Source organism: Anastrepha ludens, chromosome 4 (genome assembly GCF_028408465.1).
Source record: "Anastrepha ludens isolate Willacy chromosome 4, idAnaLude1.1, whole genome shotgun sequence".
Taxonomy (NCBI): Eukaryota; Metazoa; Arthropoda; class Insecta; order Diptera; family Tephritidae; genus Anastrepha; species Anastrepha ludens.
The window spans coordinates 16,463,494-16,583,176 of record NC_071500.1 but is presented as its reverse complement, the minus strand read 5'-3'; the positions used below and the strand labels follow the sequence as shown (position 1 = coordinate 16,583,176).

At 39.0% G+C, this 119,683-nt stretch overlaps 1 protein-coding gene and 1 pseudogene across 1 annotated transcript; both read right to left on the bottom strand.

The window, feature by feature from the left end:
* Positions 1 to 34,746: 34,746 nt before the first annotated feature.
* On the bottom strand, positions 34,747 to 71,963 carry LOC128861057 (RYamide receptor). Its single transcript, XM_054098946.1, has 9 exons — positions 71,903 to 71,963; positions 60,725 to 60,927; positions 52,072 to 52,220; positions 46,903 to 47,024; positions 46,469 to 46,695; positions 39,742 to 39,933; positions 35,378 to 35,933; positions 34,986 to 35,247; positions 34,747 to 34,922 (listed from the first exon to the last, which is right to left on the bottom strand). The coding sequence occupies exons 1-8, from the start codon at positions 71,961 to 71,963 to the stop codon at positions 35,243 to 35,245; spliced, it is 1,515 nt and encodes a 504-aa protein (XP_053954921.1). The 3' UTR covers positions 34,747 to 34,922; positions 34,986 to 35,242.
* Positions 71,964 to 72,023: 60 nt separating this feature from the next.
* Positions 72,024 to 115,075, bottom strand: LOC128861055 (jerky protein homolog-like; annotated as a pseudogene).
* Positions 115,076 to 119,683: the final 4,608 nt, after the last annotated feature.

Below are 119,683 nucleotides of genomic sequence, written 5' to 3'. Positions count from 1 at the left end.
AGCGATCTATCATGCAAGAATGTAAGGAAGCAATAGCTTGTTAATTGCCGCAGGCTTTGTGTACATTCAGTTCCGGAGCATAAAAGCATAGAGTGAAATGAGATTGTGGATGGAATAGCTAAAGAAGATCCCTTGCAGCGAATCAAATAAGTCAGGTACTTAAACCCCTAAGCGCAATTCAAATAGAACTAGAGGAGCACATGTTGGGAAAGGCGAAAGGTAGATGGCTTAGCTTAACCAATCGCGAAGTTGGTGACAGGATCGTGTTTAAATGCGAATATGATGACAAGTATACTAAATCGGTTATATCGTTTGATAGAAGGAACTGTAGAACTCTAGTTGGTATTCTAACAGGCACTGCCTAGTTGCAGCGCATGCTTACCTGTACAAGCTAAATCTAACGCTTAACGATGCTTCCAGGAAATGTAATCAGCCGCGGGCAAAAGAAGCCCTAGACCATCTTCTATGCTACTGTGCGGCTCTCTCGAAAACTAGACTATGCATCCTGGATACTTTTAGCTTTGAAAGACTGGAATGTTTCCCTGAACTGGAGCTTGAGCGACTATTAAAATTCGCAAACAGTTCGCGCATCTTAGGTGATGCATATTTTCGCTAAAACAAAAAAACAACAAAAAAGAGGACTCTGATCTGGTATCACTATGGACCAAAATGAAAAATGTTCTCTGCGTGGCTTCGGTCAGCCAAACCTAACCTACCGAAAATGGAATTTTGCCAGCACTACACCAAAATGTTATCAAAAGGTCCAACGAGTACCATCAGTCACGAGCTGAGCATTGAAAGGCTATTGTAGATACTCTTCTGTAGCGAAACAACTCAAAATTTCAAGCAATAACTTAAATTGGCAACATGCTTTATTACTCGCAAGTAGCAAAAACTTTTCAAACAAATAATTCAAATTCAACTCCAAAGGCGGTTTTAACGATTTTTACACCCACACCTTACACAGTAGGCTTTATGAATAATTGAATTTGTCTCTTCTGTGTAATTAAATACTTAACAGCAAATTTTCACTCTGGATTTCTCTGACTTCTGTTGCCTTAATGGCTTTTAATATCATCGCTTCCCTAACGTTTTGGCAGATAATACTTAGGATCATACACACAAATTTGAGTATAATTGAATAAACTTTTTTTCATTTTTTTTTTTTTTGAGAAGCTTTGACAATGTAATGTGCCATAGCTTCATTACATGCACATTAGCATTTTATTTCTCACGAGAATTTCATTTATGTAAAATATGTTTAGCGCCTGGAAGGCAAATATAATATTTCCCCACCACAATATAATTTAATCAATAATGTATTTTTCCAATTAGTCCTACACAAAACAGCCTGAGCTTTTGAGTTTTTAAACACCACAAAATATACGAGTATTGTACGGTAGAGAGGGCAGTAGAGTAAATGAATAAAATGAGAGTACATAGGCCTAGTGTGAGTGAGGAAGTATGTAATGGGTAAATAAGATTTGAGTGTAACTGACAGCAAGTGAATCGAATTGCAGAGCCAAACTGTTAAGGCATATTTACATACGTGAATATCTACGGTCAGCTTAACATTATTTTCACTACTAAGCTCCTAAGAAAGTAAAAAAAGCAGCTATAAAAAAAAACTATTATTTTTTCAAACTTTTTTTTTTATTTTCAAGATTGAACATTGTCATTTATGAATAAAAAATAATATCGTTCAAATGACTGCCACGACTGGCATTACAGTAGGCCATTCGATCAACCCATGTTTTAAGCACATTTTCGATTGTTTGGGCTCCAATTTCCTGAATGGCAATGGTGTTTTAAAACATCAATCGTCTCTGGAGGGTTCGCATAGCGTTTTTCCTTAACGGCTTCCCATAAAAAATAGTCCAACGGGCTTAAATCACAGCTCCGAGGCGACCAATTGATATCGGAATTTCGGCTGATTATTCGGTTTCAAAACCGGTAGCCAAAAGTTCGAGTGTAACTTTGGCAGTGTGACAAGTTGCACCGTCCTGTTGAAACCAAATGTCGTCCATGTCATCCTCTTAATTTTTTGGAAACAAAAACTCGTTGAGCATGTCACGGTAACGCTCACCATTTACTATAACCGCGGAAGAAGAAGAAGACCGACCACTTTGTAAATAGGGTTTCAATATTTCCCAATTTTGTTCAAGCGTATAGCGTCCCATTTCGTAAATGTCAACCCTTTAAGTAAATTATGAACACATTTGGCATGTCATTTGTGTTACCATTCTCCAAAAAATAGGTGGTTCAAAAAGCAAACGTTATGTGGCCCCCCCTGTACAAGCCTTAAAGAAGATCCAAGTCAAGAACTTCTAAAAACAGCATCATCACCAGAAATCGTAGAAAAAATACAGGATATCGTATTCGAATATCATAGAATGACTGAAAGAGATTTAGTAAAAGCCCTAGACATCTCATCGGGCAGTGTAAGCAATATTTTGACTAATGTATTGGGTTTCAGAAAGCTGTGTGCCCAATGGGTGCCGCATTTGCTAACAATAAGACGAAAACCCATTCGAGTGCAACTTTCTCAGATACACTTAGAGCGTTTTCGAACGAGTAAAGTGGACCTTGTGCGTCCATTCATCACTACGGATGAAGCCTGGGCTTATCACTATTATCCTAAATCAAAACAGGAGCCTAAATAGTTGTGTGAGCCTGGTTCTATGGCCAAGAAGATGTTGGCATCAGTTTTTTGGGATACAAAAGGAATTTCCTTTGTTAAATACTTGAAAACTGGTAAAACAACCAATTCTGAATATTTTTTTTATCAGCTAAGGGAAAAAATTCGTGAAAAAACATATCTTGCAAATGAAAAAAAAAAAGCCACCGTGTCCCAAGAGCATTTTGACAATGGCTAAAATCCATGAATTAAAGTTCGAATTGTTCGAGCATCCACCGTATTCAACAGATTTGGCCCCGAGCGGCTTCCGCTTGTTATCAAACCTAAAAAAATACATGCGTGCAAAGCAACTTCCATCAAATGATGAGGCCATAACAACTGTGGAAGAGTATTTTGCAGCCCTTCCAGATTCTCACTTCAGGTGTGGAATTCATAAATTCGAATCCCGTTGAGACAAGTGCATTGATGTTCAGGGAGACTATACTGAATATAATAATAAAGTGCATTTCAAACCACAAAACCATATCTTTCTTATCGAACAGCAAAACTTATTGAGCAACCTAGTATAGTTCTAGTAGATGAGCTTTGATTGTGTGTATGTATGTAATGACAACCTCTTAGGGTATGCGTGTGTGTGTGCATATTTCTAGAAACTCTGTATGTGTATGCATCAGACTTCACATTACCACCAGGCCAGGCGCCACTGCCGCCAGGCTTCACAGTTGGTATGAAGTTGCTTTCCTTGAAATTTTGCGAATTGTGTCAGTGCAGATGGTCTTTGTATATTTTGGGCGATTTTGGATGCTGATAGGTGAGGATTCTGCTAGACACTTTGCAAAAAGTGACGAATTTCACGCTGTGTTAATATTTTTGGGCGTCCTGAACGCGGCTAAGAAACAAAAACACCGCTGATCTTTGAATTTTTTCATCACTCTTTGTAGGAAAGAATTTGTTCTTCCAACAATCTGACCAATTTCAACACATGCTATTCCTTCTTTTTTAAATTTTATCCATATCTTCCCTTTCAGAGCGAAATAAGCCCCTTTCCTTTAGGGTTCACTGTATATTTTAAATATGAAAATAAAGTTGAATAAAATAAAAAACGTCCTAAATTGTTGTTTCTACGAAAAGAAATACGAATATAACTTTCCGGCACGTTAAATGCACGCAGATTTTTTCAACGCTGCCGAACGAGTCTTTGTTGTAAATTTATCGATAAAAAAGTATGAGATTGAGCAGAAGACTAACAATGGAGCACAGTAATAAGGCAACAATAAATAACATTTTCTCGAAATTTTGGTAGAGATAAGTCATTTTTGAATCAAAGGAAATAGGACAGAAGCATGTACGCAAACTTTTTCTACCGAGTGTAAATATATTTCTCACAAAAAGTAAAGTGAATTTTAATTTTTCTCAAAAAATATGTATTTATTCATCAATTTCTATTTTATCTCCTACAAAGTAATCCCCTTCAGATGTAATACACTTGTGCCAGTGTTTTTTCCACTCCTCGAAGCAGTTCTGATATGCAATTCTTGGTATGTCCTTGAGCTCTTTCAGTGATTCTGTTTTTATCTCCTCATCGTCGCAAAACACCGTCCTTTCATAGGTCTCTTCAATCTTGGCAACAGGGGAAAGTCCCAGGCGCCAAATCTGGTCGATACAATGGCTGAGGCATGATAACGGTGTTATCTTTGGCCAAATAATCTTTCACAAGCAAAGATGACTGAGCAGGTGCATTATTATGACGCAAAAGCCATGCATTTTTTTCCGGGCGTTTTTTTCGTATTGCTTCACGCAAACGGCGCATAACTTCAAGGTAATACTACTTATTTAGCGTACGACTTTGTGGTAAGAACTCCTGATGCACTACGCCATGGCAGTCAAAGAAAGCAGTGAGCAAAACTTTGACATTTGATCGAACTTGGCGTGCTTTTTTTGATCTTGGCTCTCCTGAGTGTCATAACGATACGAATATACCCATGATTCGTCATCAGTTATGACCCTTTCAAGCAAATCTGGATCATCGTTGGCGTCATTCAACAATTCCTGAGCGTCACTATTTGGTAATTTTTTAACGAACTTCGCTGCCACACGCTTCATGCTCAAACATTCCGAAAAGATTGCAAAGGCATGAGCCAATCGATATGCTGTTATGCCGACATCCTCAGCAACTTCTTTAATTGTGATTTGACGATTCTCCATAACAATTTTCTTCATTTTCTCAACATTTTCATCGGTTGTTGATGTGCTGGGGCGTTCAGAGCGAGCGTCGTCATTCACATCTTCTCGACCTTCTGTGAAAAGCTTGTACAACTTGTAAATATTTGTTTGGCTCAGAGTACTCGCACCGTTTTTGCGCACTTAATTCTATTTTTTACACAAAATTTTATGCAACATCTTTGATAGCAGAAAATCGCCGAACACACAAAAATTTGTCTTATTTATGCCTTTCATAAACAAACTAAATACCGTGAACATATCTTCGAAACGAGTGTGCCAACATAAAAATAATAATAATCGGAACTCGAATGTACGTAGCCTGCGACATTTGAAAATTCACCTTATGTTTGGAACACACCTCGTACGTCAAGCCGAGTTTTGGCATTTTGAGTAGTAAAGTAGAAACACCAAGCTTCCATCTCCGAAAGCGCAATGATCTTCTTCATATCCTTGCATATAAAAAGTAAGACTTTATGAAACGTGCAAATGGAATAGTGACAAATTTTTGGGTCGTCTTTTCTTTGATGACCGGAAGTTCTCGAAACTGTGTAAATAGGTTCCCACCTGGTTAAGGTTATTTTCTTTTTGCTGGATGGCTGGGAGATAATATAATGAACCTTATATCTCCAAGCTTAGCTTTCCCAGGGCGCAGGAAATCGGCTCACCTCGAACTGCGCTGTATGTGCATTGTACAGACCCATAAGTAAAAGCACTCGCAGCTGGTTTTAAAAACAAGCCCAGAGCTGAGATCACCTAACTCCAAAATGTGCATTTCTGTAACATATGTAGTTGTATAAAAAGGTTTAAATACAAAAAAAAGTCGGGTAAAAAGTTCAAAAATGTCGTTCAAATTTAGACATTTCTGAATAAAAAATCATTTTAACCTACGGAAAATACACTGGAATGTGAGTCACCCCGTAAAATTTTTGAATGGTTGTGATTTGTTTATTTCTAGCATCTGAAAATATGCCGTTAACTGTATTTTAGCACCGCCGATTTTACTCCACGAATTCATGCAGTAAATCCTCAGTTGTTGGTGCTTACCGAATTTATGCAGAGCTAAACAAGTTTTGGGGTGAAATTCGCCCCAGTGTGGGTCACGTGCATTGTTTTTTTTTTTTTGCATATTCAGTCAACGTCAAAAGAAAGTGTACAGTTATATTGACAAGTCTAGGACACTATCATCGTCATCAAAGTCAGTTATTTTATCATACAAACCAGAAAAAAAATTTACCATCTCGGTTTCTTTTAGAGGCCGACTTCTAAACCTGTTTGCCATTATTGCGCTCAAAGAAAATCACGCCTTATGAAAATGGAATTAAAATAGATAGAAATTTAAAAATTGAGCAAAACTAAGCCAAGTTTATGCACGTACAAACTGTCAGCGTGAGAGGAAAGTGTGCACCACATACAAAGTGAAGTCCAAAATAAACAAGACTGAGTTAAATCAGAAACGACAGAGGCATTGTTCTGATAACTTTGAGTTTATTTATTCGTTTTTCTTTCATGGCCAAATGCAATTTAGAAGTCGCAGGGACCCATATCAGGCGAATATGGTGAGCGATTGATGGTTAAAATGCGATTTCTAGTCAAAAAATCAGTCACAAGAGTGGGTCGATGAGATGTTGCATTATCATACAATAAGCGCCAGCTTCCTCTTCGACGAATGCGATGCAACAAACGCTTCAAATCGCCAAGATAGAAAATAGTATTGACGGTTTGACCCATTGGCAGAATTCCCTGCCAATCGTAAAAACAAATGAGCATCGACTTGATTTTTGACTTCTCCAAACAAAATTTTTTGGATGGTGACTCGTCTGGGGCCTTCCATTTGGCACTTTGACGCTTAATTTCAGGTTCATGTTGGAAACACCACGTTTCATCACCAGTTACAATGTTGCAATAGAAGTTCTCGTTTTTTCTCGCCTCTTTAATGAGGTCTTTCGAATGTTAAATTCAGAGCAATTTTTGGTCCTCAGTTAAGTTGTGCGGAATGAAACGTTCAGAGAACTTTCAGTTAAAATGTGATCAATCGATGTTTTTTGGAGATATTCAACTCCGATTCCATGAATTTCAACGATGATTTCGGTTCATTTTTGATAAATTTAGGAACAGTTTTGGCGGAGTTGTTGGTGATTATTTTAGGCGGCCTGTTCATTGACATTTATGTTCTCACAACCATCTCTGAAATCTTTTTTGTGGTAATATAGGTTCAAAAAGTTAGATTTATTCTTGTACTGCGATGCAGCTCCATCACAAAAATAAGACAACTTTTTTATATTTCGGGATCCAAATTTGCTTTTTAGATACTTAACAAGTCTTGTGTTGAATAAGTGAACCGAACTTGTATCGTGGGTTAGTTTTTCAGAAATGATGACAAAGCTCAAATGATGCTGTTTACCATGGATACAATAGTAAATTACATACGGGTGAATGGTCACTGGGGTGTTTGACCAGTTGAGAGCTTGGATCGCATCTTGCACTTGAATTATATAGTTTTCTGCAAAATCTAACGTGACAACGAGTTCCCCATCACTTGCAGTATTTTTTTCCAACAAAGTAAGCTGCTTGGGCTTTTGATAAAAAGTCGTGCTTTAACACGGATGCTAGAACTTTGCTTAACTTTTTCAAAAACTCAGCTATCTTATCCGTCGTTTGTACTATATCACAGCTGCAAAAGTGTACAAGAAATTGCACTGCTAACTCATTTAACATTTTTTAGTTACCGATCAGTGTTGATCCATTGAGTAAACGTGACTTCTTCAACGTTATTTTCAGTCAATATTTTTTGCAGTTCATCGTATAAGCCACTCATGAACTCTGGCACGAGATAGACAATCATCGCCATAAACAACAACAACAACACAGTTTTCGGAAGTCGAACATGGTTTTCCGATACATTTTTTTCTTTAGAACGCAAAGCCTATTTAATATAAAAATTCCTTTATGAGATTAAAATCCAAGCATACTATTATATTATCTGATATCTTTGAATACATTGAATTAAACAACTGATTTTAAATTTATTTCATCTATGGACTATGAATAAGTTCGTGCGGTTTTACAACAGATGGCGTAACTTGATTATTATTCCATCGATCCACATTTCCAAACATTCATTGGAGAGCTACTGTCGTAAGGCACAAACGTCAGTATAAGTTTTTTATTTGAAGCGTAAACAACAATATTTTTACCACACTTGAAAATGTCGAATTTCGTGCCAAATAATGTGTTTTTGCGGGGAATTCTTCTTCATTATTTTAATATGTAGAAAAAAGCAGCCGAAAGTCATCGTATCTTGGTGGAAGTTTATGGTGAGCATGCTCTATCTGAGCGAACGTGCCAGAAGTGGTTTGCGCGCTTTAAAAGTGGTGATTTTGGCTTGGAAGACGAAGAACGCGAGGGTGCGCCGCCAAAGTTCATGGATACCGAATTGGAGGAATTGCTCGATCAAGATCCGGCTCAAACGCAAGAAGAGGTTGCAAAAACTTTGGGAGTTGATCAATCAACCATTTCCAAACGTTTAAAAGCCATGGGAATGATCCGAAAGGTAGGCCATTGGGTGCCGTATGAATTGAAGCCAAGAGACGTTGAACGCCGTTTTATGGCATGCGAACAACTGCTTCAACGGCACAAAAGAAAGGGTTTTTTGCATCGAATTGTGACTGGCGATGAAAAGTGGGTCCATTACGACAATCCAAAACGTCGGGCAACGTATGGATACCCTGGCCATGCTTCAACATCGACGTCGGCGCAGAATATTCATGGCCTGAAGGTTATGCTGTATATCTGGTGGGACCAGCTGGGTGTTGTGTATTATGAGCTACTGAAACCGAATGAAACGATTACGGGGGATGTCTACCAACGACAATTGATGCGTTTGAGCCGAGCACTGCGAGAAAAACGGCCGCAATACGCCGATAGACACGACAAAGTTATTTTGCAACATGACAATGCTCGGCCACATGTTGCACAAGTGGTCAAAACATACTTAGAAACGCTCAAATGGGATGTCCTACCCCACCGGCCGTATAGTCCAGACCTTGCGCCATCCGATTACTATCTCTTCCGATCGATGCAACATGGCCTGGCTGACCAGCACTTCCGTAATTACGATGAAGTCAAAAAATGGATCGATTCGTGGATTGCGGCAAAACCGACCGAATTTTTCACGAAGGGAATCCGTGAATTGCCAGAAAGATGGGAAAAGTAGTAGTAAGCGATGGACAATATTTTGAATATTAAATTTGTAACCATTTTACGTCAATAAAGTTTCAAATTTCGAAAAAAACCGCACGAACTTATTCATAGTCCTATTAAATACTTACAAAAAAGTGTTAATAAAAACTTTAACTCCGTTTGTGGAAAAAAGTTTAGGAATTGGGGCGAAACTTACCCCAGTGTGTCGCTGACGTCAAAAAAATAGGTGTGTCTTCCGAAGCTCATATCTAAGAAAACGCAAGGGGCCGCAAAATTAATCACCCTATCGGAAGGCTTACAATTTCTGCAAATGGCGTCTTACATCAACCATAATTCGAACTTGTGAACCAGACAGCTGCAGTATAACAACAGACCAACAATGAAGCGCCCAAAAGTCAAAATTAAAATGTGCATGACTCAAAATCAGTTTTTATTTTTAATTATTAAAAGAGTTATGCAAAAACAAAAGTGGGTGATTCATTTTGTGCCACTTGTATGCTTTAATGTTAATTTATCATTTTGCTTATGAATTACCCAACTATGGATCAGCGGCTACCGCACAGTGACCCGAGCCAATAATCCGAATCAGTTCTACAGGAATCATGAATTGGATCAGCGAGCGAATTTACATTAAGAACGATGGTGCGGTCTGAAACGCTGCAGAACTGCAAACTCGAACAGGAAACTGTCGAACTTTCTGCTTAAACTTCGAGGAGAAAACGTTCGGTTAATGATCGGTATTATTACAGGGCACAACACACGGGGTCGGCATATGACCACCATTGTAATCATTGAGGACCCGATTTGCTTGTTTTGCTTAGAGGAGGCAAATAGCGTTGGAAGTTTACTCTGTGAGTGTACTTCATTTGCTAAAGCAAGGCAACGATTTTGGCTTCAGATGATATTGGAAAGAGTAAACATCGTTCTCTTTTTTTTTTTTTTTTTTTTTTGTCGGGACAACTAGCCAGTGCAGCACTCAGACATTAATTGAGTCCATTGTACTACACTTGGATTCCCTTTTAATTTTTTTTAAATCTACCCGATCTCCGAAGAAATCTGAGTAGATCTTGTGGTGCCAAGGAGCCAAGATGGTCGTTTCTTAACACATCAGTGCCAAAGACCTCAAACCTGATTCGGGCGAAGGCGGGACAGACACACAGGAAGTGGTCCGCCGTCTCATCCTCCTCTTCACAAGCTTGGCAGAGTACACTGTCTGAGATGCCCAACCTTTCCATGTGCCTTGCCCACAGAAAGTGGCCCGTCATCAGTCCAACCAGCCGTCTGCACTCCCCTCTGCTTAATGACAGAAGGGTTTGCGACAGTCGATCGGACATGACAGGTAACATCAGTTTTGTCCATCTGCAGCCTCTCTCAGCCTGCCAAGCTCGCTTGTGGGTGGTAGTTACCCATTTGCTAACCGTGGCTGTGATGGCCGCAGAGGGGAGTGGCAAAGCGGGCTCTGGGCCAAAGAAGTTTGCTTCAGAGCCCATCTTAGCTAAGGAGTCAGAGGTCTCGTTACCCGCGATACCCACGTGTCCCAGGACCCATGTTAGCATCAGGCTGTTATGTCTGCCGACATAGTTCAGCCTGGATTTACAGGACTTCACTACCCCTGATGTGGTTTGAGGGCTGTCTAAGGCCATAAGCGCTGCTTGGCTGTCGCTGCAGACACATATAGATCTGCCTCTCCATCGTTTTTCCACAACAAAGTTCATCGCTTCTTGAACTGCATACACCTCCGCTTGAAACACAGATGCATGCATTCCAAGAGCAAATTGCAGTTTTGTCCCGCTGGATTCCACGTAGACCCCAGAGCCGGAGCCATGCTCGGTCCTGGAGCCATCCGTAAAAATGCGAAAACAGTGTTTGCCGGGCTCATTTTCTGAGTCTCCCCACAACTGAGCCTCTGGTAGCACTACACTGTATCTCTTTTCAAGTACGACTCTTGATGGCATTGAGTCAAGGGGCATGGAGAGAATCGTTGGATCGATGTCCATGCCTTCTCTGTGTTCCAATGCCGGACAAGGGCCGTACCAGTTCCCACAGTGTTTCAGTCTGCAGATGGCCTTCAGGGCCTCTCCTCGGATGAAAGCATCAAGTGGTGGTAAACCAATCAGAGCATCTAGTGCCGGGCCTGAAGTAGTCGGAAAAGCTCCGGTGCAACAGATGGCCACAGTGCGCTGTAGTCTCGATAAGGTCCTCCTGACTCCCACTAGGGATAGTCTACTCATCGAGACCACTGATGCATAGGTGATAATGGGTCTTGTCATAGCCGTGTAGATCCATAGGACCTTGCTAGGAGAGAGACCCCACGTTTTCCCAAAGACACCTTTGCACTGCCAGAAAGCTGTCTGCGCTTTGGATGCCTTTGTCTCAACGTGTGATTTCCATAGGAGCTTACTATCGAGGATTACTCCTAGATATTTAATTTCTTTGGATAGCTGGATTGTGACTCCTTTTAGCCTTGGCAGAACGAGTCCGTCAAGCTTCCTCCTACTGGTAAAGAGGACAATACCAGTCTTGGCGGGATTTGCCGACAGCCCGTTCGCACAGCACCAAGTGTCAATCCGATCCATAGTTTTCTGCACTTTCCCACAGATGTTCATAAGCGAAGAGCCTGTTACCAAACAAGCAACATCGTCCGCATATGCTTGTGCGTAGACTCCCGACTCGTTTAAGGTGGTGAGTAGAGGATCGATTACCATGCACCAGAGTAATGGAGACAGCACACCGCCTTGGGGGCAGCCTCTGTTAACCCCAGATGACACCTGCAGATCTTCCTCTGTTCGCACCGAAACGATTCTTTGGGCCAGCATCGAACGAATCCAATTTACTAGCACCCGGTCTACGCCGTGCCTACTAGCAGAGTTACACATACTATCAAAAGTGGCATTATCAAACGCCCCCTCTATGTCTAAAAAGATACCCATAGCGTAGTCCCTTCTGTCGATGGCCAGCTCTACCCTAGCAACAAGATTTTGCAGTGCCGACTCGCAGGATTTTCCACTCTGATAGGCATGCTGAAATAGAGACAGAGGGTGAGCCTTCAGCGACTTCTGACGTATGCGCAGTTCCACCAGTCGTTCGAGACTTTTCAGCATGAAAGAGGTCATGCTGATTGGTCTAAAGCTTTTGGGGCTGGTGTAGTCGTCTTTTCCAACCTTTGGGATGAAAGCGACCCTCACCATCCTCCAAGAGCGTGGTATGTAAGCCAGTGCCAGGCATGCCGAGAAGATTTTCTTCAAGGCTGCTGTCACGAACTCTGCAGCCTCCTTCAGCATGGCAGGAAATATGCCATCTGGTCCGGGCGACTTGTAGTCGCCAAAAGATTTGATGGCAAATCGAATGGCGGCCTCATTCACCACAGATCTGGCAACGAACCAATCATGCCGAGAAGGTGTAGAAGCTCTGACAACTGCCTCTATCAATAAGGGCTGTTGCCGGCTGATGCTTATCTGATTACCAGGAAAGTGAGACTCCATCAGCAAGCTGAGTGTCTCACTTTTCCGCTCCGTGAAGGAGCCATCAGATTTCCTAAGTGACCCCAGCTTTGCCGTTGGGTCCCTTTTCAGGATCCTAACCAATTTCGCCGTGTCACTCAGAGATTCAATACCGCTGCAGAATTCCCTAAATGAGGCTTTTTTCGATTCCCGAATAAGCCTCTTGTAGTTCTTCCGAACATCACGGTATCGCTCCCAGTCCTCTGCAAGGTTAGTCTTGAGGGCCCGGTTTAGAAGTTTTCTCGACTCACGCCTCAACATCTGGAGCTCTCGGTTCCACCACGGAACGGGAGTCCGGCTAGGGAGAGGTCGAATTGGACAAACAAAACAGTCGGTTAGGGCAGCGTTGAGTTTCTCAACAGCCGCCTCAATGGCCTGTTCTTTTCGAAGTCTTGGTGGCGCAACGTCAAGGTCCCGCAACGCCTCCCTAAACTTCTGCCAGTCTGTTTTTCTTGGGTTTCTAGAGGGCAATGGCATTTGTGCCTCCTCGCCACACTGAAACTCAATATACCTGTGGTCCGAGGACGAATCTTCGGCAAGGACTCTCCAGTTCTTGATTGACCACCCAAGTTTTGAGTTTGATAGGGTTAGATCAATCACCTCCTGTCTTCTAGCCGTTACAAACGTTGGCTGTGAGCCCTTGTTTTGTATGTCTAGGCAGGAGGACGCGATAAATTCGAATAGTCGAGAGCCCCGTCCATTGCACTTGCTGCTGCCCCAGATTGTATGCTGGGCATTAGCATCGCAACATAGGATGAGGCCCAGACTGCGCCGCTCACAAAACCTCACGAGACTAGTGGCCTTCCCGGGTGGTGGCCCTTCCAGAGCATCGTAAGGAAAGTAAGCAGATGCAATCACAAACTTCGTCCATCCGCGTCTACCTCTATAACACACCTCAGCCGCTACCAGGTCTTGGCAACAGAATTGCTCAAGACCCGTCACAATGAGATGGGATGATACTATAAGACCGGTCCTAGGTCTGCTAGAACTCCTGTCATATAATAACGTGGCCCCTTTCAGCGCACTTAAGCCACAGAGACGGCCCCTAAAGACCCAGGGCTCTTGCACTGCTGTTATGTGGGGTAATGTGTGCAGCTGGGAAAGCCTTCTACTTAGTAGTGCAGTAGCGGCTTTGGAATGCTGCAAGTTAATTTGCGTCACCGTCAAGGGACGATAGCTACAGGAATCGTCCGAGTTACTCATTTGGGAAAGACATGGAAGCTGGCCGTCCCAAAGAAGAGACTCAGACGGTTCCCGTACCGTGAGCCCATGACATCAACACTGGCCTCGTCCACTCGCACCACAAGAGTAGCCCCTTCCTTCCCGTCCCGGTTTTTACTCTTGGTGTACGAGACGACTCGCCAAAGCCTCGTGTTGATGCCCGGATTCTGGGCACGTAGACAGGATAGGACATCCGCCGTAGACAGGTCTGGATCCGGAATCCAGCAGATGGCCTTCCTGAGGGGTACACTCTCCTCGCTGTATACTGCGAAGCGAGTGGTCCCCATGGGGGGCATGTTATTGACCACGGTCCTGATCCACTCGAAGTTGGCCAGAGACGCGCACGTCACCTTTATGGTGCCGTCCTTTGTCTCATAGCCCTTCGCGTTGGCTTCCGGACCGGAGGCAATAACCCGACGCATCAGTTGGCTTTTGCAGTATTTGATTTCTGCATCCGTCAGCTGATGGTCAGGCCCCAGTTTTCCAATCACAGCCACAAGTCGTGGGCCAGCAGCCTTCTCGCTATAGGATGGCTTGGCCGCACCCTTGGATGTGCTTGGGTGAAGATCCAGCTCCCGATCCTCCACTGACGAAGATTTCGCCGGGCAGACAGCTGTGCTGGACATTTTGTCGAGGCGCCGATAGAGACGTGGCTCAGCAGAACCTTTTCCCGCCACATTGGCTGGCGCCAAGACCACGCTCGTACCTTGGGGGGTCGTGGCTCGGTCATTGGCGGCAACCGCAGGGCAGGGAGGTTTGCTGCTTTCAGCCACCGTCAACTTGGGAGTGCCTGTGCCCACCGTAGATTCGGTAGCTTCCGTGGGTGTCACTTCCGCTGACCGAGGTCGTTTGGAAGACACAGACGCAGAAGGGCCGGCAGAGCCACATGAGGATTTCTCCCGCATGAGCCTTGCCCGCCGCTTTCTTCTCTCCCTCCTTGCCGCGCTCTTCGATTTCCCTGCTTCTTTGGGAGGTCGTGCAGCCACCGAAGAGACCTCACAACTCAGGCCCTCAGAAGCAGGGAAATGTTTTTCAGGCTCTGAAGGAGAGGAGATTGCGATAGCAACCCCCGTCTCCTCCAGGATGCGCTCTCGCTCGTAGAGCTGAGAGACTTGGGTAACGGTTGGGGCCTCCAGAATCCATGCCCCTGCCGCCGAAGCGGGTGGATTGCCACTTGTGTGGATTCCACCTGGAGTAATAGAACCATTGTTTTCCATTACCTTTTGGTTTTTTTCGGGACTCCTCCCTAGCCAGTTTGGTTCGCGGATGGCACCCTGATTCTATGCCAACTTTGAGTCATCACACGAGTGTTGAACCCACCCCATCAGGGAAGGCCACTCTTGTGATGCCAGGGCTCCCTATCCACCACCTGGGACGCGCCCGATGGGAGATCAGGCAACTCCACACGGGATCGTTCTCTTAAACTGCAGAATATTTTCAGATTTGCCAAAGCATGTGGAAAATTCTCACAGGTCTAGTTATCTCTGGCTCTATTCTATGCCATCTCTTTCTTTCTGTTACTTCTCTCCTCCTCTGACTATCTACATTTTTATCTTCCAATATTTTAGCCTGTATGTTTTAGGAGTTACCAATCTCTCGGTGCATTTTTGCTCGCCTTTTTTAAATTTCAATTTCAATTCCGTTAGCCTAAAAATATAATTTTGTAGTTTTATTATCGATATTTTAATCTTTTAAATGTTAACTTAAAATGCAACAATGAGATGCCATGATGCATTTCATGTGTACACAAAAAAGCAAAAACAAATAGCATATCATGAAAACGACCATTTATTTACAAATTGGACAATCAACACGGGTTTTAGCGAATTGGAGCACACAGTGTCAATATTTGCTTATTTGCATAATAAAATCAGTGATTTGGCATAATTTGGCTTTAGATACAGTTTGCGCTTTGTTAACTTGCTTTGCAGGTGATCACGTTGTTGCACGTACATTAGCGCTTCTGTGGAGGGCGGTGTCAGTCGCATGCGTAATTCACCCTTGAAAAGTGTTTATGTGAATTAAAATTATGGCACGAGCCGTACTTGTCGTTAATTGGCGAAATTGATTGGGTGAATATGTAAACCTTTCCATTCTAGGTATTACAATTTACCACTTCATTACAGGCCAACTACTATTGCATACTATCGGTTCAATGCGTTTGCGGCTGTGGAATTGTTTTCGTATTGAAACATGGGTTAATCAAAAGCCGACACATGCAAGGAGTAATGGCAGGTCAATGAATGCTTCAGCAAATGGCAACAGCAATTAAATATAACTGCAATCCATCTTAGTCAAATAGCATTCAGCGATTCCCAGAAAATGTTCTCGTTAGACTAAAGAATGTTTGAGTTGATCATAATTGAATTTGCTTTTAATATACATTTAGAAGTTTGAGAACTGTGCGCCGCGTTTCGCTGTAGGCAGGGCGCATAAAATTGGTAAGTCTATCGGAAAAATCCTAAATTCGTTCACTGAGCCAAACCCTCAGTCGCTAGTGCTTCTTTTCAAACGATGTCAAATAATATATGTATTATTATATAATATTTTCTCTCAATAATTATAACAATAATAATAGAATTCAGCAGACTGTGAAAATTTAAAATAGCGAAGTTTGGTATTGAAATTCTATAACCAGCGATTTTAACAGCCTGATGAATTTTAAACTTCGGAAGACACACCTATTTTTTTTTTTGACATAAACGCCACACTGAGTTAAGTTTCATCCCAATTCATCAACTTTTTTCCACAAAGGGAGATAAAGTTTTTATTTACTCATTTTTTGTAAGCATGTACCTTCTGCTCAAATATGAACGAGACTTTATCAATAAAACGGTCCGCGGATGACATATGGCAAAAATAAATTTTTTGTTTTTTGGTATGACTGTTATAAGCTTACATGGCAAATTTCAGCGTGATATGTCACGTAGTTTGTTTTCTGTGCTACTGTAAACAAGTCAAGCTTGATTGTGTTCTTCGAATTTAACGATGGAAATTTGTTTGAAATTTTGTTATTCCAACAAAATTTCGGCTTCAGACGCCTTAAAAATGTTGCAGACAACCTATGGGGACCCTGTTCTATCGCGTGCACGTGCTTACCAGTGGTACAAATCGTTCAAAGAGGGCCGTACATCGGTTGAAAACTTGCCTCATGAACGTCGTCCAGCAACATCAGTAAACGACGAAAACATCGGAAAAGTAAAGGAAATTGTGTTTGAAAATCGCACAAATCGCAAAATCGGTTCACGCTGAATATTATCTAGACGTTTTAAAGCGTTTGCGCGAGAACATTCGTCTTAAAAGGAAGGAATTGTGGGGCAACAAGTCATGGTTCTTGCATCACGATAATGCACCAGCTCACACATCACGTCTTGTTCGCGATTATTTGAACAAAAATAATGTTAATATCGTTCCGCAAGCACCGCATTCGCCTGATATGGCTCCATGTGACTTTTTCCTGTTTCCCAAGCTCAAGTTGCCGCTCCGTGGAAAACATTTTGAGACAGTTGAAGTCATAAAAGAGAATTCGAAGAAGGAACTGAAATCCATACCGAAATCGGCCTTCCAGAAATGCTATGATGATTGGAAAAAACGTTGGCATTTGTGTATCGCCTCCAATGTTGATTACTTTAAAGGAGATAAAATAAAAATTGAACAATAATTAACTGTTTGTGTTTTATTAAATCAGTCTCGTTCCTATTTGAGCAAATAGGGTAGGTAGGTAGGTATAGTGATTGTGATACCACCAAGGCTGTCGCCTCTCCTCACTCTACATTGTCCTCATTGAACCAACCTGTGGCTTTAATATATATCTAACAAGGCTTGTTACTTTTATATTAGCTACTTCTGCCAAATCATTCAGGGAACTTTTTCCTAAAATATTGAACCTTTTTCTTTCCAAAGTCAAGCACCCGCATAGCAAGTGTTCTATAGTCTCTTCTTCTTCAATGTCGTTACAGCTTCTGCAATAGTGGTTATAGGGCGCTCCCAGTCTACTGGCCTGCCTGCCAATCAGACAATGCCCTGTTAGCACCCCGAGCAGATTTTTCATGTTCTTCCTGTTCAGTTTCAACAGTCGGCTTGTACGGTACGAGTTGCTAGAGGTATAGGTATGATCGTTTTTTCTGGTTCAATCCGGAATGTGGTACCCAATCTCGCTTGTTCATCTGCTTTACAGTTGCCTTCTATGCCTTTGCGACCCGGCAGCCAGAGCAGATTTATTACAAAGTACTGTGAGAATTCTGTCAAAACTTCGATATATTCTCTTGCTGTCTTCGAGTTAATATTACACAATTGTAAAGCTTTCAGGGCTGATTGGCTATTTGAATATACCTATATTTATATCTCTTGTGGTGAGAACACTTTTAGAGCTAACAGGCCTTCCCTTATAGCCAGAATTTTAGCTTGAAATGCACTACAGTGATCCGGTAGCCAGAATGAGATGTTGGCATTCGCTTCCTCAGATTGAAGGCCTCCGCCTAGTTGTTCGTTTAGCTTGGAACCATCAGTATAGATACTAATTTCACTTCTATTGTCCATTACCCCATTGTCCCAATCTTTTCTCGTTGGGAAAGTTGTGGTAAAAGATGTGTTTAAATGCAACTCCATTGAGCTACAAAAGTCTGTCGTTTGATGTAAGAAGGGGTATTCGTCTAGCATTCTAGCGTGACCCCTCCTCTTAGAGGCTAAGTTAGAATATTCTCTTAACCTAAGCTGTTTGCTGTGGGCCTCAATCGGTAATAAGTGCAACATGACATTCATCGCTGCCGTGGGCGTAGTCTTTAGTGCCCCGCTTATGTAGAGACTAACACCGCTTTGAATACTTTCTAAGCGTTTTGCTGTTGTTATTGTCTCAAGTGTTGACCACCAAACCAAGACACCGTATGGTCATGATAGACCACTGCTGTATATAGCCAGTGTACTATTTTTTGGGGTGAGATCCCATTTTGCTCCCTCAAAATTTTGCATGTATAAAGTGTTGTGGTTGCTTTTTTTCTCTATCATTAATCGTTTGTTTACACGAAAGCTTCCTATCTAATACTAATTCTAGGTAGCTTGCCTCTTCTCCAAAATTCGCCTGGTCTGGTGTCAAAGAAGTGGTTGAGCTAGTTCTTAAGGACCTCTTAGTTATCGAAAGTAATGCGCTTCATATGGTCTGACAGGGAGCGAAAAAGATGGTAATCGGTCGGTGCAAGGTTCGGAGAATACGGCGGATGTTGAAGAATCTCACATTTGAGCTCTTGGAATGAGGCTTTGACGACTTGTGTAACGTAAGGCCTGGCGTTGTCTTGAAGGGGTATGGTTTGACCATGTCGATCAGAATAGCCCCATTCCCGCGGGCAATGTAGAGTTCTTTGTTAACCTTAGCATTCCCTTCGAGCATTTCCCAGTGATCCATGCCCTCCTAGTTCCATCAAACACATATCATGATCTTCTCTGGATGAAGATTCTGGTTGACTCTCGGCATTGGCGTACCTCCTGGAGCCATTCACTTCTTTCTTTGCACCATTTCTCATCTGCCGTGACGATTCGGTTGCAAAAGCGCTGTTTATGACCACGTTTTGCTTGATTGCAGACGAGATGCTAAAAAGTAATTGGAAAGTGACTTTTTTTGTTTTCTTTGGTGGGTTCGTGAGGCACCAAGGCTCTCAGGCTCCCAATTTTTCGGTAAAGCCCATTGAATGAAGGTGATTGAGAATTGTTTTATGATCGCAGTTAATTTTTTCCGCCAATTCACGATTGGTTTGGCGACTGAGTAGGTTCTCCTTCAAAAGTGATTTGAGACGTTCTTCATCGAATGTAGAAGGCCTTTCCCTGCGGAACGTGTCATCGACGTGAAAGTCACCATTTTTGGACTTTGAATGTGCTGTAGGCTCGCCATACTTTATATACACGTTGCAAATGTCCAGGGCTGCTTCGACAGCTTTTTGACCTCGATGAAAAGCAAAGAAAAGCAGGTGTCAAAAATATTGATTTTTGCCCCCTGGCTATTCCATTTCTAAGCCTCTAAACTAATAAAAAACTAAATAACCCAAAAACACAATTAACATATTGTAGTTTTGTAGAGCTTTGTCGAACAGCAAACAAATCGTTGTAAAATAAAGGAAAGCCTCTATGAACTTATTCCTCAACCCAATACTTGACGCAAAGATGTCCTGCCTGCTTAGAAATGAAAGGAGGCCACTTGGAATACATTAAGTAAGAACTTCATTTTTGGTGTCCTTATGTGCGGATAACTAAACGGATAATTGGAAATAAATGTTTCTTATATCTCCAAAGCTCTTAGTTTGCGGATCAATGCACGATGAACTTTACAAAATCAATATTACGTTTGAATATTAAAAAAAAATTGTTGTCTTTATCCAGGCGAAAAAAGTAAAATTGTGGATTAATTTTAAGAAGATGAGTCAATTGTGTTGTTGCGGCTGTATTCTCTTCAATTGTTTTTGTTGTTTTTATTTAAACATATGCACTTGCTGTTCGTAATGGCAATACGTGGCATAAAAAGCCCATAAATTTAAACTTTCCAGCCTGCACCTGAAATGTTGTACATAAATTCATAATAGAGATTTAATTTGAGTTTAAGCAGACAGAGCAGACAGAGCAGACGACGTTTATGCAAAGCGAGCATTTCGCGTTTCAATAGCTATGCTGATTTTATGGAAAAAATAAAGCGCATAAAATGTTAAGCTGAGCGAAAAAAACTGAAATACTGGTGCTGTAATAAGTTTTCCGCAACATTGGATTTTTTCATGCACTTCAACTTCAATAATAAACACTGAGTTTTTCTCACTTAACTGACACGTACTTACGAGTATATATGTATGTATGTATGCAATGCTGTCACTAAATTTGAAGTGATGAAATTTTATAAGTTTTTGCTATCGCACCGATTAGAGGCACGCAGTCCCGAAACAAAAGATTGCCAATGTTTTCGGTTATTCGAATTTGCCTCGATCTGAGCCTACGCTAGGCTTTAATCTACTGCTAAGAAAGGCTACGTCGCCATGATCCTCTAAAACGTCCTCTACGAGTTCGAGTCCAATGCTGTACTGCTTATTTCGGTGGCTTACGATCTCCATGGGATTTACGATCTCCAGATGGACGGCGAAACTTATTTCATCAATTAACAAATGGGCGCAAAGGAACTTCGGGGAAGTGAACTACATCTTAACTCAGTTCCTCTCGGCCCACCGATACTTCTGGAGATGCCAATACCGCATGGGCAAGGTAACCGATTCCAAGTGCATATACTGCGAAGCGCTGAGCGATGACGCTGAACACATGTTTTTAGTTGTAACAGATGGCTCGCGGAAAGAGATGCTCTGAGGAAGCAGATTGACGTCATCGCACCGAGCAACATAATCAGCAAAATGCTCGAACGCGAAGACAGCTGAAACGCGGTAAAGAAATACATCGAGAACGTACTACGAAAAAAAAAACGAATTGACCTCGACACAGTGCAACACAGCGTAGCCACACAGGCAAGGGCATAAAAAGACGAGTCTATAGCATGAAAGCTGGCTACAAATATGGTGGACCCAGATGTGGGTGAATAGAATTGGTCTTTTATGCATGCCGTTCTGGGCCCTTCCGAGGTAATATAGAAAGCAGTTCCGGAAAGGGGGACTCCCCAATAGGAGAGGGGGGATCGTTTTAGTGGCCACACCACACGATGCAGTAGACGACTGTCGCTATAAGTGCGAAGGCATTTTGAACCCTACCTGACCCACCAAAAAGCAAAAAAAAAAGCAACTAGAGGACTAGGTGCGGTTTTTTCAACGAGAAAATTTAAATAAATTAAGTCATTTGAAATAGTGTTTTTTTGCGTGTTTCTTTAAAAGCGTGTGAAACGCAAACAAAAAAAGATTTAATATTTTTCTTTGCAGTATTTTACTTCCTGATCTATTGTAAAAAAATAAAAATTTGGTTTTGGCCATACGAGGTTCGTTCAAATAGTTGTTAGTCGTCAAAAAATGGTCTTCACTTGACCAATGGATGCAAATATAGCCGGTTCTATTGAACCGATTTTGATGAAATAAAATTTAAATGACGTAGAATTGATGTCGTTATCGTGCGAATTACGCCTATTTGGAAAACAAGTTTTTCATTTTTTTCGGACCTTTAAAGTAAAAACAAAGTTCAAAAAAAGGTTCAGAAAACGGTTTTTTATCTTTGACCGTCCGCCATTTTTTCAAAGTTTATATTTTTTTAATCCGAGTTCACACTATAACGGCATTCATATTGAACAAGAAACTTTTTGTCTTTTTGATTTCAGACCTGTGAGTCCCGAAATCCTTGTCGCCTGCAACATACCTTTGTTTGTAAGACCATTTTTGAAGGCTGACAAAATTTTAAACGCACCTCGTATGTGCAAACAAAAATTCTTATTTTTTAACAACGAGTCAGAAAATAAAATACTGAAAACTAAAATGAAGCATCTTCTGTTGTATACGTTTTACACGCTTTTAAAGAAACACCCAAAAACACCATTTCAAATGAGGCGAGAGCCTTAAATAAAAATATAATTATTGCATCACTCAGATGGGGATCCAGACGTCCAACACTCGTGTCCACGCTTTGGTGGTCTTGCTGGAGGTCGTGATGTTTTAAGTTCACCTTTCATCACAATTTTTACCAACCAACCGATCGTCTCTCATTCTCTTTACATACTGGTTCGATTCCTTTCTTCTCTTGCGGCTCCATTTTATTGTTTAAGGTCGCGGACTGCGTAGCCAGAGCTACACATTGGTTAATTCTTCTGAAAAAATATAGCTTTGTTGTCATAGTTTATCATTTCCTTGTGTGTTTCGTTAAATCCTGAAGATTTGCGATTTTTAGTTTATTTATCGTAATTGAAACGCGTTCACTCGAGATGGTTTATTCCCTGCACTCGCCACTCTTGGGCAATTAGGTGAACAGTCAACGTACGAAACTTCATTGTATAAGCTTTTGAAGTAGTCTTCCCACTCAGAAATTTATATAATTGTGAATGGAAAATGTTCATCGATGTTCTTTTTCTATTTCCAAGCATTGCAGTCTGAAAATTTATACAACATAAAAATGTGTAATAGCTGGTTAACCGGCAAGTAACCTACCATGAATACGGTCGGGAGAAGAGATAAATTTTGTCATCTATACTAATATTATAAAGAGGAAAACTTTGTTTGTTTGTTTGTTTGTTTGGTTGTAATGAATAGGCTCAAAAACTACTAGACCGATTTTAAAAATTTTTTCACCATTCGAAAGCTACATCATCCACGAGTAACATGGATTATATTTTATTTTGGAAATAGGGCTCGAGATATAGGTCAAAACGTGGACCCGGGTAACCTTCGGATGTGTATGTACAATGTGGGTATCAAATGGAAGCTGTTGGTGAATGCTTTAGTACAGAGTATCTTTCATGCCGCTCCGTGACTGGGGTCTCGAGATATAGGTCAAAACGTGGACCCGGGTAACCTTTGGTTGTGTATGTACAATATGGGTATCAAATGAAAGCTGTTGATAAGTGCTTTAATACGGGGTAATTTTCATACCTATTGATGACTAGGGTCTCGAAATATATGCCAAAACGTGGACCCGCCGTGTCTTTAAACCGAATTAAACCGAACTTACACACATTGTTAAGGAGGTATTGAGGATGGTTTCCGTATAGTTTGGATACCTATTGGTAGATAGGGTCTCGAGATATAGGTCAAAACGTGGACCCGGGTAACCTTCGGATGTGTATGTACAATATGGATATCAAATGGAAGCTGTTGGTGAATGCTTTAGTTCAGACTATTTCCATCCGCTCCGTGACTAGGGTCTCGAGATAGAGACCAAAACGTGGACCCTAGAATGTGTTTGTACAATATGGATATCAAATGAAAGCGGTTGATAAGTGCTTTAATTCGGGGTAATTTTCATACCTATTGATGACTAGGGTCTCGAAATATATGCCAAAACGTGGACCCGCCGTGTCTTTGCACCGAATTAAACCAAACTTAGGCACATTGTTAAGTAAGTATTGAAAATGGGTTTCGTAAAGTTTGGTTCTAATTCGGAGCAGTGGCAACGGGTACAGCGTTCTTTTGAGCCAGCCATAATGTCGCTTACTTTTTTAACGCTTGGGGCGGAACTGAACTGTCAAATTGACAGTGTGAGTTACAATGTGTCAATATTTCTTTCTGATTTGGATGCCATAAGGAAAAAACGTAAGTGCAACATGTAAAAATTGTTTGTGAATTTTTTTGGAGTGGATTTTGGAACAGTGAATAATTTCTTACGAAATTTGAGAATTTAATGTGAAATCCGAATGAAATTATGTGTTCGTGGAAAAAACAATTTTTTCGTTTTTTTTTTTTTTTTGAAAAATATAAATGGATAATGGTTAAAAAAGCTCCAATGCTCAATAAAGCATATAAAGTGAAACGAAAAATTCATGGATGATCAGGAAAAAAGACGATTGTTTATTCATATGCGTCGATTTGAAATTTAAAAACAATCTTCTTTTTTCCTGATTTTCAATTTATATTTTATATTTACTCAAAAACAAATAGAAAAACAAAAAATATTGTTTATGCCAAAGCGCTTGAATAAAGAATAAAGAAATAAATAATATGAAAATCATATATTTTCTGTTCTAAACCATATCTATTCTATTTTAGTGTGCCCAGCGAAGGGGGCCGGGTTTGCTAGTTATTTAATATAAGAGAAGTTAGCCAGAGTGTTGAGTCGAGACCCATTTTAAGATATGCATTGGTGTTTCAGACAAACCGCTTTTCAGAGCTTACTCTAGCACGTTCGGCAGTCCCTAATACTTTTTAATGTCCACCCACTCAACTAAAAATAACTTTGTTAATTAAAAGTAACTGTGTAAAATCTAAACATTTGTTCTCCCTGATACAGGTTGTGACCCTAAGTATTGCAAACCCTTCTGCTTGAAAAACAGTTCCGTAACTTCCTAAGGATTAGAGAAGTTTGACTCTATTCTGCGCAATGAATATCTTTGCTAAAGGTTCCAGAAAGTTCCTTTATTAAAGTGCAAAAAAAAAATATTTTAAAATAGCGAAAGCCATTATCTTTAACTGAAATTATGACAACGAGCCGTCTAAGCAATTTAACTCTTAGGCAGTCTTAGCACCTCTAAGCTAGGCAAAATTGCTCTGACTAGGTAAGGATTTCCAAAGCATTTCTTAAAAATTTCAGCCTGTGGAGGAAGAATGCCTCATCATAAGAATGCCCAACGAAAGAGTCCAAAAAAGTGTGTTTACTTTGCGTCCAATTGGAGGAAGAAAGAGAGGCCGACCAAGAAAGAGATGGGTTGATGACGAAGAAGCAGACTTAAAAGCGATGAACGTTCGTAATTGAAGAAATGAGGCAAGAGTGAGACTGAATTGGAGGCGGATTGTTAATGAAGCTATGGTCCACGACAGACTGTGAAGCTAAGAGAGAGAGAAAGAGAGAGGAATTTTGAAACTTCCTCCGAAAGGAATGAATCTAGTGATGGTAAACTGAGTAGATCATTGAGCGCCTACCCCAGTAACGTAGGGAGAATTCCTGTGATAGCAAATTATTTAAGTTTTAGAAGCAAATTTAATACTCAGTGACTGCCGTTGTAAAAGTAATGCCCGCTAAATGACTACTCCCCGGTTATGTAGATCACGCAAGCCCTCCTACTCCCCTCATGGGCACAATCTTAGTGTGCTGCTTGGAACTCGAGAATATTTCCAAGTACACCAACCATTGAGAACTTTCTGTGCCACTGAAGATTGGATAGCGGTCGTGTGCCAATGTCTGTATAGATATAATTTTATTGAGATCAACAAATATTTAAATCGTTCTCATAATTTTTTTAGAGCATTAAATTACACCCCATGGCTCGCGAGTATGTGTAAGATGAGCAAAACTATAAAAAGTAAAATAATAATAAAAAAATAATCAAACAAAAAATGTGGCGGTTATGAATGTGTGCTTAAACAAGCATTCAATTTAATTAATTGCCACTTTACTCAGGCCCCATGTCATCCATCAACATCATTCACTTGTCTTTAGTTCCTGAAATGCTCTACCGTATAATCAAATTTGATCACCTCCTTCGAATCAATAGAAGACCGACTATAAAACAAAATGAAATTGTCGAATTTATTAAATATCAAAGCAATATGGAGGGTGTATGGCTTGTGTGGCCGTCGGCAATATCGACAAATACGCGGCCTTTTCGTTGAACTCCAAAAATATTTTACACCTTTGTTCTGTTTCAACGTTTCTATTCATATCCTACGGTAAATATAGGTACAAGGTCCGGCACTCGAAGTGTAACTAGTTAAACAGGCCATCAATTTAGTTTGGCAAATTATTTTTATTTAATTCAAATAAAAAATATGTGAAAATAATACAAAATTAAGAATCAATTAACTTTTGATCGATATGACCACCTTTTGACTTGACTATGGCGTTGGGACGGTCCAGAAACGAATCGCAAGCTGCCCGAATGTGACTTGCAGGTATTTTGGCCCACTTGCAGACAGTGCATTTTTTCAGCGCCTCGAGACTGGTGAATCTTTTAGTTCGGACCTTGCTCTCCAAAATGACCCAAGGAGAATAATCCATAGGATTTGCGTCTGGGGAATTTGAGAGCCATTGTGTGGACGTTATGAAGTACGATGTTGAAGTTGTTTTTTATCCATTCTTGGTTGACTCGAGCTTTGTAAGACGGTGCTGAGTCCTATTGAAACGCCCATGGTCTGCCAACGAAATGTTTGTCTGTCCACAGTTTTAAAGCAACCTCCAGAATATTTTAAATATACGCCATTTCTGCGGTTACAACGGCCCGAACCATTACTGTGGCTGGTGCTGCCTCCTGGCGACCAATTGCTGAGTCAAATTCTCGTATGAATGGCCGGTAAAATAAACCCTATCGTTTTGGGAGTTTACGAATTGCTCAATTTGAAAAATTCCCTCTCAGAAAACACAATGTTCGGAAATTGACCGCTTTCGGCCAAGGGAAGCAACTCCTTCGCTCTCTCAAGTCTGACTTGTTGCTGCTTTGGGGTGAGATCATGCGCCTTTGGATCTAGTAAGGCTTGACTTTGACTCATTTTTCAGTATGCGGTGGATGCTACGGTCGAATATTTTCCGTTATTTCGCCATTTGATTGGCACTTCGTCGGGGATTTTGCTCAAGTCGCTTATTCACTTCTTGCACGATTTCTTTTGATGACCACCTCCATGATGTTTCGCAAAGCTACCAGTATCATTGTAACGAGTAATGGTCCGATGAACAAAACCTTTATTTACTTTAAGGTGCTCGAGCTCACGAACAATCGCTGGTTGTGATTTTCCAGCCAAATATAATGCAATCACACTATTCCGTTTTAAATCCATCAATAATTTTCTTTTTTCGTGTCTACTCTCGGCAAAATACTTCCGCGCGCTTGTAAACAATACTCGGGACTTCCAATTAGCCAACTAACAGACATGCGTCAGCTACGCGAGTGGTCTGACATTGGTTACACTTCGAGTTCCGGATCCTGTATTGTATGGTCAGCTACGGTAATTATGAACAAATTTTCTAAATTTCAAATACTAACAGCTATTAGAACTTTCATGCACACAGAAATTCTGTGAAGTCAGCAAAAACTAAAGTTTCTTTACACTTCTACATCCGGTGAATTTCTGCTACTTTTAAGCTGTAGTTAAGTGAGCTTAAAATATCTGTTCATAATCACGCCGCGTATTCACATTAGCCTCAGTGTGCATGAGGTAATTGTGAATGTTGAGTAGAGTAGTTCCACTCCGCGGTTCCGCGGTTGCCAAGAACAAGTAATACATGCTGATCTAACATGTGGAATACTGTGTTCATAATTATCCCGAAATTAGTTCATATTTACCCTGTTATTCACCCAATTTGAGGTTAAAAGTGTCAGAAAATCACGATTTAAACAAAAACTGCCTGGGTTTTTTTTTTAAGATAATAAAAAAAAATGTGCAGCGATGAATTATTGATTTTTTATTTTTTTATTGTAATTCAAGTAATGAAAATCAAAGCATGAATTTTCGTAAATACCGGGTTAATGGGGCGGTTAAACAACGACAACCTCTCCACACATCGATGTTCTTTAACATTCAGACCGATACTGAACTTACGAGTATAAACATCTCTTCTAGCTGACTTAATCATTGTAGGAGAGAGGAAAATCGCCTTTACTTGGCTTTTGGAGATACCGGATTCATCACCTTCCGAAAAAGTAAATCCAGTGTTATACTGATCCACACTCTTCACCCCATGCATAGCAAAGTTATCATTCGTAACTTCGTCCACTTCACATACATAACGAAAGAGAGTTTTAGTCCCCCTGTTACGCCGCCTTTAAAATATCCCATCGCCTTTTATCCGCTTCACCGTAGCAGAGCATTGTCGGTCTTCGCTCTATTTATGTACATACTACTGTGGGCAAAAAGTTTGAATTTGGTTGTAAAATGAAAAATCTTTATTTATTCTTGTAAATCAATTTCATCCCCTTCAAAATAATCCCCTCTCGATGAAATACACTTATGCCAACGATTTTTCCAATCCCCAAAACATGCCAAATAGTCCATTTCCGGTATAGCCATCAGCACCTTCTTCGATTCAGCTTTTATCTCCTTTTATCTTCCCCGGAGTGGTCTCTTGAGCTTTGAGAATAGCCGGAATTCACACGGAGCCAAATCAGGCGAACACGGTGGTTGCGGAACGATATACGTGGACTTTTGGCGAAATGGTCGAGAAGAACGAGTGCAGTGTGAGACGGTGCATTATCGTGATGCAAAAACCAAGAGTTGTTGGCCCATAATTCTGGTCTTTTTAGACGAATTGCTTCACGTAAACGACGCATAACGCTCAAATAATATTCCTTATTAACAGTTTGGCCAGGTGGAAGGAATTCATAGTGCACCACACCACGAAAATCGAAAAAAACTGTCATCATGACCTTTATTTTTGAACGACTTTGACGTGCTCCTTTCGGTCTGGCCTCGCCTTTAGCACGATATTCGCTTGATTGGTCGGTTGTTTCAGGGTCGTAAGCATAAATCCAACTCTCATCTCCCGTAATGATGCATTTGAGCTTGTCCTGATAGTCTGAAAGCATTGTTTCACACACATCAACGCGACGACTTTTTTCCAAGAAATTGAGAGTTTTCGGTACCAAACGAGATTTGACTTTTCGTAGGCCCAAATGGTCTTTCAAAATGGTTTTCACAGATCCTTCTGATATTCCGATGATATCAGTAAGGTCTTTAACAGTCAACCGACGATTTTTGAGCACTAACTCCTTCACTTTATTGACGTGTTGGTCATCTGTTTACGTCGATGGTCGTCCAGAGCGCTCCAAGTCATCAACACGTTCTCGACCCTCTTTGAAGTCTTTGTACCACTTATAAACATTTTTCTGCGACATGGTCGAATCACCAAATGCATTCTGCAACATTCTAAACGTTTCCGCAGCCAAAATTCCATTCCGCAAACAAAATTTGATGGCACTTCTCTGCTCAATCAAATCGGACATTGTCAAAATCGAAAAATGCACTATTGGTCGTTTCGCAAACCAGCAAAGGGGCAGAAAATAGCTGTTAATTGTCAGTCGAGTGGTCAACCATTACATTTTAGTACTTTTCCGGCGTTTGTTCGTAATTACCCATTGTGCAGATTCATATGTAAAAACACACTCCTTTGGTCATCAACAAATTTTCTAGATGTTCTATTGTTTTGAATGTCACCGCAAAAATTCTCATTTGGCATAGCAGCCCCGCCACTACGCTTTAGCAAAAGAACCAAACAATAACACCATCACACACCCATTTCCCCATTTGACCTAGATGCGGTCAATGACTAAGAAGACGAAGAGTGTTTTACTTGTAATTGTGCGGAATGGAATTACCCCATGTTGATATCTACCCCGACAGACCCTACATATATTGCATATTTGTACGTATGAATATGTGTGCCTAACGAAGCATCAGCAGCCAATATATTTCAGCTGGAAATGTAGGTAAATATCTGCAAGCTATTTTGCATTCAGATCTGCATGCTTGCATACCTACACACACAGTGGGAATAGCTTCAGAATAGAAAATAACAAGAGAATTACGCCAATTTTAATAAAGTGTTATAAAATCAAGAAAAACATATTTAATTTCAAAATGTTATTTTCACAACTTACGAAGTGAAAAAACGTATATCTTATATATAAAAATGGTGACGTTTATTTGTGTTCGTTAGTCGCCGATTCACGTCTAAACGAATTCACCGATTTCTATCAAACTTTCACAGATCATTGGTATTAGTCCATAGATGGTTTATGTGAAGTTTTAAAGAAATCGGTAAAAGTATGCGTGCGTTGTGTAAGTGTGAAAAATACAATATTTGCGTGTTTCCCTTATACGGACATTACGTATTCGGAATGAGAATACACGCAAATGAATAGAATATACACAGACATGAATAACATTGTTTCGATGTCGAGTGACGTATGCGACTGTATTATTCGTAACGCAATAGTTGTCCTCTCTTTTCTTTCCTTTTTATGCATGCGTGACACGGCATCAAAGCACATTGCTTTTTTTTAAACCGGAAAAATATTTTGAGCTTCATTTGAACGTTTTACGATTTAGATAAAATAAAAATTCGTTAAATATATTTGATTCCATTCCATTGAATAATAAATAAATAATTGGCGCGTACACTTCTGTTAGGTGTTTGGCCGAGCTCCTCCTCCTATTTGTGCGTCTTGATGTTTTTCCACAAATGGAGGGAGCTACAGTTTCAAGCCGACTCCGAACGGCAGATATTTTTTATGAGGCGCTTTTTCATGACAGAAATACACTCGGAGGTTTGCCATTGCCTGCCGAGGGGCGACCGCTATTAGACAAATGTTTTTATTAATTTTGCTTTCGCCGAGATTCGAACCAACGACCTCTCTGTGAATTCCGAATGGTAATCACGCACCAACCCATTCGGCTATGGCGGCCGCCGTTTACTTAAATTAAATTTTAAATACATATATATAAATGCGCAAATGTAAAAGTTTAGATGGATTTAAAATATACGAAATTATTCAGCGGTTGAATCCATACATTTTTTGAAATCCATCAATATGGATCGACAGTCGCCACAAATGTTCCCTTAAAAAATAAAATGTGTTAATTTGATGGTAGCTCGAGTATTAAGATCAGGTTTCTATTATTATAACTTTGTTCATGGGTTTGCGTAATTTTTTTGTGGTGAAAGTCCAAAACCAAGAAAAGAAAACGCGAAAGTCGACGAGCAAAACGTAATAATCAAGAATATTTGGTGGAGCTTTAATATTATTGTCTGGTGATTTTCGTCAAACTTTGCCAGTAATTCCCCGTTCAACACCAGCAGATGAATTAAAAGCATGTTTAAAGACATCCCATTTATGGAGGCACGTAAAAACTTTGACTTTGAAAACAAATCTGCGAGTTTATTTGCAAAATTATGCATCGGCTGACGAATTTTCAAGACAACTTCTGAAGATAGGAAATCGACAAATTCCTATTGATGCTGCTACTGGCTTAATCACTTTGCCAGATAATTTTTGTAATTTCGCACAGAGAAAACAAGAATTAGTTTCACGTGTTTTTCCAAATATTGCGCAAAATTATCAAAATCACAATTGGTTAGCTGAAAGAGCAATACTGGCTGCGAAAAATAAGGATGTTGGTCAATTGAATGCGAATATTTTAAATGATGTGCCTGGTGAGATTGTAACATTTAAATCAATTGATACGGTTATAAATCAAGATGACCCTGTAAATTATCCAACAGAATTTTTAAATTCCTTGGATTTACCTGGACTGCCGGCTCATCGCTTCCAATTGAAAGTTGGTGCACCAATTATTTTACTTAGAAATTTAAATCAGCCACGATTGTGCAACGGAACAAGATTAGCAGTCAAAAAGGTCATGAATAATCTTATTGAAGCAACAATTTTAAAAGGAAAATTCAAAGGGGAAGACGTATTGATTCCGCGTATTCCGCTGATTCCACCAGATTCAGCCTTTGACTTCAAAAGATTGCAATTTCCAATGTCTTGCATTTGCAATGACAATAAACAAAGCACAAGGACAATTGCTGGAATTATGCGGAATCGACTTAGAATACCCATGCTTCTCCCACAGACAATTATATGTATCATGTTCACGTATAGGAAAGCCATCAGTTCTGTTTATTTATACCACAACTCAGGGCAAAACAAAAAATGTAGCTTACGAAAAGGCTTTGCGTTAGTTCAAGTTTAAAATTAACATTAATTTTACATTGTAAAAAAAGAATAAATACACATAGAGTGAATTTAAATCGAGTGTTAATTATTCATTTCTAATTTTGATATGCCTAGCGAAGCAGGCAAAGGGTCCGCTAGTATGTAAACAAAAACGTTCAACCAATGAAGTCGGAAATCAACTGGTGTTGTGCTTATTACATTCGACAGCTATCTCTGACCTGTTAAATATCGCAGAAATCAGCACATCGGCCCGACCTTTCTCCATCGTCCCACTGGTCTGTAAAATATGTCAAAAAATCGGTCAGCGCCCAAAAATACTGTCCTCGCTGCTGCTCGTGTAATCCCCACGTTAGCTGATCCAAATTTAAGCTCTAGATGCACTTGGTATGGCCTCTAGAACCCATATATAAGTATTCATTATCCGATATTCGGAGAACTGCGAACAAACTTTCTTCCTTTCTTCTGAATCGTTTTTAAAAATCGCCATAATTCGAAACAGATGCCGCCAAAACAGTTGCCGATATAGCCATTCGACAGAGCAACACTTCACATTTTAAGAAATAATCAACAATCGAATATCATCAACAAAAGCTAAGCCAAATATACAAAGTCGCTCCTGCCCGTCCCAACCTAATAGAGTACAAAAAAGTTTATGCACTGCTCAAAAAATACATTAAGGTCGCCAAACGGGCTTCAATCAAAGATTTTACAAAAGAAGTAAACCCAACACAAGTTAAAGAGGTTGGCTCTGCGGGCAATATCTCAAGGGGTATGGTAGCACTTTTGGGCAGTTAACACCATATTCCTCCGAACTTCGAACAGATCTCTCCATCCGCATCCTGGAGTTTGAGGGTCGTGCTCGGGCAATCCTTCCAAATAGGCAGGATTGGATAGAGAGGAAAATCTGCAATGAAGCTTGCACCCTCACTGACGGCTCCAAGATGGAATTGGGAGTCGAAGTAGGGGTGTTCTCTAAATCAGCCAATTTACCTATATCCTTTCGACTGCCGAATACTGCTAGTGCTCTTCGGGCAGAAGGATTTGCGATCCAGCAGGCATGAAAAGTGCTTAGGAAATGTGGGAGCGAGGGAGATACTCACATTTTCTCCTATAGCGAAGTTGCGAACAAGACTCTGACGACACCACGGTACAGAACCAAACTAGTAAGCTCCTGTAAGGAGGAGATCAAATCTCTTGGATGTGCAGGTAACATTTCTCTGATCTGGGTTCCATGACATAGAAACACAGGGGGAATTGCTAATGAGCTTGCCAGGAAAGGGGTCGACTCAATTGGCTTCAGGGACCACCTACCAGGTCATTGGCATCCCCCTGACAGTTGTTAAAGGAGAATTGCACAAATTATTTCTCAGGAAAGCGCAGAAAAGATGGAGCTCCATTTTTTCATGAACTACAATATTTCGAAAACCCCTTGGCACCAGTACAATAGAAGGAGGACTCAGAAAGTCCTGGTGACTCCAACTGTAATTATCGATAATTGGAGGATCGACGCACACGCCGAAAACCCAGATTTACCACTCAAGCCCCATTGCAGAAGCTGCGGAGCCCTTTCAGAGAAAGATACTATTGAACACCTTCCCAGTAAATGCCCATGCTTGGCAGCGAGACGATTAAGGTCACTGGTTGCGTCTTTCTTCAACAGCCTGTGGCCGTGCGCCAACTTAAATCCCATTAATATTCTTTATCACATCAACAGTTCTGGCTGGCTGTAGATATCTTCCTGTTGGAGGTCTTATATGGTATCAAAACGGCGCTTTAGTGCTACACTGGGGGTGCCAGAGTGGCACTTCAACCATTTCATCTACCTACCTAAATCAAATCTCCGTGCCTAAAAAAATCTGCGATCTTCTCTAAGATCTCTTACAGCCCTCCTACCAATTCGCATTAGAACCCGTAAGACATCAAACAGCGAGATACTTTCCTACTCTTCAGGCATTGACACCGCCTTCTGAAAACCTTGGTCAGATTTCGGAATGGGCTCCTACTTCCCTTTGGATTATATTAGAAGCAAAAAGTCAAAAAGGCGAGTCGCCAGAATATACTACCATATGCTGTAAAACCTTCCCAGCACTTCAAAAAGATCCATCTTATCCTCTGTCGAATTTTCTTATTTACTTACTTAGCTGGCACCTACAACCGATGGTCGATTTTGGGTGCTACCAAACTGTTGCGCCAATTGCCCCTGCATTGCGCGCGTTGACGCCTGTTAGAAACATTAAGAGCTGTCAGACCATCGTCAACTTGGTCTTTCCAATGCAGTTGAGGACGCCCTCTTTTTTACGAGTTCCACCAGTGAATTTTGAAAAGAGCACCTGCTTTGATTGAGCATTACTGTCCATTCTCTTTAATACGCTTTACTACGTGAATGTTGGCGTACAGTTCGTACAACTTGTGGTTTCATCATTCACACAAATCGGCGACCTGCTGTCCAATACGCGTAGAACTTTTGGTTGTTGACACAAGGTACTTTGTCTTGCCTTCGTTTACCACAACACCCATTCGACGGGCAACATTGCACACTAACTTAGCTTTGGATAAAAAAAGCTATAATTGGATAAAATGATACTTGCCTTTAGCTTCCTTATACAATTAATTTGCGAAAGATATTAAAATGCGATTTTTTAATTTTATTTTATTTTTAAAAATTCAATTTTTGTTATCAAATTGGACAAGTAGAAGTTGTAAATTTCACACATATATATTTAAATGCACACATATTACCGAAAACGATATTTATTTATGTACAAGTTTTGTTTGTCTAAAAAACCTTACAAGGTCTACCATGTCATAATCGCTTTCCGTTCCATAACTAACCAGCTTCTCTGTTACCCGAAGGCCAGTATTTCTGTGAATTCTAAATTGAGAAGTTTTCGTTAAAACCACACAAAAAAGCAGGAAACAAATATAAAATACATACAAACTAGTTACTTTGTTCGGATGGTGCCAACTCTGCTTGCCAAATGTGATTCGCGGTAAAAAATGTTTATTGTGAAAGCCGAAAATTTCCAGCAACAGCCGCGCTAGCGAAGCACATATTTCCAATAGTACCTGGGCTTACATCAAGCATGCCTAGCAGCTTACCATAGCTTATCAAATGGCGCTTTGAATGTCCATTTCCAGGTTACCACTTGATATGGATTTTACGCAGTTCTACCGCCGTATAACATTTCTCAGCTATCCTAGAAAAATGCAAGCAAAAAATACATGATCGTGCAAATGTAATGAAATCCTATATTATCCTCCGTACGAAAAAAGCATTAATGCTTTCTAAATGATGTATAAAATTTAAATTTTAACACAAGAACTTACTTTTCCCTTTAGCGTTAGCGTTGAGCGCAAAACCGACAACACTCGACACACCGACCAAATTTTCCCCACCTACACTGGAATTTGATTCTTCGGATATGGATTTGGAGTGCATCAGCGCATTTATATCATCGTCACATTCAATTACATCAGGATGTAGTGGTTTAAAGTTATTACGCCGCCATTGAGGTACGCACTGGTGTTCATCACCGACGCTGGCCCCGCTGTTTGTTGTACTATGGCCTCTATTGCATTCATTGAATTGTACAGTTTCCCCATTCTGAATAGTGTAGGTTATCATATCGAAAGCAGAATTTCTGGCATTTCGGCCCTTTCTCATGTTTCCACAGCGGCAAGTATAATAAATATTCGAACCGCTAATACCAGCAGCTTCTGCAAACAAATTGTTACGTATACGCACCGACGAATTAGCAAAGTTTGAACGAAGGGATGTGGCTCTGGTATGGATGGACAATGTACGCTCGTGTGCACCATGATTCGTGCGGAATTTGCAAAAGCAAGCAGAGAAACGTTTATTAAACTCTCGTTTGAATTTTTCCTGTAATCCAAAGGTTATTTGTATTAAATAAAGGTTACAAAAATGCACATTTCATAAATATGTGTATGCATGGGCATGCAGGCTTATGTGAGATGCAACTTTCGATACACAAGACATACTTGCGGCTAAATGTATACGAAGCGAGTGAAGAAGTAAACATAAAAGTGAAGGGAGAAAGCAAAAATATCCACTGCATATCAAAAGGCTGACAACTAAAAAACGAAAGCTTGCATGTCGTTGGTAGCAAACCAGACAGCCGGAGGATAAATTGAAACCCAACCCAACAACAAATCAACTACATCAGCAAATCCAGCTATTCAAAAATGATAATTTCAATAGGTTTCACAATGGATTCACATCTGATAAATCTACGGGCATCTCTCGACGAAGAGTAATGCCAATTCATCAATTTGGTATAGAAAGAAGTAATGCCTTTCGAAGATGATAAAATAGTATTTTTTTTTTATATCAGCGCGCTTTTGTACAAGGGTATTACAATTTTGCTCACATAACTGTAGATATAGAGACAGATGTAGATATATATATGTGTATATATGCACTTCAAAGTGTTCAGAATAACGAGTGGATTCCATTCAGTAGCGTCCGTTCGTCAGTCCACTAGTCCGTGGGCAGGATAACTCGTCCAAACAATTAAATATTTCAATAAAATTTGGCACACTCATTACTCTTTGCTCTAAGTAGTTTGGTATTGAAAATGGATGAAATCGATCGACAACCACGTCCATTCTGAATATCAGGGTGGTTTTCAAAAAATAAACGAAGCGAGGCACAAATGAGAAACCCAAGGAAAGATTTTGTGAAGAAATTTTTAAAAACGGACATGAAAAGAAGAAGAAAAAGGACTTAATAAAAGTCCTCACCCGAATAAGGTACTCGTATTGCTCTTCACCGAAATAGATACTATTGAGGTCGGACAAAACCCACGCCCACTTTTTTTAGTACGTTAAGACTAAATTTCTATCCGCCTCGCCTATAGCTCAAATGAAATTTTACTAAACTCTGTGTGGCTTTGTAGAGCTCTGTCAGAACCGAATTTAGGCATCCTTATTTGCTTTTTTAATATGGTTATATTTATAATTTCTTTTACTTGGGTAACAAAGGTGGATTGTGGTAAAAATTATATTCGTTTAAGTCTTGCAACAGCAGCCACCCTCGGCTAGCAAGTCACATAGCTCCAGGTAAGCCAAAACACTGCAATCAGGACAGCCAGGGGATGCCGCCTGATGTCCTCTTTACAACACCTACATAATGAGGGTCAAATGCTACCAGTTAAGGAGCACAACTAAATGATCAGCCACCGTAGGTTTCACCCCTGTAGACACCTTCTAGAGCCCCTGTAGACACCTAAAAAACAAACCGACAACTACTGGACGGGACAGTGTTTAGACATACGGTCAATGACATTCATCGGGAGATACTTACCACCTTCCTAAACTTCCGACCACTGAATGCCGTAATCGGAGTCGAACCACCACAACCCATAGCAAATGAAGAGCTTCAGCTACCCCGGGAGATACTTACCACCTTCCTAAACTCCCGACCTCTGAATGCTTTAATCGGACTTCAACCACCACCCATAGCAGATGAAGAGCTTCAGCTGCCAGGAGAGACCTGCGTTACCTTGACTGCTGCAGCAGACTAAACCCCCATCTAACAAAATTTACCCCCTCATACTCCCAAGCATATGTCCAGCATGTGAAGGCACACCGCACGATACTAACTACCTTTTCAAATGCCCCATCAAATCTATTCACCTAACGCGCCTTTCGCAGTGGACCCAAACTGTCGAAAGAGCAAGACTCCTGGGCCTACCATTAGATGAGCCAAACGAACAGGGTTCAGAAGCTGCTACAACAACAAAAACACCAGCAAGTCACACACCTTAGAATGTATACGTATAAGCACTGTCGCGGTCGAATAGGTTGATGCGTTACTACCATTCGGTAGTACCGGGATTCGAAATTTCGTGAAGGAAACACCAAATGATAGAAAAGGCTTTCTTCTAATAGCGGTTGTCCCTCGTCAGGCAATGTTAAACCTCTCAGAGTATTTCTGTTATGAAAATGTTTCTCATTTATCTCAATTATCTGCCAATTAGAAGCGAATGGCCGATGTATAGGCCAACTCTGGATCAGCGACTACCTCACAGGACCAAAGCCTCCTATCAGAAAATGCTATAAATTTTGCGATTGGTCCCTAATGTCAGTTCTGTTTTGACATTTGTGTAGTAAACACATGCGAAGTACACGTTAATAAACAATGTTACGCTACACTGCTCCAGAACGCGGAATATTGCTGACTATTTATTTCACCAATAATTGGTCGGTGACTTTGGCACAACGTGAATTTCGTCGCAGATTTCCTCGCCGTGCAACGCCTACTGGTGAAACACTGCGACGTTTAGCCGCTCGCCTCGAAGAGACTGGCACAACACGAGATGCTGCCAGGCGTGGCAGACCCCGGAGTAGCTGTTCGACAGAGAATATTGCTGCTGTAGCCGAGGATGTCATGGAAGCGCCGTCGACATCGACCAGACGAAGTGCCACGCAAATGGGTATCAGTCGACGGTCTTTACAGCGAATTTTGGTACAAGATTTGAAGATGTTTCCGTACAAAGTCCAGAGGGTGCATCAGCTGTTAGCTGCTGAGCGCCAATCGCGTCTAATATACGCTTAAGCCATCCTTAATCACCACCAAGAGGAAGATGATTTTTCATCAAAAATAATCATGAGTGATGAGGCCCATTTCCATCTTAGCGGGTACGTAAATAAGCAAAATTTACGCTTCTGGGGCACTGAAAATCCGCGTGTAACCCATGAAGAGCCATTACACCTGCTCAAAGTCACTGTATGGTGTGTTGTTTTCGCTGGAGGAGTCATCGGACCCTTTTTCTTCGAAGACGTCGCAGGCCAAACGGTTACTGTGAATGGTGAGCGCTACAGAGCAATGATCAACGAGTTCTTTTTGCCGCAACTTGATGAATTGGGATTGGAAAACATGTGGTTCTAACAGGACGGTGCAACGGCACACACTGCACGTGCCACAACCGATATGCTGAAGGATGCATTTCCCGGGTGCCTAATCTCCCGTTTTGGCGATTTGCACTGGCTTTTTGAAGTCGCGGGTTTATGTCAACAAGCCTCAGACTCTTGCAGCTCTTAAGGACAATATCCGTCAAGAATGTGAAGACCTATCGCCGGAAGTTTTGGCCAAAGTGATGGAAAATTCCACAAAAAAGGGTTCAAATGGCAATCAACTGTGGCGGCGGCCATTTACATTACATCATATTCTCGACGTGATGTAAAAAAAATTAAAAGACCAAATAAAAATAATCCACAAGAAGAGTCAAAGTTTTTCTTTTTTTTTTAAATTACAGCCAAAAAACATCGCACGGTTACTTTTGCGCCACCTTGTACTACAATATTTTCAGATTTGCCAAAAAATCTGGAAAATTCTGACAAAACTAGCTATCTCTGTCTCTATTCTATCTATTTCTTTCTGTTACTTTTCTACTTCCCTTCTTGACTATCAACCTTTTTATTTTCCAGTGCTTTGAGTGTGTTTTAGGAGTTACTTATCTCTCCGAGCTGCTTGGCTCGCCTTTTTCGAAATTTCAAATTTAATTTTCGGAGGCAATTTAAAACTGTAGGTCTCTTCATATGTGGAAAAACATCAAAACGCACACAACGAATAGCAGGAAAAGCTCAACCAAACACCCAACAATGCGTGTTAGTGCCAGATTTCAGTAAATGTGATATTAAATGGTTTCGATTGTTCAAATACTTACGTTGTAAATTCCATAGATGAAAGGATTATAACAGCTATTGCTCATCGCCAGCCAATCACAGCAAAACCATATCATGCCAATGAAGTGGTATTCGTTTATTTCCGGTATAGTCACGTATAAGATATTGTAAAGCTGTAGTGGCAGCCAGCAGATGCCGAATACAATCACAACAACAATCAACATTTTTATGACCTTTCAAAAAGAATGTACATAGGTAGACATTTACTTGTAGTGACACAATTTGTATATGAGCGCATAAACTAATGAAAGATTTTTTTTTTTTTTTGTGACTTATTAGTATTCTCTCTTTATTGCCTATCTGCCGTAGCAATAAAAGCATTCACTTAAGTAAAGCATGATTAGATAATGGTAAACAAGCCTTAGAATAATTTAATTAAACAGTGACCAGCTCCCAGTGGCTGGCCGCAAAGTCGTATATATTAGGGATGCCAATGTTGTGGGAAAAATAGTGTTACGGAAATTTGAATTTTTTGTTTTCAAATAATGCCATAATTGGGATTCGCTTTTGGCTTCATTTTTTTTATATGAATAAAAATTCAGAAATTCAAAGTATTTAAGGGGTTAAGGGTAGTCAGAATTTTCAAATCATTGGAATTTTTTGTTTTTGCTTTCTCTTAAAGTACCTATAATATCTGAGAAACATTGTGTGAAAATTTGAAGAGAATCCAAAGAATACTTTTCGAGTTATTCAACAATTAACTAAGGGCACTCGGGCACCCCGGAGCTTTCGCAAAACTTTAAATTCATTTTTCTCAAAACTGTGTTTTTTGAACTGGTGATCACTGTTACTTAAAAGCCGCTTGATAGATATCAATAACATTTGTACAGCTTTTGAAAAACATAAAAAACTTGTGCCTGATTGAAGAATTTTATTTTTAATTTCGATTTTTTTTCAACAATTAATTGTCAACAATAAATCTTAAAAATATTTCCTGAGACCACCATATTGCTAATTTCGAAAACAAAAGCTGCGATCAGGCACAAGATTATCTATTAATAAAACTAATATCTCTTGTCCGATTGATTTTAGATGAATCTCCGAGGACTTGTGATGATCACCGCAAGGGACTTTTGTAGAAACGGGCTCCACACAAACAGCAATAACTTTTACAATTATTAATTTTTATGTTTTTGAAATTTTGCTAAAGTCAAGTCGAAACGTGATTTATTAGTGCTATTTTTCATTTTTGTAAAAGAAGGAAATTGGTTAGCAAAAACAAATTAATGAAAATCATAATTTCTTCCGGCCTCTGACTACCCCTAACCTCTTAAACCTACAATAAAATAAATTACAAATTTTAAATAATCAGGTTTTAAAGTCAAAATTTTCTATGGCGGAGACATCTTCAAGTATGATAATATTTTTATACCAGCGCACTTGTGCCGTAAGGTATTATAATTTTGCTCACATAATGGTTGTATGTAACAGAATTGCGAAATTGAGATAAATGCTTTTTTACGATTGAATTTTTAAACAACAAGAACTTACTCAGTTCGACAGAATGAGTTGATCTACTTGCAAATATTAATGATGCAGTTTTCAATTCAAATCAATTAAAACAATATTTTATTATATAAGTAAATTAAAACCAGTTTCTTGGCAAATGAAAAGTTTTATTGTAATGAAATTTCTTAATTTAATTTAACAATTTTTTTACTTCTTTCAATTCGATATTTCAAATTTTTCAAAAGCACTGACATACCGAGATTATCAACCCTAATGCGCTTGTAGTTCATTGTGCACGATACTGTTTAATTAAGCATTAAGTGCCATCTATCGCAAACAAACAATAAGCCAACCAACTCATTCAAATATATACTCGTATATTAGGGTGGATCAAATTGCTCGAATGAGAATTTTTCGACAGTTCATATGATATTTGAGGTTTCTATGGATAAATGGGTGAGAAATAATGGGTGCTAAATAAATTTGAAATCTGCGCATTTTTTAATTTAACTTTTCACAAAATTTCCAATTTTTCATTTTAGGCCAGTTTTACAGTGGGTTTTTTTTTTTTTTTTTGAAAATATTCTATGACTAAAGTCTTGCCTGTTTTTTTTTTTTTAATTATTCTATAACATCTTAAGATTATTGTGTGAAAGTTTGAAGTGCATTAGAGTAAAATTGACAAAGACACAAAGGATTAAGTATCTACCTCTCCAACCGGATTTCACGCTGTAAAAATCTTCACAAATCTTTAAACGCGTTTTTCTCACACTTGCCTTTTTTACGGTCGGTGTCCACTGTAGATTCATATCTACTGCACCGATTCTTTTCAAATTTGGTTTTTTTGTTTCTTTACTTTATTCACGAGGTAATGACGTCGAGTTTTTTTTTTTTAAATTTTGTCATATTTTAAAACAACAAAGTTTTCAAGTTTTTTTATGAAAAATCGGTGTTTTGATTTCAAAGCGCTTTAAAAAATTAAAAAAAAAAAAAAAAAAAAATATATATTAAATTCGACGTTGTTACCTGCGAAACTTTATTAGCTGATGAAATCAATTTGTTTTTTGATTTTAGTTGATCCAGTAATGAGTTCTGAGGGACACCGCAATAAAACTTTTTTATGAGACGTCCGCGAAGATTCGCTGCCACCAACTCATTTCTTCATAAAAATCAATGAAAATTTCACACAATATTCTTTAAATATGACTTTATAATGAAGTAATTTTAAAATTTTGAATAAATCAACTGTGTCGACAAAAAAAATTTCAAAAAATATGCTTGTTTTACACCGAATTAACCATACTACCCCCTTAATGCAACGTAACTTGATTCCGATGTCGTGAGAATGAGTAATATTCGTTCTCTGAAACTGGAGGATATTTCCAGACTTGCCAAAGAATCTGGAAAATTTTCACAGAACGCACGACCTTTATCTCTGTCTTTATTCTTTCCGTTCTGTTTCCCTGATACTTTTCTCCTTCCCTCCTTGACTATCTACCCTCTTTCCAAAGCTCTAAATACAATGGGATTTTTAGCTTGAGTGTTTTAGGAGCCACCAAATCTCTTGGTGCTCCTTGGCTCGACCTATTCAAAAAACTATTGGAGGTTGAATTAGTTTTAAAGGTGACACACAGATGGCGCTATTTATCACTATCGGGATATATTGGAGGTTGAATTAGTTTTAAAGGTGACACACAGATGGCGCTATTTATCACTATCGGACATTTTTGGATACACATTTTTTACTCCCGATGTAACGAACAATTGTGGACATTAGTCAATTTGAACTATTAATTGCTAGATAACTTAGAAAAACGTATTACTTCAAAATATCCCGCTTACGGGATAAATAAATATCATATCACTGAAATCACGCGATGCACCCAAACCAACAAAATCTGTTTGGCGGCTGTGATTTCGATGTGTATTTTGTGTGATTAAATGCTTACTTCTGGAGAGGTAAAACTGCTTGCTGATTTTTTTTTAAGTTAATTTTATAAGTGATGAACCTGTTTCCCACTGTGTCTGTCCTGTGGATGCTACCTCGTCATTTATCTTTGAGCGTGTGAAACTGTCGTTGGAAGCTGTTGAGAAAGGTAATTTTGCCTTAAAACCCTCCACCAAAAAATGGATGGCGATGGTCCTTCAGTGGCTCCCTTCCAACTTTGTTCAGCTCTTGCTTTGCGTCTCAAGTTAATCGTTAACCTCTGGTAACCTCAAGTTAATAAATTGTGGTGCCTCTGGTGGATGACTGGGAAATGACAGTCCAGACCTCCAATTTTTAAAAGTGGTAAAAAAATATAATGTCCGTTAGTATAATATATATTGATTTTTCAAAAGCGCTCGATAAAGCATCGCATACAATTTTCATGAATACACTTCTATTTCTGTGCTTTCATTTTTTCTAGATTGGCTGCGATCTTACTTAGACATGTAATAGAAATTGTGTAGCTTCTTTTGATGATGCCTCGTCTGCTCCTTTTCCTGCGTTCTCTTGTGCACCTTAAGAAAGTATATTGCTTTTTTTTGCTTTTATCCTTTTTTTTTTGGAAGACCATTTTTGGAAGGCTGTCAACCTTTTGAATGAACCTTGTATGACCAAAGAAAAATTTTTATTTTTTAACAATAGATGAGAAAATTAAATGCTTAAAACAAAAATAAAAAACCTTTTTTTGTTTCCATTTTACACGTTTTTAAAGAAACACACAAAAAACAGCATTTCAGACGAGGCGAGGGCCATAAGTTGCTATTTGCTACATTTGTTCGATCTACATTAGAATATGGCGCATTTCAAGAAGCCGCATTGAAGAGTTTACCACCTAGAATTACATATTCATCTATCAATCTATTGACAGAATTGAAGAATTTCAAAATGTTTTTAAGTATGCCTTAAGTATGCCCGCTCTTCCTTTAACTTTTTTCATCCTGTTCCATCATATAAATTCCGCTTAATTAATGAATTAGAAATCTCAAACAGCTTGAAACTAGAAAATCGATTTTGTCGCTGTCTTTTTTACCTAATATTATCAGGGGGAAATTGACTGTTCTTGTCTTCTAGAGATGATTAACTTTTCGATCCCTACCTGGACTTTACGTAATTAATATTCGCGTAATTTGAACAGGCGGCTGTGGTAGCCGAATGGGTTGGCGCGTGACTGTCATTCGTAGAACGTAGGTTCCAATCTCCATGCAACACCAAATGAAGAAAAAAAAAGAGGTTGTTTGTAAAGTCGGTTTACTGACGATAGTTTAACGTGACAACGTCATAAGAAAATATTGATGGAATGGTTGCAATTTTCACAACAAAATTTTAATTTTATTTGTTTGATAGATATTTTGTATGGATATAGAGGAGGAGGTAAATGGAATTGCAATGGAATAGGTCAAGTTACATTTACAAAAACGTGGAAAATGACGAAACATTTATCAAATTCATGAAAGATATCTTCAATTTCGATTGTGCATCAGACGTTAATAAGTCAACAACACTAACAGGCACCATCATCGTTTTGCCTTTTTCAAGACACTTTACACTCGAAACACTCCCTTTCATTTCCTACTTTTTCTATCATCGTCCTATTCTCAACAGAGAAATGGTTCATTACCATGCACACAGCAAGAAGGCATATGCAAATACAAGTATCTGAATTTATATACAAATGCGCATATACATACATATATACGCTCACTTAAGTAGGAGAGAGCAAGATGTCGAACGTTGCCGAACGCGGGGGCCGATTGTGCTCTTTGTCGTTCGTTCCGTGCACTCACTTGCAGTTCAAGCACATTAGCTTACATTTGCTTGCGTACGGAATACATAGATTCGTATATTTGATATGTCCATATGATTTGTATGCATCTTTACATATAGATTTGTTCTTTTTGAAAATTGCGCGAAATTGTATATGTATATGCATGTTTATATACATATGTATATTAGTATACAACATATCTTATAAGGTATGTTGTAAATATTAATATACCATATATTTTTTCCTTCATATATAATAAAAAAATTAAAAATAATAACATTAAAACAACAGGTATTATTAACAAACTTGGTTTTATTTTAAATTCTTCAAGTAAATCAAATTAATAATAATCAATAAGTAGGCATATGCAAATACAAATACGTGAATTTATATATGTACATATGCGCATATACATACATATATACGCTCACTTAAGTAGGAGAGAGCAAGATGTCGAACGTTGCCGTTCGTTTGCTTTGTTTGCTTTGTCGTTCGTTCCGCGCTTTCGCTTGCAGTTCATTCAAGCTAACGGCAATGAGCAAGGTAACGACAAATGAGCAAGGTAACGACACATTTTTTCGTGCGTGCAGCCGGCTAAATCGAATTATAAGACGTTAGCACGTCAAAAAAAGCTTTTTCTAATAGCGGTCGCCCTTCGGCAGGCTTAAAATTGTACAATAGGTCTCCCCATTTGTGGACCAGCATCAATATGCACATCACATATAGGAGGAGGAGATCGGCCAAACACCTAACAGAAGGGTAAGCGGCAATTATTTATTGTATTTTATTTAATTATTTGTTTGAATAGGTTCAGAACAAATTATGCCTGTAATGTTCCTATTGCTTGCCCTCTTCGTGAACTCAAGGAGATCTCAAATTCTATTGAATTCGATTTTACATTATCTAAACTAAGTTTTTCAGCTCAAGTAAACTGTCTATTGTAATGTAATTTTTTAATAACAATATTTTGATTGTAGTATTTAGTGAGTAAGAAAAATTGTAACTCAGCTTAATTTTCTTGTTTTTTGGTTTTTATTGTTTGTTAAACTTACTTTTGTGGTAAAAGTAGTCAGTAAGAAAGAACAATTGTTTATTTGGTTCTGAAATTAAATAAGTAAAAATACAAAAATAGAAAAATCGCTTGTTGTGAATTTATGGACTTTTTACAAAAGCATTAATTTTATTATTATACGAAAACTCAAATAGCAGATCAAAACTAAAATTTTACATTACCATATTTAATAATAATTTTTTTTCCACAAATTCTAGAATAAAAGCAAACGTTTAAAGAAGTGGTTAAAGAGGCAAGGAATGAAAAAAAAATTAATTTTGTGAAAAGTTGATTTTTTCTTTTAAAAATGCGCAGTCTTAAAACTAAGGTTTCTCTACAGTTTAACGCAGAATTATCTAAAGAGCACGAAAATACCATACGAAAAAATCGTCCCACCCTAATTCACTTGAATACATCCATGTAACAAGAGTTGAAAGTTTCATCATGCCTACTTACTTTCTTCTTATTACGCATCAATGCCATATCCCGCGTATCCTCTGCATTGCCCGGTGTCTGTGTAAACCATAACTTGAAAGCCATCTGTACGTAGACAAATGCGATAACACAGAATGGCACAAAATACTGCACGACCACCAGTACATAGCGATAAGCTTTCAATTGTTCATCCGAGAGATTGACATTCATACAAAAAGGGCGAGTAACATTCACGATAACACCGTCCTCTTGTTTTCCGGTTAGTGAGGATATTACGAAAAATAGATGAGCCAAACAGAAACCATATTATTAAATGTGAAAGGACAATTTCAGTGAAAAATAAAATTTCAGAGCAAATAAAATTTCAGAGAATACATTTGTCAAGAGAAAGTAGCATATACGCGTATGTACTTACATTATTTTTATTTGGTTACATAGTATATATTTATACTTACCTCTGTAACGCTCCTCCACCAACTCAACGCGAAAGGCGATGGCAGAGGGAGTAGCGAAAATGAGCGCCAATAACCAAATCGCAAATATTATGAATTTCGAGATATATTTAGATGGACGTGCTCTGAAAATAAAACCACGAAAATGCAATACGAAGATTCTTAGAAATTAATTGCATAAAAGACTTATAAATAAAAACACACAAAGATTTGGTTGATATAAAAACCCACACTGTTACTGAAAAGAAAATAATTAAATGGAAATCTAACAATGTAATTAAACGACTTTCACTTAATGTCCTTCGTATTTGTAAATATGCAATTAGCTTTGCTTTAGTTTATTATTTTTTTCCGGTTTAGTTTTTTTTTTTTTTCGATGCCACTCTCAAAGGGCATATAAAATTTAAAGCATACAAAAGACATGCAATGTTTCGGGTGTTTTTTTAGCTGCATGAGAACTATCGTTATCGGTTGGACAGTTGAAAACGGCACACTGTGCTGGTATTTCTGTTCGTTAAGGTCTGGCGAAGTGCCTCCTGTCATTAAACAAACAGTCGGCGCACTCGCGTATCGGCACCTACGTCACTGTTGCCATCAACGATTTTGAGGTTGTAAAAGTCCTCGTTTATTTAGGAACTAGCATTAACACCAATAACAATCTCAGCCTTGAAATCCAACGTAGAATCTCTCTTCCCAGCAAGTGCTACTTTGGACTAAGTAGGCACCTGAGTAGTAAAGTTCTGTCTCGATGAACAAAACTAACACTCTACAAGGCTCTCATCATGCCCGTCCTATCGTATGACGCAGAAGTATGAACGATGACATGAGTCGTCTCTTGGAGTGTTTGAGAGAAAGATTCTTTGGAATATTGTGGACCTTTACACGTTGGTGATGATGGAACGATGAGCTGTATGAGCTTTACGATGGCATAAACAAAGTGCAGCGAATAAAGATCCAGCGGCCTCTTTGGCTGGGCCATGTCTTCCGAATGGATACAAACGCTCCGGCTCTGAAAGTATTCGACCGTCTGGTGGTAGCAGAGAAAGAAGAAGGCCTCCTCTGCGTTGGACAGATCAGGTGGTGAAGGATTTGGCTTCACTTGCAGGTTAGGATGAGAAAGAAATGATTGGTGCGCTTTGTTAAACTCTTCAAAAATCGCGTAAGCGCTTATCGCGCCATTTAAGAAGAAGAAAAAAGTCTGGAAAGCCATCATAAGTCCTTTAAGGCCGTGACAACCCCCAAATTGTGGAAGTTTAGGTTAGGTTAGCCAGGTTGCTTATCTTAGACAAGTCACTCGGTAGTCCTAAGGTCCATAGTGATACCTGCATTTGATTTTCATGCCCTAACTAAGTTACTTAAACCACTTAGATCTTTTTAAGGAGGTAACTAGACCCTACAGTGAGACATTTCCCATATTTGGAAGACCGAAATTATCGCCAAAAAATTGTGCCAAACACGACTTCTTTCAAGTACAAAACATTCACAGAGGAGGTGTTGTACCGACTCAATTTCTTCTTCATCTCCACAAATCTTGCAAATGTACCATTGTACTGTCTAGGGTGCCAATAGTGCAGTGACTCGTCACAACACCTGTGAGGACGCTGGTAGTTGATCTGTTGCACCCACGCAGACATTTTAACCTTTTACGATTCATTTTTGGCTAGAGCGCTTTGGAGACCCTGCAGTTAGTAGTCAGAGACCACCTTCCGTATTTACGGTCAAGTCAATCTCAGTGTACAGTTCATTTAGAGCAATGATTATGTCCTCTACTTCAGAACTTTTCCTTGAACTCTTATCCGCTCTTTCATTTCCCTTCACTCCAGAATGGGAATCACATATAAATAATATAACAAAAAAAGCCACGAAATCCTTGTGGACAACCAAACAATTACTAGGGAGATCCTGGGGCCTCAGCCCTAGTATGGCCCTCTGGATATACACCCAAATGGTTAGACCAATCATACTGTATGGGGCACTAGTATGGTGGAGCAAATCTATCCAACAAACAGCGATAACCAAACTGGGAAAAGTACAAAGGCTTGCTTTCCTATGCATCACAGGGGCTATGAGAACTACCCCAACAGCTGGCATAGAAGCACTCCTTAATCTCCCACCACTTCATATAGCAATCCAAGAGGAAGCAGCTACGCAAGCACTCATGCTACACATGAAAGTAAATTTCAAATTGGGCAACCTCACCGGTCACCTAAATATCCTAAATAAAATCAAAAACACCATAAACATGGCTCAAGTTTCAGACCACATTGACCCAACCCTCTGTTTCACAAAAGGATACTCAGTTACCTTTCCTGAGAGGATAGAGTGGAAAACAAACCCGAAATGGATGAATGATGATTCACAAAAATGGTACACTGATGGATCAAAAACACCTTATGGTGTAGGAGCAGGTGTAGTGGGGCCCAGAATCCACAAATCATACACTCTCACCGGGGACACCACTATCTTCCAAGCGGAACTATACGCAATAATGGAAGCAGTAAACATCATGCAACGCAGAAACCACAAGAGAGTAAGGATTAAAATACTCTCGGACAGCCAATCAGTCCTAAAAGCTTTAGATAGCTATACATACAACTCAAAAACCCTCTTAGAATGTCGCAAGGCACTCAATAATCTGGCATCCAAAAACAATGTTTCATTAATTTGAGTACCGGGACATGAGAAATATGACGGCAACGAAAAGGCAGACGTTCAAGCCAAAAAAGGGGCAGATGAAAACTTCATCGGACCTAGTCCTATGTTCGGATTCAACAAAAACATCCTAAAACAAAAAATAAAATACTGGGCCAAAACTCTATTAAATCAGCATTGGAACAATGTAGAGGGTCTTAGACACTCCAAAAAGCTCCTAAGTTTTAACGCTAAAAGAGCCAACACGTTGAACAAAAAGAGCATTCGCACTCTCACAGGCGCCCTCACGGGTCACTTCACCTGCAACAAACACTTACATAAATTAGGCATAACTAACACCAGCACCTGCAGATTCTGCTGCGAAGATGAGGAGTCTATGGAACATCTCATTATCGAATGTCCGGGGTTGACGCAGAGAAGGAAAAGGTTTTTAAACAAGTTCATGCTTACAGATGAAGACCTTCAATCACTCCCTCAGAAGGAGCTGGTACAATTCATAAGCATACTTAACAGTCAATAGACAGCATAGGGTGCACAATAGATCAATATGGTCGCAGTGCTAAAGGGCTACTCCTTAACCCTTTACAACCATTAACCACTAACCATCACTCCAGAGTGGCCGCGGAGCCAACGAAGTGTGATGTTATGTTCTTGGATAAGCGAGAGCGACCTACTGCATTCTGTAGCACATCTTGAATTGATGCGCGCTCAGTTCAGTTCCTTGATCGCTGCTTGACTATCAACAAAAATGGCAAGGTTTGCCGGAGGTAAGTCCATTAATGTTATCGTTTTTATTGCTTTGTTTATAGTTCAGATCTCAGCTTGGAAGACGCTACACCCGTCTGGGAGAACTATCGATATCGATAACTATGGCTCGACACTTCGTAATCTCATGAAAAGAATTGTGTTCGCAATAATAGCAGCACGACATATCGCAAAGTTTGGTTTATTGATTTTGTTTTTGTTTTTTTATTATTCAATTCTTACTACGACAAAAACCATTTAATTTAAGGTCTGAAACCTTGTACAAAATTTAAATAAATTTCACAGATTTCCATAAAAATTTAATAAGAATTTCTAGAAAAATTTCCATTGGGCAGTTTTCTACCACATTGATTTTTATTGTAATTATAATAAAGGCATTTTCCGCCGATCTTGTGTTTTTTTTTAATATAAAAAATTTTGATCACTTATTATAAAGAAAGTAATGTCAACAAAAAAAATTATGAAAAATTAAAACATATTTTCAGCAAGTTTAAATTGGCACTTTGTTATACCAAAACTGGGATTCAAATGTATATTCGAAAATTTTCTAAAAAATTAGAAAAAAATTAGTTGAATTTGTTTAAATTTTGGACAAAGGTTGAAACTTTAAGTTATAGTATGAACTGGAATAAAAAAATAGATAAAGAGGCAAAACTTTGCAATAAGTCGGGCTGCAATTGTTGCGAACACAAGTGTAGTTAGCCCGTTTAAAAGTTATTTTCATGAGATTACGAAGCACAGTTTGCCATTCTCAACTGTCAAGCCATAGCTATCGATATCGATAGTTCTCACAGACCGGTGTTGTCTTCCGAGCTGAGATCTGAACTATGGACAAAGCAGTAAAAACCATAACCTTACTGGACTTACCTGCGGCAAACCTTACCATTCTTGTTGATGGGGTGATAAAAATTTAGTGAAGCCACTTTTTTTAGGACTTAAAAAAAAATGTATTAATCGATGTTCCGAAGTGTGGTATACTTAACTTAACCCTTTAGTAATTTTTTACCCCACCCTTAAATATTTTTTTTACCTCTAGGTAGGTAGGTGAAATGATTAAAGTGATGGTCTGGCACTCCTCAAGTAACACTAAAGCGCCGTTTTGATGCCACTATGAGACCCCCAACAGGAAGATATCTACAGCTAGCCCGAGCTGTTGATATAATGGAGAAGATTTTTGAGATTTAGGCTGGCGCACTGCCACAGGCTGTTGAAGAAAGGAGCACACAGTGATCTTAATCGTCTAGCTGTCAAACCCGGACATTTACAGAGAAAGTGCTCAACATTCTCCTTCTCTGAAAGGTCCCCACAGCTTCTACAATGGGGGTTAAATGGTGGGCCTAGCTTTTCCGCTTGTGGTCCGATCGTCCAGTGACCGATAAATGCAGCTCCAAGGTCGGAAATTGAATGGCGAGGAGTCCAAAGGACTTTCTGTGCCTTCCGTACATTGTACTGGGGTCAAAGGGTTTTCGAAATAGTACATGAAGAAATGGAGCTCCATCTTTTCTGCGCTTTCCTGAGAAATGATTGTACCCCTAAGTACATATATTTTCTTCTAGCAACGATGACGATATCTTGTTTAAGCAGATTTAACCAGTAAAATATATTTTTTTTTAACTAAATTTAAACTAGTAAGTTCCATAAAATATAAAAACTACTAATTTCATTTTTATTATCTTTAGGTATACTTTTTTTATTTCAGTACCCATGGGGTAATTTTTCGGATTTTAAATAAAAAACTTTACTAAATTTGCTTACCTCAACGGATTGATGATGGCGCGATGTCGATCAATCGCAATCGCGATCAGTGTAAATACGGAAACATTCACGCTTAAGGTTTGAACGAAAGGACAAAAACCACACATAAACCAAGGTAAGTTCCAACGCTGCAATAAAGCTGCTTGAAACTGAAAAAATAAAAAAATTATTAAATAATTTTTTTTCTCTATTCGAATACGACTTAGATGTATGTTAGTTTTAGAGAGCGATTCCTTTAATTTTTAGTCCTTTCTTTAGTGTTGCGATTCTTTTATTGAAATTCTTGTTTGAGCACTAGACGGTTATTTACGGTGTTGTAATGAGTTAAATTTTGATTTTACAATAAGTTTAATATTAAGTCTGCTCCCACAGAGTTTTCCCAAGAGCTTCCCTAAAACTTGTGAATACCAAACCCCATTCTATTCAAATTTCTTATACATGCCTTCATCCAAGTAAGAAGATGCTTAGGTAACTAATGGGATTATTGGTTTAATATCCAAGGTTAAATTTAAGTACTCTAAAAAGTGAACAAGACGTAAAATCTCTAGAAGATGAACGACATGTAGCACATTAGCCTCAGATTCGTTTATTCGTATTCTAAAAGATAGGTTTTTAAAGCATAAAGATACTCCTGGGTTTACAGACACTTTTATCGATAATATCTCGAGTTCGGCTCCGATCAGAGCGCTTTATGAGAACTCCGAACTGGCAATGCATGGTCGTCCTCTGTCGCTCTTTCTCTTCGCCATCGTCCTAGACGATGTCAAGAGCAAATTAACCCTGCACAAAAGAGGCAACGTATCGAGTTTCACCAGGCAAGGTCTGGACTTCTCCGAGGATAGCTGCTTCCTCTCTTACAAAGTCACTGATATGCAAGCCAAGGCGGACAGACTAGTCACGCTGGCACACACCGTCGGATTGGAGATCAATATCGCCAAGACGAAGGTTGATGGGTGCCCCGTGGAATTTGCACTATCACGACAGACGGCGGAGCAGATGAAGATGTCAACTGCTGGCTAAACAAAGCATAGGCGGCGTTCGTGCAAATGCATTCAGTAAGGGCGAGTTCGCAAATTTACAGGCGCACTAAACTGCACATTTTCAGCTCATGTGCATTTGGATTGTTGTACGGAAGCGAAACATGGCTGGTCTCCAACACCATCACACAGAGGCTACAATCTTTCGTCAACAAATGCCCCGCATCATCTGTATAAGTAGAATATTCTGGCCGAACCCAATCAGCAACGGCGCCCTGTAGAGTTCAACTCGTGAGGAATCCATCCTATGGCAAAAAGTGGCGATGGATAGGTCACACGCTTAGAAAACCACCACACATCACAAGGATGGCATTGGACTGGAGCACGCAAGAGAACTGAGGTCACGGTCGGCCAAATAAAACTCGGAGAAGGTCAAGGTGGTGCGAAATAGCAGATGCTGACATCACATGGACGGCGCAAAACCAACAACCCTGCACCGTGTTCGATGGAAGAGTCCAGTCGCGAGGTCCTATGCTCCCGGGCGGAGTGAACAAGGAAAAGAAAAAATCTCGAGCCTTGATGATAATACAATAGTAAATTAAAATAAATTTCCAAAAATAAGCATTACTAAATTTATTAGCTCTTCTAGCAACTCTTCTCATAACAGCTGCGAGCATAAAAAAAAGTGTATGAAATGGAAAATAATTTGAGGATACAATTTTATTACTTCAAGCAGTTAAAGGAAACTATTGCCCGATTTCTTTAGACTACATATTTTAAATCACTGAATGGCTGTGCAAATCGAATTTTTGAAGTAACTTTAAATCCATCTTCCTGTTAGGTAGCTCGTCATGCATAAAATTCACAGAGATATCCGAAAATTCCAAAAAAATATCTATGATGCTTTCCATTTCTATTCAACCGGGCTATTCGGGTCATGTTCTTCGATTTTGATGTAACTGAAATATGTTGCTCTCTGGTCAAAATAATGAGACACGTATTTTTTTGTTCGCCCGAAAAAATTTTTTTTCAAGAGTTATCGGCAATTTGGTTTTTCGGCTCAAAATCGATTTTTTTTAATTATGTAAGAAAAAAAAAAATTTTTGATGCCCATAACTTAGTCAAAAATGAACCGATTTTAATAATTCAGGGATCAAAATGATCGTAATTACTTACACTAGCGACTTCATGTAGAAACAATTGCAAAAAAGTAGTTGAAATTTTTTTATTTAGCAAAAAAGCAAAAAAATTGAAATTTTTTCGAAATTCAATATTTCAAAAAGTGTATTTTTTTTATAACTTTCTCCAAATCAAAAGGACATCTCAAACTTTAATTGAGCTGAATGCCCAGTAGCTAAAATGAGTTGCTTTTGAGCAATGAATTTTTGATAAAAAACCTGTTTCGCACTTTTTGTTTTTTGCAAAATAAAAAAATTTCAACTACTTTTTTGCAACTGTTTCTACATGAAATCGCTCGTGTAAGTAATAACGATCATTTTGAACCCAACATTATTAAAATCGGTTCATTTTTGACTAAGTTATGAGCATTTAAAAAAAAAATTTCTTATATTATTAAAAAAAATCGATTTTGAGCCGAAAAACAAAATTGCCGATAAAGCTTGAAAAAATTTTTTTCGGGCGAACAAAAAAATACGTGTCTCATTATTTGGGCCAGAGAACAACATATTTGAGTAACATCGAAATCGAAGAACATGTCCCGAATAGCCCGGTTGAATTGAAAAGGAAAGAATCTATATAAGACAATTTTTTTTAATTACTCATAACTTAGTCAAAAATAAGCCGATTTGAATGATTCTGGGTTCAAAATGATCGTAATTACTTACACGAGCGGCTTCATGCAGAAGCAATTGCAAAAAAGAAGTTGAAAAGGTTTTATTTTGCAAAAAACAAAAAGTGCGAAACAGGTTTTTTATCAAAAATTCATTACTCAAAAGCAACTCATTTTAGCTACTGGGCATTCAGCTCAATTAAAGTTTGAGATGTCCATTTGATTTGGAAAAAGTTATAAAAAAAAAAATACACTTTTTGAAATATTGAATTTCGAAAAAATTTAATTTTTTTCTTTTTTGCTAATAAAAAAATTTCAACTATTTACTTTTTTGCAATTGTTTCTACATGAAGTCGCTAGTGTAAGTAATTACGATCATTTTGAACCCAGAATTATTAAAATCGGTTCATTTTTGACTAAGTTATGGGCATTTAAAATTTTTTTTTTCTTATATAATTAAAAAAAATCGATTTTGAGCCGAAAAACAAAATTGCCGATAACTCTTGAAAAAAATTTTTTTCGGGCGAACAAAAAAATACGTGTCTCATTATTTTGACCAGAGAGCAACATATTTCAGTTACATCGAAATCGAAGAACATGCCCCGAATAGCCCGGCTGAGTTGAAATGGAAAGCCTCCTATGATTTTTGCAAAGAAGGTCAAGATTAGCCAAGTCAAATGCTTTAGTAAAAGCCAAAAGGCAGAGAAGTGTTAGATTATCTTCATCAAATTGTACCCTAATGTCATCAACTATTTTTAACGTGACTGTAGAGCAGCTGAGTTTACATCTAAAGCCTGACTGCAATGTTGCTAGCAGATTATTTCATTTAACAAAAGATAAAATTTGTTATGCCGTCAGGTGATAGCAAATAACTTACTTAAGAGTTTAGATGAACTTAGTGTTCCGAGAAATATTTTTGCATGCGTTAAAAGCTTTGGCAACGAAAAAGTTATAATCCTTGAAGCGAACTTAAAAATACTATAAAATTCACATTAATTTATGGAAGACGGTAAGACAAGAAACTATTACAATGAAGTAGTCCATGAAATTTTTCGAATTTCTTGCTTTATAATGTGAATCTTAACTCTGACGTTATTATACAGTGTAACAAAATGAAAAAAAAAAATCTATAATTTCTTGGCTCTCACAGTATGGTATTTTTCTGATGGGTTATAGAAAATCAGAAGGTGCATATTTTATGAAATATTCATATCAGTAATTTTTTTCATTTTAGGTAAGCTAAAAATTAACAGTTTTCTTTTTATATGAAATACTGGCATTTATCTGAAATTATCCTAAATTACATTAAACATTTTTAAAAGTTTTTTAACTTGAAATTTATCCTTATTTTTTAAACCATTTATAACTTGAAAATTCACTTAATAGTATCTGCTTTACATCTAAAATTGTTGCTATTTCTATATATTTTAGTTAGCAAATATTATTTTTTTTACAATAATGTCATAAATTTGCTACAATTTGAAAAAATTAACGAAATTAATTACTTGAAGCAAGAGATGTTGCTCTCTCTACGCTAAATATTGAGGTAAAAAATCTCAAAAGCATTGTTGCTAACTCTGCTAATATTCTCGTCAGTGCAAATTTAAATCAAGCGAGCACTTCGCTCTCTCCTCGTTCTGCTCGTTATCCGCCTGCTGACAATGTGCTGAATTCTGTTGTTGGGCCTAAGCCTGCGTCGCAAACATCTGCTTTGCGTGGTTCTGCCGTCGTTCAAGAAAATAAAGCTAAGTCTACATCTAAGTCGGCCGCTGCTACTGCTACATCTGCACCTGCAAAAGGAAACTACGCTTCTGTTACTGCTTCGTGCCAGGTCTCTGCGACTTGTGTTTCTAATGGTGCTACTGAATCTGTGGCAACAAAAAGTAGTCAAAAGAAATTTAATAAGCTTATAGTGATTGGTTCCAATAACAATAATGAGCCACAAGCTGTCCCAATATTTAAATGGCTGCATTTAACATCATTTTCGCCCAATGTCAAAGAAACTGATATCTTGACTTATGTTCGAAGCATGCGGAAATTGAGATTAAGTCGTTGGTATGCTACAAACTCTTTCAAAAATATATAGAATTCAATACACTCAGAACAATTAATTTTATATTGGTTTTATCAGAATGCTCTTTTGAAAAAGTGCTCGATGAGGACCTATAGCCAGAGTGTGTAAAAATCCGACCTTTTCATTTTTTCACAAAAACGATTCACCAACGCATCGGGAATAAAAAATATTCCTCTTAAAAATGCTTAAAAAAATTTTTAAATTTACTTTCAAAATATTTCTTGGTTGAGAACTAAGTCTAATCAACTTTTAGCGTTCAGTTCACACATGGATTATGATATTTTTGAACTTTCACAAATAGTTACAATAAATAGAAATAATATTCAATATTTCTCTTAATTTACACTCCTTTATGTGAAATAACAAAAGCATATATAAAAATATACTTCTTTTTCATTTGCAGCCTGTGGGACGAATGATTCGTGACGGGGGGACACTGATTTAAGTTAAGTGATCCAGGGTTAGCAACGCCAGTCCTCCACAGCAAATGGAATATATGGCGCTATGAGTATAAGATCATAGTTTGAAGAAGAAATAAGTCAAATGTTGAAAAAAACTAAAAAAAAAAAACACAAAAGCGCCTGGTTTGGATAGAGTTCCTTATGAAATGTTTACGATGCAGACATACAATTTATTGAGGAACTAACTACGGTTTATGCTACATTATACGTAGTCCTGCCTTTATTGGGTGAGGGCTTGGCGGGAAAAATTCCACTGAATATCCGAGCACGTGAATTAAACCGTCTCTATCCAAGGCAAGGTACAAAACCAACAAGGGACTAAAAGTTGGCACAGCGAATGGCGTCGCTTGGCGAACGGCAGCGAACGGCAGCGAAGACGGGATCTGCGCGCTTTTTTCGTATAGCTTCACCCAAACGGCGCATAAATTCAAGGTAATATTCCTTATTTACCGTACGATCTTGTTGTAAGAACTTCTTATGCACTACGCCATGGTAATCGAAACCAGTGAGCAACACCTTGACATTTGATCGAACTTGGAGAGGTTTTTTGGTCTGGTGGCTCCTGGACTCTTCCATTGGGACGATTGAGCTTTAGTTTCGATGTCATAACCATGTATCCACGATTTGTATCCAGTTATGACCCTTTTAAGTAAGTCTGGGCAATCGTTGACGTCATTCAAGAGTTCCTGAGCGATCCCCATGCGACGTTGTTTTTGGTCACAATCAGCAATTTTGGAACGAACTTCGCTGGGTCATGCTTCAGAAAAGATTATATGTCATGAACCAACCGTTATGCCGAATTATAATTCTCTAATTATGATCCGGTGATTCTCCATAACAATTTTCTTCATTTTCTCAACATTTTCATTGGTTGTTGATTTTATGGGGTGTCCAGAGCGAGCGTCGTCACTCACATCTTCTCGACCTTCTGTGAGAAACTAGTACCACTCATAAACCTTTTTTGATTCAGAGTACTCGCACCGCATGCCACTGCCAACATTTTAAGTGTTTTTGAGCTCTTAAATCCATTTTTTATACAAAATTTGATGCAACTTCTTTCATCCATTTTTTCGATAGCAGAAAATCGCCGAACACGCAAAACCCTTGTTTTATTTATGCCTCTCAGAAACAAACTAAACACCGTGAACATATCTTCTGGACGAATATACCACCTAAAAAAATAACAATAATAAAAAGTCGAATGTATGTACGTAGCCCGCGAATTTTGAAAATTAACCTTATTTTTTGAGCACATCTCGAGTATACGCTTTTGGATCTGGACTCTGGATCTCTACTATGCTGTGAGGGTGACGGTGCCGTAATGCCCGCACATATAAAAGGATAAACTGCGCAGGCGAACGGCCGGCTTCCACGATGCGGCAGTGGCCTTGGAGGAGTAGGTATGGAAGGTGGCTAAGCTCTAGGCGGTGGACAAAAAAGATCTACCTATGCGTCCATGGCTCCCTTTCGAACCTTCTACTTCGAAAGAAATGGAGAAAACCCTCCGCTACTGCAATCCGAAACTTCCCTCGCACAATTGGAGGATGGTTAAGGTGGAGAAGACTGAGGGACCATATTGGCAAGCGCTGATTCTGCTGATCGCATAGTATCTTGGTATTCTCGCTGAAACATAGGGGGTCATTACTTATAGCTTCAAAAAGGTTGTCCATAAGGTCTACCAAATCGATGCCAGAGCGATGGTCCCTGCACATCCGGAGGTGCTGGCAGAAGAAAGGCCCACAGCTAGTACCTACTCCTTTTTGGACCATAGGTATGTATCTCTCACTAAAACTCGTCCAAAAAGATTATCCTACAGGAATCTGAGGAGAACGGACTGAGACACATATAGCGGAAATCTGCTGAACCTACTCCCGGAAGAACCATGGGAAAATCTAGATCTCTCAGAGGGATCGATAGTTTGGTAGAGATCTTCACTTCAGCTTGTAACAAGGCTCTTGAAAGCTCTGGATCGCCCAGAACACTCCCTAGAAAGGAAAAACCGCCTTGGTGGACAGCTGAGCTTTATGAGCTTCGTGCATACGCCTTTTTAATAGAGCTAAAAAAATTAAGTTTCCCACAAGATGGGAACTGTATAAGGTAGAGCTAGGAATCTATAACTCCGAAATTAGGAAGGACAAGATGGACTCTTGAAGAAACCTCTGTGGAAGCATGCATGGCATGAGTCTTTGAGGTTTGGACGAATACCCCCGGGGAGCTCTCGTGGGATAGCTGATGTACGAATAGGTACGTTATATGACGAGCGGCGAAGAATCACCAAAGTCACATTTCGATGCTCCTATTCCGACGAATCCAGAATCTAGTATCACCAGCCTAGCACCAATCTGTCTTCGGAACCGGGTCTGGCTGCTGGATAAACGGCGCTTGGTCTGAGCCATTGGCTACTTTAAGCGCTTCAAGACGCCCGGCTCTGATGGCATCATACTTGCCCAAATGCAGAAATCTGCAGAGGTATCATGGTTTCACTTTCGATTGCATACGAATTGTTTGACATAAGGCTATCTGGGTACCTGGGCATAGTGACATTGTGAGACAAGTGACCTGTGAGTTAGTTGCCCCGCGAACGGAGAGGATCGGAATCCCCTTCACAACCTGCGCTCTACTTCTGGAACGAAGATGGGCTTCGCGTCAACTCAGGGAGCGCTGGAAAAGTACACAAAATTGTAGACTCGCGAAAGTCTTCTCGCCACGTTTTGATAGGAGGCGTTCGAGGGATATTCTATGGATGTTCTTACAAGACATCGGCCGCGAGGTATGCAACATTCGAGTCCGTGTTGCGTCAGTTCTATAGAGGATGAGGTGAAATCATCTCAGCACCTTCTTTTTAGTCGCACTGTTTTCGCGGGGCTGAGATTTAAGTTTCTTAGCTCTCATCTATTTACTGCGCCTGCTGTTATAGTAGGCCTTGATATCAGAAATCTGATGAACTTCGTCAGCCACATAAAGCGGCTCACATTCGTAATCCGTTCGTAATTCACAAATATTCAACCCCCTCCTCCAGTTTGATAGCACTACAATCCTTAGAAGAGCGATTATTGGCAAGTAGGCAAAAACTAAGCAAAATATTATAAAAAACTTAATCAAATCAAATGCCTCGGCGACTTCAAAAAGTTATAATAAGAGGAGGCTCCAACACAAATTATTAAGCTCCAAATTATAAACTAACCCGAAGAATTCTATTTATTTATTTTAAATATAATAAGTTTGTTCCTACACTTTTTCATTCTATAGATTTTAATTTTTTCTTATAATTTATTTTTGGATATTTTTAAAACATTTATCATTAAAAGTTGAAGTATTAAAAACATAACTTTTTAACCTTAAACTTACGCACCTGAAATGGAATACAGAAGAGTCCAATGACGACGTCGGCAACGGCCAAATTCGCTATATATGTATTGGTGACAGTACGCATTTGTCGCGTCGTGACCACCACCCAAATGACCAATACATTGCCAATAACTGCAAAGATGCTTATGCTGCCATAAAAAATTGAGAGGAGGATGATAATTTCAACAGGAGCAACGTACAAGCGTTCTAGAGGTAGTAAAAAAAATCAAAATTATTGTAATATATTAGATATTATTTTGGTGCATTTAGGCAAACAAGTTTTTTAGTAAATAGCTTAAATATTGACTAAAACTAGCTTTGACTGTTTTATTATTAACGTTAAGCTAAAGTTTGAGCACCGCAACTGTTAGCTCTGTTATGCTTTCTTCTATGAGTTGGATAATATCTTTTAATCCTAATTCCAAGAGGAACTTTTGTGTGAACCCTGATCGGTAATTCACTTTTTGTTTTTGGATGGGAAAAATGCGAGGAAATAAAAGCAAAGTTGGATGTTGCCTATGGAGACGCTTCGCCATCCATGACCATAGGTAGATTTTGGTTCAACGAATTTAAACGTGGGTGAACATACGTTTTTGATGAGGAGCGACCAGGATGATCGGCAGACGTGGTTACCGGGGAAATCGTTGAAAAAGTCTACGACATGATTATCGCTTCTCGCTGATCGACGAACGAAAGTGCGCGAAGTAACAGAGGCCATAGGTGGGTCGACCGGAACGGCAATTAATATTTTACATGATAAGTTGGTGATGAAAAAATTGTCGGCCCGATGGATGCTGCGATTGCTCACGGTGCATATCAAGCGAATGCGGCTGTTAACTTCGAAGCTGTATTTGGAGCAATGTAAGCGATATCAGAAAGAATTTTTGCCTCAATTTGTTACCGTTGATAAAACCTGGATTACTCATCACGCACCAGAAACTAAGCAACAATCAAAACAATAGGTTTGTCCTGGTGAATCTGCTCCAAAGAAGGCGAATAGGGACTGTCCATCGGCCGGCAAGGTCATGGCGACGATTTTTTGGATGTGAACGGCGTTATCCTCATGGAGTTTTTAGAAAAAAGGAAGAACGATCACTGGGCAATACTACAGTGAGTTAGTGGTCCACTTTCACAAAAAATTGAAAGCGACACGGCCGCATTTGGCGAAAAAGAAGGTGCTTCAGCACGACAACGCACCAGCACATTCATCCGGAGTTGTCGCCGCCAAATGGTATGAATTTTGTTATGAATTGCGGCCGCACACCCAGTATTTATCCGATCTGGATCTCTGCGACTTTTTCTTGTTCCCTAACATGAAGAAGTGGCTCGCGAAAAAAAAATTTAGTTCGAACGAGGAAGTGATCGCCGAGACAGAGGCTTCTTTTTGAAGTGTTCGACATATCCTATTTTTTGAAAGGCTTAAAAAATGGCTAAAGTGAATGGGAGAAGTGTATCTTTCGAAAAGGGGGATATGTTGATAAATAAATTTTTTTTTTTTTTTTTTTTTTGATAAAATGGTGTCTTCATTTCTAACACGGGTTAATTACCCCCTCGTAAATTTGCTATTTTTGCAACTTGGCCTTCTATTTTCTGTCTTAACCACCATTACTCATCATTTATCCACTTCACAAGAACAGCAATAAACCACAAAATAGACAATCACATTTATGCAAGAGCAACGACGATTTATCATTCGACGATGAAATTTTCGAATAGCGATACTTTACAGCCACTTTTTCAATGCTTTCCTTGCTTAAGCGAACCCCAGCAGGTGTGTACAGCGGATGTATATATGTATGTGTGTAGGAAGACTTTTGGTATAAAACTTTTTTGTTGTTTTATAAATTTTTTTTTGTTATAAAGCAAATAAAATAATTTATTTTTTTGTAAAATATGAATTCCGGAAGAAACAAAATCAACAGTTTTTTCAGTAATCGTATACCCTCTGGGCAATAAGAAAATATGTTGCTGTATGTAGACTTAAGACCTTCACTGTGCTTTCCTAACTTGAAACGAAAATTGTAGCAGCTTCTTCAACTTTGTTTCCTAGACATACACATACATAAGTACTCGTATATGGGGTGACCAATGCCAACGCAAAATGTCAATGAAATTCACCTCCTGGGTTATCTTTGCTTAATGCCCTCGTATAATAGCAACAATACCCACATCTACCATCAGCTGTTTACTTCAGATTATAAAAAGAAGCGCTGAAGTGAACGGTGAATTGTACTTCTGCATGCTCTGCGTCAACATTTTTTTGCGAATTATTGATTTTCATACTCACAAGCATGTATATGTATGTATGAATATGTGTACTTATCTTCAAAACTGTTCAATATCCATGCACAAATCAAAGCGAACCTTGCAAGAAAGAAAATGTGCTTATTTAAGAATTTCTTTGATTGGATTGGTTGGAATTTGTTCGCAAGCAGTGATTTTCACTAACCCAAATGAAATTCTTTTTCAATATTTACTTATCAAATATTTTCAATTCAATTAAAATAAATTATTGAGAAAAATAAAAATACGCACAATTGTTGTATTTTCTGCCAATGTGCTAGGTGAGCTGTCAGTGGAATATCGCCAAATATTTTAAATCGACTGATTTTTCTACTTCAGTCGTGAGGCAGGTTCTACGGAAATCACGCAGGATGTTAGTCACAAATGTGAGGCTCATGATGCTCACACTCACTAACGGAAACGTACGCCCGTATCAGCTGACACGATGAACCTAATGAGAGCCCCATGTAAATGAATTCTTACCATCGTTCCGTTCAGTAGTATCGCAGATGGTGCTTTCATCATGTCACCTAATATGGGCGTACGGGCGTACGTTTACGTTGGTGATTGTGAGCGCCATCAGTTAGTTGAATAATGCGGTGTTGACTTTGGAAAACGGAGACATCGATTAGTAAAGAATAATAAAGAAAAATAGTATTAACCGAAAGCTGGAATCACAGCCATTGCCTTAGTGTGCCAATGTAATGGTCTAATGGTGGGATGTCACATTAAAAAAAGTTCAAAAACGCCGACGTCGATGACACGTCCCGCAGCGGAAGGCCCTCTGAATTCGATGAAGAACGTCTCAAATCTCTTTTGGAGGAGAACCAACTCAGTCGACAAACCAGTCGCGAATCGGCAGAAAAATGAACTCAGATCATAAAACGATTCTCAATCATCTCCATTCAATGGGATTTATTGAGGAATTAGCAGCCTGAGTGCCTCACGAGCTCAACGAAAAGAAAGTCGCTTTCCAATTGCTTCTCAGTATCTCGCTCGCCATCTAGCAACAATCGGCCATAATTAGCGTTTTTGTACTGAATCATCACGGGAGATGAGAAATGGTGCCTATACGCGTACATCAATATGGAGCAAATAAAGGAGTGGATGGTTCCAGGAGATACCTGAAAGCCGGAAGTCAAGCCAGATCTGCATCTAAAGAAGATCATGATATGTGTTGAGTGGTACTGGAAGGAAATTCTGACACTGGGATATGCTCGAAAAGAAAGCTTCCGTTAACAAGAAGCTCTGCATTGCCCAGCTACAACGCGTGAATGAGGCTATTCAACTGAAAAGACCTGAGCTACATGGTTAAACCATACTCCAACGCCAGACTCAATGTTGCACAAGTCATCCAGCACTCCAAGAGCTCGGGAGGTCGTGCAGCACCCGCCGTATTTTCCGGACCTTGCACCGACCAATTACCATCTCTTTCGCTCCCTGTCAAACTATATGAAGGGTGTTACCTTCAATAACAAAGAGGTCCGTAAAAACTAGGTCAGCGTCATCTTTGACACCAGACCAGGCGATTTTTGGCGGAACGGCATCAACAAGTTGGTCGAGAGATGGAAAGAGGATATAAACAGCAACGGCGAATATATAATTGACTGACTTATTGCTATAATAAGGCGGCTACCGTAGCCGAGTTATTTCTAGATTAATCCATTTGTCGAGCAACATCAAGACGCACGCCACAAATAGAAGGAAGAGCTCCGTAAAAACGCTACAAACTTATTCCCCGACCCAATATTTACTTTTTTTTATATTTCCTCTTTGGGTGTGCAAAAATCTCTGCGACGAACATTGGGCATAATTTATATTCCGCACTTCTGATCAACTAGTAGCAACACTTTTCTTTTTCTTTTTAATTGACCCGCTAATCGCTTACGCGATTTTGGCCGAATTTAACAAAGCGCGTCAGTCTTTTCTTTGTCGTGATAACTGGTCACACCAAGTGAACCCAAGTCCCTCTCCATCTGATCTTTCCAACGCAGAGGAGACCTTCCTCTTTCTCTGCTACCTCTACCTGGTACTACATCGAATTCTTCCAGAGCCGAAGCGTTTGTATTCATTCCGACAATAGGACCCAGTCAACGTAGCGCTACGTCTATGTCGTCGTAAAGCTCATATAACTCATCGTTCCATTGCCTGCGTGCAACGGTCCAAAAATCTTGCGCAGAATCTTGCTCTCAAGCCCTCCAAGTGATGTCTCAACGGATATTATCATCGTCCACGCTTCTGCGCCATACGTTAGGATTGAGGATGGTTCCATATGTAGAAGTCCACCAGAAGTGGGGAAAGTCACTGACCGCCATTCACTTGCGAGTGGCCAGGACGGTTTTTCTACATATGATCCAAGCAGCTCACAACTTCCGCGCTTATCAAAAATATCATCTGGGTAGCTACCGAACACCCGTTCGAGAGCGAGTTAATATGAGAAGCGGAAGCAAACCAGAATAGCTGCTTGTGCGCTGGGTTTGGGACCTACTACGTAAAAATCCTCACTCAATGAAAACATGATAAAACCTCAAATGAAAAAATAACTCTCTTATAGTGGATAAATTTAAGGTTTTACGTGGTAGCTCTTTAAGAGCTAAAACGCTTTATAAATAGAAAAAATCCTAGAATGTGCTGCTTACTGAGTGAATGCAAGCACTTGACAAGATAATTTAATCCTTAGTAAAAAATTGTATTGCAATTTCAGTATTATGGGAAAGCTTCAAAGGACAACGACCGCTTTATATTCGAGAAATGAAATGCATAGAAATTGTAGGATGTAACCTATGTATGTATGTATGTCGCCACATATAAAGAAATTTTTAATATTACAAGCAATGAATTGGGGTAACGCCTAATCTGCTGCGCCACCTCTGCTTCAATTAAATTACTTCAGTTAAATTACTTCGGCGTCATGACAACGCTGATTTTTATTCTACATGAATAAAGAAAATTATTCGCCACGCATGCACAACGGACTTCAGGAGCAGGGGCTATTAGCAAAATTTGCGCAGAAACTGCGAAAATGAAAAAATGAAAATTACAATACACAGCATTTATTAGAGATTATATAAGTATCTGTATATACATGTGCATATATATGTATCTCATTTCTTTATACAGTCTTTGAGAAGAATTTTAATTCTGAAAAGAAAAATTAACTTTTTTTAAGAAGTGGCATTTTTCTCTCAGAAACCTTGAGTACAACTTAACTTTTAGGTTGGAGAATAAGTTCGTAGCGTTTTTACCGAGAGCTTTCATTTAAACCAAAAACAATAATTATATCAATAAGTCAGTCAATTATATATTCGCCTGTGTTGTTTACAACCTCTTCCCATCTCTCGACCAATTTGTTGATGCCGTTCCGCTTAAAATCGCCTAGTCTGGTGCCAAAGAAGTTGATAAGGACCTCTTTGTTATTGAACGTAACACCCTTCATATGGTTTGACAGGGAGCGGAAAAGATGGTAGTCGATCGGTGCAAGGTCCGGAGAATATGGCGGATGCTGAGGGACCTCCCATACGAGCGTTTGGAATGCGGCTTAGAGACTTGCGGCAACACGAGGTCTGGCGTTTTCAGGAGGAGTATGGTTTGGCCATGTCGATCAGTTTTTTTCAGTCGAATAGCCTCATTCACGCGGTGTGGTTGGGCAATGAACTTCACACGTGGCATTCTTTTCGAGTATTTCCCAGTGCACCATGCTCTTCCACTCCCACCAAACACATGTTAAGATCGTTGTTGTTGTTGTTGTGGCAGCATAAACATTCCCCATAGATACATGCTGCTGAAGTGACAGTCCTTGGCCGGATATAAATCCGGGTCGTTCCGGTAACGTAGAACCGACTATCGGGGGAACGTCGTTAAGCTCGTGAGGCACCCAGGCTCCCAATATTTCGGTAAATCCCATTGAATGAAGGTGATTGAGAAATTTTTTATGGTCGCAGTTCATTTTTTTGCCAATTCATGACTGATTTGGCGATCGTTCTCCTGCAAAAGAGATTTGAAACGTTCTACATCGAATTCAGAAGGCCTTCCGCAGCGGGATGTGTCTTCGACGTCAAAGTCGCCACTTTTAAGCTCGCCTATGGCACATTCTCCATACACTTCGCAAATGACCCGGACTGCTTCTTCAGCTTTGTGACCTCGATGAAAAACAAAGAAGAGCAGGTGTCGAAAATATGGATTTTTGCTTCATGGGTACTCCATTTCTAAGCCTCAAAACTAATAAAAAATTAAATAATTCAAGAGTTCTATCGGATGACTACTAACACTTTGCCAAACAGCAAATAAATTGTTGTCAAATAAAAGAAAATATAAAAACGCTATGAACTTACTCCATTATACGAGGTGTGTTCGAAAAGTATCGTGAATTTTATTTTTTTTACACATTATTTATTTATTCACTAATATCTATTCGACCCCTTCAAAGTAATCCCCATGAGATATTATGCACTTGTCCCAACGTTTTTTCCAATCTTCGAAGCACTTCAAGAAATCATTTTTTTCTTTGTTTATCTTGTTCAGCTGCTCCTTCGATGCCATCTTTATCTCGTCAATCGTAGCGTAGCGTCGTCCTTTCATGGGTCTCTTCAGTTTCGGGAACAAAAAAAAGTCACGGGGGGCCAGTACTGGGGAATACGGTGGCTATGGTATCATTAGTGTGTTGTTTTTGGCCAAAACGTCGCGCACAAGCAACGATGTGTGAGCAGGGGCGTTATCGTGATTTGATACAGGTTCTGTGATCCATCTTTTTGAATAGGTAAAAATCGAAGACGAGCCGAAACACGTGCAAGCAAAGCATCTGTCAACAATTAACTGAACATTAAAAATGGCCAAACTCGTCGGCATGAGTGACAGACATGAGTACCAACATATCGCCACAAAAAAAATCGAACTTCGAATGCTCGTATCCTGCGACAATTCAAAATTCGCGATACTTTTTGAACACACCTCGTATACTATAAACCCAATATTACAATAAACTGTTAGATTGCAAAGATAAATAAATTTTTGATAAATTGTATGTAGAAGTTGCTTATTTGTTGACATAGGTAAGACATTTTCGATCTGTTAAAGTAAATATATGGGTTGAAATTCCTCTTCAGTACTCTCTGAGAAATTGTCAGGCAAAAATTTGCACCAAAAAATCTGAAAAATTATAACTAAATTATCTCAATAGATCGACGTACACTCACTACTCACTACAAGCGTATGTCAGTATTGGCCGGATCTAAAGCAATGCGCTATCTAGCTGGGTTCGCTGCTTGCTGGCTCCAGTTGGTAACACCGAGTGCTGCCAGGTTATGCCTCCTTTTATCGCCCCAACGCAGATTAGGTCTTCTTCTCCCTCGTCGTCCGTCAGTGGGTTCACTCTGGAACAACTGTCGCACCGGAGCACTTTCGTTCATCCTCGAGACATGCCCAAGCCAACGCAGCCGGTGTATTTTAATAATGGGTGGTTAAATTTCTAGGGTCGATGTTGAATGTACACCACACCTAAACGTCAAGTTTTTCTTCATTTCATTTGACATTTTTCATTTTCAGACTATTTCAATTTGAACCATGGAAAGATACATCATCGAGCAATGCGTTAAAGTTATTCAGGCTTATTATGAAAACGGGCGTTCAAATCAAAATGCATATCGAAGAAAATCATCATCAGTGGTTAGGCACATTTTCACTTCAGTGGATTCATCAATAAGCAGAATTGCCGCATTTGGGCGAATTATAATCCAAGAGTGATTGCCGAAAAACCAATGCACCCACAAAGAGTGACAGTTTGGTGTGGTTTATGGGCCGGCGGAATCATTGGGCCGAATTTTTTCCAAATCGCGGCAGTTCCAATGAATCAGGCAGTTACTGTAAATAGTGATCGCTATCGTGAGATGATAACGAACTTTTTGTAGCCCAAATTGGAAGATATGGATGTGGGCAATATGTGGTTTCTACAGGACGGTGCCACTTGTCACACAACTAACGAAACAATGGCTCTTTTGCGCGAAAAATTTGATGGCCGAATAATCTCACGTCGCGGCGATGTCAATTGGCCACCAAGATCATGTGATTTGACACCGTTCGACTTCTTTCTTTGGGGTTATTTGTAAGAAAAGGTGTACGTCGATAAGCTAGCAACAATTCTAGAGCTAAAGGATGAGATAACTCGGCACATTAACGTCATAGAACCTGAATTATGCCTCAGCGTCATTGAAAATTTGGACCATCGGATGGAGGTGTGCCGCCGAGGCCGCGGTGGCCATTTGGCCGATATTTTGTTCCATACGTAATTGAACTATACCAATATTATCATAATAAAGAGAAATAGTAATAATTTTTTAAAAAAATTGTATTTGATTTAAACTCAACACCGGCCTTTCAAACTTAACCACCCTTTACAATAATCAACAGTTAAACACACCAGTACCACATCTGCAAAAAGCAACGGCCACTTTGGTAGCCACATTTCTAATTGCTTTTATTTTAGTGGGGTGCTTAATACTTTCGGCCAAAGCTTTATTTTAAATATAAGCTCATTTTTAAATTAATAGGATTATGAATGAGGGGATTGCCACATTGAGAATTAGAATAATCTCCACAATGCTTTGGAGCTCTCATTGTGAGCAGTATTGATGAAAGCTTCACTACTTTTTGGTTGTCTAGGTCAGCACGAATTGTTAAAATTTTAAATGGTTCCAGCAAGATTAAGCAGGATATGTAACCTAGAGAAATCGAACGAACTTTTGATGAAGAAATTATTGCAAAAAATGAAACTGTGAATTGACCACCTGTGGGTAAGACTGTGTTTACTTTAAATTGTGAAAATACAGCGAGTTACCGGTAAACTCATCTTTGATTATCGACATAAAATGACTGCGTGAGGATGGTTGTATACCCAAAATAAATCGAAGGCTAATGTGGCCAAAATATTGAAAATTTCACTGATTTTTTTAGTGTCTTCAAGAAAGAAAAAACAATTCTTTAAAACATACATCTATCATTATAATACTGCCTAATTACTTCTGATTTGGAATTGTATATTTGGATGTGAGTGCCACATACACGAAGTACCTCCTGTCAGCAAATCGTTTGCCACCCGAGTTCCTTTCATAATGCTAGTACTCGTACTAAATTTTGTTTACTTGGAAGCCACTGGAAGCCAGGACCTCATACCGCAAGGCAAACATTAGGCAAGCTGAACGAGCTCGGATGGGAGCTAATGCCGCATCCACCATACTCTCCGGATATTGCACCTTGTGATTATCACCTTTTTCGTGGACTTTAATCCCATATGAGTAACAGGAACTACTCCTCAAAAGAAACTATAAAAGGGTATTTTGGCTCCAAGGACAAAAAATTTTTTGAGCAGGGAATTAAAAATTTGCCTAAACGTTGAGAAGACATTGTAAACAATGAAGGAAATATATTATTGATTAATAAATACTTTGAACATATTTTTTTAATAATTTTAAAACCACTTTTAAAAAACGCACGAAGTTATGGGCTGACCTGATATTTATTTCTTGCCTTCGTGCATATCGAAGAATGTGGATTAACGGGTTTTATGAGGTATACTTCATAGATGGACACACTGCCTTATAAATTTACTGCGTTACAAATAGCAGTAATCAGTAAAATTTTCTGATAACGAAATTTATGCAAATTAAACAACAACAAACAAGTAAACTTTTACTGATCACTGAAAAAAATTGCAGTGAAAATATTTTTTTTATTCCTGACTAAGAAAAATTGCAGCAAAAATATTTTTTATTAACTACTGGGAAAAAATTACAGCTAAAATATTTTTTTACTGATTACTGGGGAAAAATTGTAGTAAAAAATTTGTTTGTTCCTTCCTAGGAAAAATTGCTGAAAAAATATTTTCTATTGACTACTGGGAAAAAATTACAGCAAAAATATTTTTTTACTGATCACTGAAAAAAATTGCAGTGAAAATATTTTTTTTATTCCTGACTAAGAAAAATAGCAGCAAAAATATTTTTTATTGGCCACTGGGAAAAAATTGCAGCATAAATATTTGTTTACTGATTACTTGGGAAAAATCGAAGTAAAAAATTTTTTTTGTTCCTTCTTAGGAAAAATTGCTGAAAAAATATTTTCTGTTGACTACTGGGAAAAAATTACAGTAAAAATATTTGTTTACTGATTACTGGGGAAAAATCGTAGTAAACAATTTTTTTTGTTCCTTCCTAGGAAAAATTGCAGAAAAAATATTTTTTATTGAATACTGGGAAAAAATTGCAGCAGAAATATTTTTTTTACGAATTATTGGGAAAAAATTACAGAAAAAATATTTTTTTTATTCCTTACTACGAAAAAGCGCAGTGTTTGTTGTTGTTTAATTTGCATAAATTTCGTTATCAGAAAATGTTGCTGATTACTGGTTATTTTTGCTTCAATTTTCTTCAGTAGTAAAAAACTATTTTGCTGGAGTTTTTTCAGTATTCAGTAAAGAAATGTTTTTAGTGTCATTTTTCCCAGTAATCAGTAAAAAAATGTGTTTGCTGCAAGTTTCTTCAGTATTCAGTAAACCGTTACTGGTAATGCAAACTAAAGTGCAATATTATAATATAAAAATAAATTAATTAAAATGCATTTTCATGGTTACTGCAAAGTGCGCGTCTCCATGTAAGATGCATATCTAATTAACTATGATATATGTATTAAAACGCATAAAAAATCTCTAATTCTAGGAAAAAGCCCTACATTTCGCTCGTGTGCATAACAAAAGCAAAAGAACTCGCCCAAAGCTGAAATAAATAATATAACTAACTAAATGTGATGTGTTAGGATTAACTGTAGTATTTTAAAATATTTGATATAAATTATATAGTTACTACATATAAATGTGTTATTTCTTTACTTTGAGTAATAAACTTTAACCTACCGAATTCCTCCTCTTCGAGTATTTCATCGGCTGGTATCTGCACTACGGGATACTCATCCATGTTATAGTATTTCGGTTGAAAAATTGCAATGCAATTCGACGTTCAGTATTTATGTAATATTTACAATTTTGTACCAGGAGTTGATTTAATAACTGTTACTTCAGTGAGTATTCTCCGTGTATATCTATTAAATAAAAAATAAAAACGGAAAGCGTTAAACAAGCGAGTGAGTTAGTAAATGTGGGGGTCGTTTTGTAGGGCATAGAAATTGTTCGTATCGCGCGGTCGTAATTATGATTTCCCTTGACTTGTTATATGTATCTTGAACAATAAATTCTGCTCCGACAGACATACCCGTATGGGTCCGATAGTCAAGCTGCTATCAAAGCTTTGACGACGCCAAGGCGCAGATCCAAATTGGTTAACCCCAGTAAGGAGGTGATCAAATCTTTTGGGAGTGCAAGTAACATTTCTCTGGTCTGGGTTCCAGGATATAGAATTATGGAAGGAAATGGAATTGCTGATGAGCTTGCCAGGAAGGGGTCGACTGAATTGGATTAAGTAGAATCCCACCCGATCATCGACATCGCCCTGACTGTTGTTAAAGGGGAATGGCACAACTTATTTCTCAATAAAGCCCAAATGCGGTAGAGTTCCATTTCTTCGTGTGGTATTTGGAAAATCCTATCGCCCCAGTACGTTAGATACAGGACGCAGATAGTTCTGGGGACTGCACGTCTTTCAATATCCAAACTTTTAGCTATGCTTACCGGTCATTGGACGCTCGGCACTCACGCAGAAAAGCTGGTTTCACCTTTCAATTCCCATTGCAATTCCTTTTAGAAAAGGATATTACTAAACATTTTCTCTGTAAATGACCGGGTTTGGCAGCCAGGCGATTACGGTCACTGTTCCAACCGAAATCCTCCCAACCTTCTTGGTTACATAAACAGCTCTGGTTGGCTGTAAATATGTGCCCGTTGGAGGGCTCATAATGGTATCAAAACGGCGCTTTAGTGCTATTTGGGGAGTGCCAGAGTGGTACTTCAACCATTTCACTTACCTACTTACCTGCGTATGTATGTGCGCTTAAAATGAATATCGAGCCTCCAAAAGTTCGACTTTTGTGGAACATTTTGTTTAAGAAATAGGGTTTTCCAATCAGAGGTGTTATTTTGATATTCAAAGAAAAAATGATATTTTTTATACAAATGATCGGATGTTTATTTCATTATAAAGAGGAGGGTATGCCGTTAATAGTGGAAAATAACATCAGGCAAATGACCACCACGACCACGTTTACAGAACAATATCCTTTTCATGAAATTTTCCATAACCAAATTGCAAAGTGGCTACCCTATGTCCTCGATAGCCTCACGATTTCCATCTTTGAGGTCTTGAATCGACCCTGGGCTGCTGGCGTAGACCTTCTCTTTCACGTGGCCCCAAAGAAAAAAGTCACAAGGCTTTAAATCACAAGATCTCGGTGTCCAATTGCGATCACCTGTTGGAGAGATAATACGGTCCGGAAACTTTTCCGGTAAAAGATCAATGTTTTCGTTGCTTGTGTGGCACATAGCGCGTTATTGGAAAACCCTATACTCTGTCATTTGATACATCGATTTCGAGTAAAATGCAGATATTAAAGAGTAGGCCACCGAAGTTAAAGTGTACTGTAATTTTGTATGACATCTAAGTGAGTGTACTTATTATCTGATCTCAAAAACCGAAATTTGATAAAATATACCCTTTAAGCCTCTGACACCATATTTGGATTCAGAGTAGGATTTTACTTTTATCAAATGTCGTAGTTATTCTTTTGTCGATTAGAGTCCCCAAAAAATTCTACATAAACCAAATGGTTCCATAAAAATCAAATTTTGGTGTCCTGATATACATTTTAGCCGAACATATGTCGTAGCAGAATTTTTTGGTGGTAATAACAAGAGGAGTCATACTTTCGAAGGCACGTTATAAAGAGGTGGATAGTGAGAATTATGTGTACCAAGTTTCTTTGAAAAATGTAATATATAATAATATTTGCTTAAGCTATCGCGCGCTGGAAAAGTAAGATGTATAGGCATGGCTGAATGGACAAATCTCATCATTCTGAGCGTTTTGGTATATACACGTACGAGGGGGTTAGAAATGAAGACCCATTTTAAATTTTTTTTTTTTCAACATGGCCTCTTTTTAGAGAGATACACCTCTGCCAATGCTCAGGTCATTTCTTTAACCCCTCCAAAAAATATGATTTGTCGAACTCTCCAAAATACACATCTGTCTCGGCGATGACTTCCTCATTTGCACTAAATTTTTTTCCCACGAGCCATTTCTTCATTTCGTTTACACCAAATGCGTCCGTGTCTCTTTAAATTTTTTGTGATAGCGATACAATAACTCACTGTAGTATTGTCCAGTGATCGTTCTTCCTTTTTCTAAAAAATCCATGTTGATGACGCCGTTCGCATCCCAAAGAATCATCGCCATGACCTTTCCGGACGATGGGACTGTCTTCGCCTTCTTTGGAGCGGATTCTTCGAGAGAAATCCATTATTTTGATTGTTACTTAGTTTCTGGTGTGTAATTATGAATCCAGGTTTCATCAACCGTGACAACTCGATGCAAAAATTCCTTCGAATCTCGCTTAAGTTGCTCCAAACACTACTTCGAAGTTAATAGCCACATCGGCTTGTTGTCCACCGTGAACAATCGCAACACCCATCGGTACGACAATTTTTTCATCACCAACTTATCATTGTAAAATATTATTTGCCGTTGCGGTCGACACACCTAAGGTCTCTGTTACTTCGCGCACTTTTGTTCGTCGATCAGCGATAATCATGTCGTGGACGTTTTAAATGATTTCCTCGGTAACCACGTTTGGCAGGCGTCCTGGTCGCTCCTCATCATAAGCGGATGTTCGCCCGCGTTTAAATTTGTTGAACCAATATCTAACTGTGGTCATACCATAGATGGCGAAGCGTTCCCATAGACAGCATTCAACTTTGCTTTTATCTCTTAGCATTTTTTCCCATCCAAAAGCAAAAAGCGATTTACCGAACGAAACTGTTTTCCATCATAGCGAAAATCACGAAACACGTCTTACTCGAATAGCTGTCAAATCCAAACTAACCTATAAATCTCTCTGGAATTTGTCTTACCGTCATTTGATAGATGGTAGCACACGATGCTAATACCAGCTACCCTCAGGAACGCCCTTTGTCATCAAACACTGGTACTTATTATAACCGCCCTCCTATGTCCTCAACTAACGTATGCACACAAAATCGTCGAGGTAGATCTGAAATATTAAACTAAAAATAAAAGTAACAGATATGAACTCTAAAATAATTCTATTTGCATACTTCTGAGTGCGAAGTGCTATTGTAAAAAATTATTGAATGTAATCACAGTAAGCTGCATTGACATTTGCCAAACGGAACCAAAAGGGTCTGCAATCATGAGCCAACTCTGCATACACCATTGTGGTTGGTAGAGTGTTTTTTGAATGTTTGCGTTAACATTTGCTTCAACTGCACCCACATATATGTATGTATGTTAAGGTGGCTATGTAGCCAAATCTGAGTATTTCGTGCCTGCTGAGCAATCGCAGAGTCCAGCTGAAACTCGTAATCTCACGAAAAGCTTTGAGAATTTTGTAAACTCAACGTTTGTGACTCATCATGAAACAAATTTCTATGAGTACTACCGCTCTTTCCTGCCTAACGGTAAAAAATACGAAAAAAATAGTTTTTTTTGTTTTTTTTTCAACAATTTCCAATGCCTCTTGGGGACGGTTGTGTGTCACAGCATAGGGAAATCGAGGTAGATACAGCCATATTTGCATGTAAACATACATATATACGCACATATATATATATATGTACATATGTACATTTTAAAAAGTGCTCAGAATGGTGAGGGAGTCGATTTAGCCATATCCGACGAGTACTAATACCAACTTCGATGGGCTTACGACGTTCTCTACCAATTTAAATGTCATTCGTATTTTCCCCCTACCAACGCTTTGGGCATCTGCAAATAAAACGCGCATAATTTCGAATTAATTACAAGGTTTTATTGCCTACAAAGCGTTCGTATATATTATAATTGGTGCTAACACCCTTTTGTTGGGTGTTTGACCTTTTTCTATTTGTTGTGTGCGTCTTTATGTTTTTCCATAAATAGAAGGGCCTACATTTTTATGCCGCTTCTGACAGGAAGATGGTTTTTTATGAGGATTTTTTTCATTGCAGAAATGCAGATATTTGTCATTGCCTGCCGGAGGGCGAACACTATTATAGTATACATATGTATGTATATCAACCCATTCGGATACAGCAGCCGTCCAGTGCAACGCTAGTGGAAATAAATGTAATATAATAAATTTATACCCACATCCATTTGTATATTGCAACAGAATAAACAAAAGAACAAAATGAGTAGAAGACAATGAGCAAGCCTGTCACATGTGTATGTGCAGTTCACGCTATATACACACATATCTCATGCATTGATATATTTACAGTGAAAGACTTAAGTTCACATACAGCATATTTTCCTATATCCCAGAAGGTATACAATAACTGTATACAATACACTGTTGATGATTTATTCATCAATTTACGAAAATGAGATTATTTCACTTGCTTTATAACAAAAAAATAACAAAAAAAACGGCATGACAAAAGTCCACATACAGTACAATTAAGCTAGGTTAGGTTGGAATGGTTGCCCAAGGAATGAGCACACTTGGACGAAGATAAACGGATTCGTCCTTTGTGATACCATTATGAAGGAGGTGAGATGAAAGAGAAAACCGATGGGACGAAACGAAAGGGGGGGGAGAGGTGGTGTTGGGAGGGTTTAGAGTGTGTGGATTATGAACGATGACTGTGCTGCGTCAACCGCTTTGTGCTGCTGATGAAATTCATCAGACTTTTAATGTCAACGCCAGCTACATATATCAGTAGGCGTAGCAAAGACGCAAGAGCCAAGATGCCTGGTTCTTAGCCCCGCCAGAGCAGGGTAGCTAAGGAGAAGGTGCTGAGATGATTCCACCTCATCCCCATACATCCAGCGCAAAAAGGACTCGAGGTAATTCCAAGTCTCACAGCATGTATTCCTCGCGCTTAGTGTCCTGTAAGAAAACCCAGGAGATTAGAGAGCTGATTCTTTTTTCAACCTCAGAAGCCCTCCGTCTCCCTTCGCGGGGAAATCACGTCACAAGTCCCTTGTCTGGTGAGCTCATCCGCCTCACAGTTTCCCGCAATGTCCCTGTGACCAGAAACCCAGATGAGGTTAGGTTAAGTGGCTGCCCTAGCTAAAGGGCTCACTTGGACAAATGTTAGTAAATTCGTCCGTTGTGGTTCCATACATGGGAGAGGGGAAAGGAGATGGGAAGGAAGAAGGAGCCTTCGGATTAGATACGATGATGACCATACATTTTACGACGGCGCCGACGGGGGCTGATTTGTGTTCGTAGTTAGCCGTAACAAGCTACTAATGAAGTTCACCAACTTTATGATATCTACACCGGCTATATCCGAAGGCGTAGCGAAAAAGTGAGAGCCCAGATGAGGCTTATATCAAATAATTTGGGCGCAGTCCCTAACCAGTTTCGAATGCACCTTGACTGACTGAATTTCAGTCTGATGGAGAACTCCTCGCAAAAAACTCCTCCGCCAACCTTTCTTTCCAACTTCGATCCATACGTGAACAAGTTCGGAAGGTCCCATTCCCTTGATGGAATATGAATGGAGAAAGTTCCAGTTGGACTAAGCGAGGGTAAACATTGATCCGTCGACAGGGGGATGAACTCGAAGTTTCTAAGAATGCTTGAGTGCCCATAAGTAAGGTTGAGCCTATAGCCGGAACCCCTCAGTCGGATTGCGGTACGTGCAGCGGCAGTTCTACCTGCGATGTCACATTTAACATTGCGTTTAGCGCTAGAGTAGGAATCGTTCGAAGCGCCCCACTGATTCCAATGAGTGCCGACCTCTGAACTCTCTCCACCTTTTTCAACAATCTCGTCCTCTCTAGTGAGTTCCACCAGACTTTGTATCCATATAATAAGATAGGCTTTACAATGGTATTATATAGCCAAAAAACAACTCTAGGCGAAAGGCAATATCTTTTGCCAATTGCGCTCTTGCACCCTATGTAAACTTGCTGTCAGCGATAATACCTAAGTGCCTCACCTAGTCAGAAAGCATCAGAGAAGCGCCCCCTAGCCAGGGAATTTGAGCTCTGGGTATTTTATATTTCCTCGTGAATAGGACGAACTCCGTCTTATGAGGATTCACCGACAGGCCGCATTCCGTTGCCCATCAAGCAACTACGTTCAGATATCCCTGCATCAAGTTGTACAGAGAATCCACAAATTTTCCTCCTCCAGCTAGTCATTTATACCAAGAACAACCCAGACAAATGTAATCATTTTAAAACTAACGTTTTTTTAATACTTTTAGTATTTAGTAGGTGTATTAAGTTGTCTGGGTGCATAATAGAATATCCAGTTTTTGACAATTATTGCTCTATATTTAGGGTAATTAATTATCTTGTTGGAAAACTCAACCTTGCCTAAGACCCAGGCATTTACTGACGGCTGCAAATGTTGTTTCAAAATGATTTTATATTTGTATCGGTCTATAGTACCCTGAGTAAAGTTCATCTTTCCGACGCCAGATGCAGCTATAGCTCCCCAAATCAGTAAGCCACCATCGCCGTACTTGGCAGTAGGTACCAATTTTTTTATTTTCATATCCGCATTTCCCTTACTCCATATGTTAGCGCGGCCATCACTTTCAAATATATTAAACCGCGATTTATCAGTAAATAAAACTTTAGATCAGAAATCCAGTCCCTTACCAATATGTGCCCGTGCACACACTCAAACCGAAGGCAACGGATGCCCTGCGTTTACGTGATGCCCTGCTGAAATATCTGATATTATAAAGGCGGCTATCGTAGCCGAATGGCTTGGTGCGTGACTGCTATTCGGGAGTGCGTAGGTTCAAATCTCCGCACATGAAACACAAAATGATAGAAAAAGTATTTTGTAATAGCTATCGCCTCTCAGCATGCAATGGCAAACCTCCGAGTGTATTTCAGCCATGAAAAAGCTCCTCATAAAAAAATCATTTTTTCCCTGTTCGAAGTCCGCTTAAAACTGAGGTGGCACAATGCATTGAAAGCCGAAAAGTGTGGGACTTGGCTGTCGCCTAACCCACTAAAACCCACACCATCTCTCCCACCGCGGGACAACCGCGGCCTATTGCCAATTCTTGAAAATTTGCGCTGCGTTGTTCAACGGCGTCAACCGTCAAGTATCGCTTGGCGGGAAGGGGAGTGGCCTATTGTCTCTTCATCAAGATCTGCGCTGTTGTTCAGCGCGACACAGTTTGGAGATTACTATTTTTGCCATGTTGCAAACAGCGGACCAATGTTCTTCTGCCTCTAACATAATATCCACTAGTTTATCAGCCGAAATTGGCTTCCCCACCGTAGTGCTTAATTCCTCACTTTCGAGCACAAATCGCGGACAGACAAACAAAATATGTTCTGCGTCTTCTACAGTTGGTGCACAATGAGTACGGGTCGTCTTCGTGCTTAAACCTATATAGATAGGATTTAAAACACCCATGTCCCGTCAGTATTTGGGTCGGATTAAAGTCTAACTGTCCATGTTTACGGTTAACCCATTTGGCTACTAAGGGAATCAGACGGTACGTCCAGCGGCCGTTCAGAGACGAACTCCAATTTTCCTGCCATGAGCGCAAATTGCGCTCTCTTGCTTCCTTGCGTATTGACTACCGTTTTGAAGTAGCTTTGTTTTTGTAAACTTCGGCGTACTCTTTTGCCATTAAATTTATTGGGAGTAGTCCTGCAATAGCCGTAATGGCGTCTTCTGATACCGTTCGAAACGCGCAGCACACTCTGAGGGCACTCAGTCGATACACTGATTTCATACAACTCACATATGAGCTGCAATTAGTTGCTTCCGCCCATGCTGAAGCCGCATACAGCAAAACCGATGAGACCACGGTAATAAGTAGTCTTCTGCGGTTTTGCCTAAGGCCTCTAGTGTTCATCATTATGCGCGTCGGTGCTGTTACTGCCTTTGCCGCTTTGCTGCTCGCGTATGATAGGTGATCTCTGAGTTCAGCCTATGGTTGATTATTACGCCCAGGTATTCAATGAACGGCTTCGATCATATCCGTTGAAAACTGTAGGTCTCCCCATTTGTGGAACAGCCTCAAGAAGCACACCACAAATAGACGCGCCAAATATTTATTCATTTTAATAATTCTTGGATGAACATTTTTTCCGGATGTCTGGACGATATGTTGGACCAATTTCGGAGCACTAATTCTCAGATTTTGGTCGATTTCCTTTGAAGTGGGCCTTTGTTCTTCAGAACAGCTTCTTTCGACCGCCGGTTCGCTTTATATTTCCATACGAATTATCACATGTAGATATGTACTCGTATGTATGTAATAGCAACGGAAATTTATTACTATGTATTTTCTCAGTGCTTGCTTCGCTTGAGTGAACCGAAGCAGAAGGACTCATGTAAAGTTTTGTAACTGATTTTTTCTTGTTGCTTTTTTTGTTTTTGTTTATTATGAAGCAAGTGAAATAGGTAATTTAATTTTGTAAATTTATGAATAAACATAAGTTCCGGAAAAAACAGTATGCACAATGTTTTTAATTATTGTATGCCTTTTGGGAAATAACAAAAATATGCTGCTGTAAGTGGGCCTTCAATGCATATGTAAGTGGGTAGTTAAAAAAGTAGCTTTTTCCGGAAAAAGAGTGGGAATAAATTAAACAGAAGTGCAAAGTAATATATGCATTTAAAAAAATTTAAACATATTACACATTTGAGGGCCATTTTCTCAACTAACCTCCAACATTAAATCTCATTTTCCAATAAAAACTTATAAAGCGCTAGGGCCGATATTTTAAAGTTTAAAATATGCGATGTAAAGTTTGTAGTTAAATTTACAATTAACTGCATTCAACTAGTCCGATGTTAATAAAGAATACCCCCGTTTTTGTCACCATCATTGATTCAGATTTATTGTAGATTCAGCAGAACATTTATTGCTATCGGACAGTTGAGAAAAGGAAAAGAGCTAACGAATACTTTAAATTAAGGAATAATTTGTTGGTCGCACACCTCTGTAGCTGAACTAATTTTATTAATACTAACTGCGGAGATGAATGCTGAAAACAGTGAACGACGTACGCAGTCCCTTACCGCAGCCCCTAACGAGCACAAAAACTCATCCCGTAGAAAACAACTGCGTTCTTTTAATGACATATTTACGCAATACATCGGTTTGTGTGTGTATGTGTTTGGTTGTATCTACACAATGTTGCCATTGATATTTTTACTTACACATTTCTCAAATATCCGCGTTATCAGTTACAATTTTTCATTGTTTAATAAACCAAAGCCAAAAACCAACAAATGCAAATAGTTCATTCATCTATAATTAACATTATTCAACAGTATTTTTAGGCTATTTTAACAAAAATTAAAATTTTTCCAAGTTTATTTGGTAAATGATTTCGAAATGTACTGTTTGGCAACACTGTGTGGTGAGAGAGCAATCAGTTGACAGGGTTTACGGGTATTTTCAAATATCGTGAAATAAAATCTACGATACTAGAATACGGAAGGAAAAAATTGTTAATTTATATGGGTTCTCATTAGTTTGATCGTAACAGCTGACAGGGGACTGCGTTTACGTCGTTCACTGTTCTCAGCATAAGGCACTTCTACGTATCAATAAACGGGAATGCAAAACTAAAACCGAAGCGTTGGCTGGCTAAATGCAAATAAAAATAATAATAAGATTTGGCGCGTACACTTCTGTTAGGTGTTTGGCCGAGCTCCTCCTCCTTTCTGAAATGTGCGTCTTGATGTTATTGCACAAATGGACGGGTCTACAGTTTTAAGTCGACTCCGAACGGCAAAAGGTTTTTTTATGAAGAGTTTTTTCATGGCTGAAATTCACTCGAAGGCTTCATGCACGGATATTCGAACTTATGCACACCCGCACGGAAGTCACGCACCAACACATTGGGCAACCGCGGCCGCCAATCTACTAACAGCAACTGCTTTATTCAAATTCAAGAGTTTACATTACGTATGTTAAATTATATACGCAGGGTTGCATTACTAATAGAAGGAAGTTACATTAAAAACTATTAGTTGTTGGGTACATTTCATTAAATATTAATATCAATTCTTGGAACTACTATTTTCAGAGCATTAAATAGTACTTTTAATTGCTGATTATAACAGGAAAAATTCTAGGAGGACTTGCGTTAGCTAATGTGAATGATTTGGTTGCGTATGCCCAAATTCCGAATAAAACTCCAACAACCCAAGTTCTTCTTAATCAGGACGGTAGCAAGCTAGAAACTACTAATTTTACTTAAATTGTGTTTGACCAATAGTTGGCAATCTACAATCGATCAGAAATTCACAATGCGCCAAGTATTGGAAATGTCCCATGAAAGGAGAATCGACACACACCATCTTTTCGTCGATTTTGAAGCTGCCTTCTGCAGCATGAAGAGGAGTTGCCTATGTGCCGAGATGTCTGAATTTGGTATCCCTGCAAAACTAATGCATATATGCCAGCAGCACCATCAGAATTGGGAAGAACCTCTCCGAACCGTTTAATATCAAATAAGGTTTCAGACAGGGTGCCACGCTGTCATGTGACTTCTTTAATCAGGTGTTAAAGAGGATCGTACGAGCCGCAGAACTTAATCGCTCAGGCACAATATTTTTTAAAGGCCGTACAATTGTTGGCGTATGCCGTTGCTATTCACATCATCGGCTGTAACAGCCGCAGTGTTAGTTCTGCTTTTTCCAAACTGGATAAAGAAACAAAACCGTGGTGAACGAGGACAAAACGAAGTACCTCCTGTCATCAAATAAATAGTCGGCGTATCGGCACCCACGTCATTGTTGACAGTTATGAATTCGAGGTTGTGAACGACTTTGTTTAACCTTGAAATCCAACGTAGAATCTCTCTTGCCAACAAGTGCTACTTTGAACTAAGTAGGCAACTGAGCAGTAAAGTCCTCTCTCGACGAACAAAACTGACACTCTACAAGACTCTCATCATGCCCGTCCTAACGTATGGCCCAGAAGCGTGGACGATGACACTATCCGATAAATCATTGCTTCGAGTGTTTGAGAGAAAGATTCTGTGCAAGATTTTTGGACCTTTGCACGTTGACGACGGGGAATATCGCAGGCGATGGAACAATGAGTTGTATGAGCTTTACGACGACATAGACATAGCGTAGCGAATAAAGATCCAGCGGCTACGTAGGCTGGGTCATGTCGTCCGAATGGAAACAAATGCTCCGGCTCTGAAAGTGTTCGAAGCGGTACAAGCTGGTGGTAGCAGAGGAAGAGGAAGGTATCTTCTGCGTTGGAAAGATCAGGTGGAGAAGGACTTGGGTTCACTTGGTATGTCCAACTGGCGCCGGTTAGCACGAGAAAGAAACGTCAAAATCGCGTAAGCGGTTATTGCGCCAATTAAGAAGAAGAATTGAAGGCGTTGCAGAGGAAGATGCAAAATTGTATTACGAACCAAAAGCTATTACTTCAAGCCATTTAATCTAAGTAATGAATAATTAAAAATTTCCTACAGCGCTTGACATTAGTAAATTGGCATTTTACTTGTATCTGCGACACACCTACGCATTAAAAGTAAAATTAGTGGGTACAAATTCTATGATACAGGGTGTATGAATTAGGTTTTAAATTTAAAATTAATAAAACTAACCACTGAGCATATGAGCGGGGAGCGGGCCACGTTAGCTGCGTGTTTCGTGCATGTTATTTAGTCACGATAACGCTTTTGACGGGTAAAAAACGAGTGTTCGCAATCGAAGCGTATTTCCAGGCCAATGATTTATGTGCAACTACTATTCGTAGATTTCAACGTTTATGTTATGCCCCAAGTGAATATTTGATGCGTTCATGGGTGCCAAGGTTCAAGGCAACAAGACATGACAAAGAGCCCACGGGCGTATCTCAGTCGTACATCGAGAACAAATGAAAATATTGAACTCGTCGGTACACTTTTGTATGATAACACTGTGGAACAAATTCAGGTTAGCAAAAATTAGGTCCATTCTGAGAGTGGCGGGTGAAAATAGAGGCGAAATTAGAAGACCCGTATCGCGCCGTTTTTTTATGTTAGTTCGAATTTTTTTTTTAATCGGCCTTCGAAGTTTGCAGTCAAATGCCGATTTTCAGTATATTGTTTCATAAGTACCAAAAAAATTTTCGAAATCAATTTTTTCAAAAATTGTAATTGTTGCACAGGTCTCTAGCAATAATTTGGCTTTTACAGATTGAAAAAATATCAATTAGTCGACGAGTTATAGCCAAAAAACCATATAAACAATTTTGCTCCGATTTCGAACTTCGAAGGCCGATTAAAAAAAAATTCGAACTAACATAAAAAAACGGCGCGATACGGGTCTTCTAATTTCGCCTCTATTTTCACCCGCCACTCTCAGAATGGACCTAATTTTTGCTAACCTGAATTTGTTCCACAGTGTAATTTGCGTTAGTTCGGGCGCAAGAGGTACTTCCAGAAAAAGGGGTGCATGATATATTGAGGAAGGATATTAGACTTCACCCCTGCAAGCCATCGTGCAGCGTTTAAGCCTAATGATTATAATTTACGTAAAACTTTTTCACAGACAATGTTGGAGTTACCTTTTGGGATAATGAAACCCACTTTCATTCAAATGAAAGTACAAACAACCAAAAATTGTTGATCACCTAAAGGATAGTACCCACTATTAAAATATCTAAAGCCTCTTCACAGTTCCAATGACTTGGTTGACGGTTTGGTGAGCACTATCAAGCAGTCGAGGTCGAGTAATTTCTACGGACTCTGTCTACCCCACGATTATTTTCTGCCAATGAGACAACATCCTTCCCTCAGTACGCACGCATGGTTTCAGCAATATGGCGCCAAGCCGCACACGACCTGATATCGCTGGCGATACTGCGTGATTTCTCTCCTAACAAAGCCTGATAAGCCGTTTCGGTAACATATCCAGGCGATCCAGGTCACCCGATCTTACCACTATGAATTTTGTTCACTTAGGGTGCCTCAAAATGAAATGCAGTGAAACAAACCCAGCAACCAACTCAGCACTAAAAGAAAATATCGTACGCAAGGTTAATGGCATCCCGACATCACTTCAGTAACCCAGCGGGTGGCACGGAGTAGAGAAATAAACTTTCAGAATTAATAATTATTTTTTTAATTTAGCTTTTAATTCGTATTTTTGCCACCTGACACCCTGTACATCCACAAGAGAAAGCACGTGAAGGAACAGCCATTCTTATTCGTTACGAAATTAAGCACCGTGAAATAGAATCGCATTGTGATGAATGTTTTTAATTAGTCACCTTTGAGCTGCGCTTTCCGCCACGTTAGAATTTTCGGTGGTGTGCCATTAATTCGTGAAATGGAACCACAAACATTTATCAAAGTCATGAAAAATGGCAGTTGATCGCATGAGCTATTGTGTAGCCAAATGAGGCTATTCATTAGGAGCCACTGCTTTTAATTGTATCACTAAACGAGCCGAAGTAAATTTAAAGTAAGTATTAAATCTTCTCACTGTCATATTCGCGAATGCACCAACTCATTCTTACAAAACCTCTCACACAGTGGAAATTTCTTTCATACTACTCAATGGAATCAAGTTTTAAAAATATACGAAATACTCGTAAGCTAACACCCAAGTTTTTAATACTGTCCGTTTTATTTATTCATTTATTTCAAAAAAATCAATAAACCACAAAGGTTCTTCACGCCTATGGTAAAACGATAACTTAGTACTCGTAGTAAAGTGTAGAAAGCTGTGAAATAAAATTGTTTTCAGTAGTTTTGAAAACACCTTCTTTGGCAAAGAAAAATCTAGCAAAATATAATTCGAAATCTTGTTGAGTTTTCGAAGTGAGCGCACTAATGGGGTATTTCTTGCGTTATTCGTACCACTTATCAAAGTTTCATGCGTATACAAATATATTATCGATAGGGGTAATATAATTTACAAAGAAAAACAAAACAACGTTCCAACCCAATGCGCCGAATCTCACGTGACTTGTTATAAGACGATTGTGTTTCTTATCAAGTGAAAGGTTGGGTCGATCATGAGTTTTATGCTCCTCATATAATTTATTATACGTATCTACCTTCCCTCTTTTCCAAGTGTGTGATTTGTGAGATTGTGAATTGTGTATGCATATATGTATGTATGTGTGTATGTATGTGTGTATCTCGAACCTGTTGTATCACCTCGAATATAATTAAGCAAACGTTGATAAACGACATACGCATTTACACCTGTCCCATCAAATATATGCAGAAGTTCGTTTTTTGCGCCCACCGCCCACGACCTATTCGAAGGTCACAATTTAAAAATAAGACCTGTATCAAAAAATAAAAACTTTCAAGTGAAAAATATTCATGCTCGATTGATTTAAAAGCTCAAAAAGTATGCTGAAATCATTTCCATTAATTATCGTTCTGTTACACTTAAACGAACAATTTAGGCCAGTGTTCAAAATCAAGTAAGGAATATTTTTTCCTTACATATTTTAGACGTTCGAGTGAGGTATAATTGTGTTTGAAGCAATAAAAAGGTGGAATTTTTCGATAATTTTTGTGTCAAAATAACTTTGGGTGACTTTTAGTTATTTTATGTTGACAGGCATAAAAGGGCGGTGACTAAAGCGTCGTGCTGATAATTTTACTAAACATTTTGAAAGGTAACAATAAAAACCACATCATATCGTGTATCCGGACAAGTTAATTGCAACCCATAACAAAATTAAAATAATGTGGGTACCAGGGCATAAAGGAATCGCAGGAATTGAACTAGCAGATCTGCGTGCCAAGCTCGCCGGATAAGAACCTTTAATCTCTTTTCAGTTCCTCGACAAGAGGGACTTGCATAATTTAATTTCTTCACAACAGCGTATAAAACAAATGATTGAATGGAAATCCATCCGACACCACTACACGCAAATTAATGGTGATAGAAATGCACCCAAGTACCCATCATCGTGCCGATGGAACGATATCAAAGCTTTCGTTCGACTACGCTTAGGGCATACCATAGCCACACATTCGTATAGGCTATCTGGTATCAGCCCCCCATCATGTCAGTATTGTCCTGCGTCAACACTCTCCATCACACACCTGCTCAACGAATGTCCACAGTTCACGCCAATCAGAAGCAACATATTCAACTGCGACAACGCCATTGATCTCTTAAAAACCACTACACACGAAAAAATTGAGAAAATTGCCAAATATCTAACCCTAACGGATCTTCGTAAAGTAATTTAACTTCCTGTAGCTATAGCTTTAAGTAACGTATTGTTACCAATTTAACTGTTATCTCAACTCAGTAATTTCCTATACTTTTTATATAATGTTTCATATTCACTCATACTTTTTTCTTACCGGTGAGCCGAAGGTCCTGGCAGCCAGTGCTACTTATTTTTGCTGTGCAATAACAATTGTATTGTTGTTTCTCATTTTTATAAATAAATAAAAATAAAAAATTATTCTTCTTCGTATTCTTATTCTAAAAAACATGTAACGAAAGGCAATATACCATTTGATATTCGTTATAGGTTCAAAAAGCTAATTTAGCCTATATTTAGGATCCTCTGTAATCTTCGCATTCCACTCTCCTCATACTGAATTGCAAGGTTATGTTGAGAAAATGTTTATCGGCTTTACAAAAGTACCTACTACGTGAGAATCACTCGAAGTAATTTCAGCACCAGAATTTTCGAAAAATTTTCGAAAAAGAAGAAGAAGAAGAAAGAGCGTTATCGCGATATGATAACCACTTTTGTGATGCCAATAATTCGTCGAAACCGTATGAGGCAGTTCTGATTTCAACAAGACGGCGCTCCACCACACACAGCTCGCACCACAGTCGATTTTTTGAAGAAATTGCTTCCTCGTCGTTTGATGTCGAAAAATGGCGATTTTGACTGGCCACCGCGTTCGCCCGATTTAACGCCACCTTACTTCTTCTTGTGGGGATATTTAAAATAAAAGGTTTATATTAATAAGCCAAAGACTATAGAAGAGCTCAAGAACAACATCCGTGAGGAAATAGCCGCTATTCCAGCCGAAATGTTAGCTAAAACTATGGAAAATTCTGCAAAACGGCTCAAGGCGGCCAATTTGACAGATATCATATCAAATCTACTTGAACCAAATAAAATGATTATTATCGTCAACATCAAAAAAATTGTGTCTTTCTTTGATTTAAAAAAAACATATGGGTCCGTCGAATATGGGTAACCCTGTATGTTAAAAAGAACAACTGATATACAGTGGTTCAATATTGAACTCGGACATACATGGCATGCAGCTTCACATTCACAATTTTTATAAGAAATGCAAGTTAAATATTTTTATTTTTATATTTCTCTATTGGGTATTGAAATAGGATTTTACAAAAAGTAGTAATAATTTGTAAATCTATTGCCTCCTTGTTATAAAAAATGTATCATGCAGCATTCGCAAAATTGGTATAAAAAAGAAGTCGCACATCCGGCATTATTGCGCTTAGTTGGCACTTTACAACGGAAAATCCCACAATTAATTTGCTCTCGGTAGAACAGTGCAAAGAAAGAACCAAACGTAATAAATTAAAGAAAAATTTCAGTCGAGTTTTGTTGAATAAAAGTCCAAATTATAAGCACGGGTAGACAGCGTGGACGAAGCTCAATTGAAGTCAGAAATTTAATTATTAGTCATCATGAAAAGGCTAAAATCGTTCCGGAAATATTAGAATAGACGCCGTTCGACTGTATATAACTTGATAACACGTTAGAAAAAACCAAATTTGAGCGCTCCTAAGCTCGCAACAGAAGTCGCCCAACACTTAAATGTTAACTGCAACCCCGAAGTTATACGCACAGTGTTACGAAAAATTAATTATAATAGAAGAGTTGCACAAAAACCAACCTTTCATCATCGAGATTAACCGGCAGAGGAGAATAAAATTAGCAAAGCCTCATGGGGATAAGGATTTCGAGTTCTGGAATCATGTTTTATTAGGTCAGGGACAATTATATGTGAGGAGAAGACCGCTGCTGGTACTGGAAATTTGTGGCTAATTAAGGGCAATATGGACCATAAGCAATACCTAACCAATTATGATAGAAAATTTGGTCCAAAGAGCTAAAAAGTTCGAAAATATGTACAAATTCCGGTACTATCACGACTACTATCCCAAGCATAAGGCAATTGATGTCCTTCTGTGGCTTATGTACAACTGTCCTAAAGTGCTTGAAACAGCTCCACAATCTCCAGACATCAATGTAATTGAACATCTGTGGACTCATTTGAAAAACCAACGGAAAAAGTTTGTTATTAGAAACAAGAAATGCAAAGAAGATGTTATTAAAGAAGAGTGGGGGGAAAATAGATATTTTAATATGCAAGAAGCTGATCGAATCCACGCCAAGAAGACTGAACACTGTGAGAAAAAAAGGCTTGCCGACTTAATATTAATTATATGGTTTTTTCGTAAATATGGTTTGCCTAACTCTACTTCATATAAATGTACAAGTTATTTTTTTTCAAGTATTTTGCTAAGCTTTTATTTTCTTATTTTCTATGTTTGAATGAGTTGAAGTTTGTTTATGTTTTTTTAGTTTTGAAAAGTACGCTTAAAGAACGAAAATAAATGTGACCTGCAAACGCATTAGATTCGCATTTTAATATATTTTTTATTTAAAATCATATCACTTGGGTGTCCGAGTTCTTTAATGAGCCACTGTATGTAAAGGCTTTTCCAATAACAGGTGTTATTTTGAATAGGATTGCGCTATCAAGAAACGATTAACGATTTTTTATGCCCGGAATTAGATGATATTGATCTGGACACCGTTTATTTTAAACAAGACGGCGCTACGTGCCCCACAAGCAACGAAACCATTGATCTTTTACGGGAAAAGTTTCGGGACCGTGTTATTTCTCGAAGAGGTGATCACAATTTGCCACCGAGATCCTGTGATTTAACACCTTGTGACTTTTTTCTTTGGGGCCACGTGAAAGAGAAGGTCTACGCCAACAGCCCTGGGTCGGTTCAAGACCTCAAAGATAGAATTCGTGAGGCTATCGAGGACATAGGCCAGCCACTTTGCAATTCGGTTATGGAAAATTCATGAAAAGGATATTGTCCTGTAAGCGTGGTCGCGGTGGTTCTTTGCCTGATGTTATTTTCCACAATTACCACCCATACCTTCCTCTTTATAATGAAATAAACATCCGATAATTTATATTAAAAAATATCATTTTTCTTTGACATATCAAAATAACACCTCTTATTAGAAAACCCTTTATATTTATCGAAACCCGATCGTTTACGATTGATATCAAATTGGTGGACGCGCAGCAATAATTCTAGGTCCAAATAGACGACAAAAAATTGCAATCGTAATTGCAATAATAATAACAAAAAGCGACACTCTTTTTACACGTCTCCCGTATCGTAAGATGACTACTATTTGGCACTGCTCTGCTCGCTATGTTAGGGTTGTGCTCTCTTGATGAAATTTCCCATGTGAAAGCAACAGCTGAGCTATCAAGCAAGATTCGCCTCTAACGACTATAGTTATACCACAAGGCGAATATAAGATTGGGCATTCCGAATTCGCTGTGTCGTCAGATTCCATTAATTAACAAACAAAAGGAAGGAGAATTACTTGTTTGTGAAGAGGAAGAGTAGGCCAAGGCAATAGAAACAACCAAACACATAAAATTATGCGCACACACACATACTTTCTGGTCACGGCGTCTGCCGCATAACAACAACAAAATTTTTAATGGAGGGATTATATTAAGTTGTGCTTTCACAATTTAACGCACGTCTCTTCGCTTTCACTAGTTTGTTTAGTTTAAATCTCACAAATCTCTCATAATTCAAAATGGCTCTCATATTAAATATCTCACAAATCACTATATTATAGGTGATTCGCTGAAAACATGTTATCTCTTCCCCTTTTGTTTTGTTTGGTATTGGTAATGGATCTGCGGCAGACTTGTCAAAATCGCGAAAAGTAAAGCAACTGTTATGGATAGACGCCACCTTCAGTACTCAATTTGCCTTGGTTATACAGGGTTGCCCATATTCGATGGACACGACGGATTTCGATGACTCTTTGGGCCCATTCCAATCGACGAGGCTTGTCCGCAGGCAACAATCTTTGCGTCAATTAAATCTTATACGGGAATAAATGCAAATTAATGCAGATAATTCATTGTAAAGTGGTCCGAGCAATGCCCAACTGCTGAGAACGGTGATTTTGGGATGTCCTTGGCGACGCCTTGGTCGGTTTTGATTTGGCCTCTTTGGATTAGAAAGAGCATCACCAGTCGCAAATCTTTCGTAAAAACGTTTAATGGTGTTCTTAGAAGGCGCACTTTTCACATTATTTAATTTTGTATACGCACGTTGAGTTTTCAAAATTGACTTCTTTTGTTGAATGTAAATTTCAACAATTTGGGAGCGCTCGCGTGGCGTGTAATGTTCCATGGTAAAAATCTGCTTGGACTGACGCTTCCAACGCGGTATGTCATTTAGCGATCTGACGTCTCTGTCAAAAGAAACAGGGTTGCCAGATGGGTCCGTGGGTCCTGTACCTCATAAAACTGGTAAAACTCACTGTTTTCAATGTTGCCAACTCTCTTTTTTGATATAAGGCAAGTTTCATTCGACCGCGTTCATACAGGGCTACTTTTGTTGCTTCAACTTTGCGAATTCCCTTTTGATGCTCCGGTCGCATTCCCACAGCTTGCAATTATTAGTTTTTAGTCTACAGCATCACAAGTAACTGAAGCAAACAACTGTTTCCGGTCTTACTAATGTCTTGGGTGTAGTCAACAGCCTCTAGAGATGAAGCACTGGTACAATACAAAATATGCAAATTGCCCTAGCGGCAACATCACTTCAACTTTTCGTTGCGATTTTTTACTGTTAAATAGTTAAGCACATTTAAAATGAAGAAATTTAATATTGTAGCTGTGTGTATGACACAAGCTAACTTATATAATACTCGAATGTGGCATCTCACCACCTCGTTTTTACCCACACTAAAAACTGCACTGGAAGCACTAGTGGAACAGCATAAAAGCGCAATTCTCTCTTCTTGGAAGCCGGGCACACGTGAGTCAAGTTAAAACTGTAAGTGTTGCTATGACTATAAGGCGAACAGCGCAAAGCGAATCATTTATGGCATAACCTCACATTGCTTGTTGCAAATTCCATTATAAATCCCTACGCGTAGATGAGCAGCGCAGAGGCAGTATCTAAGTGTTGAAATGCATTGCCGAAATTATATATTCGCACATATTTTGCCAACGTAGTTTTAATTTCCGAACAGAGGCTTAATTCCAAAATGTTGATAAGTATTGCATTGTACAAAAACCGCATAAACAGAGAGAGTAAGTTAAAGTATTATATATGTAATTTGATGTGGCCGGTCTTAGTGAAGCGAAAAAAAAAATTTACTAATGATGCGTATTTAAAGGGTGGCGAAAATAGTAAAAAAAAATACAGAAGAGATTTAATTAAATAGCAACCGTAAAATTAATAGCAAGTAATTAACTACCCCTCTAATTTACTTCAAGCAAATATTTTACACAATTTAAGGAAAGAAGCTATGAAAATGGGTTGAGAATTTTAAGATATGAATTAAAAACTAAATTCATGGCATATGCAACAGAATGGGCTACTGATATTTTGTACAGTACACGAGTTGAAAAAGAACACTCGCTTAAATTGCGATTTACATGCAAAGCTAAACCGCTTGGTGAGAGTTCAATTATAGCCCCATTCCAAATTTCGTTTTACTCTTTATTTGTTTCATTTTATGAATCAATAACGTTCGCGTCCGGCGCTTATTTCTACTATATAACGCCAACAGAAAATTAGAAAAAATGTATAAGCTATCTTCTGAGCTTTAACAAACATATCCGAAGAGATCTTTTCAAAATTTTCTATTTCAATAATATTTTATCATAAACAAACGGTATGAAACATGCACCCTTCAGTAGTTTCATAAAAAAATCAAGATTTCTCAACGAGTTGGCCGGTAAATATACCTAATATTTTATATGTATTTATATGAATATGGCATGTAAAAGCGACCTACTACAGGGGGCATAAAACATCACTTACACAAACAGGCAGTGCTTGTTCGTATCCCATATATTGGGTTGGGGAATAAGTTCCCAGCGTTTTTGTATTTTCTTTTATTTTACAACGATTTGTTTGCTGTTTGGCAAAGGGTAAACATTCATTCGATAGAACTCTTTTTACTCTACAAAACTATGTTAATTTCATTTTTGAGGTATTTAGTTTTTTATTAGTTTTGAGGCTTAGAAACGGAGTACCCAAAAAACGAAAAACAAAAACTCAACACGTTCTCTCACCTGCTTTTCATCGAGATCAAAAAAGCTGTCGAAGTAGCCCGAGACATTTGCGAAGCGTATAGAGAAGGTGTCATAGGCAAGTTTACAGCAAGGAAATGGTTTGCAAAGTTCAAAAATGGCGACTTTGACGTCGATGACACGTCCCGCATCGGAAGGCCTTCTGAATGCGATGAAGAACGTCTCAACTTACTTTTGGGGAAGAGGGGTCGCCAACCCAGTAATGAATTGGCAGAATAAATGAACTGCGATCATAAAACGATTGTCAATCACCTTCAGTCAATGGGATTCACCGAAAAATTGGGAATCTGGGGGCCTCACGAGCTCAACGAAAAAAACAAAGAAAGTCACTTTCCAATTGTTTTTCAGCATCTCGCCCGCCATCGAGCAACACGCGGTCATAAACAGCGCTTTTTGTACCGAATTGTTACGGGAGATAAGGAATGATGCCTATACATCAATATGCAGTAAAAAAAGGAGAGGTTGGCTCCAGGAAATACGTCAAAGCAGAAAGTCAAGTCAGATCTACATCCAAAGAAGATCATGATATTTGTTTGGTGGGACTGGGAGGGCATGGTGCACTGGGAAATGTTCGAGAAGAATGACTCGGTCAACAAGAAGCTCTGCATTGCCCAGCTGCACCGCGTAAATGAAAAGACCTGATCGACATGGTCAAACCATACTCCTTCACGACAACGCCAGAGCCCATGTTGCACAAGTCGTCAAAGCCGCACTCCGAGGGCTCGAATGGGAGGCTCTTCAGCATTCAACGTATTTTCCGGACCTGGCACCGACTGATTACCATCTTTTCCGCTCCCTGCCAAGCCATATGAGGGGTGTTACCTTCGATAACAAAGATATCATTAAAAACTGGTTCAACAACTTCTTTGACACCAGATCAGGCGATTTTAGGCGGAACTGCCTGGGAAGAGGTTGTAAACAGCAACGGCGAATACATAATTAATGAACTTCTCGATATATTGTAATTATTCTGTTTTGTTTAAATGAAAGTCTTCGGTAAAAACGCTACGAACTTATTCCCCAACCCAATAAATTGTGTCACCCTTTGTGGTGTGCGTCTTGATGTTGTTCCACAAATGGAGGGACCTACAGTTTCAAGCCGACTCCGAATGGCAGATATATTTTTATGAGGAGCTTTTTCATAGCAGAAATACACTCGGAGGTTTGCCATTGCATGCCGAGGGGCGACCGCTATTAGAAAAATGTTTTTCTTAATTTTGGTGTTTCACCGAGATTCGAACCAACGTTCTCTCTGTGAATTCCGAAGGGTAATCACGCACCAACCCATTCGGCAACGGCGGCCGTCACTGAACAGAAATATCAACACAGTTTGCAATTCTCAGCTGTAAAAACATAACGCATGGGCTGAAAAGTCCTGGACCCAAAAAAATGCGATTTTTTTGTTCAAAATTAGCTTTATTCATCAACGTAATTTCCATTAAGAACAACGCAAGAACGATTATCTTTTGTCTCAAAATTGGCCTCAGTTTCAGCGATAACATTTCAGCCCATGTATTATGGAAGATAGCGATAGTTCTCATGCAGCTAAAAACCCACCCTTTACAAATATTGATATAGGCACAAACAATTTAGTTGATTTCTTGAATAATAAATGACTAATAGAAACTGATTTTTGAAGTAACTTTAATTATTGTTTTGTGTAGTATTCTACTTATTTTGAGACAAATTACTTATACAGGGTCCGCCATATAACTTTACGGAATTAAAAATGCTATAAAAAAGAAACTACTCAATATTTTTCCAAACTGTTTTCTTTATTTTGAAGTACAATCCTTCCGGTTAATGATGGAACACAACTTCATTCATATGGCTGCCTCGGCTAGCCATGCACCATCCCATACGATCGGTCCAATTTTTCAACACATTTTCGATTGTATGCGGCTGTATTTCAGGTATGACATCGCGTATGTTGGTTTTCAGGGCATCAATTGTTGATGGTTTGTTGGCATAACTCTGGTCTTTGACGGCACCCCAAAGACAATAATCCAACGGCGTCAAATCGCAGCTCCGAGGCGGCTAAACGATATCAGAATTTCGGCTGATAATGCGATCTTCGAAGACAGTGCGCAAAAGATTGATCGTAGCATTCGCTTTGTGGCAAGTAGCGCCATCTTGTTGGAACCAAATGCCACCAATATCCTCCTCTTCAATTTCTCGGAACAAAAATTCGTTCAACATGACCCGGTAACGCTCTCCATTGACGGTTACGGCCACTCCTCGCTCATTTTCGAAGAAAAATGGACCAATGATGCCTCTCGACCAAAATCCGCACCAAACAGTGACTCGTTGTGAATGCATCGGCTTTTCTTCGAGTGCGTGCGGGTTTTTTGAGCCCCAAATGCGGCAATTTTGCTTGTTAACATACCCGCCGAGATGGAAATGAGCTTCATCCGAAAAGATGATTTTTCGGTAAAAGTCTTCATCACACATTCTGCAACATTACCATGATTTTCAAAGTAATGTCGCAATATTTCCCAGCGTTCTTTGAGCGTATGCACAACCATTTTCGTTCAGCGGAAGAATAAAACTAATTTTCTGTCAAATCAGATGACAGCTAAGTGTTACCATTCTTCAAACAATACCTAGTTCAAATCCGTAACGATAGATGGCGGGCCGTATACAATTCTCATAAAAATTTAAACATTTTTTTACATTTTCATTAAAAACCAGTTGTTTGGCTGTTTCTCTACTAGATTTTAATGTCATTTAGTGTTTTTTTTTGTTTCATGTTCATGATGATTCGGATTCTCGTGGAAAATACGCTTTGCTCTTTTTATTAAATGGGCTTCAGAGGCTTGTATAGAGAAGCTGCCACAAATGTATTTCCAATTAACACGTTCGCTACCAAGGGGATTAAAGCAGGCCGACATACCAGTAGGATATGTATATCTTTTTGTCTAGTAATGTGGGTTTGCTTGTCACTGGGTATCATTACAAAAGATATATTTTTAATACTGTCACATATTTGTTACGCTGGTCTATACCAGGGTCACATTTATGTGGCAGACAAGTTGTAGAGTTTTATATATCTCAGTTATATTCAAACATACAAAATTTGCAAAATATTATGTCTAAATGAAAATAGAGTTGTCTTAAGGCTCATTTTGGATGTGATAATCTCTAATCTCATAGGCCAATTGCTTAGCATTTCATTTGGCAGCTGCTTCGCTCCATTATTCACCAGAACTATTGTTACCGCCAGATCTACTCAAGGATATACCTGGAGAAACACTGCCGTCAGTATTATTGATGTAGATCCGTTTTCTATTTCTGATGATAAGCTGCTCACGTCGGAATTTTCTTCATTGTTAGAGCAAAAACTCCTCTCTGAATCGTTTAAAGGTTCTGGAACGATCATTGGTTCATCGTTAGCTACATTAGATTTTCGACGTCTTGTTGCAACTTGCTTTCCGCCAGTGGTATATTGTGAAGTGGACCAATTCTGATTCACTAAAACACAGTGGCGAATGGAGTTACAATTGAATTAACTTAAACTAGCGTCACATATTTGTGTCAGCTGGCCTATGCTAAAACCCAATTCACTCATGTGCTCATATATGTGACGCTTTGCAGCAAACGTGTTAAGCATTAGTTGGCAATCAATAATTCGGTTGGTAAATAGTAATTCGATGGTTACATTTATAGCATAATTTGCTAAAATGTTCTGAATTGCCAATTAGATGCGTGATTGAATATAGTCTAACTCGTTGTCCATTCAATCAGATAATTATTTTGTATTATTGTTTGGTACGATGTATCCCAGGAGGATGGTTTCATATGTAGAATTCCACGCAAGTGGGGAAAGCCATTCACTTGGGAGTGGCCTGGACGATTCTTCTGCATATGGTTCAAGCAGCTCACAACGTCCGGGATTAGCCCACATATCCTCTGGGTAGCTTCGGAACACCCGTTCGGGAGTGAGCTAACGTGAGAAGGCGAATCCTTCAAGGATGGCTGGTTGTGCGCTGGGTTTGGGACCACCTACTTAGGCAAGGTTTTAAGACCGAAACGTTTAGTTTTCTAAATATCGCCTATACGGTTCTAGCGAGCGTATTGTGTGAAAGGCCGAAGTCCACCGCCAGCAACTGATTGGACCTTATCAGTGTGGCTTTAGACCTAGAAAGTCTACCATCGGCCGAATATTCCCAATACTCCAAATCTTGGAAAAGACCCGTGAAAGGAGAATCGATACACACCACATTTTCGTCGATTGCAAAGCTGCATTCGACAGTACGGAAAGGAGTTACTTGTATGCCGCGATGTCTGAATTTGGTATTCCCGCAAAACTAATATGGCTAAGAAGGGTGACGTTGCTCAATACCAGCAGTGCCGTTTGATACCAAACGAGGATTCAGACAGGGGGACTCGCAGCCAACAAGTGCTACTTTGAACTAAGTAGGCAACTAAGTAGTAAATTCCTCTCTCGGCGAACAAAGCTAACACTCTACAAGACTCTCATCATGCCCGTCCTAGCGTATGGCGCAGAATCTTGGACGATGACAACATCCGTTGGGACGTTGGCAGCGGCGAATATCGCAGGCGATGGAACGATGAGCTGTACGACGACATAGATATAGCGCAGCGAATGAATACAATCGCTCCGGCTCGTCCGAATGGATATCATCGCTCCGGCTCTAAAAGTATTTGATGCGGTACGAGCTGGTGGTAGCAGAGGAAGGCCTCCTCTGCATTGGAAAGATCAGATGGAGAAGGACTTGGCTTCACTTGGTGTGTCCAACTGGCGCCGGTTAGCACGAGAAAGAAACCGCTGGCGCGCTTTGTTAAACTCGGCCAAAATCGCGTAAGCGTTTATAGCGCCAATTAAGAAGAAGAAGAAGATGTATCCAATACATACATACATACACCCTCATGTTTGAACATATAAGGAACCACGAAACGCATTGTTGTTTCTAAAGGAGGCTACAGACGGAAAACAGGCTGCCGAGTATGAATCTTAAGATTCAACAGAAAGCAATGTGTAGGCTCCATAAATATGGTTTCTGACACGAAGACGGAATTTCGGGGCACAGAGAAATCTTTAAGATGATATATGAGCAGTATCCACTGTTTTCGACCTTATGCTCATAGTTTCATTTGGACCAAATTCCAGAGTGCATTTCCAAAGGTTTTAGAGGATATTTTCTTTACCGATGTGTCCAAGAATGAAATAATTTCTGGATCCGGATGCCACTTAAACGATGGCAATCAGTATCATTACGCTATGGGGGGAAATGCACCTGTTTCTGTGTACGGAAGTTTTTGGAATTATGAAAGTAGCAGAATGTATAATTGAGAGGAGATGGATCGGCAAACAGATTGGAGTCTTTAGTGACTGGCAGGCTGCAATAGAGGCTCTAGAGAATGCAAACCAAACCTCAAAAATTGTTGAGGTATGTAGGAAGAAGCTCAATTCTGTTGCAAGAAAGAATAGGCTTGTACTTATATGGGTTCCAGGACACTGCGCGTTCAAGCGAATGAAATTGCCGATAAATTGGCCAACTTTGGAAACAACCCACAGGAATCAGAGTCAATAATCCGAATCAGTTCTGCAGGAATCATGAAGTGGATCAGCGAGTATGTATGCAATGGACATAAAGGTGGATGGTCTGGCCTAAAACGCTGTAGAATTATAAAGTGTTTTGAGACAAGCCCGATGAGGAAACTGTCGAACTTACTTCGAAAACTTGGAGAAGAAGTCGTTTGGAATCATTGAGGTCCCGCTTTACCTATCTTGCCTATAGGAGGCGGAGACGCTGAGCATTTTCTCTGTGAGCATCCTGCTTTTGTTAGAGCACTGTTACGAATTTTGGGTTTCAATGTTGTGAGAATGAGTAATATTCGTCCCCTAAAACTGGAGGATATTTTCCGATTCACTAAAGAACCTGAAAAATTCTCATAGTTCTAACTATCTCTATTTCTCTATTCTACCCTATCTTTTTCCTTCTGTTACTTCTCTCCTTTCAGTCTTTCCTTGACTATCCACCCTTTTACTCTCCAGAGCTTTGAATACAATCGGCATTGTAGCCTGCGTGTTTTAGGAGTTATCAAATCTATCGGTGCTGCTTGGCTCGACTTTTCCAAATTTCCAAATTTTCATTTCAAATGCTCGCGTTCCGATACATGTTCACTATCGTTGGGCACGTGGCCGAGCATTTGTGTTGATGCTTGAAGTGTGCACATGGGCGAAAAAAAAAATCCTGAGACGGGATTAAATGGCTTTAATGCAGAAATAATTGCTGAATATGTTTCTACTACTATTAATCCGAGAAAATGCGGTGACATATTTGTCAAGAATTTCAAATCCTCGTGGCTTTGTCCTAAGTCAAGGAATCCTAACTTAGTGGATGATCTCTCGTTTGGCGTAAATGCATCTGGCATTAATGAATTTTTTTTTTCAACAATTGCAGATGTTATATTACCATTTCGAGAATGCTTGCTAGTTATAAGTCCCCACGTTCATTCGCCAAAAATATTTATATATTCTAAAATCCGACGATTTAAGACGATTTAATAGCTTTCATCATCATCATTGTTTCCGTGAATCCCTAGCGGGACAACAACACCTACGCGCCATCTCATACCCTATGATCAGAAAGTATCGGGAATATTTAAACAAAACAAAACAGAGTTCCATTTCAGACAAATTTATTTTATCTCCTTCAAAATATGACCTGCCTGAAGCAACACACATGTGCCAAAGTTTAACCCAGTCCACCATGCACACCTGGTAGGTCGACGAAGGGATGGCCTTCAGCTCCTTCGTCGCATTCTCTTTGATATCTTTTATCGACTGAAATCTCCTACCAAATGGTAACTTGAACTTTGGAAACAAAAAGAAGTCCCTCAGGGCCATACCAGGTGAATACGGTGCCTGCCCAATGGCATTTACTTGGTGTTTGGTCAAGTAATCCAGCACAATGTGGGCTCGGTGCGATGGCGCGTTATCATCATGCAAAATCCAAGAATTGTTTGCCCACATTTCCATCCGTTTGCGGCGTACAGCATCTCTCAAACGCTTCAAAAAGGATAAATAGTAGCAGATGTGTGTCTTACAGTCCTACCAGCATAAAAAAAAAATATGGACCGGTTCCCACGTGTACGGTTCGTTTGAATTAAGCATTCCCGGTACTTTTTGATCGATGGTACGATTACTGGATAACTTCACTTGCATCCAGCTTAACTCGAGTTGAGCTTTTCCAGGTTTCCCTGGCCTGCTCGGCGCTTTTCCTCTCGCTGTGAGTGGGTACCATTCCGTTACGTAAAGTGTGACCAATCCATTTCCACTTCTGTCGTCTAATCTAAATGTCTAGCGGCTTCATGTTTGCTTTTTCGAGCTATTCCTTTGATGGCATTATTTTCGGCCAGAAAATTCGGAATATAATCCATAGAACGCCGTTAACAAAAACTTGTAGGTGACTGGTGAAGCGGTGGTGATTTTCCAGGCAGAGCTATTGTACTGCAGTACGGACAGCGCATTCGACTTCAAGTGCCTAAGCTTTAACCCACCGTTGTACATCCGGTTCTGGCTAGACTTTTTTGACTTTGAAATTTAACTTTGTGAATTTAACATATTTTATTTACAGGTTACGACTTGTGCTTCTAGGTAGCTTCCTAAAATTTAATTTTCTATCGATGTATGAATACAACTAGTTTAACAGGATCCTCGAACAGGACGAAAACAAGAATGTAAAAAGTTGCATCTTTGGTTGTACACCTCGCGTCTGCCTGGACTCCTATACAAAACGTATGGAAACATATGTATGTGATATGATACATTTTGACTATTTTACCTGCTTTTTTTTTCTTTTTCATGGTAAATCTATATTTAGACTATCTTTTACAACCATTAAGCTCATATGTATACATATGTATACCTACATATGTGTTCACACGCGCACATGTGAGCGTTCACATATAAGCCGGTTTTTGTCTCGTTTCTTTGTCCTTTCTACGCATGCACTGAATAATGAACGTTGAACGCGCGAAAATTATGAACAAAAACACGAATACTGTGAAACTGAACCCTCTTTGATTGTGTATATTGGTTATATATATACATACATTAATGACAAAAGAAGTTATTTACGCGCCAAATAAACAGTCATTTACGCAATATTTTCCCCTGTTTGTTTTGATCATAATGGGTGATGAAGTGGAATTTGTTTATAACACAAGATTACGTAGGAGAAGCTTGAGTATTGGTTTTTATAACCGAATTTCTTCGGCTTTGTTGAGTGATATTCGTCGTGAAAATAGAGATAAAGAAGACGATGAGGAAGGGAAGAGGATCCATATGGTGGTGATGATGCTCGAGATGTTGATTATTTGCCTGAAGAAGATGCATCTGATATTGAGCAGGAAGAAATAATCGAACCAAATGAAATACTTGACAGTGATGAAGAAATCGAGAACGATTTATTGCATGAGTCGACGGCTACGCCAGAACAAAGTGCTAACGACCATTCTTTCTACGGCAGAGATGGAACAAAATGGAAGAAAGAGATGAGCCATGTGCGGCTATTCGTACTCGTCAACATAATATTATGCGATTTCGCATCACATTGAGCTACAACAGTTGGCACCATACGATCCAACAAACGTTGTCTTCCACCAGATATGAAAAAGAACAATTCTCGATCAGTGCTTTCGTCATTATTTGGTTTTCATGAAAACCTTGTTTCAATCAGCAGTTATGTGCCAAGGAAGAATACAGCAGTCAATTTACTTGCACTGTTCATTATACTAAAGAGTGTGAAGGCGAGGCAAAAAAACCATAGGCTATTTTATATTATAATGCACATAAAGCTGGCGTCGATTGTATGGATCAAATGGTCACACATTTCACATCAAAACGGCCAACAAGTCCATGGACCTTTACTCTCTTTTGCAACATATTGGTTATCATGGCATTGGCAGCGTTTTGTATTTGCAAGGAAGTCGATGGGCTAAAAATCTCCACCAATTACGAACTTTGGTTTGTGCATCTTAATTGAGACTGAGTGCCAGTGACTGAAAGTGGTTTATTTGTTTGGTTGGTGGAAAGTTTTTGTTTTAATTAACTGGAACTGGCATTAAATATTTCTTAACTTAAATTAAAATCCACTACCACGCCTTGGACAGTTGCTTGGGTGTCTAATGTGGTAAAATAAAATAAATAATTGGCGCGCACACTTCTGTTAAGTATTTTGGTTGATACTTTCCTTTTAATTGTGGTGCGTGGAATGGACAGATATTACAGCGCTTGAATTCAATGTGTAATTGTTTGAAAAACTACGTTTCAGAAATAATGCATACGTTAATATTTTGAAATTCTAGCAAAAATTATAAATGTATTTTTCTGATTTTTTAAGCCGTTCGCACTCCATGCCTAACTTCTCAGTATATCAGTCATTGTAATAGTAACGTTTGCACCGTGTTTTTTTTTTGTCGTATTATTTAATCGTTTTTGGAGAATTTTGTTAAAATATATGTAATTATTTAATTTGAGAGGTATTTGTGGTGATAATTTTGTTCGTTTGTTTGATGAAACACTCATCCTATCTCCTCTTAGAATTTCAGCAAAACGGTTTTTATTTTTTGTTTTCAGAGCACTGGCTTGAATAATTTTATTTGAAGTATCGCTAACTTTATTAATGCATTTTGGCAATCTTTGTTTATTCCTATTTCTATCACAGAGTTTTTGAAATTCCTTCGCGACTATATAAATAAAACCTTCCCTGTAAATTCGCTCGATGGTTTTAGCCGCAATTGCAAAATGTTGGGTTTTGGCTGGGCGGTTTTTTACATTCAAATGTACTATGTTTCCCACTGTACTTTACACATCTTGGAGTTTTGTTGCAGTAGTACTGGCAAGAACAAATGGTTGACAACTTTTGCATTAGAGAATCGGATTTAATGGGGTTGGGATGGGTTCAGCAACAAGAATTGAGTGGAGGGCATTATTTATTTTGTATATCTTGTTGATATCTGCACTTGAATCAGAAGTACCCATTAAAATATTACAATAGGTTCCACAGAAAACATCCATTATTTTCTCGGTAGATGGCTGTAATGATCGATATGCCGTTATCAAAGTGACATTTCACACTAACAAAATATTTGGATTCAGTTGTGTGTCTCAATGGAAGTCAACAAAGCGAAAATTCGGTACACTTACAGTTTTTCTTTGATAAAGGCGAACATGCAAGCCAGACCGCTGAAATTATGAATAGTGTTTAAGAGTTTATGGTGCCGATACTGTAACAGCTCATTACGCGCAATTTTGGGTTCGTCGATTCCGTTCAGGCATTGATGTTATATCGATAATGTCGAAAATATCGATCAAATTGTAGATATATTCGAAGTTGAGTACTGCTCACGAGCTAAAGATGGACCATAAAATAGGTTTAATCTTCTGCGGTTAAATACTTAGGGGTAATCCTAGATTGTTAGATGACCTAGAGGACGCACCTTGAGCAGAGAGTCTCTCGAACACTAAAAGTCTTCTGGAAGTGTAAGAGAACCTTTGGCAAGACATGGGGTCTAAACCCGGTTCTACATCACCATGATTAGACCCCTTATTACATACGCCTCTGTAGTCTGATGGAAGGCTAATATGGTTAACTCCAGAATAAAAACCCCTAACCAGATAATAGAAAAGTATATACTTAGGTATCACAGGCGCTATGAGTACGACTTCTGGCGATACCCTTAATGCCATCCTGAACTTGCAATCTCTAGATCTCCAAGTCCGGAAAGAAGCAATGAAGGCGGCGTACAGACTCAAGTCAATCGGAGTCTGGGAAACGAAGAAAGCACTTTGTTAGATTTGCCACCAGTTGTTGCCATTTTTGATACCAGCAAACAATCTGGTGCCTTACGTTAGCTTTGGTAGGAAGTGTGATACTATGATCCCAGATAGGGATCAATGGTTAAGCTCAGATAACCTATTAACGGGATCTTAGCACACTTTCTACACCGACCGATTCAAAACCAGCGATGATAGCGGATCTGGATGGTACTTAGACGAAAACACTAGGTACTCCTCAAAGCTCTACTGGGACCTGCACCCTTCCTAGGAATCAATTCTGCATCGGTTGAACTATGGATTGACGACTTCATGAAGTCAACCCATAGAAGGCGTTGGTCTGAGTTGCGGTCCTGTAGAGTATATAAGTGCTTTGTGAAAGAAATAAGCAGGAAGTTAGCAACCTTTCCCCCAAAACGTAGAAGGAAGGACCTGAGAGTACTGGTAGGTGTAAACTCAGGGCACAACGTCTATGGTCAGCATATGGCTATCATGGGAATCATTGACAGTCCAGTATGTCTGCCTTGTCGTGAGAATGACGGCTCTGCAGAGCAATTTCTCTGTAGCTGTCCGGCGTTCTCTAGAATCAGACTTAAGCTGTTGGGGTGTGATGTTCTGAGCATGGACAAAATTCATACTCTTCCTCTTACGCATCTCTTAAGATTCATCAATGAATGTAAAAGATTCGCGAAAGAGTGACCCTCAACCAATTTGTCCGTCTTACCATCCATTCTGTATCTATCCTACCTCTCTATTCCTTCCACTGTAATCTATATGAGTGCAATCAAATGGTCTTCCTGACTGAGTGCTTCCATTTCACAAATCTAATCTATACAGTTTTAAAACTTTTACCCAAAAATAGTAGATTTCCTTTTCATACAGGAGATCTTTCAGCTTTCCGTTTCTTATTTGGTCTCTTATTTTTCTTTAAAATCCAACTGGCTTCTAGAACTACTTCCTCTTCATCGTTTGTTTTTTTTGTTTGTTTAGGAGCATAAGCACTAAAAAACCGTTATTTTCCAGCTTAAGTTTTTCATCTTCGTAGTTTAGTTCACGACAAAGTGTTTCTAAATCACGTAGTCTTTGTAAGTATTCAGATTTTTATATCAAAGTATTTCGTATTTCTAGTCGTTATTCCACTTAACACCGTTATTTTTCCAATACTGGGAACAAAATGTTTTTCACGATGGCAACACTGCATCCGTGCAGTTTTCAAACTGTTAACGATCTGTCACTTTATGCTTCCACAGTTTTTTTTTAACAATTTTTGCAACGAACTCTTATCAATTTTTGCTGAATTTATGTTTTATTTCGCTGAATTTAAGTTTTATTTCACGACGAAATCAAATTAGTTTGATGAAACTTAATTACTGTTCCTGTGAAATATTCGCGATGTAACTCACACACACGAAATATCTCACAACCGCACCACACTCACAATTTAAAAGGCTGTGCTGCCTCATATAAAGCTGCTATTAAACCGCGGAGTCGATATTCAGACATCCTTTGTGTTCACGTTTTCGATTGAAGTTTTTTATTAAGCAATGAGAAACTTTTGGTATCTTCCCTCTTTTGCTGGTTTTGATTTATTGGAACTCAGTAGAACGTAGCTAACACATTGAATTTAGACGTAGTGGCGCAATTTTTTACTTTTTTTTAATTTTAAGCCACTGTGCGCTGGCGGCTCGGTTAAATATTAATTTAAAAATAAATCAAAATATATTTAGGTGACTAGTTCTGTAGACTGTAGCACAAATTTGGGGTGCAGCATCAAGCAAAAATTTTTTTTTCGGGACCTTACTGATGTATAACTGTAATTACAACCATTTATCCGTTCACTTACTTTAATAAGCAGACTTGCTCAACAACAAAAAATCGAAACATTTCCTTTTGTTTGCAATACCAAAACCCAATAGCCGATGGAGGTGCATGTGGCGAAGCTCAGTGCAGCCATGGGAAAAATTTGCTCTCCATAAGTTTGTCATAAAAAGTTTATACTTTTACTATAAATTATTTTCATAAATGCCCAAAAAATTATACCACAAATAAAAACGCAGTGAATGGTTTTTTTAATTCTTTCATGTTTTTTCGGATTTTACTAGTCAGGGTCTCTATAAAAATATAGACACTTTTTTTAATAAAGAATATAATTTTTATAAAATTATACGTATATATTTTTTTTTTTAATTTGTGGCAGGAAGTAAATGCAAAGAGGAAATGAAATATGATGTTTGTTAGAAAAGTATCCGACTTGGTTTTTTATTTCTAACACCTGACAAATTTGAATTACGCGCGCTTGCATAAGTTGACCTGTAACCTTACTGCACATGTGTGAATTTTTTCCCGCCTGTCGCTAGCGTCAGTTGCTGTCAAGCAATGTGTACGTAACATGGTATTTAGTGCTCTCGTCGGTTTTTGAAAACAAAGCAAAATGACGGAACGATTGGAGCAGCGTTACTGCATCAAATTTTGCCAGAAACTGGCCGACAGATTAAGGAGTGGTTCAATCGGTTTAAAAACGGTCGCACATCGGCGGAGAGCGAGCCACGCTCTGGTCGGCCATAAACATGCCGAAAAGAGCATGTCATTGCCAAAGTGAACGCTGTGGTGATGCGAGACCGTCGTGTTACTATACGAGAAATTGCGGAAGAGGTAGATATCAGCACTTTTTCGGCTCACTCCATTGTGACCGAAGATTTGGCCATGAAGAGAGTCGCGGCTAAATTTGTGCCGAAGCTGCTGACGGCGGAGCAAAAGGAACTTCGTGTTGAAGTGTCACAGGACATGCTGGATTCCATAAACAGTGATTCTGACTTCACGAACACTAATATCACTGGGGATGAGGCCCGGGTGTATGGGTGCGACGCGGAAACCAAAATGCAGTCGTCACAGTGGAAACATTCCACGTCACCAAGACGTATTCAAAAACCGACGAGAGCACTAAATATCATATTGCGTTCACACTGCTTGACAGCAACTGTCGCTAGCGACAGGCGGGAAAAAATTCACACATGTGCAGTAAGGTTACAGGTCTGCTTATACAAGCGCGCGTAATTCAAATTTGTCAGGTGTTAGAAATAAGAAACAAATTCGGATACTTTTCTATCAGACCTCGTTATATCGTCCAGTAAACATTTTATGGCAAGCTTATGCAAAAGCGCACCTTTCCCATGGAAATTCAATAGAAAGCATTGGCGGCTGTTAAATATTAAATAAAAATAATAATAAAAAAGGTGTTTTTTTTTTCATTTTTATAATAAAGGAAAAGGTGTTTTTTTCTATTTTTTGTTTTTTGTTTTATTTTTTTTTTTTTTTTTTTTTTTTTTTTTGCTATAGAATAAACTTATAGTAGAACTCCAAAAAAACAAGCGGAATACCAAATCCACACTTGTTTAATCACTCTTAATTCGCACCCCTTATATTTCTACACACTAATAAATAACAAAATATAGGCAATTTTTGGGGATTTTTTTTGTAAGTAGGAATGATTATTCGAGGATCGGACAAAAGACAATTTATTACATATGTATTAAACTATGTTGATGTAAATAAATAACAAAAAATTTTATTAATCTACACAGTTGTGGCTATCGTTGTGGCCGTTTTGTTTTTTTGACAAAATGGTGGTGATTTGAATTTCGATGTGTGTTCTTCACGATTTTTTTGATTTTAAACAGGCCCAAAAAACTAGTTTTTTTTTAATTTCAACGTTGTTTCAATGTTTCAAAAAATTTTGAAAAAAAAAATTAAAATCGGTTCATTAGTCTTCGAAAATTCGTTGCCATTGTATCAAAAAAAAGTTTTTTTTTTTTTTAAAACGCGTTCATTGGCCGCTGTAACTCACTACCTGCCCTTATTGTATTGGGTATAACTTCGTCAATTTTCAAGATTTTAAGTTAGCAATTTTTTTTACATATTTTTGAATATTTACCATATACTTTTAGAAAATGCAAAAACCAAAAACGATTTTTTGAATTTTCACAGTGGCGTTCCCCCTTAACGCCTCTTTGCAAACTTATAAACACACCACTATATTTTTTATAAAAATACCATTCACACTACAGCTAAAACCATAAAATGCAAAGCTTTTAACTTTGTACAAAATTTGTAAGTATTTGTCAAAATGTTGCAAAACTTTCAACTTTTTAAACAGAATTTTTAGCTTTTTTCACACATTTCGAATTCGAACGATTGCGTTAATACTTTCAAAGCACAACTAAAAATACCCGTAGCATCTGCTTCAATCCTTTCCTTATAACCAGCTGCATATACAATAAATACTTTTTGAATAAATTTGTTTTTACAATTTATTTGGCTTTTGAATATGGCGCCAAATTCCGCGTATAATTTTCTAGTTTAGCTTAGTCATATTTTCACATATTTTACGCAGATTTGGTTTTCATACCCGCGCGCACTTGCCCGCAATTTTCTTCAAAACACGGTTGTATGTAACAGCGTAAAGGAATTAAGGTCGATATAGACATATTTGCGTACACCAAAATGCTCAGAATTATGGGGCGAGTTGGGCGAGCCTTGTCTGCCTGCCCCTCAGCCTAGCGAAAACTCGAGCAAATATTAATTTATAGTATTTCAATAGAACTTGGAACACATATTACCCTTTTTATATATTAAGAGTAAATGTTCGTCCGTCCGTCTGCTGTTATAAGCTACAACTCACATTGCCCACGAGTTTATTTTGAATAGCAAAAATTAACAGCCAACCAAAATTAAATTTTACCAAAAAATGTGCGCGAATTTAAAGTCCGGTCCGTACTGGATTTAGCACTTCGTGTGTTATGTTTATTTTTTTTTTTTTTTTTTTGAATAACTTCTACAGGCTGTCTTTCAAATGATACAATAACAATAATTCTCTTTTTGGCTTGCTTTGTTTTCTTTATTTAAAAAAAAAATTTTTTTTTTTTTTTTGCTTTACATATTTTTGATTTCCGTACGACTATTTATTATTCACGCACTTCTTAGAACTTATCAATGAACTTTTATTTTTGCCTTTATCAGCTTCTTATTTGTGCCCAGAACGTCTTAACTCTGCGACTATCCGTTATCAACTGAATTTCACTTGGCTGCCTTATTAAGCTAGCAGCGTTTTTTGGCAACAATTGCTGCTGTATGAACACACGAGCAAGGCTCGTTGTTTCCAACACAAAATTACACACCCACAAGTTTCCCTGCCCTGACACTCGCACACAATGATTGCACCACTGCACTATGAGACAGAGCGCCTTCAGAAGAGGTGAAGATATCAACCATTGGGCGGTTTTAATGAAACTTCGCATGAAGGGATTTTGAAGTTGAAGCATTCGAATGTGAAGTTCAAGTTTTCAAAATTCAAAATTATGAATCGAATAAGACGAACGACTTTCAAAAATAATCATCCAATGGAAACCTTAACACAGTTTGCCTCGTGGAAGCGTTAAAATTCTATAAAAATTTATAATAAAGGGTGGTTAAGTTTCAAGGGCCGGTATTGATTTTGAATAAAATACAATTTTTTTAGGAAATTATTGTCTTTTCTCTCCATTATGATAAAATTGGTATCGCTCAATTACGTATAGAAGAAAATATCGGCCGAACGGTTGCCGCGGTCTCGACGGCATACCTCCATCCGATGGTCCAAATTTTCGATGACGCTGAGGCATAATTGACGTTCTATGCCGTTAATGTGCCGAATTATCTCATCCTTTAGCTCTTGAATTTTTGCTGGCTTATCGACGTACATCTTTTCTTTCAAATAACCCCAAAGAAAGAAGTCCGACGGTGTCAAATCACATGATCTTGGGGGCCAATTGACACCGCCGTGACGTGAGATTATTCGGCCATCAAATATTTCGCTCAAAAGAGCCATTGATGCGTTAGCTGTATGGCAGGAGGCACCAATTCGGGCCATAACAAGTTAGTTATCATCTCACGATAGCGAACACTATTCACAGTAACTGCCTGACCGGCCTCATTTTGGAAAACATACGGCCCAATGATTCCGCCGGCCCATAAACCGCAACAAACAGTCACTCTTTGTGAGAGCATTGGTTTTCCGGCAATCACTCTTGGATTATCATTCGCCCAAATGCGGGAATTCTGCTTATTGACGAATCCACTGAGGTGAAAATGTGACACATCACAAAAGATGATTTTCTTTGAACACCCGTTTTGATTTGTTCTCCCGTTTTCATAATAAGCCTGAATAACTTTAACGCGTTGCTCGATTATGTATCTTTCCATAGTTCAAATTGAGTTAGTCTGAAATTGAAAAATGTCAAATGAAATGCAGAAAAAAAATTGACGTTTAGGTGTGGTTAACATCAACATCGGCCCTTGAAATTTAACCACCCTTTAGTTTAAGTTAGGTTTGGCAGCCGCATCGCACATAGGGACAGCGATGCCACTTAGACCACGAAATGGGTCCGTTGTGAGCAATGAATGTTATGAACTTCAAAGATTAAGTATCTAGCAGAAATAGCACATTCAATCAATTCACCTGAGGATTGGACTTTAAGAACCTTTATTTATATATAATAAGTCCATTTAGCCTATTTTAGATTTTGATTTCGGTGAATTATTGCCACTTTTGAGCAGATTCTGGCCCTCTCTCAGTGAAATGCGTTTCAAGGCATTATGATTTTTTTTTACGCTTTATTTACAATCAGGTTAGCTTAGGTTGACCTGGCTGGCTGAAAGCCATCACATAGACCTATTGTCAGACCAGATGTAGTAGGCTTCTAGTAATAAGCGTGCGTCTTTTGGGAATCTAAGTAAGCTCTGAAGCTCTAACCGCGAGAAACATTCTAACCTCTCATATGGAAGAGCTCCTAGACATTTCATTCGGGTCCTATAATAGCTAATGCAGGCCAAGAACAAACCAGGTGTTCAAGGGTTTCCCTCTCTTCTTGTTCATTGCAAAATCTGCAGGTATCATTATTTGTAATTGTCATCTTGCTTTCCTTTCTAGACAGGGCTCGTACGAATCTGGCGTAATTGTCTGCATTCTGTGTACACATGATTTTCGCGGTTTTACAAGCGGCTAGATTATTCCACCTCCTGTGTTTTTGTGTTTTCATGTCAATCTCATCGACAATTTCGTTTACTGCAATGCCCTTATGTCTGGGTACCCAATAGATGTGTAACCGTCTGTCTGCGGCTATTTTCTCTATGGCTTCCCTGGCCCTAAGAACGCTTTTAGATGAAATTTCATATGAGTTTATTGCCTTTATTGCTGCTTGACTGTCAACGTATATATTTATGTTAAATTTACTCGATGTTCTTGCCAGTGCCCTTTCTACAGCCCTTTCTACTTATATTTACAATTAGCATCCATAGCACTACCCCTCGCATGCAACTTATAACCAATTTTCAATTATTGTAATAAAATTCCAAATCAAATCATTCAATAACTGACAACAAAGTCTTGAGGTTTTTTCTCATTCATTTCTCGTAACAGCTTCTTCATTACATAGTACAGAAGCTTCTGCATTATTGTGTGTTTTTATACTTTCCGCATGTTTCATGACAAAAAGCTTTGCAGATAAGTAACCATTGAAGCCTTTGCATTTTTAAATTGAGTTCAACGGCTTTGATGTGCACTTTCACTTGAGATGTGCATCTAAAGTCATGCATAGACACTCAGCACTGTTGGCAAATGCTGACATAATATATAAGTATACAGGTTTATTTAATATTTTCTTCCTAGTGAAATCCAGGTGAACTGATTTGGTTTCATTTCTACTGCTAGAAACTTTTTCACATCTTGAAAACAAAACATGGAGCCAGGGGGAAACCGCTATTAGAGAAAACTCTTGCTATCATTTCAGTGTCGAAAAAAAAATTGTGTGGTATATTTTTCGAGTCTTTAATGTCAAAAAAGTGTCAAAAAATTATTTTTCATTATTTAACGTCCGTCATTTTGTCAATTTTTTTTTTTTTTAATCGTACTTCAAACGATAACGACATTCATACCGAACAGAACCTTTTTGTGTTTTTGCTTTCAGACACCTATGAGTCCCGTAATCTGTATCGCCAGCAACATAACTTGTTTTGGAAGATCATTTTTTGAAGACTGACAACTTTTTGAACGAACTTTGTATGGCCAAAAAAAAAGTTTAGTTTTAATAATGGATCTAAAAATAAAATACTTGAAACAAAAATAAAAAAAACTTTTTTCGTTTCCGTTTCACGTGCTTTTAAATAAACACCCTAAAAACACCATTTCAAATGAGGTGAGGGCTTTGAACAAAATTTTCGATGATAGTAGATTCATAACTCCAAATTTTCGCTAAAAAAATGAATAAATAATAAAATAAAGGTCAGTTCACAGAACAGATAAACGTTCACGTTTATTACGAACTGATCCAAAATTCCTATCATCAGTAGCTACGTCAGATACTATGACAGACATGTCTAGCATATCTGTTGGGTTCTACGCTGTTGGCGTAGACCTTCTTTTTCATGTGGTCCTAAAGAAAAAAGTCACTAGGTGGTAAATCACAAGATCTCGGTGGCCAATTGTGATCACCTCTTCGAGAGATAACACGGTTCGGAAACTTTTCCCGTAAAAGATCAATGGTTTCGTTGCTTGTGAGGCACGTAGCGCCGCCTAGTTGAAAATAAACGTTGTCCAGTTCAATACCATCCAATTCCCGCCATAAAAAATCGTTAATCATTTCTCGATAGCGCAATCCATTTCAAAATAACACCTGTTATTGGAAAACCATTATATACCCTTTGTTGGATATTTGGCCGAGCTCCTTCGTCTATCTATTTGTTCCGCGCATCTCGATGTTGATCTACAAATAGAGGGATCTATAATGCCTATAATGGCTCCTCCGCACGGCAGATAGTTTTTTATGAGGAGATTTGCATGATTTCATTGTAAATTCGAAAAGAATTCAGTTATTAGTTGGACTTATTTGGCCCTCCCTATAGATTAAATTTATGCCAGAATGGCATTTCGAAAAATCGGTTGCATACAGCACGCAACCAACACTTCATTTGAACGCGGTTGTAAACAATTTCCGCGCATGTCCGAAAAATACTCCTTGTATTTTCATTCATAAAAATATTTATATTGGAAAGCGTTAAACCGGACAATCTATTTATGTACGAGTATAGTTGTAATCTATCAACATATTCTTATTTGTATGTGTATTTCATTCAGCTATACTGATAGGTATACATGTTCGCGCTTTTTCATATTCATTCAAGGACTAGGCCGAAACGATTGTGGATGAAGCAGTTGGAACTCGGTTTGGCGCACGCAACATTGCCATCGACGTGCATACATACAAGAGGGTATGAATAGATATACAGCGCACGCTCGATAAGGTGAACTAATTCAAACCAAGGCAGTTCACGTTAACAAAAGTGTTCACGTTTTGGAATGCCCAAAAAGTATAAGTAAATATATAAGTAAATATATATACATAAATATAAGTAAATATATTTTTTCACATTTAAACTCACATTTTATTCTTGTTTTCGTTACATGTTTATTGGAAATTAAGTCATACGATGGGTTTATTTAAAAAAATCAGTAATCTTTTTTTTGTATCTTCTGTTCTTCTAAAACTTGAAGCACAGCTTTCTCCCTTAACCGTCTTAGCACACTCATATCATTTTGATCGACGTCTTCATGACCAGCCCATATTAACGCCTTGTTGAAAATTTCAACTGCTTCACTCGGCTTAATTTTCTCCAGTTGCTCTGATACGCTGTCAACATCGGATTTGCCCTCTTGTTGATGATCGTCATCTGCATTGCCCTCCTCGATATCTTCGTTTCATTTATGAATGGCTGGTAATGTGAATTCAATCTGAAATTTTTAATAAAAAAAGTATTTTCAATAACCCACATACATATCTTGGAGCATATCTGCGAATACGAACGAACCTCAAGATTTAAACTACTAAGGAGATCGACGGTGTTGGTCATCAAGGTGCGAAGTTCAGCTTCCCATTTTTCTTTTAAAACCGCCACTTAGCTGATGTTGCTCACCAACACGAAACCAAGCAGCATCCAAAAGATTTATAGCTGCTTTTAAGTTAATTTTTTTCAAGGACTCGAGCAAATCAAACTTTGTCGCTGCTATTGAAGTTAGAAGGCTGTTTCCATAATGCAACTTAATGATTTTGAATGCATTCTGATCCATCGGTCGAATGAGGGAAGTAATGTTTGGTGGCATAAACATTGCCGAAAATTGCCCATTCTCCGTTGTCAGTTCAGCTTCATTTGGATGAGAAGTAGCGTTGTCGATTAAGAGAAGAGCTTTAATTGGTAAGGCTTTCTCCTTTAAAAACGATGTAATGGACAAAACTTAAAAGGAATATTCACCTTTGGAACAAATGACTCATGAAACCATTGCTTGAAAATAGCCGACGTCATCCAGGCGGATTTCGAGCTCCTATAGTCGGTGGGACACTGAAAGTTTTTAAATCAGCGTGGATTCTTCGCCTTTCCAACTACCAAAATCTTAGGCTTGTGGGATCCAGAGGCATTTGAACAGCATAAAAACGTGATTCGCTGCTTCTCGGACTTTACCCCTGGGGCTCTCTTCTCCAAACTTGACGTACGTTTTCTCTAGCAAAAGTCTCCAGAATAACCCCGACTCATCAACATTATATAACTGATTATTTGCACAACTCCAATTGGGCCATTTTAGCTTTAAGTTTTTCTTTAAACGGATTCACTAGCTGCGGTTGCGAAGACAGTTTTTCGCCTGATAGTTTAAGACGACGAATACCGTACCTCTTCGTGAATCCTTGGAACCATCCATCACTAGCGAAGAAGTTAGCTTCATTTTCTTTAAATTTTGCATGCAGTGTTTTTGCCTTTTCTTTCAACATTAGAGAACATACTCACCAGTTTTTATCTCGCATTCGGAAGAACGCAGTGTTTTTCTATTTCCAGGTCCACAATACGTGTTGTTTACGCTTTTTAAAATTACTTGCTTTTTCGCTTTAATGTTACAAATTGTTGATGTAGCAACATTATATTTCTTTGCTAAAATCGTGACTGATGAGCCTTTTTTTAAAAAGCCGAGAATTTTAGCCTTTTGTTTTAATGTCAAGCACACGGGTTTTTTAGAACTTATTTTCACCAGAAAACATAAGACTAAACACTCTTTGCAAAATCAAAACCGCGACTGAAATATTTTACTCCTTGCATGCAATTACGAATAAAATGCCTATTTTATAATTAGGGGAGTCCCCAATTTCAGAATTACTTGAGATCAATGTAAACTACATTCAAATAGTTGTAACGTTTATTGTTCATGTTATAGAGCTTTTTGGGTTTGTTCACGTTTTAAAGTAGTCAATGCACAAAAATGTCTGTTCTCGTTTTGGGGTGTTCACGCTTTAGAGCGTTCACGTTATCGAGCGTGCGCTGTATTGCCAAAAGGTAAAAGCACAGAAACGGCCGTCTCGCAGACTATTTCAATTGTGAATTGGATTAATAAACTGAATAGTAAACACATTTTTTTAAAGGAATCATACCTTTTTCTAATTAAATATCTTTTTCTTGGCAAAAATTTGTGTCAATAGAATAATATAGCACAAGCATATTTACTTTCAAAATGAATAGGAAAGTTGGAATCTTTTTCGTACAAGAATATTTCGCTGAAAGCTAAGCTAAGCTGTGAATACTTGGTTGTAAGCTTCTTGTTTTCCGCTCAAAATGTACCGTTCGTCAGTGTTGTGTTCTGTTATTAGCGAGTGAGGAGTGAATGGAATGAAAAAAAAATTCTATAATATTCCGTATAAAAATATTTTTTTAATAGTTATAGGAGCCGTTTTCTTTGAAAGAGGTGCAAAAGCATTTTAATTTGTTTATATGGTGATATTTCAGGTTTTGCACTTGAATAATTTGAAAAATATAGATTTATTTTCTTATTATTTTATTACATTAGTTTTCTTCTTTTTGAACATGAAATTGATTTCAATTTATAATGTAAGCATTTTTTAATGTGATTAAGAAAACTGTATACTTTTAATGACTTCAAAAGGACTTACACAATTTTGAAAATCAGTAAAATGTAAAAATCTTACATTTAGAAAATACTACAATACAATAAAAAAATTATGAAAAAAATTGATTTTCAACTTCAACAGTAAAAAACCAACGAAATTAAACATAACAAAATAAGATAAATAAATAGTTGGCGCGTACATTTCCGTTGAGTGTTTGCAAATGGTTTCTATGGAGACATTTTTCGTGTCAGAAATACTCTCGTACCTTTTCTGCAGATCGGCAACAGCTATTGGAAAACAATTTTTTTAATTATTTTGGTGTTTCATGCACGGAGATTTGATCCGATGCACTTCCGAATGGTAATTTCACACCAACCCTTTCGAATACGGGCATTCAGGTATTCTTCTTCTTAATTGGCGCGATAACCGCTTACGCGATTTTGGCCGAGATTAACAAAGCGCGCCAGTCGTTTCTCTCTCGTGCTAACCGGCGCCAATTGGACACACCAAGTGAAGCCAAGTCCTTCTCCACCTGATCTTTCCAACGCAGAGGAGGCCTTCCTCTTCTTCTGCTACCACCAGCTGGTACCGCATCGAATACTTTCAAAGCCGGAGCGTTTGTATCCATTCGGACGACATGACCCAGCCAACGAAGCCGCTGGATCTTTATTCGCTGCGCTATGTCTATGTCGTCGTAAAGCTCATACAGCTCATCGTTCCATCGTCTACGATATTCGCCATTGCCAACGTGCAAAGGTCCAAAATCTTACGCAGAATCTTTCTCTCGAACACTCCAAGCGTCGCTTCATCGGATGTTGTCATCGTCCAAGCTTCTGCGCCATACGTTAGGACGGGCATGATGAGAGTCTTGTAGAGTGTTAGTTTTGTTCGTCGAGAGAGGACTTTACTGCTCAGTTGCCTACTTAGTCCAAAGTAGCACTTGTTGGCAAGAGAGATTCTACGTTGGATTTCAAGGCTGACATTGTTATCGGTGTTAATGCTGGTTCCTAAATACACGAAGTCTTTTACAACCTCAAAATTATAACTGTCAACAGTGACGTGGGTGCCGATACGCGAGTGCGCCGACTGTTTGTTTGAAGACAGGAGGTACTTCGTTTTGTCCTCGTTCACCACCAGACCCATTCGCTTTGCCTCTTTATCCAGTTTGGAGAAGGCAGAACTAACAGCGCGGTTGTTAAGGCCGATGATGTCAATATCATCGGCATACGCCAGCAATTGTACGCTCTTATAAAAAATTGTGCCTGAGCGATTAAGTTCTGCGGCTCGTACGATGCTCTCCAACATCAGGTTAAAGAAGTCACAGGACAGCGAGTCACCCTGTCTGAAACCTCGTTTGGTATCAAACGGCTCGGAGAGGTCCTTCCCAATTCTGACGGCGCTGCTGGTGTTGAGCAACGTCATCTTACATAGCCGTATTAGTTTTGCGGGGATACCAAATTCAGACATCGCGGCATACAAGTAACTCCTTTCCGTACTGTCGAATGCAGCTTTGAAGTCGACGAAAAGGTGGTGTGTGTCGATTCTCCTTTCATGGGTCTTTTCCAAGATTTGGCGTATTGAGAATATTTGGTCAATGGTGGACTTTCCAGGTCTGAAGCCACACTGATAAGGTCCAATCAGTTGGTTGACGGTGGGCTTCAGCCTTTCACACAATACGCTCGCTAGAACCTTATAGGCGATATTTAGAAGACTAATCCCGCGGTAATTGGCACAAATTGCAGGATCGCCCTTCTTATGGATTGGGCAGAGCACACTTAAATTCCAATCGGCAGGCATGCTTTCATCCGACCATATTTTGCATAGGAGCTGATGCATGCACCTTACCAGCTCCTCGCCGCCATGTTTGAATAGCTCAGCCGGCAGTCCGTCGGCGCCTGCGGCTTTGTTGTTCTTTAGCCGTGATATTGCTATTCTCACCTCGTCATGGTCGGGTAGCGGAACGACAATTCCGTCGTCAACGATTGGGGTATCGGGATCTTCATATTCTCTATGACATGCGCAGCTGTCCCCGTTTAACAGGTTCGAGAAGTGTTCCCTCCATAATTTAAGATTGCTCTGTACGTCAGTCACCAGATCGCCGTCTTTGTTCTTACAGGAAAACGCCCCGGTCTTGAAACCTTCTGTAAGCCGCCGAACTTGCTGGTAAAATTTTCGGGCGTTGTTCCTGTTGGCCAGCATCTCAAGCTCCTCGCACTCACGTATTTCGGCCTCTCGTTTCTTCTGTCGGATAATACGTCTCTCTTCCTTTTTCAGCTCTCTGTAGCGATCCCACATGGCTCGCGTTGCGCCCGATCGCAGCGTGGCTCTATAGGCGGCATCCTTTCTTTCTGCGGCAGCATGACATTCCTCGTCGTACCAATTGTTTTTTCGGGCTCGCCGGAATCCGATTTCTTCTTCAGCGGCGGTACGTAGTGAACGAGAAATGTTGCTCCATTGCTCGCGCATGCAGGTTTGTTGGGCAGTGCTCTCCGAGAGCAGGAGTGAGAGTCGAGTGGCGAATCTTCTGGCTGTCTGTTGTGATTGCAGCTTTTCGATGTCGAACATTCTTTGCGTAGGTAGATGTACGTTTTTTGCTGCACAGAGGCGGGTGCGCAGCTTGGCTGCAACAAGGTAATGATCCGAGTCGATGTTGGGCCCTCGGATCGTACGTACATCTAATACACTAGAAGCGTGTCTTCCATCTATCACAACATGATCGATCTGGTTTCGCGTTTTTCGATCAGGAGACAGCCAGGTAGCTTGGTGTATCTTTTTATGCTGGAATCTGGTGCTGCAGACTACCATGTTTCGGGCCCCGGCGAAGTCGATCAGCCTATGTCCGTTACCGGATGTTTCGTTGTGCAGGCTGAATTTTCCGACTGTGGGACCAAAAATTCCCTCCTTGCCCACCCTGGCGTTGAAGTCGCCAAGCACGATTTTTATGTCGTGGCGGGGGCAGCGCTCATAGGAACGTTCCAAGCGCTCATAGAAGGAATCTTTGGTCGCATCGTCCTTCTCTTCCGTCGGGGCGTGGGCGCAAATTAGCGAGATGTTAAAAAATCGCGCTTTGATGCGGATTATTGCGAGACGCTCGTCCACCGGAGTGAACGACAGTACTTGGCGACGAAGTCTCTCTCCCACAACAAATCCGACACCGAATTTGCGCTCCTTTACATGGCAGCTGTAGTAGACGTCGCAAGGTCCTATGGTTTTCTTACCTTGCCCCGTCCATCGCATCTCTTGGATGGCAGTGATGTCAGCCTTTACTCTCACGAGGACATCAACCAGCCGGGCAGAGGCACCTTCCCCATTAAGGGACCGGACATTCCAGGTGCATGCCCTCAAATCATATTCCTTATTTCGTTTGCAGGGGTCGTCATCAGTAAAGGCAGTTCTCATCCGAGGCTTTGTAATTCTTTTCATTGGGGGGGAGTTTT

Coding starts and splice junctions, on each gene's coding strand:
- LOC128861057 (XM_054098946.1), bottom strand. CDS start 71,963: ATGGATGAGTATCCCGTAGTGCAGATACCAGCCGATGAAATACTCGAA. Junction 52,221..60,724: donor TCTTCTGTATTCCATTTCAG/GTGCGTAAGTTT, acceptor TTATTTTTTCAG/TTTCAAGCAGCTTTATTGCA. Junction 35,934..39,741: donor TCATCTATGGAATTTACAAC/GTAAGTATTTGA, acceptor TTTGGATTACAG/GAAAAATTCAAACGAGAGTT.